Source organism: Nomascus leucogenys, chromosome 2, assembly GCF_006542625.1.
Source record: "Nomascus leucogenys isolate Asia chromosome 2, Asia_NLE_v1, whole genome shotgun sequence".
NCBI classification, from domain to species: Eukaryota; Metazoa; Chordata; class Mammalia; order Primates; family Hylobatidae; genus Nomascus; species Nomascus leucogenys.
In genome coordinates this window covers 28352256-28493119 of record NC_044382.1, presented here as the reverse complement: position 1 = coordinate 28493119, position 140864 = coordinate 28352256, and the positions used below count along the sequence as shown (strand labels likewise).

General features: G+C 51.9%; 3 protein-coding genes across 6 annotated transcripts in view; 1 reads left to right on the top strand and 2 right to left on the bottom strand.

The window, feature by feature from the left end:
- The window catches only part of SLC6A7 (solute carrier family 6 member 7), a 21149-nt gene extending 179 nt beyond the window's left edge, over positions 1-20970 (top strand). Inside the window, exons 1-14 of one of the 2 annotated variants that reach the window (XM_003266635.3) lie at positions 1-219; positions 4598-4781; positions 6590-6721; positions 6915-7149; positions 9063-9201; positions 10934-11068; positions 12194-12297; positions 12426-12550; positions 13515-13627; positions 13738-13869; positions 14367-14466; positions 14662-14762; positions 15294-15461; positions 19308-20970. The exon at positions 1-219 is cut by the window's left edge and continues 179 nt beyond it. In XM_003266635.3, coding sequence (XP_003266683.2) covers positions 187-219; positions 4598-4781; positions 6590-6721; positions 6915-7149; positions 9063-9201; positions 10934-11068; positions 12194-12297; positions 12426-12550; positions 13515-13627; positions 13738-13869; positions 14367-14466; positions 14662-14762; positions 15294-15461; positions 19308-19517 — 1911 coding nt within the window. In that variant the 5' untranslated portion in view covers positions 1-186 and the 3' untranslated portion in view covers positions 19518-20970. Of the gene's footprint in view, positions 220-4597; positions 4782-5025; positions 6412-6589; positions 6722-6914; positions 7150-9062; positions 9202-10933; positions 11069-12193; positions 12298-12425; positions 12551-13514; positions 13628-13737; positions 13870-14366; positions 14467-14661; positions 14763-15293; positions 15462-19307 lie in introns of those variants that run through there. The other variant, XM_030826636.1, reaches the window with a different exon arrangement.
- An 8474-nt stretch (positions 20971-29444) lies between these two features.
- On the bottom strand, positions 29445-99554 carry CAMK2A (calcium/calmodulin dependent protein kinase II alpha). Of its 3 annotated transcripts, XR_004033086.1 has the most exons (20): positions 99283-99554; positions 82544-82638; positions 74489-74548; positions 67502-67556; positions 66706-66771; positions 66513-66585; positions 63375-63477; positions 61913-61996; positions 61681-61775; positions 60586-60708; positions 60124-60207; positions 57627-57669; positions 54999-55039; positions 49532-49564; positions 48528-48576; positions 41168-41243; positions 38067-38161; positions 32917-33145; positions 30767-32640; positions 29445-30618 (listed from the first exon to the last, which is right to left on the bottom strand). XR_004033086.1 is itself a non-coding variant. In XM_030826617.1 (19 exons), exons 1-19 carry the CDS (start codon positions 99342-99344, stop codon positions 32637-32639), a joined length of 1470 nt encoding a protein of 489 aa, XP_030682477.1. In that variant the 5' UTR covers positions 99345-99554; the 3' UTR covers positions 29445-32636. The 3 variants fall into 3 exon arrangements, 2 of the variants coding, with proteins under 2 accessions (XP_030682477.1, XP_030682484.1); XM_030826617.1 differs by having other exon boundaries at positions 29445-32640; XM_030826624.1 differs by lacking the exon at positions 49532-49564 and having other exon boundaries at positions 29445-32640.
- Positions 99555-106073: 6519 nt separating this feature from the next.
- ARSI (arylsulfatase family member I) lies at positions 106074-112668 on the bottom strand. The gene is made up of 2 exons (XM_030826609.1): positions 111779-112668; positions 106074-108339 (listed from the first exon to the last, which is right to left on the bottom strand). The coding sequence occupies exons 1-2, from the start codon at positions 112087-112089 to the stop codon at positions 106941-106943; spliced, it is 1710 nt and encodes a 569-aa protein (XP_030682469.1). The 5' UTR covers positions 112090-112668; the 3' UTR covers positions 106074-106940.
- Positions 112669-140864: the final 28196 nt, after the last annotated feature.

Here is a 140864-nt window from a genome sequence, read left to right as displayed (position 1 = left end):
GGCGTTCGCAGCGCCCTGCCCGCGCTCCACGCCCGCAGCCGCCAGACGGCAGCGCCTGAGTCCGTGCCCGCCCCAGCCGTTGCGCGGGAGCCGCGGGGGCAAAGGCGCAGTGGCCAGCGGACCATCTCTCGTGCCCTCGTTCTCTGCGCTCCGGGGCAGCTGAGCCCCGGCCAGCCGCTCTCCAAGATGAAGAAGCTCCAAGGAGCTCACCTCCGCAAGGTAGGGCACTAGGGCGGGGGCGCGGGGGCGCACCTGGAGGAGGGTTGGAGAGACCCGCCCCCATCGAGGCCCCTGGGGAAGGTCTGAGGACGCACCCAGACCAACTTCGGGCTCTGGGGAAGGCCCGACTCAGCTGGATTACAGGGAGGGTCAGGGTCACGGTCTCACGGTCTGCGCCCCCACCTCTGCCCCAGCCATCTGGGGTTCGGGATGTAGTATGAGGGGAGTCCTGGTTCACTGGGCCAGGCCTATGAACAGATGTCTGCAGTCCCCGGAGGCGCGGGGTAGGGGCGGCCGGCGCCAAGCACCCACCTCTCCCTAGTCCCCAATTCCACCTTGCTGCTCCCCGCCAGGGGCTGATTGCCCGGTGTAGGGGGTATTGGAATACCTGAGCGTTGAGCTGGACTCATCTGAGGGGTGGGGAGTGGGAGGCGGTCATCCATACTGAAGCCGGCTCCCTGAGCCTGCGGGAAGACTCTCCTCTTTCCTGCCTGCTCCCTCCCCGCCCCCTTAGCTTCCTTGCTGAGACCCCAGGCTGCCCCTCAGCAGGGCTGAAGGGAGGCAAAGACAGGGAGGGGGCTATCGGAGGCCAGAGGATGTGGTCAATGAAGATGGAAGCTGGTATGGGAGAGTGGCCGTGGGCCCAGACCTCAGGCTGTCTCCACCTTGCCATGTGGGATTGGACCTCTCAGCCAAGCTGTCAGCATATGGGGAGGGGGAATACGGGGGGAAGTTTTCTGACTTGTACCAGTCCTAACTAAGGAGTCAGATCTCCTGAGTACTATTTCTGCAGCTGCCACTTGCCTGGTGACTTTGGACAAGTTCATTCTCTAACCTGAACCTCCTCTGGCTCAGCCCCAGCCTGGAGGCACCAAAACAGGCCCCACTGGGTGTGTGAGGTGTAGGGAAGAATGCTAAAGGGCTGGTAGATGTGAGAAGATTGTTCTCAGGGGCTGGTGTTATCAACCTCCCTACATACACACACATTCACACTCACACTCACTCACACACACACTCATTCATTCAAGTTCTCTGCTGTGGGGCAGCTGGGCTTGGAACCACTGTGATGTGTCTTTTTGTTTTTTTGAGACGGAGTCTCGCTCTGTCGCCCAGGTTGGAGTGCAGTGGTGCGATCTCGGCTCACTGCAAGCTCCGCCTCCCAGGTTCATGCCATTCTCCTGCCTCAGCCTCCCGAGTAGCTGGGACTACAGGTGCCCGCCACCACGCCTGGCTGATTTTTGTATTTTTAGTAGAGACGGGGTTTCACCATGTTAGCCAGGATGGTCTTGATCTCCTGACCTCGTGATCTGCCCGCCTCGGCCTCCCAAAGTGCTGGGATTACAGGTGTGAACCACCGCGCCCGGCTAGTATGTCTTTTTTATTCACTGACATGAGTGACTTCTTGGGACCATTTGTGAGTCTCTTGGGTCCTGTTTCCCTTCTTTTCCACTCTCCTTCGCTTCCCTCTGTGCCCTCCCTCCCCACAAGAGGCCTGTCCCTCTTGCTGGGTGCTGGGCTGGGGGGCCAGCAAGCTTTATCTCATTTAATCCTTTAACAATTCCAGGGGCTAGGTCTTAGTAGCCCTACTTTATAAATAAGGCAACTGAGGCACAGAAGGATGAGACTCACTGCTTACCTGCTGGCAGGCTAGGCAACCTAGAGCCAACAGGGCAGAGGGTTGGTTGTAGGTTGCTACCTCCTCTCAGGGTCCTTTCCCTTTTCTCAAGCAGAATTGGGTGGGAATGAGAAAATGCCAGATTTCTGCAAAGGAGCAGCACTGCTCAGAGATGAGCACTGGACTTAGAGTCAGGGCATCTAGGTCCAAGTCTTGCTGTGCCTTTAACTTGCTGTTTGACCTTGGGCTCATCCATTCTTCCTGAAACTTGGTTTCCTAATCTGCACAATGATGAAGTTGGACTCCAGATTCCTATTGTCTCTCTCTGTCCTGAAGAGTCTTGGCTTGGGCAGTCTTGAGTCTCCCAGCCCCTGCTGCGAGTCCCTAAAGGCGAGCATGCAGGTCTGACAAACTCAGCTGTGTGTTCCTGCATGCCCCTGGGGTAGGGAGTGGGAGATTCAGGAGTGGGAGCCTTACACCCAGGAAGAAGTATGAAGCAACTCATTCAGCTTTCAACCCTGCCCCAGCTATTTGATTGCTTTCTTCCATCTCCCAACCAGCCCCATCCTCACTGTGCCAGCCTCCTGGGATTCACCCCATGGTGGGGTTGGGGACTCCAGTTGGGCTCCTGATTGGCTCAGCTTTGGAGGACCCCATCTCCTGCCCCTGGAGCAGAAGCAGGCTTCCCTCTGATTGGGGGAGGAGGGGGACGAGCTGGCAGTATCCTGCTCTTGGAACTCTTGTCACCATGGAAACAGAGAACCGGGACCGCTCCGTGAGCATGGAAAGGGCAGCTTCTCTGGAGGGATCAGAGAAGCCTCATTACTGGGACCTCCTGCTAACTGGCCTGAATGGTGCTGGGCTGGGCCGGGGGTGTCTCAGGGTAACAAGCCTGCTCACCACCCAACACCAGGAACAGTATCAACTGGCTGCCACTCCATTTCTCCCGGAGCTCATCTGGGAGTGAGAGGTTGCTGAAGGCTGATGCTCACCCAGCTGGAGAGGCAGCCTTAGGAAAAGGGGCATTGGAGGGGAAGGGCGGGTTTCACGTAAGTCTGGGATCTGCTGCTCCTGTCACCTCAGCATGTTCATGATCACAGCTAAAGAACTGCCAGGCATGTATTTGCTTCATCCCTTGCAGCCTAGTTACTTTAAAAACAGCTCTTCATGCTCTGTCATTGTCATCGTCACCCATAATAATGCCTGGCTGTTCCTGTCACCATGGCCTCTTTGGCCAATAGCCAGTTTCTGGCAAAATCACCACTGTGGTCACCATCACTGAGGGTCTCCTAAGGGAGAATGCCCCATGGACCTCTCACCCACTTTGAAGCATGAAAGGAGACCTTAGGAACAGCTGGCCTCTGCTCCCCTCTGGGCATGCATCTCCTCTCCAGGGACAGCAAGATTATGACTTTCTGAGACAGATCACGGCTTAAGTACCTTCTTTCTGCTCATGAGCCAAAATTCACAAAATTCACCCAGACCTCAGGCTCTCCCTACCTTGCCTGGTGGGGTTGGACCCCCCAGCCAAGCTGTCAGCATGCGGGGAGGGGGAGTATTGGGGGACGTTTTCTGGCTTGTGACTGAGAAGTACCAGTCCTAACCAAGGAGTCGGATCTCCTTGGTTCTTAGTAGGCCCCATTTGAGCCACGGAGCATAAGTGGACTCCCTCCCTCAGGGGAACCCCAAGTCCCTCCAAGTCCTCTCCTTTCTATGCTGAGGGCTCCCAGCTTCTTCCTGTTGTCTTCCTATCACCTCTTTTCCTGAACACCCTCCAGTCTGGTCACCTGCCCTTTGGACATGCTCCATTTTGTCTGCATCTTTCTTAAAATAAGGTGCCCGGAACGGAGGAACACAACTCCAGCACTGGTGGGTGAAGGAGACCTGGCTTTCGCATCAGGAAGCCTTGGGCTCCAGACCTAGTTCTTCCACTCACCAACGTGGTAGAAACCTTGGGTATGTCATGACACCTCTTTGAGCCTCAGTTTTCCTCATGTTGAAAATGGAGCTTAGATGAATATTGAGCTCAAAAAGTTGTTCTGAGAATGAAATCAGGTAACATGAGTGAGATGTCTACTGCAGTGGGCACATAGTAAGTGCTCAATATACAGTAACTTACTAAGATCATCATCATCCTCTTCATCTTCGTCATCCTCATCCTCATCAAAATAGGACCATCCAGCTGGCCACGGTGGCTCACGCCTGTAATCCCAGCACTTTGGGAGGCCCAGGTGGGTGGATCACGAGGTCAGGAGACCAAGACCATCCTGGCTAACATGGTGAAACCCTGTCTCTACTAAAAACACAAAACATTAGCCGGGCGTGGTGGTGGGCACCTGTAGTCCCAGCTACTCGGGAGGCTGAGACAGGAGAATTGCTTGAACCCAGGAAGTGGAGGTTGCAGTGTGCCGAGGTCGTACCACTGCACTCCAGGCTGAGCGACAGAGGGAGACTCTTTCTCAAAAAAAAAAAAAAAAAAAAAAATAGGACCATCCCTTGATTTGACCTCTGTGTTAGCCAGACTAAGGTCAGGGTAGCTTTGTTAGTGCCTAAGCTACCTGCTGGCCCAGTAAGTTTTGGTCGCCTAAAATCCTGAGGCTCTCCTGCATATGACAAGGTTAGTCCAGTTGAGAGCACTTGATTATCTGGACTGAGAATGTCTTTTCATTTAGCCCTGTTCAATTCCAGAGTCTTGTCTCGAGGTCACATTTCTGGCCTGGCCTCAGTCTTCTCCCCAACCTCTTTGGTCTCTCTCATTGGCAGCCTGTCACCCCAGACCTGCTGATGACCCCCAGTGACCAGGGCGATGTCGACCTGGATGTGGACTTTGCTGCAGACCGGGGGAACTGGACAGGCAAGCTGGACTTCCTGCTGTCCTGCATTGGCTACTGTGTAGGCCTGGGGAATGTCTGGCGCTTCCCCTATCGAGCGTACACCAACGGAGGAGGTATGGGCCTGAGGTCCTGTCGGAGGGTGTCTGGGGTGATGGGCCAAGGCCCTGGGGTAGAGTGAGCTTTTAGGTGGCCTCAGCCACTATCTCCTAGGCGACCTTGGGCAGAATTCATTGAAAGTGGTTTATAGTAACTTGGGGCTGGGAGGAAGGAGTTTACCCTGTCTTGTCCTTCTCATCACCCAAGCCCTTCCTTCCTCCCTCTCATCCCCAGGAAGGATACCCACATGGTTCCCTCTCTAAGGCTGGCCACGCCACGCCCTGCACGGTGGGCAGAGGGAGCTGCCTCTGCTTCGTGATAAAGAGCTGTATCTGCCTGCCGATGATCACTGCACTTTCAGTGTTCTCCCCGCCCCCTCCTTCCTGCACCTCCTCCTGAGCTGTGCTCCATCAATCATTCCCTCTCTTGAGTCTGCAATCTTTCCTCCTCTCTTGGTTCCTTCCATTCAGGCTGCAAACACAAAGTCTCTCCCATCTTAAACAAATTTCCTTTCGTCCCTGCTTCTCCATCAGGTGACGGTCCCAAGTCTCAGTAGCAAAAGCTGGGGCTGAGCGCTTACCACCTGTCAGGCCCTGGGCTTGGTGCTTTCTGTGCCCATCTCATTTAACCCTGGTGATGACCCTATTGGGTAGGCACCGTGGATATGATGAGGTAGCTGAAATTTGAAGAGACCAGCGTCCTTGCCCAAGGTCACAGGGTGGCAGACCCAACATTCCAACCCAGGACTATCTCCTCCCTAGCCAGTGTGCTCTCACCAGCACTCTGTATCTCCTTCTGTCTCTAGCAAACTCTGAAGGAAGCATATATTGAGAAAGTGAGAGAAATCCAAATAAAGCTAGATGAAGCAAAGAAAGGATAAATTTACATGACTAGGATGTGTGGGACTGGAGCTGGCCTCTGAAGCTCTAGGACCTTGATGACACCCATGGTGTCTCTTGGCAAGCACTCTCCCCATGCCCCTACTCTTCCTCTCTGTGTGCTGGCCTCATTTTGTCCTGAGACAGGCTTCCTCCCCGCAGTTGGTGGGGGGCAGGCCTTGGGGGGAGGTGGCCACAGGCAACTCTGCAATGACTTCATCTTCAAATGGGTTTAGCAACCCAAGAGCTTTGCAGAACTGCTCTGTCTGAATGAATCTATACAGAATTGCAGGGAAGGTCTCTGATAGGCCTGGCTTTGGATAGGTGCCCACTGGGGAAGGAGGAGAGGGCGGTGAACTCCCTCCTCCCAGCCCCAGGTTATGATAAACAACTTCCAACTAATTCTGCCCAAGGTCACCTAGGAGGGGGTTGGTCGATGTGACTGGCAGCCCTTCCAGAGCCATATGGTGGTGGGCAGTTCTCTAAAGAAGTGACTGCCAGTATGAGAACCAAAGGGGAAGGGCTACTGGGCCCACGGAACCACAGGTGCAGTCACAAGTATCTGAGGCGGCATGGTGGGGAGGGGCAGGCAGATAGAGTGGAGCCAGATTCTGAAGGGTGCTGGTTTCTGTACTGAGGAGTCTGCACTTTCTTCAGTAGGAAATTCACAAGTTCTCTCCCTCATTCATTCATTCATTCACTCCCTCAGCAGGCGTTTCTCAGCGTCTGCGCTGAGCCTAGCACTGTTCTGAGCACTGGGGCTCCAGAGGTGAGTAAATCCCTGCTAGTCACTCTGGCCCTCAGCAGTCTGGTGTAGAACAGAAGAAACCTACAGTGTTCCATCAGGTCTGAGGGGGCGTCTGCAGGCCAGGGGAGGGGCGGGGCTAGAGCTGGGCTTTTGGGGGAGCTGCCCCCAAGGCCCTTGCTGACCACCCCACTCCCGGCAGGCGCCTTCCTCGTGCCCTACTTCCTCATGCTGGCCATCTGTGGCATCCCCCTCTTCTTCCTGGAGCTCTCCCTGGGCCAGTTCTCCAGCCTAGGGCCCCTGGCTGTCTGGAAAATCAGCCCCCTCTTCAAAGGTGAGGCCTCAGTGGTCCCCAGGGAGGGAAGGGCTCAGGGTCTGGGGGAGGCAGGGAGTTGCCCCCAGAACCCCTGCAAGCTCCAGGCAGAGATGGAAGTGAAGCTCAGATAGCTGCCAGCTCCCCGGAAGCCACTCCACCCAGCTGGCAGAGGGCTTGGCCTGGGCAGCCCAGCAGCCTCTCCCCACACTAGGTGCCGGCGCAGCCATGCTGCTCATCGTGGGCTTGGTGGCCATCTACTACAACATGATCATCGCCTACGTGCTCTTCTACCTCTTCGCCTCCCTCACCAGCGACCTACCCTGGGAGCACTGTGGCAACTGGTGGAACACAGAACTCTGCCTGGAGCACAGAGGCTCCAAGGATGGCAACGGGGCCCTGCCCCTCAACCTCACCTGCACCGTCAGCCCCAGCGAGGAGTACTGGAGGTCAGGCAGCTGCTGGCCCCGCAGCATCTGAGGGGACCCTGCACTGCTGAGGGTGGCCAGAGGGCATTCCCAATGGGCTCAGCATGCACCGCCAAGATGAGCTCAGGTGCTGGTGGCAGGTGGACTCTGGCTTCTAATCCCAGCTCTTCACCTGACCAAATGTGTGACCTTGAACAATTTATTTGGCTTCTGTTGCTTTATCTGTAGCATGAGGGCAATAATACCAGGTATCTCAAAAAGGTCGTTGTGAAGATTAAAGGAGAGAAAGCATATATTAATAAACTGTGCAGTCCAGTCTGGTGGATAGTAAGTGCTCAATAAATACTAGCTGAGAATGATGATGATGATGATGATAACAGTAATAGTAACATTATGGTGTCTCAGTTTCCTCCTCTGTAACAGGGGTTGGTAACACTACCTGCTTCATAAGATGTTATTCAGTTAGTCATTTAGCCACTCATTCATATTTTAATAAATATTTATTGAGCAACTTCTATATCATAGGTAAAGCACTTAGCATAAGGCCAGGACTGTACATAGTAAGGACCATCTCAGACTCCTCTAATAGAGATAGGGCTATAATAGAGTAAGGGACTGTTATCAGAATTAAACAACATAATGCAGGTGAAACCATTATCATGGTGCCAGGCACATGGTGGGTCCTGGGAATGGTGGGTGTCAGAAGGACGTTGCACTCATCAGCCTATCCCATTGCCCCATTTTATGGTCAATAAAACAAAGCCTTGTCACTGCATTCTGCCTTTGAAAGAAAAAAGAAGAAAGAAAGAAAGAAAGAAAAAGAAAGAAAGAAAGAAAGAAAGAAAAAAAAGAAAGAAAGAAAGAAAGCAAGAAAGCAAAGCCCAGAGGCTTGCTCAGTATTGCTCAGTAATTAGTGACAGAGATGGTATTGACACTAAGGACTCCTGAGTCCTGATCCTGTTCTGGAACATTCTAAAATAGCCTGGTCCCTAGGTGGGACTGTTGGCTGGCCAGAGAACACAGACCCTATAACCCCATCCCTTCACCTGCAAAGGACTGCTGTTAGGAGATTTCTCCCAGATAGGCTCCGTGTCTTGAAATGTTTTGGTCTTTAACCTGCATGTAGTGCATAGTTCATTCATTTGTCCACTTCAAGTCCATCTGAAGTGTCCACACCTGCTGAAGAGTTTATCTGACCAGTGGGAAAGAATCAGCCTGAGTTTGCAGCTTAAAGCCAAAGGATTTGATACAGTCACTGGCAGCTGCCAGGGTGGTCTCCATGGCCATGCCACAGCCCACTGCATCAGTCAGGATGCATGCAGGAGGCCGATGGATTGTCAGAGGGTTTCACTGAAGGGAGTTTAGTGAAGGGACTTTTCAGAGGGTCATGGAAGCCACAGCGAAAAGTGAAGCATCAGTGACTAGCAACAGGGACAGCTATCACCACCCCTGAACCTAGGAGGCAATGGGAGGGAACCAGGAGAGAATCAGAGCCTTGGAAGAGGGGCTGCCTAAAGAACACGGTCATGGCCAGGCCCTGGATGGTGTGTGTGTGTGTGTGTGTGCGTGTGGTGTACACATGTATATGCAAATACCCAGACCCCTCATTCCTCCCTGCACTCTAGTCTCCCACTGTTGCCTCCCATTAGCCAAAACCACATGGAAGCTGAAGAGGAAGGAAGAAGAGGAAGGGTGGTCTTGAACTCCTATCCTCAAGTGATCTTCCTTCCTCAGCCTCCCAAAGCTGAGGAAGGGGTAAGGTCTGGTGAGGCCAGCCTCCTGGGTCACAGTTGGTCGGAGAAGGATGGAGAGAGATCAAGAGGGCGTCAAGTGGAGAACAGCAGTAGAGCCTTGCAGGCTGGACATGGCTTGACTCCGTGTCTGTGGAGCCTGGCGGGGTGACCAGGGGACACTGAGACCTTTGTCTCCCACAGCCGCTACGTCCTCCACATCCAAGGCAGCCAGGGCATCGGCAGCCCTGGGGAGATCCGCTGGAACCTCTGCCTCTGCCTGCTGCTGGCCTGGGTCATCGTGTTCCTCTGTATCCTCAAGGGTGTGAAGTCTTCGGGCAAGGTGAAGCCTGGGAGGCCCCGGAGGCCTGAGGGGCTGGATGGGGTGAAGGCTTCCTGGAGAAGGCAGGGCATGGACTGAGCATGAGAAGATGAAGAGACTTCAGCTGGCAAGAGGGGAAGGGAGAGAGCCTTGAGACTGGGGGATGAGGGCTGCTTGAAGAGAGATATGGAGGTGAGGACGCATGGGGGCAAGTCTGCTTTACTAGACTGGAAGCTCACCAAGGCAGGGTCTACATTCAGCTGTATCCTGACCCAGTGCTTGGCACTTTGAATGAGCTCAGCAAGAGTTTGTCAAACACTTGGAGTGTGAGTACATGAGTTAGGGGGCTCTTTGAGATGCAGGTGACCAGAGCTCAGTTATCACACTCAGTTGGAAAGTCCAGAGGGTGTGCTTCAGGCACAGCTGGGTCTAGGGGTTCAATCAGTGTCATCAGGAAGCTGGTTCTCTGGGTCTCTCAGTAGTGCTTCCTTCCAGGTTGACTTCTTTCTGAGGCTTCATTCTTCGTGAGGTCACCCTAGCAGCTCTAGGCGTACATCTAAGCTTGGTAAAGGGTTGTCTTTCCCCAGTTTGAAAATATTTTAGAATTGAGTTTCACTGGATGAGCAGGGCTGTGCATCCATCCCTAAATTAATCCTTGTGGCCGGGAGGATGGAAGGCTTTTCTTGGCTGGGCATGGGTCATGTATCCACCCCTGGAGCTGGGAATGGAGTCAACTCCATGGTGAGAAAGTCAGGTACTGTTATCTGAAAAAGGCAAACTAGAGACTGGAAGACAAAGCCACGGATGTCTACTTTAGATGATGAAGGGGTGGAAAGAACGATAAAGCCATTTTGAAAAAACTCGGGGCCGGAGGTAGTGGCTCAAGCCTGTAAACCTAGCACTTTGGGAAGCCGAGGTGGGTGGATCACCTGAGGTCAGGAATTCAAGACCAGCCTGGCCAACATGGTGAAACCCTGTCTCTACTAAAAATACAAAAATTAGCCGGGCATGATGGCAGGTGCCTGTAATCCCAGCTACTCGGGAGTCTGAGACAGGAGAATCGCTTGAACCCAGGAGGCTGTAGTTGCAGTGAGCCAAGATTGTGCCACTGCACTCCAGCCTGGGAGGCTGAGCGAGACTCCATCTCAAAAAAAAAAAAAAAAAAAAAAAGAAAAGAAAAAACTCAGAAACCTTCAGGATGCCTTGCCCAATCATTGATAAATCAGAACTTGTTTCCTCTGCAAGGTGCAGACGATACCAGAAGTATCGTTTACAAGGAACAGAGCCATTTAAGACAAAAAAGACAGGGTAGAAACCATACAGAGGGGAGAGGTTATGGTAAAAGCCAAGGCAGTGAGGACGCTGAGACTTGATGGTGTTTGCTGAAGGGGTGGCTGGAGGTTTGGGAAAAGAAGGAAAGAGGGAGGAATGAGTTTGGGAATGTTGAACGTCTCAGGATGATGCAGAGTGAGTTTGCAGGGGCAGGGAGTGGACACAGGGAGGAGGAGGCTTTTATAACCGACAACGGCGGCCTGGACCAAGGGCTGCAGTGGACATGGCCTTGGGAAGCAAGGTGGTGGTGCTTTGCCGATGCTGGGTGTGTGAAGGGAGGAGGGAAGCCTCATGGATGAAGGCCGGTTCCTGGCTTGGGCTACCCAAAGGCTGGGGAGGCAAGTGACACAGATGAATTTACAAGGAGTGGCACTGAGTGAAGGTCCCCAATGCCATCAGCTCCTCACTTATCATCTCTCAGGTGGTGTATTTCACGGCCACGTTCCCCTACCTCATCCTGCTCATGCTGCTGGTCCGCGGAGTCACCCTCCCAGGGGCCTGGAAGGGCATCCAGTTCTATCTCACCCCCCAGTTCCACCACCTGTTGTCTTCCAAGGTGAGCCCCTCAGGGCAGGGTGCAGAGGGGGGGGCCAGGCCTGAGCTGGAGAGTGGAAAGAGGGCTCCCTGGGACACCCCAGTACCAGGCACTCTGCTCAACCCTTATTGTGTCTTTTTTATTTATTTTTATTTTTATTTTTTTTCTATTTTTAAATTGATAGGTAAAATTTTATGTATTTATCACGTACAACATGATGTTTTGAAGCATATGTACCTGGGGGAAACTGTTAAATCTAGCTAATTAGCATATGTATTATCTCACATAATTATCATTTTTGTAGTGAGAACACTTAACATCCACTCTCTTAGCATTCTCCAAGAATACAATATATTGTCACTAACTGCATATTATACTTCATTTATTATTATTAACAATCCTGTAAACACTATCCTCATTTTACAGAGAAATAAACTGAGGCTCAAAAGGGTTTTTTATAAGCTTAAGGTCATACAGCTAGGGGATCGCAGAACAGGGATCCCAGCCCAGATTTGTGTGACTGTAAACCCCAAGAAGGGCATTAGTGACGATGGTGATAACAATGGTACTGACAGTTAATGTTAATATTTATTGACTGGTGACTGTGCCTGACCTTGCCCTAGTGTTTTACATGCATGTGTGTAGTGATTTAACCCGCACTCCTCCCATGAAGTAGGCACTATTCCTATCCCCTCATTACAGATGGGGATCCTGCAGTCCAGAGGGGTGACCTGGCTTGCTCAGGCTGCACAGCTAGAAAATGGTGAAGCTGGGGTCCAAATCCAGGTGCCAGGATTCCAGAAAGGAAGTAAAGGGGTTATGCAGGCTTACCGCCAATACAGATCTCCTGCACACTTTACATTAGGCTCTGTGTCCTTCAGAGCTGGACCAAGCTTAGAGACCATCTTCTAGATCCTGGGTGGGAAACTAAAGCCTGCAGAGGGGAAGGGACTTGCCCATGTCCCACCGTGTAGGTGTTGGGGCAGGCTTTGCTCCTGGTCCACGTTACTTGTGAGTTAGGCTGATGAACATGCCATCCCTCGTGACCACGCCATCCCTGGAGCTGTCACACTGTCTTCATTCACTGCCTTCCTTCTCTGTCCTTGACCCTCCGCACACCCTCCCTTTCCAACCTTCCCGGCACAGGTGTGGATTGAAGCTGCTCTTCAGATCTTCTATTCCCTGGGTGTGGGCTTCGGGGGGCTCCTCACCTTTGCCTCCTACAACACGTTCCACCAGAACATCTATAGGTCAGTGTCCCACACCCTTCCAGACCCTGGGGTCCAAAGCAGGGAGGAGAGTGGCTGGCCAGGGAGGGCCTCAGAGGCTGACAGGAAGGCCCACTCACCCTGGCCCGCACCTGGACTTCTTCTGGTAGAGACACTTTCATCGTCACTCTGGGCAACGCCATCACCAGCATCCTGGCTGGCTTTGCCATCTTCTCCGTGCTGGGCTACATGTCTCAGGAGCTGGGCGTGCCTGTGGACCAAGTAGCCAAAGCAGGTGGGCAGGCTGCCGGGCCTCAGCGGGGTGAGCATGTGTGTTGGGTAGAGATGGGGCTGGGCCAGTGGACCAGCAAGATTATGGATGGGGGCCAGGCGTGGTGGCTCATGCCTGCTGTCCCAGCACTTTGGGAGGCCAAGGTGGGTGGATCGCTTGAGGTCAGGAGTTCGAGACCAGCCTGGTCAACCTGGTGAGTCCCAGTGTCTACTAAAAATACAAAAAGTAGCCGGGCGTGGTGGCACATGCCTGTAATCCTAGTACTCAGGAGGCTGAGGCAGGAGAATCACTTGAACCCTGGAGGTGGAGGTTGCAATGAGCCAAGATTGGGTCACTGCACTCTAGTGTGGGCAACAGAGCAAGACTCCGCCTCAAAAAAAAAAAAAAAAAGATTGTGGATGGGTATGTCATGTGTGTGCATATGCACACATGTACATGCAAAGGAACATGTCCTAGCTGGTCTCTGGTGGTCCATGTGCAAGGAGATGGGTGAGCAAACGAGTGTGCATTAACCCATGTCTGGAGGCAAATGAGTTTCTGTGCAAGATTGTCATGTTTTGTGCTTTGGTTGCACAAATAAGTCATATTGTGTGTGGAGGTGTCTATGTGCAAGTGGAAAGGGCGAGAATGATCTTGTGAATCACTGTGTCTTTTGCCAGTGGATGCATGTAAATGTGTGTGTTAGTGGGGTTACTTGTACCAATAATTGTGTACATAAGTGTATTTCAATGAGGTTTTATATTGGGGTCTTGTGTTTGTTTATCAACCTATGTTTATCGAGCACCTACAATGTGCTGGCATAGGTCCTGGGAGTTAAGGAATTGTCAGAGGGTGCATTTAAGTGGGCATCTCTGGGTTAGGCAAAACAAGTGGCCCAAATGAGTGTAAGTGGCCGTGTGTGTCTGAGTGTGCATATGGGAGCCTACTGCATGACCCAAGCTGCTGACCCCGTGTGCCTCTGGCCCAGGCCCTGGCCTGGCCTTTGTCGTCTACCCACAGGCCATGACCATGCTGCCTCTGTCACCCTTCTGGTCCTTCCTCTTCTTCTTCATGCTTCTGACTCTCGGCCTAGATAGCCAGGTGAGTCTCGTCTGTGGCAGCAGGCACCCCGTGTGTGTGTGTGTGTGTGTGTGTGTGTGTGTGTGTGGTGGGGATAGAACTCTGACCCCCAGCCCCTCCTCTCTCCCCAGTTTGCTTTTCTGGAGACCATCGTGACAGCTGTGACAGATGAGTTCCCATACTACCTGCGGCCCAAGAAGGCGGTGTTCTCCGGGCTCATCTGCGTGGCCATGTACCTGATGGGGCTGATCCTCACCACTGATGTGAGTGGTGCTGCAGGGAGGATGGCAGGTGGGCGGGACAATGGCAGATGCCTGCAACAAGATCTCTGGCCCCGCTGAGCAGTTGCTGGGCCCCCTCCATCTTCCTCTTTGCAAGGAACCCAGTCCCTCCCCGGCCCTATCTCCCAAGGGAGGCAGTTTGGCCTTGTGATCCAGAGTCCTGGCTGTGGAGATTTAGTCTGCAAGATCTGGGTTCAAACCTTACTCCTGCACTTGCTGAGGGGGCTTCAGGATAAATGATTTCCCCTCCCTGAGACTGTTTTTCCTTATCAGTAAAAGGAGGGTTCTATAATAGACGGCCGTCATGGGACTCAGATAAGACGAGGCCTAGAAGGGCTGGGCTGGCAGCCAGTGGTCACCCTGTCATCTTGTGCTCCCCGTCAGCATGGCTGCTTCCTGCTCACTTCTTGCCAGGGGAAGGGGCTGCAGCAGAGAGTGAGGCCCAGGAAGGGGACACCAGAACTGTGCTTGTGTTTTAGGGGGGCATGTACTGGCTGGTCCTTCTGGATGACTACAGCGCCAGCTTTGGGCTGATGGTGGTGGTTATCACCACGTGCCTTGCCGTGACACGGGTGTATGGTGAGAAGAGCCATGGGAGGCGGAGTCGAGCTCTCCGCAGTGGGAGAACGGGAGTCTACCCTGGGGACCCCCAGTACCTGGGTCCCTGGTCCCAAGGGCCAGGGTTTCCAGTGGGGGCAGCTGGGGTAGAGGAGGGGCTGCTGGCGCTTGTGGGGCTGGCGGGTGGGGCCATTCCTCCTCCCCTCCCCTGTGCAGGCATTCAGAGGTTCTGCCGAGACATCCACATGATGCTGGGCTTCAAGCCGGGCCTCTACTTCAGGGCCTGCTGGCTGTTCCTGTCCCCAGCCACGCTCTTGGTAACTGGGGAGGGCGGGAAGGTTGCTGGCTGGGGCCCCAGAACTGAGAGTGGGAGTCCCCTCTGCACATTCAGTCTGGTAGGGCCACCCTGGTCCACAGTGGAGGGCTGTGGGGTGGCCACCAGAATCCTAGTCCATCCCCTCTCCTGATGTTCCCAGCTTCTGTAGCTGTGCTGGGCCTGGCCCTAGTTCAGTTGGTTAAATGGGTGGGTCTTTCCCAGCCCCCAGGCCTCAGGATTGGAGCCTTTAGGCTGTGATTTCTATCTTGGGGTTAGAGCAGCTAAGGGTTTGGGGTGCTTCAGAACTGGGCTGCTGCAGGCCTTGGTGTTGGGTCAGCTTCGAGCTGGGCTGGCTCAAGCCCTGCAAAAGCTCCAGAGATGGACCACTTCAGGTTCCGGTACAGCTTAGGATCCTGGGTAGCTCTCGGCTGGACTGTCTCAGGCCTTGGGCTGGCACTAGGCTGGGACACCTCGGGCCTTAAGGCAGTTTAGACAAAGGCCCACAGTGATGCTGGGAGTCCCCACTCTGCAGGCCCTGCTGGTGTATAGCATCGTCAAGTACCAGCCCTCGGAGTATGGCAGCTACCGCTTCCCACCCTGGGCTGAGCTGCTGGGCATCCTGATGGGCCTGCTGTCCTGCCTCATGATCCCAGCTGGCATGCTGGTGGCTGTGCTTCGAGAAGAGGGCTCACTCTGGGAGGTGAGTCTGCCCACCCTGTCCACTCTCAGCCTTCCTGACCTGTGGCCTGACCCTAGGTCCGCCTGCTAGAACAGAAAACATATGCACCCACCCCTTATCCAGCTTCTTTTAGCCTGAGGAGACTTGCATGAGCTGAGGCAGATTCAGGGGCTGGAGTCCTGCCCTGTGGCACTTTGTACCACATGAAGCCTTAGAGGAGGGGGTGGCACAGTCTAAAGACCACTGTTAACCAGGGACTGGCCCCAGGTCCCACCATGGGTTGGGGGTGTGCCAGGTCTTGAACTCAGGTCACCAGCCCAGAGCTTGCATCTGGAACTCAGGGTCAAATGGCGACAGCGAGGGACCCAAGAGGGCAGGCTATCACCCTACTCCTGTGCCCAGGAGTCCTGCTGTGTCCCACTGGTGGCCCGGGATAGAATGATGGTGTGAGCCCTGCCCACGCCTAGGGTTTTGGGGAAGGACTCAGACAAACATAGAGAGTACACTCTGCCACGGGATCTGAGGCCTTGGAAGAGAGGAGTAGTGACTCTGTGGGCCAGCAGAAGTGGTGTGGTCTGAGCCTCACTGCACCCTCTGAACACTGAGGCCTGCACTTCTGCCGCTGCTAGTGTGGAGTCCTCCAGTGGCAAGAGGCCATCATCATGCATGCAGCTTTAGTGAGCCCGATGGATGGCATCCAGAGAGAGCCTGAAGGCACCCACAATATACGCATCCCACCAGAAGTGTGCTGGAGCCAGCTAGCACTGGTTCATGAGAGCTAATCCTTAAATATTCAGGAATGTGTGAGCTAGGTGTTAAACCATTGGTAGCTAGGAATTGGCAATGGTGGAGATATTTACACACAGAAAATGGCTAGAAAGCGGGCCTCCCTTGCACCCCACCCCACAGTCTGCTTACCAGCACACTACTGCCTCTCCTCCACTTCCCCCATGTAGCTCATGCCCCTCAGCTGCCCCCACCACAAGGCTCCACCTGCAGGGGTTGCTCAGGAGGCAGAAGTGGTTTATGCCTCCCCCATCCTGCTGCCAGACCACAGGGGCACCCTAGAGTCTAGCCTCTGCGCTGCCTGCAATTGCTGTGTGACTTGGGGCAAACTCCTTCCCTTCTCTGAACCTCAGGAGCTCCACCTCTGCTCCTTGCTTGACAGCCAGGGTGCCTGCAAAGTGAAGGAAGAGAGGGGAGTTGCTCAGGGTGGAGGCTCCAGCTCCCAGGAAGCTCATGGTCCCCAAGCCTTGCTAATGAGCCACTAGGAATGCTGGGCTCTCCAGCAGTCACCACCGCCCCGCTGCCCTGCTGCCCTGCTGCCCTGCCCCACAGCCAGGTGGAAGGGGCATGTTTTGGGGGGCTCGAGAGGTGTGGTGAGCACTGCGGAGGAGGCATTCCCCAGCTCAGGAGTGCCAGCTTCAGAGGCCAGGGCTTCCAGCACTGACCCTAGGATCAGAATCCTGCCTCTGCCATTTGCCAGCCTCGTGGCCCTAAGCAAGTTACTGCACTTCCCTGAACCTCAGCTTCTCTATCTTTATTTTTATTTTATTTTAATTTTATTTATTTATTTATTTATTTATTTATTTTGCGACAGAATCTTGCTCTGTCACCCAGGCGGGAGTGCAGTGCAGTGGAGACAGTGAGCATAGTATCCAATAGGCAGTTTTTTTTTTTTTTGTCTTTTTTTGTTTCTTTTTTGAGACAGAGTTTCACTTTGTCACCCAGGCTGGAGTGCAGTGATGCCATCTTGGCTCACTGCAACCTCCGCCTCCCGGGTTCAAGTGATTCTCCTGCCTCAGCCTCCCAAGTAGCTGGGATGACAAGTACCTGCCACCATGTCCAGCTAATTTCTGTATTTTTAGTACAGAAATTAGCCTGAGGAGGGCTGGTCTTAAATTCCTGGGGCCAGGCTGGTCTCAAACTCCTGGCCTCAAGTGATCTGCGCACTTCAGCCTCCCAAAGTGCTGGGATTAAGTGTCTTTGTCTTTAAAATGGAGAGAGTGATACCTACTTTTAGGCCTGCTATGAGAAGAAAAGAAGCTTATCAATATAGTCTGCATTGTGAAAGGCAGAAAAGCAAAATATTTTAAAGGTTCAGGATGCGGTCAGGACAGGTTCAAATCCCAACGCCACCACTTCCCACCTGTGTGACCTTGGCCAACTTAACTAATATCTCTGAGCTTTAATAATCAGATAATATCAGTGCGGGCCGATGATAAAAGTACTAATACCATTCTCATTAGGACACAGTAAAGATTAAATTAGCCAGTGCTTAGCACGGAGCTGGAGTGCACTGGGTGCTCAATTTTAGGCCAGGGGTTCTCACAGGGGGTGATTTTGCTCTTGGAGGACATTTGGCAATGTCTGGAGACATTGTTGGTTGTCGTGGAGGGGAGAGGGGTACAAGGAGTAGTGCTCCTGTCATCTAGTGGGCAGAGTTCAGGGATGCTGCTAAATAACCTTCCACGCACAGGACAGCCCCCATAACAGACAATTCTCTAGACCAAAATGTCAGGAGCACTCAGGTTAAGAAACTGGTCTGAGCACCCCCGTTTTCAGCTGGAAACAAATCTAAGTCCTTGTTCTCAGGGAGCTTGTATTTTATTGTGGGGGACAGGCAATAAAGAAATATGTAAAGGTAAGTTCTGCACTTAAAAAAAAAAGGAGTACAGGAATAAATGGAGAGTGGTACTCTGGCCAGGATGGTCAGAGAAGACCTCTCTGAGGAGGTGACACCTGACTAACTGGACAGGATGATCCATGTAGCTATCTAAGGTAAGAGCATTCCAGGCAGAAAGGCAACACATGCAAAGGCCCTGAGGCAGGGGACTGGCATGTTTGAGAACAGCATGGAGGCCAGTGCTACTGCTGGAGCAGAGGGGGTGGAGAGAACTGGTGGAGCGGACATCACGGAGGTAGGCAGGGGCCAGGAGCTGGAGGCCCTGGTGCACATTTGGATTTCATTTCCAGCGAGATGTGCAGCCATTGGCAGGCTTCTGAGCAGTGGGGTAGCATGCTCTCAACACATCTTCCTAAGTATCACTGTGCTATGAGTACCGAGCTGTGGGAGACCCCGGGTAAAGGCATCACACGTGGTATCTCCCTTGGAACCTGCCCAGTGGACTGCCCAAATGTTAATTGCCTCCTTTCTTTAAGGACACAGGGGCTCTCTCTTCTCCCTGGCAGGACAGGCAGAGGGATTTGGGAATGTGGTTGAGGAAGAAGGAACTCTGGAATCTCCAGGTTTAGTCATCATCTTAGTCACCCCGACTCCGTCCATGGAAACTGGGGCTCCACGAGGGAAAGGTCAGAGGCAGAAGGAGGCAGGTCGGGGCTGGAAGAAACCGGGAAAGCCAGCTGCAAGCCCACCTCAGTTCTCCCGGTTCATGGCTCTTTTCCAAAAGCCCCCAGGTCCTTAAGTTTCAGCATTTAGGGGAAGGCTCCTGGATTGGCATTCAGACACTCTGAGGAGGGGCCTGCCACGTAATTATAGCAACAGCCGCCACTTCCCAGGCCTTACCCTGTTCCCAGCACCCTGCTAAGTGCCTCATCTCAGTGCCTTCACAACAACCCTGTGACAGGACTGGGATTCCCGAATTACAGACCAGGAAGCAGAGCACCCAGAGCCGAGTGGCATTGCCAAGAGCCATCCAGCTTGCAAGTGGTAGAACAGGATTCTCACCCAAGCAGGTGGATCCCTCCCCTGGGGAAGTCATAGTGCCCCCCACTTCCCCGCCAGGGGGCTGTGGCCAGGACTCGCCCAGTGATGTGGTCAGGTCTTTGCTGGGTGCCTGGCCACAGTGAACCCTCCACCAGCGCTGCCTGTTTCCTGTTTTCACTGCTCTCGTTGCTTTGCTGCAGCGGCTCCAACAGGCCAGCCGGCCGGCCATGGACTGGGGACCATCGCTGGAGGAGAACCGGACGGGCATGTATGTGGCCACGCTGGCTGGGAGCCAGTCACCAAAGCCACTGATGGTGCACATGCGCAAGTACGGGGGCATTACCAGCTTCGAGAACACGGCCATCGAGGTGGATCGTGAGATTGCAGAGGAGGAGGAGTCGATGATGTGAGGCAGGAGGCAGGTGGGCAGAAGGCCCTGCCCGGGACCTCACAGTCCCTTCTTAGAAGCCTGCAAAGGTCAGCGGTGCCCTCTGGGATTCTGAGAGGCTATGGGGGGCTGCCATAGGGATGCCAGTCCCCCAGTGGGGGTCCCTCCTGCAGCCTCTGCCTCTCCTGAAACCTCTGACAACCCCCTACACACACACAGGCACACTCAGACCCATTCAAAGCTGAGAATGATCCAACTCAGCCCTACTTTGCAGATGGACATATTGAGTCCAGGAGGGGAGGGACTTGCCCCAGGTTGCATGGCAGAGGGGACTTGACCCCATGCCTCCTGACTAGCCAGCTCCCTTTCCCATGGGGCAGTTGGCACCACCTTCTCATCTCTATTCAGGGCCTACACCCCTCCCTTTTTTGGGGGATCCTGTCCCACACACCTCAGCACAACCAGAATCTCGAGTTGGGCAGGGAGGGTCAGGGCCACAGAGGCTCTTGAGGCTCTGAGGCTGTGGGGATCAAGGGTCAATGAGTTAGGTGGGGAGAAAGATCCCTGGGGGCTCCTGTGTGCAGGACTCCTGAAGGAGGTGGGAGCTGAGGGCCCTGGAGGATGGGGAAGGTTTGCAGAGAGAGGAAGAATAGGGCAGGGTGGGGAGGAGCTCTGGGCCAGAGGATGCTGAGCTGCCTGGGCAGAGACCAAGAGGGTTGGAGACACTAGTTTTACAAGGTTACAGGAGGGTTCAAGACAGAAGGAAAACTAACAAAGGGGGAGCCAGGGATGATGGGGTGGGCAGGGGATTTGCATGATGAAGAATATCATTCCGGATCTGTGCAGAACGGATCGGAGGGGACAGGGTGGAGCGGGGAGGCCTGTGCAAAGTGGGAAAGAGCTGCCAGTGGCCTGAGCCAGGGTGCTGGGGCTGCGGGTGGGGAAAGGAGGCCCCAGCACTTCAGACAAAGGCCACCCCTTCACCCACTGGACCCCAAGCCGCAAAAGCTGGGGAGGTAGGAAGGGTCACTGTGAGGGCCCAGGGCCCCTCTCTTCCCATCTCCCTTGTCCTGGTGGCCTTCGGTGTCTCTTCCAGTTCCAGGAGCTGCTGGGAAGCTGGCCTTCATTGTTGGTGACAGGGCAACCATGGGACTAGGAGGTGGCCCATACACATGGCTGGCTGGTCCCGAGGCCACCCACCCTGTTCCAGGACATGGGCCCTGGGCCCGGTGTGGGGGTAAACGCAGAGGGCAGAGGGTAGCCCTTGGTACTGTGGGTCCCTCAAAGAGGAGGGTGGGGTGCAGAAATGCCTCAGCATGGCTCATGCACACAGCATTCTCCAGTGGGGCAGGGCTCCCTCGTGCAACAGGCCTCCCTGTGGCCAGCCTCTATGCCTGTCTCTCGCTGTGTCCCCCCATCCCCTTGTGTTCTGTTGGTTCATTGTTAATAAATATCAAATGAGGTCATGCTCCTTACCCTGTCTCCTTACTGCTGAGAGCCATGAAGTGGGCAGCACAGGGCTCCCCAGCTCCCACTGGACAGGGGAGGAAACAGGCTCTGCTCCCTCCTTCCCCGGCTCTCCTGGCTTCTGCCCTGGGTCTGACATTTCCCTGTGGCAGTGCGGGGTGGGTGGGGCTCAGAAAGGAAGACAACTCCAGGCCCTTAGAGACTACTTAGTTCCCTGTTACACAGACAGACAAACCGAGGCCCACGGAGGGAAGGAGGCTGGTTCAAGGTTACCCAGCCAAGCCGGGCAGAGCCTGGGGCAGCGGGGGCCAGCAAAGCGGAGCCCATGAGCCCGCTGCCTCCTTCCCTCTCCCACTTCTCCTCAGCCCTGCCTGCAGGTGAAGGCCGGAGCTGAAGACCAGGGCTAGGAGGAGCCAAGAGTTTCCCAGGCCGGAAGAATCTCCGAGTTCCACCCACCCCCTCCTGGCAGGGCCTTGTCATATAAAAGAACCCCAGGTCCTTTCAAATGCGAGGCCCAGGTGTTTGCAAAGGCTTTGATTGGGGGTGGAAAGGAAGGGCGGCTGCATATTTCAGATATTAATAAATTCCCCCTAACAAAGGGCCAGGCCCCCCTCCCACTCCTCTTTGTCTGGGGCTCTGGGTGAGGGGAAAGAGATGAATTCGCTAATTTGCAAAGTGTGTGAGAATGGTCTTCAGAATTCAGGTGCTTCTTCCCACAGGGCAGGCTCCAGCCCTGCTGGCAGCGCCCTGGTACTGAGCCTTCTCAACGTGCCCTGTCTGGGGAGGAGGTGCTCTCTGCCTGGGCACGGGGCCATGGACTTTCGAATATTCCTCACCAGCCTCTCGGCTGCAGCCAGGTGTCCTGGGAGTCAGGAACGGAGCATCTTGGGATTCTAGGCTTCCTTTCTCCTCAGATTCCAAGTGTGAGATTGGAGGGTTGTAGGAGTCCATGGGTCCCACCAGCTTCACTTCCTCTTGCCTCCCCAACCCCTGCCCACTCCTGCCACCGGGCCTGTGGTCCCTGTCCTGCCCTCCCTGGCCCAGTCTTCCAGTTTCTCCTGCTTTTTCCATTTCCTCTTCTCTCAGACAGCTTTTCCTGCCACGCCACCTTCTCCTCCCTCCGTCGCCGGCAACATCTCCCAACTGCTCCGGTCCTGATCCCTGTATTGACTTTAGGTCTCCCTGGCTCAGAACAGCCCCCAGCCTGGCCCCGATTACAGTGGGAACTCACTGGGGAACAGGGAGCTCCAGCTGGGGGAACCCACGGCAGCATAGCAGGCAGCTCAGAGGAAACATCAGCCCTGTCTGGAGTAGGATCCCACCCTGCAAACCTCGAATGTCCTACCTGGCGGCAAACCCACATGCCTACAGGGCCAGCCAGGAACCTGGGTGAGCAAAGCTGTTGGTATGAGCAGGAGAATATGTGGCAACTGACCCTCCACGAGTGCTGGAGAGGCGAGAGGGAGTGGTGGGGACTGTGGTGAACTAGAGAAGAAAGCACGCCTATCTTAAGAGGGAGGCCACCTCTCAGAAGTGTGGGCCCAGGCTGCCAGATCTCCGGGCTTTTTAAGGGCAGCTGGAAATCCGGAATTTTATGAGAAATTTCCCAGTGTGCAATGTGGATGACTGATTTAAAAGTTGTAAGCATGGGCCCGGGCGGGGTGGCTCACACCTGTAATCCCAGCACTTTGGGAGGCCAAGGTGGGTGGATCACGAGGTCAGGAGATTGAGACCATCCTGGCTAACATGATGAAACCCCATCTCTACTAAAAATACAAAAAATTAGCCCGGCATGGTGGCTCATGCCTGTAGTCCCAGCTACACGGGAGGCTGAGGCAGGAGAATCGCTTGAACCCAGGAGGCAGAGGTTGCAGGGAGCCGAGATCGTGCCACTGCACTCCAGCCTGGGGGACAGAGAGAGACTCCATCTCAAAAACAAAACAAAACAAAAGTTGTAAGCACAGCTCAGTTAGGGCCTCCTGTCAGCCTCTCTGCAGGCTGACTGTTCTGCAGTCTCAAGGGGTGAACAGCCCAGAGGGGTTACCCAGGTCCCATGGGGAGAATGTTCTGGAGCTGAGGCCAGGCCGCAGGGCTGTCCACCCTCACTCAGTCCTCTAACGTCCTGTCTCATCTGATCTGTGTGTCCATGGACCCCTGAACTTGGGAGGCTGGTGTGGAGCCTTGGGAGGCATCGTATGTGCCTGCCTGGAGTGTGGGGTAGGGTGCCCCGGGGCCCTCCATTCCTGTTCTGGGGCTTGTTAGAGGGTGCCCTTGGGCACCAGGAAATGCTGAGATGAGAAGCCTGGCCATACACAGCCACTGCCAATGCGTGGTCTCTGTGGCGGGGAAGGAGGGAAGGCAGCGGAAGGGCAGGGGCTCCTACCCACACCGTTAGGTCAGCCATATTTCCGAGGCCAAGTGAGGGTCAACAGGCTCCAGGGGTCACCCTGGTTACCTGAGTGTTCGGTCCTCAGTGGGCCCCAAGCCCTGTGTTCCTGTCCATCACCCCAGCCCAGCTCATGCTCCTGAGCAGGCCCCGGCTGCCCTGCCTTCTAACCTTGGCTTAGGCAGTGCCTTCCGCCTTGATCCAGTATCTTCCCGCCCACCCGTTGGGATCCTAGCCATCCTTTAAGTCCCTCCTAAATATACCCTCCCCTGTAAGCCTTCCTCAATTCCCCAACCAGATGTGGACGCCTAGAATCTTCAGGGGGTCTGACTCAGCCCTACATCTGGTGAGTCCTGACAGCCCAGCCCTGCCTGCCCAGGGCACTCAGGTCCTTTTAAGACAATGCATTTTGTTTCCACACAGTGAAGACTCTCCTTGGACCCCAGAGTGCTTTGGGGCCACAGCAGGGTATGGTGCAGAGGCCTCTGGCTGCTCAGCCACACTGATCTGGATTTATTTCCAGCCCTTCTCCTCCCTGGCTGTGTGGTCTTGGGGAAGTCACTTAACCTCTCTAAGCTCTCATTGTTTTACCTGTAAAATGTGGGTGATGACAACTCCTACCTCGTAGCAGCATCACCCATTGGCTTGGTGGGCGTGTGATACACATTTATTGATTGGAGGAACACACTTGTGTCTACCATCTCTGTCCCACTACCAACTCCTCCAGGACAAAGACTGGACTCTCCTCATCTCTCAGTCGCCCCAGTGACTCCACAAGGCTGGTTCACAGCTTTGCACCATGAAGCGTCAAACTGAACACAGTTCTTGGGTGGCTCTGGGGATATCCAGCAAAGAGTTAAGACAGTCGCAGGCCCCTCAGAATCCCACGTGACCCTTAGTTGCTGAGCCCCAGGGTCTGCGGTAGACAGGCTCCTCCAGACTCATTTTTTGCTGGTGGCTCATGGAAAGTTTGGTTCTTTGAGCTCCAGGCCACTCCCTCTGGGGCCTGAGTCCTCGCTGAAGCTGGTCCTGCCCTGGAAGGGCGTCCAGGGCTGGCTGCCCGTCTGCGGATCCTTGGCCAACAGTCCCCCCTGCTCTGTCTCCGCCTGACTTCCTGCTGCCTTGGCCTTCTCCCCCAGGACAGAGCAGCAGCCCGCCCCCTCTGGCCACAGGGAGGCCTTTTCTCAGCACCCCCATTCAGAATCACTTTTTGTTTTGGGAAAGAAAGCCTTTTCCTGCTCAAGTCCATAGGCTCTGTGAGCAGCAACCCTGGAAAATTGCAGCCAGGGAGCCAGTTTCAGTGGCTGGTGCCTGTAATCCCAGCTGCTCAGGAGGCGGAAGCCATAGGACCACTTGAGGCCAAGAGTTCGAGACTAGCTTGGGCAACGTACCAAGACCTCATCTCTACATTTTTTAGAAGCCAGGCTTAGTGGTTTGTGCCTGTAGTCTCAGCTACTCAGGAGGCTGAGGTGGGAGGATTGCTTTTTTAGTTGTTGTTGCTTTTTGGAGTTTTTTTGAGACAGGCTCTCCTTCTATCACTCAGGCTGGAGTGCAATGGCACAATCACAGCTCACTGCAACCTTGACCTCTTAGGCTCAAGCGATCCTCCCACCTCAGCCTCCCTACTAGCTAGGATCACAGGTGTACACCACCACACTCAGCTATTTTTTTTTTTTTTTTTCTGTAGAGACAGGGTCTCACTTTGTTGTCCAGGCTGGTCTGGAACTCCTGGGCTCAAGCAATCTTCCTGTCTCAGCCTCCAAAGTGTTAGGATTACAGGTTTAAGCCACCTTACCCAGCTGGGAGGATCTCTTGAGTGACAGGGTAAGAACCCTTCTCTAAAAAGAAAAGAAAACTGTGGGCAGTATGAGCCAAGGAAGCCTTAGGCATCTTCTGGTCAGAGTGGAACCCTGGCTCCATGGCCGCTCTGAATCTGCTGCTTCACCTCTCTGAACCCTGGTGTTCTCAGATGTGAAAAAGGGAGAATAGCTTTCCCTTTGCAGGGGATTAAATGAGATAAATTAGATGCTCAACACATATTTTTAAAATGTGATCAAAGGGCTTAGCACAAAATATGGCATGCAGGAACCCTCTACATGGGATGCATCTCATTAGCCAGCTCTCCCTTGTACAGCTAAGGAAACTGAGGCTCAGCTCCCACCTCCAACCAGCCTGGGAGAAAGAGGCTGGGAGTTGGTGTGCCTGGAGCCAGGGACAGGCTAAGCTGGAGGCCCAGGCTTGCCAGCACCATCTGTGTGCCCTGAGGACTCAGCCTCAGTGTCCCCATCTATAAAACAAATGTGTTGAACAAGGACAGAGGGCTCTGCAGAGGTGCCTTGGTGGAGGGAGGTGAGCAAAGGGGAGCTCTCTGCCCCTACCCACTCCATGCAGCCTTCTGCTGGGGACCACACCACGGGAGCTAGGGAGGGGAGCAGCACCACTCTTCAGAGATGGATTGGGATTGGCTCTGCCTAGTCGGAAGGAAGTCTCATTTCTCCTGCAGGATGAGTTTAAGGATTCGGAGCCCTGAAGGTTTCTCCAGTGAGCCAAATGCCCTGCCCAATCACTAAGAGTAGGGGGATACAGGGTGAGCGTGGGCACAGCAATAAAATCATCCCAGTCCCAAGCCTGGCTTGACCTTGATTCTGCTGATCCAAGGTCAGGGTCTCAGAGAGCTTTGGGGCTTAGGGTGGTAGGACTTAGAGGCAGGGGAGGGGCCTATGGTCAATATTGATCTAGCTGAGTCAGGGGAGGACAGGGAAGTGGGAAGCCTGGGGTGGGGCTCCCTGATAACTGCATCTTCAGGCTGCCATTGTGACTGTGGAAACGGGGTGGGGACAGTGGGGGGAGGGGGAAGGGATGCTCCATGCAAATTCCCAAACCTGGGCTCTTACTAAAACTACAGCTGCCTGGACCCCTGCCCAGAAGAATGGCTGTTATTCTCTGAGGGTGGGGCCCAAAACATCTGTATGTTTAGCAAACTCCCTGGTGAATCTGCAGCAGCCAGCTCAGTTCTCACATATGGGGCCCACAGGTTCAGTGTCATTGTAATATGAGGAAAGTGAGGCCCAGAGAGGGGATGTGACTCCTCCAAGGTCACTTTGGGGGAGGATGCTGACAGTCCTCCCTTTTCTCCTGGAAGGAAGGAATCATCCCCCTCCAGCTCCCTCCACCTCCAGTTGAGGCCCTGGGTCTGGGAAGGAATGGCTGGGCCAGGGTGTCCTGAGGGAAGTGGCCTCTGAGACGTTGGTAGCCCTGGGTGGAGAAGGGAAGGCAGGGCTGGTCCCAGGAGGAAGGACAAGGAGAGGGCATTTCCACAGGACTGGACCTGCCCCACCTTGCCCTGTGCACACCCCCCGGCACCTGCTAGGGGATGTTTCCTGAAAGATTTGGCACAACCCAGGCCTGGGGAAGGCCGTTTCCACTGCTGGGGCCTACCCATGCCCTGAGAAGGCACCACATCATGGCAGATTCGGGGCTCATTCAGCCCTTAGACACCTCCGGCCCCCACGGCCTCCTCCCAAGCCTGTTCTGCTCACCCTGCCACCACAGTTCTGGGCTCTCAGCCTTTGCTCTGGCCTCCACACTCTCCCTGCCTCCATCCCATCAAGCACCCCACGAAGCTTTATCCAGCCCAGTCACCATCTCTCCTTCTCCTTCCTCTGGGCTCCTGCACACTTTGCACCTCCAGATCCAGCCCCCATCCCAGCCTTCCTTGAGTTCTTGCTCTCTGCATGTCTCTCACTGTCTGGAATGGCATCAGAGATTCCTGGGGGACAGGAGTCATGAGACAGGTCTAGCTCATCACTGAGCCCTCCCTGGAGCCCAGCCCAGCCACGGCATGCCCCAGGGAAGCAGGTGTGGGAAGCAGGTGTTCACAGTGGCTGAGAGCCTCAATATCACCTCCCTCCCTCGTGCCCTGGGCCATCTTGGGCAGATTCCTTCCCTCTGGGCACACAGTCTTCTTATTAATGGAATAAAGAGAATATAGTGCCCTCAGTGGAGGGGTATGCTAAGGATTGAGAGAGCACCTGTAAAAGAGGGGGGGCATGCCTGGCACTCAGTCAGTTCCCACTGTTAACCGTTGTTATTTCTGGGTGGGTGGAATACTCCTGCCCACACAGCCTCCACTCCTCCTTCACTCCAGGGGCACATCTGCCAGGGCTCTTCTCTGTGCAAGAATGACAGTATCTGCTGCGTGCATCTGGAGCACGGACAAGATGCTGTCCTGCCTTCAAGGAGCACACAGTTCTGCAGGAACTTGATTAGGTGACTTCAAACCAGAGATCTGTGGTGAGGAAGGTGGAGCAGATTGTGGAAGCCCATGGAGGGACCTAGCCCAGGGTATGGGGGAGGCTGGGGAGGGCAGGGGAGCTTCCCAGAGAAGATGCTGGAGCCATGTCCTGAAGGGTGAGAAGGTGTCGCAGTGCACTCAGTGGAAAAATGCAGGGGAAGCGGTCCTCTGCAGTGCCCTTTGGAGTATGGAGACTGTGGGTGTAGACAACCGAGAGAGAAGGCAGTAGCTGGAGGGGACAGAGTGTCAAAAGGGCAGGAGGTCCTAAGAATCCCAGTCACTCCTCACTGGCTGTCCAGAGACCAGGGACAGGGCAGCACAGACCAGCGCAGGGAAGGCCCCTGGAGGGGACAGAGCACCGTGCTCTGAGTTAGACGGCTGGGGTGAGCACTGGTCAGAGTCCTGCAAGAAGTCTCTTTCCCTTTGAGTCTCATAATTTTTGTCTTCAAAATACGACTGTTGTAACTAGGACAAGAGGTGTTGTGAAAGCACTTTGTGAACTGTAGAGCATCATTCTCCTGTAAGATAATAATAGTGTTTTAAGTGGAGTCGGTACTTTTTGAGAGTTAGAGGATATCTCACAGGGCATGGTAGACAATGCTGGGGCCAAGGACCACCTGAAACCTGCTCCTGTGCTGCCACCTGCTGGTAAAGGGACACAACGGCCACCCAAGCCCTCAAGGCTTTCTGCAGGGCCCAGGCAGGAGCCACTGGGGCAAGTGAAGGCAGGGCTGGGAGGATGCCTGCCACTAACCCTTGTGGACACCAGTGATGTCCGCAATAATAAAAAAAAACTCTTCATTTTTTATTACTGGCATCTAATTCAAATTTAAAACATCATCCGCAAAGGTGGCAAATGGAAGCCCCCAAACCTCTCTTGCTTTTCTCAGCCTTGGCCTGTGCTCTTACTGTGAAGGTCCTCCCCTGTGTGCAAGGGGCACACTCCCTACAGACACTGCCCCTGGCCATTCCACACACCAGCAGTGAGGATAGGCCTGGAAAGCAGCTGGTGCAGGGACTCTGGAGTGCCAGGCACCTGGAGTATGGTCTAGAGGGAACTGTGGGCTCCGATGGGCACCTTTCCTTGGCCCCGTGGCATCCAGGCCTCTGGGCAAGGGATGGGTGACCAGCTTGTCTGGTTGGCCTGGTGCTGTCCTGGTTTGAGCATTGAAAATCTCACATAGGTAGCCGGGAAGGTTGGCCACTCTACCGTGGCCTGAAGGTGGCCAAAACCTCTGCATCACCACTTTGGCTCTGCCCTGCCAGAAGCCAGCAGCTCAGGCTCCAAGGAACAAAGTATCCCAGGCACTAGGTCCAGACATATGTTTATGGGTAAAGAGACCCCTCCTCCCCTTCCCCATTCTTTAAAGCACTCTCTGGAGTGGTGAGTCCTGGGCACTCGTCTGTGAGGCTGGGCTGAGGGAAGAGAATGGGTAGGGGACTTGTAGAATAACCTCCACATTGTACAGGGAAACTGAGGCCCAGAGGAGAAGAACCTTGCCCCAGGGCCCAAGAGAGACTTTAGCTCTTGGCTGCTCGGGCAACCCATAGCCACCCCTTTGCTTTTGTTGAGGGTACCCCATGTACCTGGGAGAAAGCTGACCCCATCCCTGGTTCTACAGGTGGGGTATGTGGTCCAGGCATAATCCCACAGTGACTGGTTCAGCCTTGAGCATGTGACCACAGTTGGTCCAATCAGAATGAAGACCAGGACTTTTATTTTGCCATGGGGCAGATCTAGAAATGGAAACAAACAAAAACCTCCCAGCTCAGGGGCTTGACCAGGACAGGGACACACAGAGTGCACAGAAGTTTGTAGCTATTTATTGCACTGAAAACACCAAGAATAAAACAGACGCCCCTTCTTCCCATCCCACCCCCCCAATAGCAGAAAGTTTGAGCAGTGTTCATTCAAGTTCACAGCCACATATTTTTAAAAAAGAAAAGAAAAGAAAAAAAGAACTAAAACAAAACCCCAAACAAATAGTAACAAAGAAACCAGCACGGGGAGTCTGGCAAACTCATCCCCCAAAAGGGTCTCCCTTTGAAGGGAGACAGGAGGCCTTGGGTCAGGATTTGCACCATGGTGGGCACAAACCCAGGAGAACACTTTCCTGTAAACGTGTTTTCTTGCTGGAGCCAAGGTTTTAACTTGGGTTTGGATTTTTTTAAATTTATTATTATTATTTGCGTCTAAAGGATGTTTTGGAGGAGCACAGAGTTTGTCTGGTGAGGGTAGGCTCTGGGCAGATTTTTCTGTGAGTCTCCCCTGCCTGCCGCATCAGGATCATCCCTGGTGCCCTGTGGTGGCACCAGGTGGCTGCCCACCCACAGGCGTGGCCTTCACAGTGGGGGCCATCTCAGCCTGGGGTAGCGATCTGCCTCTTCTCTGGCACTTGGAGAGTGACACAGTGGACAGGAGGTGTGTCAGCCAATGAAAGGCAGGACCTCAGGCTCCTCCAGCTCAGTTTCCTCTGGCAGGGAAACCAAGCTCCAGAGAGGGAAAGGAACTTGCCCAAGGTCACACAGCAAGTCTGGTCAGAGCTGGGAATTGAAGCCTACTCACCCCAAATCACTGCTCTTTCCCCTGCAGTCCACTGCTGAAAAGCAGTTGACAGGCACCGAAGAGGGGAATCAGGGGCAGGTGGGGGAGGGGATGGAGCCTGACCAGGTCTGGAAGTAAACAGGAGTCCAGCCAGTGACTATCCCTGCCAATTCCTGCAGGTAAATTAGGCTTCACATAGCCAGACGTTTGCTCCTTCATCGGCTGGATGGGAACAAAGAACCCTTTTAACCAATGAGGAAACTGAGGCTGAAGAAGAGCTCAGACCTTGCTCAGTAATTGCAGCAGCCCCTGGTGAAGGCCACACCCTCACCCTTGACTGGGGATGGCTGTAGGGAACTGGCAGCTCACAAGGGGGACAGGTGGTTTTGCCCCTGGGACAATGGGATCACTGGGCCTTACTGGGAAGCCCTCTGGGCCTGGGGCAGGCCAAGAGCCTGCCCCTGGGCCTGGGCAGCAAGGTCTCTGCCAAGGACAGAGACCAGTGATGGACCAGCTTGGAAACCAGGAGGCCTGAGCAGCATCTCTCCTGGCCTGCAGACCTGGCGCTGCCGATCTCACCTGGGCCTGGACAGCAGGACTTGAGAAAAGAACCCAGCAGACAGCTGGTGATCGGGGAGAGCTCAGAAAATCTCGGATCAAATATCCTCACCAGTTCTGCTCCAACCAACACCCGGGGGGTCGAGGGTACCGGAGCCTCCTCCAATCCCTGGGGACGTGGCTCTTCCTCCCCTAAAATCCTCCAGAGGGGACAGTATCTCATGCTGGCAAAACACGGCCACACAGAGGCCAAAAGCACAGAGAGGCAGCAACATAATTCCGAGTCGGACACTGAGAATACAACCTCTATTTTTTTTTTAGTCCAAAACATGTAGATTGGTTTTGTTGAGTGTTTTCTTCTTTTTGTTTTCAACATACTTACTGCGTATAAAGTCATGCAAAGAAAACAGTGCAGACAGTAGATCCTAGTGGATGTGCCAAGGTATTCCACTCAGAGTCAATCCCAGGGAAAGAGGGAAAGAGGAAAAGAAAGAGAGAATGCGAACCCGAGGCTGCAGGATGAGGCATGAAGAGTAGAAATTCCCAGTGCTGTGCTGTGGTCATCAGACGCCAAGGGGAGAGAGGCAATGAAGACACACGCTCACGGGCCCCCCAGAGGTGGGTGGGGGGTGCTGGGGGCGGCACACAGATATGGTGACATGAAATCCTGGGAAGTTCGGTAGAGAAGACCCAAGTTTGCGAGGGAAGCAAAGAAAAGTCCAGATATTTCCATCCTGACGGCCTCCCTCCTCCTCTCTGCCCTGACTTGCTGTTCCTGAGTCAGTGCTGGCATCTGATGCTTCCACAGTCCCAAAAGGAACGCCTGTGTCAGCTCACCTTGGGACCGAAATGGCAGAGAGGCCCTTCTCCCCGGAGCTGAGTCCGCCTTGGCCCCAATAACCACAGGTGACAAGGTCCACCTCAGAGATGACAAAAAAAAAAAAAACTAGAACAGAAAAAAACTACCCCTCACCCCTCTTCCTACACCCCTTCCAACCTGACCCTTCTCACAATAATCTGAGAAGTCTAGTTATTACATAAATATCCATTAATGCGAAATCCATTTACGAAATACACAGAAATTTGGCTATAAAAAGGCATGCGGTCCAAGTAGACGTGATACCTAAACGTTGCTTTCTTTTGCCCCCCAAAAACAATTAGATTCCCTCTCTGAGATACGACGAAGCTGGAATTCTCCAGGGATGACGGTGGGGCGGGGTGGGCAGGTTAATGTTGGAGGTGGACTTCACCAGAAGGAAGCAGAAAGCAAGTAGGGGCACCTGAGAGGGCCACGTCCCCCACACCGAGGGAAGGGTCAGACCACCCTGAGGTCAGCACAGGAGGAAGAGACTTAGGGGAGCACTTTGAGGCAGGAGGCTCCTGGCATATGCTCTTCTCCCCATTCCTTCAGTGCTGTTGGCTTAGGGGGAAGGGAGTGTCATCTGCCCTTCCCCGGGGACACTGGAAGAGGAGAGGTCTGGGAGAGGGACGGACGGATGCTGCCTTCCTCACCATGCCACCCCTCCTTCTCCCCAGCCCCTGGTGGGCACACAGCCCGGGCATTCTAGCCTACAGCCCAAGACAGGCCAGGCGGACAGCAGCTGAGGCTGGGGAGAGGGGGCCAGTGCCGTGGACACCCATGCCTGAGGAAGCCCCAGCCTGGCAGGGGAGAGGGTGGGGGTGAGAGGTGGGGAGATGTGGCCGTTCGCTCTGAAGTTGCGACGACTTTTGTGAACAAGCAGGTTTTCTTGATGCAGGTACAGAAGTGACAGTGGTGGAGTGATGAGATGGGAGAATTCCAACAAAATCCACCTAGGAGAACCAGCAGCTCCATTCCACGGACAGAGTGGATCTCTGCGGCACAGCAACGCAGCGACCCCGGCCTGGTCCCTCAGCTGTAAGACACACACAGGGTGCTTCTCAGGGCATGGCGTTTCCTGCTTGAGCAACCCACCCACCCTGCTGCTTTACATGGAGTCCAAGCGGTCCCCGGTGGCTCCTGCCCAGCTCTTCCCCCCAGACCTGCAGGCCTGGCCCCCTTCTTGGGGTCTTCCCACCCCACTCTGCAGCCTTTCAGAGCTGAAGGCAGCAGCTTCCGGGACATAACCCCCTCCAGGGCAACACTCCCATCCTTTACATTACCCTGGGAGGCAGGAAGGAGGGATTCTTACTGGGGCAGGACGGAGGGCGCCCCAGATCTGTGGAAGTGGACGATCTGCCATTTGCCGTCCCGGCGGTGCCAGACGCGGGTCTCCTCCGACTGGGCGGTGCGTGGGATGCCGCCGGCGTCCAGGTACTGCGTGATGCGGATGTAGGCAATGCAGGCTGACTCGTCGCCCATCAGGTGGATGTGGGGATTCAGGATGGTGGTGTGCACGGGCTTGCTGTTCCGGGACCACACTGGAGGCGGGGATGGGAGGGGCAGAGGAGATGCAACTGGGGGCCTCCTGTCTCACTTTCTCCACTCCCAGCAGCCCTCTCAATGGAGGCGCCCTGCCTGCCTCATTTGCAGGGAAGGGGCCTCTGTGGCAGAACTCAGCTACCTGGGATCAAGGTAGAACTTCTAGATGATGGGGACATCACATCCTAGTTTAGATACAGTGGAGTTCAGACATGCAGAATTCATCAAACATGGGAAAATGGAATGTTTGAATCATGACTGTTAGCCACATGGAATAAGCCTAGAGGATCCTAGAACCAGATGAGCTGTGAGCACAGTCTCAAATCCGATCTCCCCAGGTACCGGGCAGGCACATAAACAACCGGGGCTGAGCTGGGTATAAGATGCTAAATGACAACTGACCCTTTGCCTCTGGGTCAGGGAGGCAATAGGGAGTGATGGGGACTGTGGCAAATAGAATGTCTTGTCCCACCTAAAGAGGGCATCCTGCACACAGCTTCCCTGGTGGTTGCCATGTGAGTGAGACCAGTGTTGACGTGCCTGGTTTTTCAAGACAATCTGGAAATCTGAATTTTTATATGAAAACTCTTCATTTTTTAGTATTGGCATCTAATTCAAATTTAAAACATCATGCAAGCCAAGTGAAACATGTCTACAGTTCAGACACGGCCCCTGGGCCTGTTAGCCACTTCTACTGTAGATATACGGAATTGCGGAAATGTGGAGGAATATGAGAATTGTGGAATCTTAGAACCTTGAAATGATAAGGATGGTATTGGTGGTCATGGGGTGAGGTCATGGGGCTTTCCAGCATTAGGGAGAGATGCATAGCTCTTGGAATCATGAGAGGGCTGACAAAGTCCCTGACACCAGCTTCCACCAGATGAAACATGAGGCATCACCAGGACTACTATTATATTAATTCTAGAAACTCTATGTTTTCCTCAAGATAGAAAATGAAAGCATAGAAAGACAATGACCCAGGGAGGGGTTGAACAGTGGTGATCTGTATCTCGGGCTTGAGAGGAGCCCTTCCCTTTGTGTAGCCCAAATATAGGTCTGAATCATGTGAGGCGCTGACTTAAAACACAGCTTCCCCAACCCCACCCTTAGAGAGCCCAGTTCAAGAATCTCTAACATTAAAAATCTCCCTTCTCCTTCCCTACCGCTTGATCCTGGTGCCAAGCCAGGTTTGTGAGCCACTTATATCCTGAAAAATGTAAAATGTCTTTTTTCAGGATTGCAGAAAATATCCAATAACAACCATCCCCTAATATCAGAAGCACGCTACACCCAGGCTTTGAATAAGGAGTTAAAATCACCAAGTCTTAGGCACCATAGAATAACAGACTTCGAATTTGGGCTCTCAGACACACAGAATGTAGGGTTTCAACGTCATAGACTTGGGAGTGACCTCAGAGGTCAGAGGTCACCCAGCAGCCCAACTATAGAATCTGAGGAGGGCTCTGTAAGCGTCCCTGACAGCATTCAGGGCTGGAGGCATACAAGACCAACATATCCATTCCACAGATATGCAAACTCAGGTCCAGAGAAGCAATATGACTCGTCCCAAGCTGGGCTAATTCCTGAAAACAATGTAGTGGAATCTAAAAGAAGTCAGTTTCATCCGGGAGCGGTGGCTCACTCCTGTAATTCCAACAGTTTAGGAGACTGAGGCAGGTGGATTGCGTGAGCCCAGGAGTTTGAGACCAGCCTGGGCAAAAAGGTGAAACCCTGTCTCTACAAAAAATATGAAAAATAGCCAGTCTCATAACCTGGTAGGTAGGGAGAGAGAGAGAGAGAGCGACAGAGAGAGAGAGATAATGGATAGATAAAATTTAAAAAAAAAAAGTCAGTTTCCAAGTGAGACTGGGTTAGAACAATCTAGAACAATCCCAGAAGGGACAAACAGAGCTTAGCATTACTGGGAGCACTGAGCCTTGCTGCAGTCAGCAAGGGCTGGAGTCCTAGGAGGCATTTGTAAAGAAACGCCACCTGACATGGTGTCTTTTGAAAAGACAGGCGGCTTCCAATATCTACCCTTGTGCATAGGGTGGGAGAGAACCAAGTCCTCAACAGGAAAAAATAGGGCCCTGGAGGGTGGAACTTGGCCGGGAGTGAGCAGTTACTCTGGGTCTGTGCTTGTGGGTTCTACCTTGGAGGTGAGCTGATGTTTAAGCCTGGAGTCTGGGGGCCAGCACTAAGATGGGGCCCACTGAACACAGGCAGGCCGAGGGCCGCATGGCTTCCTCTCTGTGATTATTTCAATTTTGCCATCCCTGAGCCTTTACAGTTGGGCCTTAGCCTGGTCCCTGCTTTGTGGGGATTGTAAGTTCACACTGGGGGACCAGTGCCCCCAGAGGACAGACTGTAGGATGGTGGCTACCGTGATCAGTAAGGGAGCTCCAGGGTGACAGGGACGTATGGGGTCCAGCTACCTCTCCTTGCATGAGAATTCAATTTTTATTATTATTATTATTTTAGATGGAGTCTTGCTCTGTTGCCCAGGCTGGAGTGCAGTGGCATGATCTCAGCTTACTGAAACCTGTGCCTCCCAGGTTCAAGTGATTCTTGTACCTCAGCCTCCCGAGTAGCTGAGATTACAGGTGTGCACCACCATACCTGGCTAATTTTTGTATTTTTAGTAGAGATGGGGTTTCACCATGTTGGCCAGACTGGTCTCGAACTCCTGACCTCAGGTGATCCTCCCATCTCAACCTCCCAAAGTGCTGGGATTACAGGTGTGAGCCACCGCACCCGGCCGAAAATTCAATCTTCCTTGTTAGCCTTGGAGAATTCATTTGATTTATTAAAGGAAGATATTGTTTTCTTCTTCACAGATTTTTGGAGGGTGTCCTTGGCCTCTGTACTCTGCAAAGTTCAGTCAGAGAGGGTGCAAGCCAGGGTAGGAGTGTCAGTCCCAGTGGGGTTTGCTAATGTGCAGATACAGCAGGTGCTACAGGGAAGGGAAAGGGCACTGGGGTGAGTCAGGTCTGGGTTCTGCCACCGGCTTCCTGGGTTCCTTTAGACAAGTCACTTCTCTCTGAGTCTCAGTTTCCCCTCTGTACGATGAAGAGCTGGACTAGATCCTACTTCAGTCACTGAAGTACCTTCTTTGTTATTTTTGCCATTCACAAGTGCCACTGTACGTGCTTCCTTAAAGTATTTCCTGGGGCGGGCTTGGTGGCTCACACCTGTAATCCCAGCACTTTGGGAGGCTGAGGCAGGCGGATCACCTGAGGTCTGGAGCTTGAGACCAGCCTGGTCAACATGGTGAAACCCTGTCTCTACTAAAAATATAAAAATTAGCTGGGTGTGGTGGTGGGCACCTGTAATCCCAGCTACTCAGGAGGCTGAGGCAGGAGAATTGCTTGAACCCAAGAGGCGGAGGTTGCAGTGAGCCAAGATCGTGCCACTGCACTTCAGCCTAGGCAAGAGTGAGACTCAGTCAAAAAAAAAAAAAAAAAAAAAAAAAAAAAAAAAAAAAAAGGATTTTCCTGAATTGATTCACATTACTAATTTCTATAGGTTTTTTGTGGTTTTTTTTTTTGTGGAGATTGAATCTTGCTGTGTCGCCCAGGCTGGATTGCAGTGGTGTGATCTTGTCTCATTGCAGCCTCAGCCTCCTGAGCAGCTGGGATTACAGTCACCCACCACCACGGCCAGCTAATTTTTGTATTTTTAGTAGAGATGGGGTTTCACCACATTGGCCAGGCTGGTCTCAAACTCCTGACCTCAAGTTATCTGCCTGCCTCATCCTCCCAAAGTGCTGGGATTACATGCGTGAGCCACTATGCCCGGCTATAGATTTATTTTAAAAGAAAACTTATTGACATAATCATTAATGAACAATCAGTATCATGAATAAAGTTCTAATAATAAGGCCTGTGAAAATGAAAGAAAGTTACATAATCCTTGCACCATGCTCCTGCCTGAAAGAGATCTGAGATTTGCTTTCTCTTTGATAAAGAGGGAAATTACAAAGTGGCAGAAAGGTGTTGAAAACAGGCTAGCACCCAGCAGAGCCTTTCCCCTTGATGGAGCCAGAGTATTGAAAGAGAATTAAGAAGGAAAGAGCTCTCTCACTGTGTAAACTCATGCTGTTTTAAGTGGTGCCCACATACACCGGAAATCACTGTGTAGCCTCAGTGGTACACGCCCTTAATTTGGGGGACCCTGGATATACCACTTCTTAGGTCCTTCCTCCCTGTCCTAAGCTGTATGATTCTAACCTGTGTGTGTTTTTGTTCATCCCTATCTGACCCCCAGCCTAGGGAAACACAGACACAGGCAGAAAGCACCCTGGGTCAGGCCCAGCCTCAACCCCCTGAAGCTCCTGGTTGCAAAGCTGCCAAGGTCCCTCCTGCAAAGGAGAGGCCCAGGAAGGACAGACATGCAGGACAGAGACCTAGACAAACAGGCAGGGGCACAGCAGTGTGAGCTGTCTGTCTTCCTCTTTCCCAAACTGCCCACCCACAGAGGGCACTTACATAACAACCCACCAGCCAGCTTGTGACCAGCTGGGCAGCTGGGATGGCCCCAGGCATCAAGATGACTGTAACTCGGGTGTGTGTGCCAGTGGGAAGCCTCCCTTATCTATAATATGGGAATCAAGGCCCTCCCCAGGCCTCTCCCAGGGTCATGGGCAGGAGAGGCCTGGGAGGGCTTGTCCTGTGTGTCCCTGGTCTCTGGGACCTCGCCTGCCCCCCCATCTTCAACCACAGGAGGGGCAGCTGGTAGTCGATGGGCCAGGGTTAGGAGAGGGAACCAAGAGGGTACCAACCCCAGTCCACACGGGAGCTTCCTCTTCACTGGCTCCTGAGCCGCCCCTGGGGCCCTGCCCGTCACCCTGCTGTGCCATCCAGCAGGACATGGAACGAGAGCAGACAACAGGCACCACAGAGAGAAGGAATTGCTCACGGTTTTCAAAATAGAATCGATGGAAGTCCAGGCCCTCAACCAGGTTCCCCAGGGCCTCAGGTTCGAAGGCTGTCATGCCAGGGTCGCACATCTTCCTGGGGGAAAGAAGCCAGAGGGAAGAGGGACTGGGGCAGCTTCTCATTGGACCTTTGGAGGGTGAGCCTGTGAAATAGGAATGATTGCACCTACCTCACAGGATCATTGAAGTTAGTAGATGGGAAGGGGCTTGCAAGCTATAAAGTATGGGATATCACTGACTGGTTGGTGCCATCTAGATCCAGGAAGCCTGGGTTCAGGCCCTGGCTCTGCCAGTGGCTATGAGACCCCAAGCAAGTGGCTTAACCCCTTTAAGCAAGAGCACCATGAATGGTGTGCAGGGCTGTGCAGTGCACTAAAGGTGCTAGAGAGGAGGAAATTCAGCCTGCTGTCTACTCTCCAAATTGTACTTCCTGGTTCAGGGCAGTGGATCCAGAGGGGGCTTTTTCTAATTTGTCTTCCTGTGGGGTCGGGATGGGGGACACTGCCTTTTCCTTCACATAAAAGTGACTTCTGCTCATCAAGCCAGGTATATACCTGGAAGGGGCGAGTTTTGCTAATTTGAACAAAGGTGGCCTATTGTTAACAGCAGCCTTGGCTGTGAGCCTCAGTTTCCTCTTCTGTAAGATGAGAAAAATAGCATTAGATGAGGTAATATCTGGGAGGAGAAGCACAGGGCATGACGGAGGCTGTGTACTTTCAGCTGTTGTTCCCTTCCAGGTCTTAGTCTTCTGGGAGATCCTGGCAGCCAGGCAGGGGAAGGGAACAAGCTGTCTTTCCCATCTCCAGGTCTGTGGGACCTTTCGTGGTATAACATGGACCCCTGTGACAATAGCAATGAAGCCAGGGGCAGGAAATGTCCCAGGACAAGCAAAGCTCCCAACCCAGGGTAGAATTGGAGACACCCAGGAGAAAGTGTCAGGCCCAGCACTGTCTGAGCTGGAGAAAGCATTCGCAGGGTGCACTGTCCCTGCTCTGTCCTGTCTGTTTGGGTGACCCCAGACAACTTGCTTCTCTACTCATGACCCCAAATTCTCCAGATGGCTTAAGCCAGGGGCTGGGGGACTGTGCTCAGACCAAACGGGATGCCCAGGACCCTTCCAGCTCCAGAATCCCCCAAGAGTGGGGGTCTGGACATGTGGGAGACTGAGCGCCCCCACTGAAGAAGCCCCAACCCTGGAGGCACCTGGGTGTTCCTGCCTCCTAGAGTGAAGGGACTTGGAGGCCATCTGCCCCAACTCCATTGTACATATGGGGAAACTGAGGCTCAGAGAGATGAAGGAACATGTTCAAGGTTACACAGGGCATCCTGGACCCCAAAGGTCATGGCAAGGGGTCAGAACCTAGAGCAGGATGCAGATGTCAGAGGAGGTGACATCACATAGCTGGGAGGGGTTCCCCAGGACCCCCAGAAGTGCCACTGAGGAGCTTGCGGACCACAGGGGCCACCTCTCTTTCCTTCACTCCCTGGCTGTGTCCTTCCAGAGCCACTGGCATGATACATTCCAAGTCCATTCTTTCTAGAACTGGCTGCAAGACCAGCTTAACAGACTATTTCCATGCTTTTATGCAACGCTCAGGTATATACATGCACACGCACCTGCGCAACCTCCTTGTGCACAGTCTCAAACATGCACACATGTGTACAAGTGCATGCATACACATATGTACACATCACCCTCAATTCCGCACATGCATCTTCTAAGCACCTTGTTCTTCCAGAGGAAGCCAGTGACCTTCTAGAGGGCTTTGCCACCTGCTGCTGCTGAAAACTCTCCCACAATTAGAATGCACCTGGCAGTCCAGGTGCGGTGGCTCACGCCTATAATCCCAGCACTTTGGGAGGCCGAGGTGGGTGGATCATGAGGTCAGGAGTTCGAGACCAGCCTGACCAACATGGTGAAACCCCGTCTCTACTAAAAATACAAAAATTAGCTGGGCGTGGTGGCGTGCACCAGTAATCGCAGCTACTCAGGAGGCTGAGGCAGGAGAATCGCTTGAACCCGGGAGATGGAGGTTGCAGTGAGCCAAGATCGTGCCACTGCACTATAGCCTGGGTGACAGAGCGAGACTCCATCTCAAAAAAAAAAAAAGAAAAAGAAAAAGAAAAAACAGAATGCACCTGGTCTGCCAAGCCTTTGAGAGGCAAACTTCAGCTCTGGGTACACTGGAAATCAGGAACAGGCTGCCCAAGGAGCAAACCCCAGCCAGGTTATGCCCAACTCACTTTAACCCAACGGGAAAAAATAACTCTGCCTTGGTTGGCAGTCTTTGTCCTCCAAAAAGTGTATGTCTGGTCTCCAGGCCTAGGCCTTGTCAGCACTGGCCAAAATATTGAGGACTAAGCCCAAAATATTTGCTCTGCCTGGGGCCAGCTGAGGGCCCAAGTGAAGTTTGTTTCTGGGTCAGGCCAGGAAAGGTGTGAGTGAGCAGCACAGGGTGCTCCGGCTCAGCCCCTGCACACAGAGCTGCCCATCCAGAGGCAAGTCCAGGTGTGTATGGGATGTCTCATTTTATGTTATTTTTGTGCAAGCTGCCTTATTTCTCAGAGGAGTTCAGATTCTGCTTAGAATTACTTCTGCTCATGCCTGCTCACTGAAGGGATGCGCCTTGTGGATCCTGCCTGCTCCTGCCCATCTGAGGTCAGAGGTCCAAGGGAGTCTAGGGTGAGCACCCAGGCCTATTGGGCAGGAATGAAGGGAACGTGCCTCCCTTCCCACCTTCTCAGCTCATCTCCTGAGGAGGCCCATGCTGTGATGCTGTCCACCCCCTCTTTCCTTGGGGAAGCAAGGGAGTTTTGTTGGAGTTCCTCCCAGGGAACAAGATGTGAGGAGGAGGAAGGATAGGAAGAGGAGGAGGACTGACATATAGAGCAGTGTCTCGAACGGAAAGCTCAATAGAAGCATCAAGTCCGGATGCAAAATAGAAATATGAGTTCAGCCCGATTCACAGCACATGCAAAGTGAGTGGATGAGGATCGGAGACAAGGACCCCCAAAGTGAGCCATCGGTACCCCCTGAACAACAATCCAGGCAGGACATGCAGAATGAGCCCAGCTGACTCACGTGTAGGACTCAAAATCTCCATTGCTTATGGCTTCAATCAGCTGCTCTGTCACTTTTATAATTTCCTGTTTCCGCACTGTAAGGCAGAAGGGGACACAGAAATAATAATAATAATAATAATAATAATAATAATAATAATAGTGATGGTAATGAAGCACCAACTACCATTTCTTGAGTCCTTATCATGTGCCAGACTCTGTGCTGGGACCTGAAGACCTCATGCAGATGATCTCATTTATCCTCGCATTGCTGCTGGGGGCTAAGCATCATCACCCCCATTCCACAGGAGAAACTGAGGCCCAGAAAGGCAAAAAAAAAAAGGTGTGAAAGTTCCTCGACTACAAAGGCCAGAGCCAGTGTCTCTGGCGGTCTTTGCCTCTAATACATGATGGACATTCTGACTCTACGCCTGATGTAAATACAGGTCTTGGCTCCCAAATACTTATTCCTACCACCTTTGCTTTGCCATGTAAATCAAAACAGGATCAACTGTGGCACTGTCACTGATAGCCATGAGCCAGGGGCTTTCTTATGGCCAAAACCAGGACCACTAAGAAAAATCTTAGGGTATACGCATCCCTTGAGCCTCGATGAGCTTCTTGCTGTATTTGGGTGCCGATAGGAATTAGGCACTGAGCTGTCCAGAACTTTCTAGGCATAATGAATCCCATTTGCTGAGACCTGGCCCTTCCCTATCTGCCACTGAAACGCCACAAACAGCTGGTCTTTCTGGTGGAGTTAGATAGCTGTCTTATTAGATGTGTGATGTTCTGAGCCTCAGTTGTCCCATCTGTAAAATGGAGACACCACCACCTCTCATTCATTCAGAGCCAAATACATAGTGGGCAGAATCCAGGCTTCAGCTTAGACAGATGTTCATTTAAATGACTGTCCAGGTCCTCAAGCTGTACAACTGCGGGCCACAGGGTGGTTTGAAGGTCTGTCAAATGGAGATGATAGTGTTCTCCGAGGGTTGTTATGAGGGTAGGATGATGTGATGTACACAAAGCATTGGCCAAAGCGTGGCACATAGTGGCTGCACCTCGTAAGTGCGACCATGTCCTGCCTCCCTAGGCCCCTGCCAGGGGTTGCCTCTCTGCTCTTCACTAATACCCTGGGAGGTAGGCAAGGTCAGCTTCCTCCCACTTCACATACGAGGTGACTGAGCCTCAGTGATGGAGGAATTTGAAGCCAGGTGTCCTGGCTCCTGGCAGAGCCTAACAGAAGCCTTGCTCCATCTCCCAGAGGCAGGCCCCTTTCCCTCCTTCCACAGGCTTAAGCTTGGCTTTAAACCTGGCCAGCTCATTGGCCCACTGGAGCCGTCTCAGGCGAATAGATGAACACATTGCCAGGATTGCAAGCTCAGATCTGGCCTCAGCATTTTTCAGTCTGGAAGCCTGGGAGGGAGCCCAAGCCCAGCAGAGGCCCCCCCCACAGCCCTGTCCTCACCGGCTGCCCACACCATGCCACCCCACACAGGAGCTCACCTCAGGCCCAGAGGACACAGAATCATAGAACATCCAGGTTAGAAGAACCCTCGGAGGCCAGAGCCTCCTTATCAAACTTTAGGGAAACTGAGGCCCAGTGAGGGGGTTGTGATTTGCCCAAGGACATGGCACATACCAGGTGGAGAGCCTGGCTCCTCGCCCAGGGCCTTTTCCATAGGCCCCTGAGGCCCCAGCTCACTGCCTGTCCTAACACTAACCTCAGGCAATTGTTTTGCCCGAATGCTTTATCTATGCCCCAACTCGTAGGTGAGCTCATCGGGGCTGGGCTGTGACATCCCTTGCTCACTGCGTCCTGGAGCCTGGAACAGGCTTGGCCCCATAGGCCTTTATCACTGAATGAATGAATAAGTGTACCAGGCCATGTGCTATGTGCTTAGTCTACCAAGTTCCAGAGCCTTACAGCACAACTTTACTTCCACATCACAGATGAGCAAACTGAAGGTGAAAGAAGCTAAATAATTAGCTCCAGTGGAGCTGGGACCCTAATCAGAGTTTGCAGCTCTAAAGCCCGTCACATTCTCCCACACCACACCCAGCACCGCCCTTGGCACATGGTAGATGTAGCAGTGATCATTCAATGTCAGCCACCACTGTGAACAGCTAATTCCCTTCTCTCTCCTGGCTCCAGTCAGAATCACCTGGGCTGAGAATGAGTCCATTTTTAGACCATGAGTGCCACCGGGTCACACAGGTGTTGCTGCACCTCTCTCTGGGGACTTTCCTGGGGCTGGGGCAGAGGCAGCACTCAATACATACGTGTTGAGTGAATGAATGAATGAATGAATGAATGAATAAGTGAATGGGACCAAACCAGAGTCTGGACTGCTGTCTTCGTCCTGCCCCTTGGACTTGCCCAAGTTGCCTGGTAGCCACTGTCCCTAGGACACCCAGAACCTGGCTTCCTGATCACTGTGCCCTCCTTCCCAGAAGCTGGAGATTGAGTGTGGGAAGAAGCCTAGCCCAGTCAGTCACCTCTTTTGTTTGTTTGTTTTTTGTTTTTTGTTTTTTTTGAGATGGGGTCTCTCTGCATTGCCCAGGCAGGAGTGCAGTGGTGCGATCACAGCTCACTGCAACTTTCCCCTAGTGAGTTCAAGCGATTCTCCTGCCTCAGCCTCCTGAGTAGCTGGGATTAGAGGCATGCACCACCACACCCAGCTAATTTTTGTATTTGTAGTGGAGACGAGGTTTCACCACGTTGGCCAGGCTGGTCACGAGCTCCTGACCTCAGGTGATCCGCCCGCCTTGGCCTCAAAGTGCTGGGATTACAGGCGTGAGCCACTGCGCCCAGTCCAGAGCTACCTCTTTCTTGCCACTCCCACATGGAATCAGGGGTGACAACCAGAGCAAACCCATGTGCTCCTGATGTGGGACCTGAGTCACTCTCCTTGCCTTCTCTGCATGGACTTTAAGACCCTTCTGGCTCACCGTTCCAGGAGCCTGTGCTCAATGCCTGTTTCCTGAGGTCTGCTTCTCCCTGCCACCTCAGAGAGTCTAGCACAGTGGCTGAGGGCACGGATTCTGGAGCCAGAGTCCCTGGCTTTGGATTCTGGCTCTGCCATTTACTTACTAGCTGTTCCCTTGGGCAAGGGAAGTTCCAGTGCCTCAGTTTCCCTGTAGGTATAATGAAGATACTAATAGTACTTACCTTGTAGAGTTGTTCTAAGGATTGAGTTAAGAATATGTCAATAGAAATAGCTAACATGTACATGGTCCTCACAGAGAGCCAGTTGCTGCTCCGAGTCCTTTAGATCAAAGCACTTATGTAAAGGATGCTGCATTATGTAAAGAAGTTAGCACCGTGCCTGGCTCTTGGGAAATGAGAGTGTGGTTATTATCATCTGGGAATCTCTGAATTGGAACTTCCTCCTGAGGACATCCTGGAGTCTCTAGTCAGGGCAGGGATATTTCCCTGCAGCCTGGTATGAGGGGGTGTGGCTCTGGTTGGAACCCGGGGCTTGTGGGCTGCCGGGAAGCTGGCTGCACTGTTGGACGGCTCTGGCTATTTTCACTTCCTTCTCCTTTCAAGTTGAAATCTGTCCTTCCGAAACCCCCTAGATACAGTTCTTGTCTTCTTTCTGCCTTCTGGGGCCCTGAAGTGAACACCTGCTTCCCCAGCCTCTATGCCTAGTCTTCTCTTCTCAGAGCTGAAGGCCTCCAGGTTGTGGTACTGACTCAAGCTGGCCATTTAATCCTTGAGAGTCCTGGAGCTGTCTAGATACCTCTCTGAGTATGCGCATACAATCTCAGGTGTGGCCTGAATAATGCAGAATATCAGGTCTGGGGTAGCACTCTCTACCCCCTCCCTAATTCTGGATATTATACCTCCATTAATGTAGTCTGAGACAGTGCCTGACTTGGCTGTGTCTCCAGCTACTCGGGACACCAAGTTACCAACAATAAACCCTAGTGGGCAGGAATCTCCCTAGCTTTGTTCTGTGGGACAGAAGATCTGGGGGCCTGGTGCTTCTTACATCTGGAAAGTCCACTCTGATTCTGGGCCTCTACCATGCCCTCAGCAGCCCCATTGCTGTGTTCATTCAGCAGCTGCTTAGTAGCAACCACTGGCGTTTCTCATCTGCCAGCTGTTCACCCAGACAATCCGAGAATGCTCCCCTACAGATGGGAAAGCCCAGACCCCAGTGAGGTTAAGACACTCTCTCAAGATCATACAGCATGCTAAGACTGAGACAGGATCAGCATTCCTGACTGATACTTCCCAGAATGTCTCTGCCCGAGGCAGAGGTAACTCTTTAGTTGGAGAGGAAATTAATTTTTCATGGAGCGAATCAGGAGGGATGGGGGAGTGGGAAGGAAGCAGAGCCCCAGGCACCTTGGAGGGCAAGAGGCCTGTGCAGTGAGCCAGAGGGGCTTTGAAATATTAATGTCTCTTTCTCTCCTCAGGGGACTACGTTCCCTGGAGGATGACATTTCTAATTAACTTTAATGTCAGGTCAGAGTCCACCCCACCAGCTGTTATTCTCACTTAGTAAGAAGACTTAACAAATTAACACCAGAAAACGGTTCCCTGGAAATTTTCTCTGAGGCCAGGAGAGGCTGGGGGAGGCACAAGGAATCCTCTTTCCTGCCAAACACGGGGAGAAGCTCCTGGCTGACCGTTTCTTCCATCAGACGTGGCTTCTGGGGTTTCTTACATGTGGGGAAACTGAGGCAGGAAACAGGGTCCCAGTCCTACCATTAATAAGCCATATGTGCCCTTTCTCCTCCCTAGGCCTCAGATTTCCCTCTGGAAAGGGGGGAAATTTGGAAAGTGAGCCAAAATTCAAGACTTTGCAAATTGCCCCATCCTGATCACTCTAAAGCAGAGGATAATGACTGCAAATGTGAGGCCTCAAGGGATGCAGCCCAAAGCCATTACCCCAGGAGAAAAATGTCTTTGATGGCTCCTGATTTACATTAATAGTGCATACAAATTTTGTTTTCTATTCCAAATATTTCTGTCTGTTTAACATATAAATTTGTCTTAAAATAATCTTTGAGTAAAATTGGTGCTCCAGGAAAATGTCACCTGGCTTCCTGTCATTCAACCACGAACTCCAGTTTGAAAAAAGAAATTGAGATTTATTAAATAGTTTCTCTGGGCCAAACACTATATGTGCACTTCATATGCATCTTCTCATTTCATCTGCACAGCAATCCTCTGAGGTTGGTACTATTTTCATTACCTCTTTACTGTTAAGGAAACTGAAGCCCAGAGAGGTTGAGTAAGTTGTCTGAGGTCACTCAACAAATGGACTCCAGTGGAGAAGACAGAGCCAGATTACCTCCATGGTCCCTACCTGTTCTGAGGCCAGGATTACGTGGCTATATCTATCCAGTCTCCTCAACATCCCAGGGCCCAACTCTTATCATTGGGCAGCTAGCCTCAAATAAGGGGAACAACTTAGAAGCACCATTTCTTGGCCTGCCACACACCCCTGGGGTCATAATTCACGGGGGCAGGGCTGGGAATGTGGTTAGAACATTGGACTTTTGTGAAACTAGAATGCTGACTTGACCCTACCAGGGAATTCTTCAAGATAGTGTATTTTCTTTCATTCAGTCATTCATTCATTTTTTTTAAGAGACAGGGTCTTGCTATGTTGCCCAGGCTGGAGTGTAGTGGCTATTCACAGACACCATCATAGGTCACTGCAGCCTTAAACTCCTGGCCTCAAGCGATCCTCCTGCCTCAGCCTCCTGAGTAGTTCAAGATAATGTATTTTTATAAGTTGTCCCTGGTGCCATCACAGAAGATGGATTTGCTCTAGGGCCAGGTTGTGGTGATAGAGTACCCAACACCGCCCAGGTTGGGAATGACGAAGGGACACACACGGGGCGGGGCTCATCTTCCAGGCATCCTGGCAGCGTCAGGAGGCAGCCTTGGTATGTGGTATGTCAACACTGCCTTAAAGCCCGAATCACAATTTTACAAAAATGTTTCCTACATAATACAATGCTCTTTTTCCCATCTCTGCATTCTAAGGCAAAATATCTAAACTGGTACTGCTGAGTTCCCTCCAGGTCAACAGCCTTTTTTTATATTTCAGAGACCCCGCTGCTACCACCACCACCAGGCATCTCTGCTACACACCTCAGTGTGTGAACCACTGAGCTCCCTGTCCTGGGGAAGGAGGAGGGCTGGCTGCTAACACTTGGAGGATTTGGTGTCCCCAGGGCAGAAGTCAGCAATCCCTGCCCCTTCCTCCAAGCTCCAAGGGCACTTTCCACCACCAAGGCATTCAGAGTGGCGGTTACCAGCCAAGCTCTAGCATCCGACTGCCTGAGTTCAAACCCTAGCAACATCCTTGTGAGCCATGGGATGACAGAGTACAGGCCAACATATCCGGCCTCTCTGTCCTCTGTTTCCTCAGCTGTAGAATGAGGTTCACAGCAGCACCTACTTCATGGGCTATAGTGACACTCCAGGAAGTCAGTCCAGATAAGGTGCTGAGACCGGGGCTAAAGCACAGCAAGCTTTCCATAAATGGCGGCCCTTATTACTACTTTTGTTTTATCCTTACTCACAATCCAATCAGTTACCTGATGCTTTGCTTCCCCCACCTGAGAGCTTTTGAGGACTGCTGGCCACTAGCTGCAGTGGCGCCGGCATCTTTGGTGGGTCTTACGCAGTGTTTCCCATACTCCAGCCACTGGAGCGTTCTGGATTTTTGCTCTCCCTTCCTTTACAGTTATTAGTGTTTTTAAAATCAATTCACTTTTAAGAAAAACTCAAAAACACTTATTTCAAAAGGAACATGTATACCATTGCCAAACACTTATGACTTGAATATGTTAAATTTTTCTCTAATACACATATAATATATATCCTCTAACATAAGAAAACTAGCCAGGTGCAGTGGCTCATGACTGTAATCCCAGCACTTTGGGAGGCCAAGGCGGGAGGATCACCTGGGGTCAGCAGTTTGAGACCAGCCTGGCCAACATGGTGAAACCCCACCTCTACTAAAAATACAAAAAATTAGCCGGGTGTGGTGGCAGGCGTCTGTCATCCCAGCTACTTGGGAGGCTGAGGCAGGAGGATCGCTTGAACCCGGGAGGCAGAGGTTGCAGTGAGCCGAGATCGTGCCACTGCACTCCACCCTGGGCGACAGAGCGAGACACCATCTCAAAAAAATAAAATAAGAAAACCTATCTACGCACCAGCAGTAGTTCTAGTACCCCCCATGGGAATGATGCCTCCCAGTGTGCCCAGTTTAAAAGGCACCAGAGCGAAGCTCTCTGTAGACGAGCAAGAAACGAGGTTGGCACGTGGGAGCTGTCAGGAAAAAGGGGTCTGCCCAGAGCTGGTTCCAGAAGTCTAAGGGGTCCCGACACTGAAGGCCCCTCCCTACCTTTGGTGTCTTCATCCTCAATGGTGGTGTTGGTGCTCTCTGAGGATTCCTGCCAAAGAGAATACAGGAGATGGTGAGGCCTGCCTGGGAGCGGGACGAGGCATGGCCAGGCGCTGGCTGCCTGGTGACGCGGCTGGTTTCTGTGAGCCTCACAGGCTCTGCCTTCCAGATGCTGTCCTGAAAACCCTGTCAGATTCTCCAGCCTCAAGACGGGGAGGGCCCAGCTGAGCAGGTGGCCAGGGGCCGGGTGGGGGAAAGGGATGGCTGCAAGGAGAACCCTGGCCTTTCTGGAAGGGCTAAGGGGGATCCTGGGTCCTTTCTGCTCGAGGGGGTGAAGAAGGGGTGGGGAGGAGCAGAGAGACACCATGGCGGCCGCAGAGTGGGGAGGAACATACACTGGCAGGGGAGGAAGAGATAGAGAGGGAGGCCCAGTGTGAGAGAGAGTGGGCTCTTCAGAGGGGAGAAAAACCACACGACTGAGTGAGACAGTGATGGAACCAGAAGAGGGAGGTGGGCCACCATGCCACCACCGGACCCTAGACAGAGGCAGGGCTGGTGGCTCCCCTACCACCGGCGGGCCTGGTAGCCTTACACCAGCTCAAGAGGAGCCTCCGTGGCACCTACTACTTTGGCCAAAGCAAGCCCCACCCTCGCCGCAATTGGCACAAACCAAGCCTGAGATGAATTCTAGAGCAGAGGGGCAGGGAGAAGCGAGAAGCCAAGGTCTGGACATAGGACTGGGTTCAGATCCACCTTCATACCCGAGGAGGGTCTCAGGTCTGCTGTCAGCCTGCTGGTCTGGGCCGTGGAGTTGGAGGTGTCAACAGAAACACGCAAACAACACACACACACAACACACATATTGTCACACAAGGCACACGTACCAAGCACGCCCTGAGCACCCTCTCCCCGCCCCAGGTTCCCAGTGCAGCCTGCAGGAGGGAGGCAGGAGCAAGGGTTCGAGGCCCAGCATTTACCGGCGTTAGGAGACGGCAGACACTCACCATTAACTGAACGCTGGAACTGGACTTTCTTTTCTGGAAAAACAAGGAGAAGAGATGGGACAGGAAAAGACACAGCGTGAAAACGGCAGGGAGCAGAGGAACGACAGGGGAGGTTTGGGAGGAGGATGGGCCTCGGGGTCATCCTCTGTAGTCCTTTGTCGGCTTGGCATCGGGACAAGGAGTCACGGAGTCAAGGCCACCAGCAACAGTTGACCTGGCAGGGCCAGTCCTCGGCCTGAAGCTCTGGGTCCTCATGCACACTGCCTGGGTCTAGCGATCTAACAGCCAAGCTCATGGCCAAGCCTCCCTGGGACCAGGGCTACCCACCCTGCCTAACTCTGATGGCAAAAGCCAATCCTGGCTCTGGATGCCAGTCACCAGAGGCCTCCAGAATCCAATGCTCTTGAAGGACAAAGGGTGCTCAGGCCTGGAGGTGAGGGCCAATGTCTTCTCCTAGGCTCCCCGTGCATCTCGGCTAGGAGGACCTCATTCCCAATTGACTGTCACAGTCACTTGGGAAACTTGTTACAATAAACAGAATCAGGTCCCCTCTGAGGAGTTTGATAACTAGGTCTGGGGTGTGGCCTGAGCATCTCCATTTTAAACAGTATCTTCAGGTGATGCCAAAGCAGGGCCAAGCATGGGAGCCAGTCCTGTAAGTAGCCTTTGCAATCCAGCTTGCATTCACAACCTCCTGGTGGCTGGCCTATTCCACCCCTTTATGCTGATGGAGAAACTGAGGTTCAGCCAGAAGTGGAGCTGAGTCTAGAACTTGAGTCTTTTGGCCCTGCCATTCAGCCTACACTAGCATTTTGGGGATTTGTAGCATCCCCTATATTGGCTATGGTACCAAGAGAAGGAGAGGGGGACAAATGTAAATTACCTTCTCCTTCCCTCAGCTCTCCAAGCCAGGAGTCTTAAAGACTCCCATTCACAGGAGATGGTAGGTGAAGACTGACCCTTGCATTGCACAGATGAGAAACTGAGGCCCAGAGAGGTGCAGTGGCCTGCCCAAGGCCTCATGGCAAGCCACTAGCAGAGCTGAGGCTAGAACCCAGGCCCTGCATTCAGGCTCTTTCCTCTGTCCAGGTCTCCAGGCACCCACAGTCAGACCCCTCTCCAAAGGCTCATCCTATTCTAGATGCCCTTACACCAGACAGGCCAGGAGGCCCCTCTCCCTGCTGCAAAGAAGGGACTCGAGGAGCCCACAGGGCAGGCCTTTGCCATGGGAGGCGCTGGATATGCCTTGAGGGTCTCAGGTCTAATTCTGGGTTTCTGACTCCAAGATCCAGTGAGCTCCCCAAAATCCTGGGCCAGGCCCCTGGGTTATTCTCATCTTCCGATAGGACTTCTTCCCTCCTCCATCCAAGGGAGTGAAGGAGTCTGAGCTACAAAGAGGTGGTTGGGCCAGGAGTGGCCTTTGAACTCAAGGCCCTGTGCCTTCCATCTGGGGCCTCCACAGAGGGGACAGGGTGGCTCACTGGGCACTTCCAATGCCCATGTGCTCACAGGAGCATAAATGCTCACAGACTCTGCATTTTCCCCAGCTGGGCTGGATGATGTGGCTTCCACGGTCAGCAGCCTGCAGTCAGCCCCTCATCTCCCCGACTCCCTTCCCGTCTCCTCCCTCCTCTCCTCCTTCCTCTTTTCTTCCTCTCTTCCCCTCTCTCCTTCCCTCTCTCCCCCTCTCTCCTTCCCTCTCTCCTCCTTCCTCTTTTCTTCCTCTCTTCTCTTCCCCTCCCCTCCTCTCTCTTTTACTCCATTTCCTGGCCCTCCCCTCTCCTTCTTCTCTTTCTTCCTCTCCTCTCCTCCTCCCTCTTTTCTTCCACTCTTCTCTCCCCTCCTCTTCCCTCTCCTCTCCCCTCTCCTCTGCCTCCTTCCTCTCTTCCTTCTTCTCCTTTTCCTCTCCTCTCTTCTCCTGTCCTCTCCTCTCCTCCCCTCTCCTCCTTCCTCTTTTCTTCCTCTCTTCTCTCCCTTCCTCTTCCCTTTCCTCAACTCCTCCTCCTTCCTCTCTTCCTTCTTTTCCTCTTTTCTCCCCTCCCCTCTCTTTTCTTCCTCTCTTCTCTTCTCCTTTCCTCTTCCCTCTCCTCTCCTCCTCCTCTCTCTCTTCCTTCTTCCCCTCTTTCCTCCACTCCCTTCCCCTCTCCCCTGGTTGTCCTCCCTCCCTGGCTGAAGCCAGGCCAGGCACAGAATGGGGAAGGGGCCAGGCCCCACACAGCTCAGCTGTCAGCAGAAACCTGAGGAGCCGCGCAGGGGCCAGGAGGTTCCAGGCGGGACACGAGGAGGAAACACAGAGCAGAGACTGCATCAGATTCGGACGCACAGTGACAGGATGGGACATGGGGAGAGAGGTCACGATGCACAATGGGACACCAACAGGGGCAGTGAGTGGGGCTGAGGGGAGTGAGCAGTCGGCCCTCCTCCTAGAAGTCCAGGCCTGGGGTGGCCAGGAGGGGGACGTTGCTTCTTGGTGATAGAAAGACTTGACTTCCCTGAATCACAAACGATGATGCTAATAATCTCGTATTGATCAGCACTTTAGTTTGATTTAAAGGGACTTTCACTGAAAGTAGAAATCTCCCTCTTTCACCAAAAGTAGAAACCGCATCTCTTAGAACCACATGTGGAAGCATGGTTCTAAGATTAGCAAGGATGATAGAAACAGTATGGTCAAAATTAGCCTTGAAAAGCCCTTCAAGGCCCATAAAGTACAATGTAGCATCACATCTCTGCCATTCCTGCAGTGCTGGAGCCAATCACTGCCTCTTCAGTTAAGCCCCGGATGAAATGGGGTTTGTCTCCAGCTGCCCATCGGTAGGAGGAACGTGTGCCTCCCTACTGGGCTGAAGATGAGACAGTTGAAGGAGCCTGTGATGTGGTTCCATCCACCAGGCCCTTCTGGTGTGACCCTCTCACCAGCCCCCTGCAAAGAACTGCTGTGCTCCCCTGGAACAGGCAACAGAATCGCGGGCCTGGGTCACCCAGGGGGAGAACGGTAGGGCCCAGACTCGAACCCATGGCTTCTTGACTTGCGATCCAGTTTCAATCATACTGAAAATGCACCTGGACCCCCAGCTCCGCCGTTCTCCCCACACTCCTTCCGGGAGCAAGACATGGCAGGCCAGGCTCCCCAAATCCTGGGCCAGTCCCCCAGGTTATTCTCATCTTCCAATAGGACTTCTTCTCTCCTCCATCCAAGGGAGTGAAGGAGGCTGAGCTACAAAGAGATGGTTGAGCCAGGAGTGGCCTTTGAGCTCCTCTTCTTCCACACCCAGGCCACCCTGAGAAGTCTGTCCTGCGCCGCAGGAAGCAGTGACGCTTTGTTCAGCTGTGCCCACTGGAAAGCCTGCAGTGGCCAGCAGAGCCCCCACCATGCTGTGAGCTGTCCTTGCCGTCTGGCAGCTTCTGCCTCCTGGCCTTGCCCTAAAAGAGCTAATTAGCATTTCTTCCCAAGAACCAGCCTGATGGAGGCCTCTCCTGACCCCTTGCCCAGCTTCTACCAGGGCCACATCCAAGAGCCAAGCAGACCAGGGCAGCTTCTCTCTCTACCTCCTTCTCCTCTAGTTACCTGGGCCACAACCCACCAGTGTCTCCGGTCTCTACCCCCACATCCCCCAAATCGGAGCTAGGGAGTCTGCTTTCCCCAGGGGGCCCAGCACCCCTAGCTCAGCGTCTCCACACAGGGGTCAGAGAGGGCCCCAGCTGCGCTAAAGCTGGCAGCTCCCACATTGCACATCCCTCTGTTACCCCTACACATAGAGGGGTGGGGGGCTGGCTCAGGGTTAACCCAAAACAGCAGGCAAGCCAAAATTCAATGCCAGATTCCATTAGAGGATTTGGAATGAGTGCCGGTTAACTTTATAAATTAAGTCGGCTTTAGATCTGTGGTTTTCAAATATTCTTGAGAAAACTTTGTTTTCAAGAGAAATCTTACCCAAAAGTCTAATATATAAAATAGAGGAAAGATAATAGTGCCTAGCATCTCATGAGTGTGTATTGCTTACCAGCACCATGCTAAGCTCTCAACGTGCATTATATTAGTTAATCCTCACCAATAGCCTTAGGAGGTGGAGATCTCTTTTAACCTCATTGCATGAATGAAGAAGCACAGGCTCAGGGAATATAAATACCCAGCCAAGGTCTAGTTGCAGGCAAGCCCAAGGGCTCTCTTCACCGTGGTTATGTTCTGGTTGAAGTGGGTATGAGAAGCCCAGAACCATTTAACCTGGCATCCCCCTTCCTCACCACATCCCACGGCACCCCATCCACTGCCAGAGGTGCCTCCCCAGTCAGTACCTTTGGGATCTAAAGAGTTCAATTTGAAAACCACCGTCTTGGACTAATAACCAAATAATTATGTATTTCTCTAGCACCCAAGATGAGAAGGGAGAATGATTAGATAGGATTTTATTGCCTTTTTTGTTTGTTTTTAAAGCTGCAATCTTGGAAATGATCATCAAATCCACACCCCACTCATTGTACTTAGGGGAAAATTCAAGCTGGGAGGAGAAGGCTAAGGGCAGAGGGGAGACCCAATCCTGGCCTTGGACATCTAGCCCAGACTCCCTCCCATGCAACCTTGACAGACCAAAACCAGCGGCCAGAGACCATAAATGCCTCCTTAAACAAAGCCATCAAGCCACCAGCACACCTGGCTGTATTCATACAGCATCTCACACCTTCCAATGTCCTGGGCACACCCCAGTCCTGGGGCCCTAGCCAGGCAGGGCTCTGAGCCCAGAAAAAGGCAGGGTCTCAAGAGAGGATAAGATCGAGTGGCAGAGGAGGAGGGAACTGCAGAGAGCAGGGGACCAGGCCCCAGAGAGCAGAGGGAGAAGAGAGAAGAGATGGGAAGGAAGACCGCAGGATGTGGAGGGACCGCAGAGTAACTCGGGCTCTAGGGGTGGGACAGGGCAGGCCCTTGGAGCCGGGAGGGGATTTTGGCACTGAACCAGCACCAGCAAGCCTTGGTGGGAGGGGGCACCTTGGAACCCAAAGCCTAGAGGAATGGCTGTCCATCCTCCATGAGCTTTCTGGGTGGAACTAAGGTGTACAGTGGGGCAGGGGCCCGATCCAGCCCACGCAGGCAGGACAGAGGTCACCCCTCATGACCATTTCTGTCCTCTCCTTGCACCCTCTCTTGCACACCAGCTCTCCAGCCCTGGAGAACCACAGAAATCTCCTTCTGACCTGCCCCTTTCCTTGCGCCTGCCCCAGCCCCAGCACACCTGTCACTTCCACCCTCCTCCAGTGCCCCCTCTCCCATCTGCCCCCAACAGTCATGGCGCGACGGTGGGCACCAAAGCCTAGGTCGTGGGGTCTGGAGACAGCCTGGCCACAAATGTGGCCCACGTCTGCCCAGGACACCATCAGCAAGGCTCAGGTCTTGCTCCAGGCCTGAAAGCCGGTCTCTGTTGGCAGAAACGCTGCCAGAGCCAAGCCCTGCCAGGCTCCTGGAGGGGCTTACCTTCACGCCATCGCTCTTCTTGTTTCCCCCACTCTTCCCTCCTGTGGAGGAGAAAAAGTAGAGGGTTAACAACACCAGGCAGGGCACCAGGGCCCACAGGGCGAGGAAGAGCAGCATCCACACGCAGCCGGAGGGCAGACCGCAGGAAGCAGAGCCGGCCCAGCGATCCTGGGGGAGGCCTCCTCCTCCTCCTCCTCCTCCTCCTCCTCCTCCCTCCTTGGAGGCCCAGGGACTGCCAGTCGCCCACTTCGGGGGGGGCCTGGGTTCCCCGCCTTCTCAGCAATCTCAAGCGTAACCCTCTGGCTTCATGGGTTGAGGGAGGTGTCCAACATGTCCCAGGACTGTGGGCTGCTGTTTCAGCCCGGGGATTCCCTCTGAATCCCCGTCACCACCGTGCTGGCGGTGGCCAACCCGAGGCCTGGCTGCCTGGCCCCAGGCTGGACACGCCCTCCCCACCCTGGCCCTCTCTAATTTTAGCCCCATGCTGCTGCGGAGGTCATGTGTCAGCCCTGCCTACTCACTCCGGACAGCTGCAGGCTGCGTCTTGCCGGTGACAAGAAGCAGATGCCCCCACTGGGGCCCACCCTGCCAAAGCATCCATCCCCTGCCTCTCTCCTCAGGCCATATAGGCCTCCCCAACCTCAGACTCCAGAGCCCCATGTTGGCACTGGCTATGGCCCGGATGGCAGGGACAAGCAGAGCAACAGCTCTTTGGGGGCCTCCCCTGCCGTCATTTCCCCTTACCACCCTCCTCACCTCCTGGCCAGAGCCCTGGAAGTAGGCATCAGCCAGGAAATGGCCTGAATGTCCAGCCCTGCCCACAGGCATCCGGCTGCTTCAGACTTAAGCAAATACCTTAAACAAAACAAGGTATCTGTGAAGTACTTAGCATAGCACTTGACCCATATGCCACACATGCTCAGGAAATGGTAGCCATGATAAGACTTCTCCTGGTGGCCTTGAGAGGGGGAGTTGGGAGGAGGGTCATATGAGCCACTGATGCCCAGGGGCTCTGAGGCATGGGGCTCATGGCAGGTCACCTTCCCAGTCATCCCCACATTTCCACCTATGACCCCTTCCAGGCTCTCATTCCAAGTTCCCTACTTGCAAACCAAGGCAGGGGCCACCTCTGGATCCCGAAGCTGACAGGAATGGCTGTCCATTCACCACAGGCTTTGGGGGTTTGGACTGGATGTGCAGTGGGGCAGGGGGAGTGCTTTCTCCTTGAGCCTCAAGGTGGATGCCCCTCTCAGCTCCAGCCTACTGTCACAGGATCGTGGGTCCAGTGAGGCCACAGCGTCTAATTTTCAAGAGACGACAGCAATCTGGGGTTTTCTATGAAATTTCCTAATTTTTAAGTGTTAGAAACTCATTCGAAAAAATTTTTAAAACACCCCCACCTCCACAAAGCACATCAAGAGATTCAATCCAGCTCAGAGGCCGCCATTTTGTGAGCTCAGGACTAGAGTTCTCTAGGGTGCTTCAGTTGTTAAAAAAAGACTCTGACTCTCTGGGTAGCTCATCTTTCAGTTTACGGAATGGCAGGATCCTTGTCCAGGGAGAGGGTGGGAAGGCAGTTTAACGAGGTGGGAAAAGCCCAGTCAGAAGTTCTAGTATCTGCCCACCTCTGGGTCTCACTCCTCCCAGCTGGTTACATGGGCAGGTGGACCCACTCAATGCAGCCAGCTGCCCCTTCTCAGAGCTGCCCTCTTGCTGTGGTGCTGGCCACAAATCTGCAGCAGCTTTCTTGGCTGGCCCCAGCCCCAGTCAGAGGGCCCCTCGGGTGAGCTTTGCTCTATCTGCTATCTATATCTCCTCTGCTGCCTGCCAGCGGCCTGCGCTCCCCAGAAGGAAGCCTCTGGCGGGCACTGGCCCCAGCCCTCTCTGATGTGCCAAGAGGAGCTTCTTGCTAAACCCTGACAATAATCCCTTCCCCTTCTCTCTGCAAAGCCACACGCCTCAGGTGATTGGGCACTCTCTGCCTTAACCAGCCCAGTTTGGCCAAGGGCCTGGGACGCTCCTGCCCTGGACTCCTTGGTGACCCAGCCCAGTTAAGGGCAGTTGCTCTGGGGTTGGTCAAACCTGTGCTGAATGCAGGCTCTGCCTCTCTAGCCATTCGACCTGGGACAAGTCAGAGCTCACCTTCCTGAGCTTCTGCTTCCTCATCCCAGAAATGGGGATGGCAGCATCCCCATCATCCCCTCTGCTGCCTTGTCATGAAGGCCACCTGAGTGGAAGCATGGGACTGCTTAGCACAGGGCTCCAATCATGGTGGGCAATATTGTTACTCCCTGGACCTCGCTCCACCCCACCTAGAACTCAGTCCCCTGCAATCAGAAGCCTTCCCCTCTAGGCGGCCCAGCCTGAGAACCCCAGCACTGCTGTAGGAGTGGGGAGCCAGACTAAATCTGTAACCAGTCCTGGTGGGCCCTGGGCTTGCTGACTTTTGACCTCTCTTCACTTCTGGGTACAGGCCGTGGCAGGTGAGCTAAGCCCTTAGTCACAGAGTCCTCTACAACTCCCTCTCCCCAGGCCCAGTGGCCTGGGGGCACCCAAATATCTGACAGGACGGTGCCCCCAACGAACTGGTGCAGGGTTTACTGGGGACCCTGAGGTCCTGCCACCTACCGGAGAAGTTCCTGGTGGCCAGCATCGTGGTGAGAATGGCTCCCTGCAAGAGATAAGAAGAGGGCAGTGGGAGAGGAGGCCGGAGTGAGGGGACACAGGGGGGACAGAGAGACAGGAGGGCCATGGGGAAGTAGAGGCAGGTGCTGCATTCAGAAAGGAAGCCAAAGCCTCTGCCCTGCCCCTCCATTTGTCCCAACCCCAACCCCAGCCCAGAGCCCATCCCTCGCCCCCTGGAGAAGTCAGGGTGAGCTAGGCTTTAGCCAGTACAGCTGCTGGGACAAGGCCATCCTAGGGGCAGATATTAATGGGCCCCTTGGCCTGGCCCAAGCTGATGAACTTGAGGGACACCTACCAGCAGAGGCTCCTGAAGATGATGGACTTTTCTTGCTTGGGCAACAACAGCAGACCTTGTGTCCCCCGACCCCTCTACCTCTTAGCCCTCTGCCCCGTGCTGAGAGCATCTTGCTCCAGGACTAGCTCATCCCTCCATGGCCCCTGGGCTCAGAGAATCCCAGGAGGATTTTCTCTTTTTTCTTTATTTCCAAGTTTTTGATTTTTTTTATATATATATATATATATATACACACACACTTAGATATATATATATATATATATACACTTATATCTATAAGTTCTAGGGTACATGTGCACAACGTGCAGGTTAGTTACATATGTATACATGTGCCATGTTGGTGTGCTGTACCCATTAACTCGTCCTTTACATTAGGTATATCTCCTAATGCTATCCCTCCCCGCTCCTCCCACCCCACAACAGGCCCCGGAGTGTGATGTTCCCCTTCCTGTGTCCAGGTGTTCTCATTGTTCAATTCCCACCTATGAGTGAGAACAAGCGGTGTTTGGTTTTTTGTCCTTGCGATAGTTTGCTGAGAATGATGGTTTCCAGCTTCATCCATGTCCCTACAAAGGACATGAACTCATCATTTTTTATGGCTGCATAGTATTCCACAGTGTATATGTGCCACATTTTCTTAATCCAGTCTATCATTGTTGGACATTTGGGTTGGTTCCAAGTCTTTGCTATGGTGAGTAGTGCCACAATAAACATACGTGTGCATATGTCTTTATAGCAGCATGATTTATATTCCTTTGAATCCCAGGAGGATTCTCAATGTAGAGAAAGCCTCTTCCATCAACAAGCAGGCTGGGGGCTAATGGCCCCTTTGGTTCCAGACCCATCTGATTCAGACCTGACTTGACACTGTCTGAATCCCACTGCTTATGATGTTAAGAATCCCCGATTCTGATATTTTGAGACTTCCTCTGTGACACAGCTTCCACTGCAGGATGGGGATTGGACTCAGTTCTCCTGGCATCACGGTGGCCACCACCCCTTGGTCTGTGTCCCCATCCTGAGCCTCCACTCCAGGCCTGGGAGCAGCAGATAAGGAGGATCCACAGAGCTGGGGCCTCCGCCTCTTCCCTCATCATCCCCAGCGTGCTGACAACTCCTCTGTTCCACTGGCCAGGGGCCCCTCAGTGCCTGGCAAATGCCAGGCCAGGAGCTGTCACCACCCTGAAAGCACACAGAACCTGCAAGAGTGTGAAGCTGTGGGCCCACCTGGGTCCCACTGAGCTTCCTCGGGGCCACGATCACTGTCTGAGTGCCTCAGCCATTCCTCCACAGTACTTGGCAGCTGGGGCCCCTCCCTGACCAGGGTCTCATGTTCAGTCACGTCTCACCCCCAAAAGCGCTCCCCAGCCACTCTGAACCACTTGTGGTGCCCCTAAGGGGTCAGGCGCACTTCCAAACTTCTGCACAGGCTGTTTCCTCTGTCTGGAACACGTTCCGATTCTTTTTGTTTGTTTGTTTGTTTGTTTTGAGAGAGTCTCTCTGTGTTACTCAGGCTGGAGTGCAATGGCATGATCTCGCTCACTGAAACCTCCGCCTCCCAGGTTCAAGCAATTCTCCTGCCTCAGCCTCCTGAGTAGCTGGGATTACAGGCATGTGCCACCATGCCTGGCTAATTTTTGTATTTTTAGTAGAGACGGGGTTTCACCCCATTGGCCAGGCTGGTCTCGAACTCCTGACCTCAGGTGATCTGCCCACCTCAGCCTCCCAAAGTGTTGGGATTACAGGCATGAGTCACCGTGCCCGGCCACACTTTCCCATTCTGACTCTAACTTGGCTAATACCTGCTTATCCTCCAAGGTCTCAGCTTAAACGCCCCTGGCTCCAGACCCAGAATACCATTGTCTTGCTGCATTCTCCCACCATCTTGAGGCTTCCCCAGGCATGGCATTCACCACTGCCCCGTAACGCCCCAGGAACTTGTCTGTCCTCTCCACTAGAGCAAGGGCTCAGTCATTCACCGCTCACTCCCCAAGCCCAGACTGCGGTCCAGTATGCAGTAGGTGTTCAATAAATGCTTATTGAATCAATGAAGGAAAGAACTAGTGAGCGAGTCTCCTGGCCTCTGTGGAGACCCAAGCAGAGCTAGTCCCATGGCCAGGACTGTGGAGGGTGAGGACCTGTTACCTTCAGTTTCCTCCTGGCGTTGAACTTCTTCAGGCAGTCCACGGTCTCCTGTCTGTGCATGCAGGACGCCACGGTGGAGCGGTGCTGGAGGAAGTAGGGGAGAGGGCTGTGAGTGGAAGGCAGGCTGGAAGACAGGCCCACCCAAGGGTACCCTTCAGCAGGGCATCTTAATGGAGGTGTGGTTGACGTCTTGGGGAGAACGATTCATTGCTCTAGGGGATGTTTCAGGGTGTTTAGCATCCTGGCACCAGGCATTCAATGCCAGTAGCACTGTCAGTTGTATGCCAACCCAGAACACTCACTCCTCGTTTCCACATTACCCCTGAGAACCACAGCAGGGGCAGCCTCTTGGATTAAGCCCTCTCGGCCCCATGGGCCAGGGGAAGGGCCAGAACTCTGTGGGGGCCTGGATCATGAGGTCTGGAGGGGCTCCTGGGAGAGGTCCTGCTGAGGGAGGCTCACCGAGATCCAGGGGTGCTTAAGGGCTTCGGCAGCTGTGATGCGTTTGGATGGGTTAATGGTCAGCATCTTATTGATCAGATCCTTGGCTTCTGGGGTGACGGTGTCCCATTCCGGCGATGGGAACTGGAAGGGGCAGAGAGGCCAGGTTTGCCCAGCCTGCCCCAGGCCACCCCTGCGATCCCCCAGCCCCTGACTGGCAGGGGAGCAGGCAGGGGTCCTACTGCCCATCCACTTGGACATCCACACCAGGAGGAGTTGGGGCTCCTCACTGCAGGGGAGGGGCAGGGCCCTCTGGCCCCATACAAATCAGAACACAGCGGAGGGAAAGGAGGCCTCCCTCCAACCATCATTCTGAGACTGTGCCTTATTTGGAGAGCAGCTGGCCAGTGGCTTTAGCCCAGACTTCAGAATCAAAAGGCCTGGGTTCAAGTCCTGGCTCTGCCTCCTGGGCTGTGTAACCTGGGTAAGTCACATGACCCCTTGAGCTATCTCTAGAGATGTTGTGAGAATTAAATACAATATAAAACATACAGCACAGAGCTTAATAGCTATCTGCATAAAAGCAATGTAGCTTGGTAGTTAGAAGCATGGATGGTAGAGCCAGACTGCCTGGTTCAAATACCAACTCTACCATTTCTTAGCTGGGTGATTTGGGCAGTTACTTGACCTCTCTGTATCTCAGCTTCTCTATATGTAAAATGGGAATAATAACAGCACCTATGTCATAGATTGGTGTGAGGATTAAATGTAATAATATGTGTAAAACATTCAAAAGAGTGCTATAGAATTGTTAGCTATTATTATCATTATTATTATTATTATTATTATTTGTATATATGAGAGGGAAAGAGAGAAATCCTGGCTTGGGAGGCGCCTCTCCCCTACTCCTCACTCCAGGTGCTGCTTCTTGCCTTCTGGGGCCCCACAGGATAAATCTCCAATCATTAGGCACAGCATGGTAACCACCTGGCCCTGGTCAGGCTTCATGCTCCCCTGGGGTTCACCCCGTGCCAGAACTAGAGAGTGGCTTGGCGCTGGCTTTCATTGGAAGGGCACCAGAGGAAGATGGGGGCCAAAGAGAGGAGCAACACTCACATCATAGGCGCCAGCTTTGATCTGCTGGTACAGGCGGTGCTGGTCCTCATCCCAGAACGGGGGGTACCCGACCAGCAGGATGTACAGGATGACCCCTGGAGAGAGGACCAGAGAACCTTCAGCCCCCTGTGGGGAGGAGACATGGCGGGAGGGGAGTGATGGGAAAGGAGAAAGGGGAGCCCAGAGGCCGGGGTGCAGCCAGGGGCACAAAAGGGCCTTAGGATGAACTCACCACAAGCCCACAGGTCCACAGGCTTCCCGTATGGGTCCTTCCGCAGCACTTCTGGGGAGAGGTATCCAGGAGTCCCTGCAAACCCTGCTCCCAGACACACAGACAGGCAGACACATACACAGAGGTTGTCTCGTAAGTAACCTGGAGCAAGATCCTGCTGGAAGAGGGGATGAGGATTGCTCTGGAGCTGAGGAAAACAGCCCCTGCCCCTCAGGTGCACTTGGGCTCGTATTATGCAACCCCAGTCGGCTCAAGACATAAGCCTGATGAGCCAGCAAAGCCTCTAGATCAGATCGACAACTACCTAGCACACCTGTCACCACTTCCCACTTCAGAGCCAGTAGTAATCAGTCACAGAGCTCCTTCCTACTGGGTCCTGACTCAGGATCATAAGCTTCTCAGCACCACTCTTCCAGGAGCCACTAGCGATCCATTGTTGGTGGCTTCAAGATGAAATGCACCTGCCATGTCAGCTCCAGGCTGAGAGCTAAGCCCACTCTGCACCCCCTTGTTGGAGTTGGTCATGGGATGTCGGGAGGCCTGTCCTAGCTGACTTTGTCCCTTGGGTAAATCTCTTTATCTTCTAGTCCTTGTTTCCTCATCTGTCAAATGAAGGATTAGGGATTCCTATCTTAAGTGCCTCCCAGGGTTGTTGAGAGGGTCAATTCAAATAATGGACACCCGAGGTATTCTAACAAGTAATTTTAAGAATAGTTACAAGTTACTGAGTGTATATGCTAAGCACTGGGCTGAGCACTTCATATGCCTGGTCACATTTAATCCTGGCACCACTCCTGAGGAACACACAATTATTATTCCCATTTTACAGATGAGGAACGAAGGCACAGAGAGGTGAAGTGACTTAGCCAAAGTCACATACCTCATAAGTAGCAGAGTTGGGATTTGAACCCAGAACTCTGGTTCTTAACCATGGTTCAATATTGCCCACTAAAAAGTACTCCCAGGTAGCTGAAAGAGACTCAGTTACACCAAAATCACAAAGCAGGCTGGATCATCTGAGTTAAGTCCTCGTCTACCCCTTTTAAACTTTCTTGACTTTCTGCAAGTTTTCTGCCAGTTTTTTCCTCATCTATAAAATCAGGTAATAATCTCAAGCACCTGCACTATTAGGGCAGCTCTGTGGAAACTTCCCTAAGGCCTTCAACCACAGGGAGCCCTTTGGGGAGGAGAGATGGCAGAGGGGAGTGACAGGAAAGAAGAGAGGGGGGCCCCAGGGAGCCCTGTGGAAGCCCATAGGGTCCCATGCCTGAACCCTGGGGACACAGATAGGTGCTGCCCACTGGCTCAGAGGCGGGGTGGGACAGGGCCTCTGCTCTACCAGCCCCAGCTGGCCCAACAGCATCTCCAGCCATACCCACACAGGCAGGGTGTTCCCAGAGGCTTATGTGTCAACACAAATGGGTGCTGACCCCCAATGCTTCTGCCAGCCCACCCCACTTACCAAACCATGCCTGCTGCTCCCCCTCCACCTCTATGGCCAGGCCAAAGTCTGCCAGCTTCACTGCGGCACCCTTGAGCTTGGAGGCCAGCAACAGATTCTCAGGCTTGTCAGGACCAGAGAAGAGGGAGGAAGGGGAGGAAAGCGCCAAGAGACAGTCAGCAGATTCAGAGCCTCACCTCTGGGGGCCTGGGCTCACAGGAAGAACAGCCCGGCCCTCCGGGGCCCCTGCTTTCATCTCCAGCCCCGCCTCAGGCTCCTGAGTCTCAGTCCCCAGAGAGGGGCTATCCAATGGCAAGACCTCCATCTGCTACAACAGAAAGGCCCTTTGTCCAACAGCCACTCCTCCCTCCCCACTTCAAGGTCTGGGGCTGGGCTGAGGTGAGAGCGGGGTAGTACATTCACCACCACAATAAAGCAGCAGCAGTAGCAGCAGCAGCAGCATTGATTGTGCCCCTACTATATGCCAGCTGCTGGGTTAAGTGTTCTGCGTGCATCATCTCATGTATCAACAACCCTTTTGGGTAGGTATTATTACCTACATCTTCCACAGTGGCCTTCTTACACCCCTTGAAACAGTCCATCTTGTTTCCACCTCAGGGCCTTTGCACCTCCTGTTTTCCTCCTCTAATTTTTTCTCCCCCAAGCTTCACAAGGCTGGCACCTTTACTTTGTCCAGCCCTCAGTCTCATGTCACCCTATGGAGGAGGCCATCCAAGGTTACTCTATCTAGAGCGGAAGCCCTCAGGCATCCTGTGTCTTTGCTCCTGTTGTTACCTTCACAGATCTCATCACAATTTGCAGTATTTTCTCCCATCTGTCTATGTGCTTGTTTATCATCTGTCAGCCCTGGGGAATGTGAGTTCCTTATCTGTCCTGTTCACCACTGTATCACCAGCACCTAGGTTGGGGGGCCACATAGCAGGCACTTAATAAGTATTTGTCATGTATATAAAGATGAGAAAACTGAAGCTCAGAGAGGTTAAGTGACTTGGCCAAGATCATGCAGCTGGTAAGGGATAGAGCCAGAATCGAGGCAAAGTCTGACTATATCTTAACTGCTCTAGGCTGAAAGATGATGAAGCTTATATATGGGGCCAGAAGCTGACTTGGGAAGGTCCCACACCTGGCCTCTGGGCACCAAGGCTGCTGCTTTGCACTGGCTCAGCCTCCAGAATTCCTCCACTTCCTGCTGGTCCCTTCACCCTGAGACTCAGGATGGAGGGGCGCTAAGACTGTGGGCTTGCTTAGATAGTCCCAGTTTCTGATCCCAGTGCTGCCCACCTCTATGCCATGACATGTGGGCAAATTATTTCACTTCTCTGAGCTTTAGTTTCCTCTGAGAAAAATGCTTACCTTATGGGGCGGTGCATGGATTAACTGAGATAATCTGTGTAAGCACTTCGCTGTGGCCTACAGTAAGTGCTTGGTAAATGTTAGTACTTCTATTTTCTGCTTGGGGAGGGGCTCAGAGTCTCTGAAGACTGTTGGTTTTGAGTCCTCCTCTGATCCCCTTCCCAGTGGGACTTCCGAAGGGTCCCACCTGTGACCTTTCACTGTCTAAAGCTAGGCTGGACCCAAACAAATATAGCTCCCTCCGCCTGGCTCAAAGGACTCCTTTGTCCTCTGGGGACAATGTTCCTAACATGTCCTGGGTCTCGGTAGCCGTCCTGCCCTGATTTGATGAATGTGCCACTAATTATTGTATCCAGAGTGGCCTAAATTTGGGCTGCCTCTCCTCCTTCCTCCTCCAGTGCAGGGGCTGCAGCTATAATGGGAACAGGCCCTCTGGGAGAGCTGCCCTGCAGTCTGGCTGGAGACCCTCTTGGAGTGCACACTCATCTCATCTAGACTGAGCCACAGGGAGCTTGCCTAGGGCTCAGGAGAGAAGCCATGGCCTGCCCAGGACAGTCAGAGAGGGGCAGGGGCTCTCTTCAGAGCATTGTGCCCCAAAGAGGGACCCAGACCAGTGGAAGCACGCCCAGGGAGGGTGCCCAGGATGAGGCTGGCCTGGAAATCACATTCCGGGAGGACTGTGGCAGGGGTGGGTACACCCTGCAGGGGACTTAGCAGCTACAACAAAGCTGCTGGAGTCCCTCTGGGGCTCTTCCAAGCTGGAGGTTTGGTCTCTGTGTGGTTCCAAATGGCAGAACTAAGGTTCAGGGCAAAGCCCCTCCAGCAGGGAAGAGCGTTCCCCAGTGGTGCAAGGGGCTACCCCAAGGGAAGTGAGTTTGCCATCACTGAAGAATAAAAAGCAGAGGTTTGATGGACATCTGGCAGGGTCACCATAGAAGGGGCTGCAGAGGAAGCAGGAGCTGGATAGAGTGACCTTTTGGCACCAGACTCCCAAGGTCACAGGATCTGGGGTTAGAAGGCCAGAGTTCCCCCACCCTAGCTAAGGACAATTGAACTGCATGTTCTTGGGCAAATTGCTTGAACTCTTAAGCCTTAGTTTCCTGCTCTGCAAAATGGAGACAATATGAACTACCAGCCACTGATACTATGAGGATCAGCAGCGGAGATCCATGAAGTCCCTGCTGAAGGAGCAAGGCCGTTCAGCTGGTGCCAGTCCTAGACTCTGCAATCTCCTTCAGGTAAAAGGAAGGAGAACTGCACGGGCCTAGAGTCTGGTTTTTCTTCTCCCCTGGCCTGCCAGAGATGCAGGAACAAGACTAAGAATGCATCTGTATACCAGGCCCTGTGCTATCTCATTTCATATCCTCACCAACCCTATGCAGAGGTTGCTATGGCAACCCCTATTGTAAAGAATCTGAGCCTCAGGAAGGTCATGCTACTAAAGGCTGCATGGCTAGAAAGTGGCCTGATTGAGATTCGGACCCAGCCTGCCTTCTTCCCCACCCACCATAGCCAGTCATGACAGTATAACTGCAGCTCACCCGTCCTGGCACAAAGCATGTGGACTGGGAGTTGGAAGAGCAGGGGCCCAAACACAGATGCTCTACCTTCCTGAGCTCAGTTTCCTCATCTGAAGAGTGGGGAAAATAATCTCACCCACCCCACCTTCCAGCCTAACACAGAGAAATTAAAGGGATTCTGATAATGTCCGGCTCTGCAGGAGTAGGGACGTGCAGAGGAGAGAGGGGCTTCCGGGGTGAGCCACACCCACAGCGGGTTGCTCACCTTCAGGTCCCGGTGCACCACCCCCATCTGGTGGCAGTGCAGCACAGCCTCCAGGATCTGCTGGATACAGTGACTAGGGAGAGAGAGAGGAAGGGGTCATGGTGGTGTGAGCACAGGCCTCCCCTGAGAAGCTGACAGCAGGCAAGAGTGCCCTGTCCCCGGGTGCCATTGCCAGGCAGCACCTGACACTCACCTGGCATCCGCCTCACTGTAATACTCCCGGGCCACGATATCTTCAAATAGTTCCCCACCAGTGACCCTGGGGAGACAGGCATGGAATCACCCTCCGATAGAGGCGACAGGTGCTGCCTCATCTGGAGGAGTCTCCAGGAAGCTAAGGATGGGGCCCAGGGACCTCAGGACCTCAGCCACAAAAGGAGGGGCCCCAGGGTCACGGGGGTGTCCCCTGCTGCAATGCCCTTCCTGTCTTCCAGAGCACCCCTCCATTGACTCCAGTCCCCTCTCCTCCTTCATCCCCGGCCCTTCTTCCCACCTAACCCAGGCTGGAGTCAGGAGGTTAGGGACACTCAGAGCACATCACTAGGCTCATCAGGAAGCCTATGGCCTCCCCCATGATCAGTATCTCAAGGGCTATTTTTTATCGATGAGACTGGCCCCATCACTGATTTTCATTGGCATACCAGGAACTACTGTGGCCTATCATTTCATTATTGCTTCTCTTTGAATCAACACTCTTCAAAAAAAAATTAAACATATTCCAGAAGGAAACTTTATATTGCCACTGAAAATGGAAAACCAGCATCACTGGCCACAAATAGAAGAGAAGCAAAAATAAATATAGGATGAAAGCTAAAAGTGTTTGTTGGTGTTTTAGGAAAGTCAGCTTGCACTGCTTGGGTGGCAGGCCCACCACATTTGGGGAAACTCTGGACCACAAGAGGGAATTCAGCCCAAGAGGTCCAGTGAGGCCATCACTGATTACGCTGCCCCAACACCCTTGGTGCATCCCAGGGCGGGGCCAAACTCACAGGTCGAAGATCAGGTAGTGGTGTCCCTCCTCTGAGATGCTGTCATGTAGTCGGACTGTGGGCGGGGCAAGGCAGTTGGTTACAGCGGGACACACTGCTGCACAGGCCCGCCCTCCCTTTCTCCCCTCCCGTGTATATCCAACACCCCACTCTCCCAGGCAGTCACTGAGTACACACCAGGTGCCAGGTGCTTTGACAAGCGCCGGTGAAAAAGGGCTCACTGCATTGAGTCTGAATAGGCCTCAGGCATTACTGAAAGAGGGCTGGGCTTCAACATGAAAGATGCCTGTTTAGGTCAGAGTTTAGCGTCCTCCCCTCTCCAAAACCCTGTTTGGTTGCTGGACAGGCCCAAGTCATGGAAAGCCTGTGGCTCCAATCTCTGCCACTTACTAGCCGCGTGACTCCTGGCAAGTTGCTAGGCCTTTCTGAGCCTCTCTTTCCTTGCCCGGACAATGAAAATGAAACTCCTGGACTTGCAGGCTTGTTATGAGAGTTCCAGGAGGCATGCAGTTGGTGCTCACTCAGTGCTGCCTGAGCTAATATCCTGCTCTGCTCCCAAGTCTGAGGAGATAAGGGAGCATGGAGGCCAGAGGCAGGAGTGATAGGGTCCCTGCGTTCTGGCATGCTGAGGAGCTGCCATCTCTTCACACTCCATTTACCCAGAACAGAGGCAAAGCTCCCAGGAGCCCAGGGCTCCCAGCATGCACCCCTGAGCTATTAGAAGGAAGGGCCTGAGTCCTGGGGCTGACTCTGGGGCCGAATCCTGTCAGTCAAGAGCAAGTTCTCACAGGACAGGGCTCACATCCTTCCCTGCACCACAGCCTAAAAATGTCCATGCAGGGGCGTGCTGGCTCAGTGAATGACGATTCATCTGCACAATGGAAAATGGCACAGCTGCTAAAATAATGCGGCAGTTATGTATCTACTGGTTCAGAGTCATCTCCAAATTATGTTGCTTGGTGAAAAAGCCAAGTGCAAAACAGTATGCGTAGTACTTTTTTAAAGGATGTATTTAAGTTTATATATGGCATAAGTCTCTCTGGAAGAATACCGAGAAGCAGGCACTGGGGGTGCCTCTGGGGAGGGGAATTGGGGGAGTTGGGTCATGAGAGGAGACTCACTTTTCACTATGAATCCTAGTGCCATCTGAATATTTGCCATGTGCATATATTTCTGACTCAATATTGCGTCCCCTGAATTGTTTATGGCTCTCATATTTGCACATAAAGTTTGGAGAGAGGCAGGCATCAGATACCCCAGAGCTGGTGCCAGTAGGGAGAGGTGGATGGGCACCAGGGATGAAGAGGGAAGGGGCACAGATTAAAATGAAAATTTAGGCTGGGAGAGGTGGCTCACGCCTGTAATCCCAGCACTTTGGGAGGCCGAAGCAGGTGGATCGCCTGAGGTCAGGAGTTTGAGACCAGCCTGGCCAAAATGGCGAAACCCCATCTCTACTAAAAATACAAAAATTAGCTGGGCATGGTGGCACATGCTTATAATCCCAGCTACTCCAGAGGCTGAGGCAGGATAATTGCTTGAGCCCAGGAGGTGGAGGTTGCAGTGAGCCAAGATCGTGCCACTGCACTCCAGCCTGAGCGACAAAGCAAGACTCCTTCTCAAAGAAATAAAAACTAAAATAAAATAAGATAAAATAAAATGAAATAAAAATTTAGGCTAGGTGCAGTGGCTCACCCTGTAATCCCAGCACTATGGGAGGCTGAGGCGGGTGGATCACTTGAGCTTAGCAGTTCAAGACCAACCTGGGCAACATGACGAAACCCCGTCTCTACAAACAATACAAAAATTAGTTGACCATGGTGGCACAGGCACTTGTCGTCCCAGCTACTTGGGAAGCTAAGGTGGGAGGGTTGTTTGAGCCCAGGAGGTGGAGGTTGCAGTGAGCCAAGATTGCCCCACTGCATTCCAGCCTGGATAATAGAGTGAGAATGTCTCAAAATAATCATAATAATAATAAAATGAAATTTTAAAACATTCTTTAATGATGACATATATTTATAAATAATGACTAAAAGATGTTTTAAATATATTCTAAAGCAAAATCTTAAAGGCACAAGTAATTCTGCTTTAATTCCTTTCAACATTTTATTATAAAAAATTCAGGCAGGGCACGGTGGCTCATGCCTGTAATCCCAGCACTTTGGGAGGCCGAGGCGGGTGGAACACGAGATCAGGAGATCGAGACCATCCTGGCTAACACAGTGAAACTCCATCTCTACTAAAAATACAAAACAAAATTAGCCAGGCGTGGTGGTGGGCACCTGTAGTCCCAGCTACTCGGGAGGCTGAGGCAGGAGAATGGCGTGAACCCAGGAGGCAGAGCTTGCAGTGAGTCGAGATCGCACCACTGCACTCCAGCCTGGGTGACACGGTGAGACTCTGTCTCCAAAAAAAAAAAAAAAAAAAAAAGTGTCAATGTGTATTTAACTGTACTTTTGGTGTGTAGAATCTGGCAGTTCTATACCTGGGCCCTGCCCAGAAGCCCTTTGGTAAGTTGGTGCATCCAAACCCCACGTGCTGGAGTGCGGGATGCTAACAGCACCTGAATCCCTGACTCAGGCTCTGTTTCCAGGGAACCTGAACTGAGATGATATATGTAAGTACACAGTCCTTGAGAAGGCACATATATCATATATCATATGGTAGCATATACCATTAAATGTTAATTCTAGATGTGAGGTTATAGGAGATACTTTAAAAAGTATTTGTCTTCTCATTTGTCTGCAATAAACTTGTATTGTTAGTGTATCAAGGTAAAGTTTTGCAAAAGACTCTTCCCTCTCCCTGCCTTCCTCCACGTGATCTCTGGGGAGTGAATCCTCTCCTATTCTTTCTGGTGGGCCATGGTCTCTAACTTCCTTTTCCTGAGTGTAAGGAGCTCTGAGAAGCCAAGCTGCAGCTAGAATCATCTCAGAAAGGGCTTTTAGAAGCACAGGCTTTGGAAGGAGCCCCAAGAAGACCGGGGTCCCAGATCTACCCTCTGACCCGGGGCCTCAGCCTCTTTAGAGAATGTCCTCAGGTCTCAGGGAAATGGACAGAATTGAGGCAGGTTTTCTCCAGAGCTGACTCTCACTCAGATGGTGACTTTGTGTTGACAGTAAGAGGCTACCCCTCTGAGCAGCTGGGCAAGGGGCACATGGGTTGGAATTCAGCCCCTACTTTTGCAGTGCACCACACACGTGATGGTAGTAGAGTTGGCTTCAGTCCCTGAGGTCAAGTCACACCTCAGAGCCCAGGAGACAGGATTTCTTGTTTCAGGGCTGTTTTCATACACAAAGCCTCCCCTTCCATCAGTGGAGGCTGCCTGAGGAACGACTCAGCCGGAGCCCAAGATTCAAGGGCCATAGGCTATCATCATGGTCCTGTCTCCTGGTGGAGTGACTGACGTGTCTGTGCCCATTGAGTCATTCTGTCACTTTTGACTGTTTAAAATATTGTCATAGAACAAACAAATCTGTAACCTAGCTTTTTATTTATGTAGCTTGATTCATGCACTTCTGGCATGCCTGTGATTTTCCAACAGTGTATTTTTTTCTTGGAGGTTGAAGGACAGTACTTGTTCTCTTATTTGCATGTCCCCCTGACACCACATTTGTGATATCCACTTGGGAAGCTAAATAGAAGGACTAGGAACAAGGGCTCTGGAGTCAGGCTTGCTGAGTTCATCTCCCAGATCCACTTCTTACAAGCTATGTAGCTATGGGCAAATGACTTAACCTCTCTGAGCCTCCCTTCCAAACAGTAATGCTAATACCGTTGGACTGCTGTGGTCATTAATGTGATGATTCCTATAAACCACTTAGCACAGCACCTGGCACTAGGAAGAGTTCGATAAATGGAGATATTGTCATCTTCATCACTGACCTACCATACTTCCCTTCCCCACCACAAATCACCTACTAAACTTTCAGGTTGTCCCTAGCACAGTCCAAGTCCCCTGTGCCTTGGGGTGGCCTTCTGGCGTCTCCCTCATCTGCAGGTGGTGATGGTACAGACAGCAGGTTACCGACCTCTCCCAAGAAGGATCTGGGAGGTAAATGCTTTGTGCGCAACACAGTTGGACTGACCTGTGCTGAGCCTCACTGACCTGGTCCCCTGGGGACTGGGCTGACCTGGGACCTCACTGACCTGGTCCCCTGGGGACTGGGCAGTCGCCACACAGAAGCAGCGACCAGTAGTAACCTTGTCTAGATTGGCCAAGCAGGCTGAACAGGACTCAGTCCAGTTTCTTTAGGCACAAGCTCACCTTTCGGGTTTTGAGCCCACATCTGTACCTCTTTGCACGTCTTTGGGAAGATTACAATTTTGAAGGAAGATACTTGGAGGATCAGGAAAGTGCACCCTCCAAGGAACCTTCCAGCCCTGACAGCAGCTCAAAGCTCCTCTGGGGTCTTCCCGTGCTGGATGCTCAGCTCTGCTTTCCAGTCCTGCCTGCGCATCACCACCATCCCCACTCCCATCCCCCATCCTCACTTCTCCTGCACATTCTCAGTGCCTAGCAGAGACCTTGGCATGGGGTGGGTCTACGATGCACCTGACATCAGGTGAATGAAGGAAGGAGTAAATGACTCAATAATGATGATGATGATGATAGCTACCATTTCTGAGCTTTTACCACACGCTAGGCTTTGTGCCAAGTGCTTTACTTACACTATCTCATTTTACCCTCCCAACAGTCCTAGAAGGTGGGTGCTGTGATTATCCCCACTTCATAGAGGAGGATACTGAGGCTAAGAGGTTCACAGTCTGCCCAAGCTCAAACACTTAGTTAACGGCAGAGCTGAGATTGAAACCGGGTGTCTGACTGCAAACCCCATTCTCCTAACCACCACGTTATATATAATATAGTGCCTCCAGTGATGACTAAAGATCCTGATGGCCCAGAGGAATGACAATCGTATGGAGTTTTAGGCAAGAGGATGTCTTCAGGCAAGGTTGTTCTGAGGGAAGGTGTTGATTGGGGAAAAGGGGGGCAGCTTAATGATAATGACTGTCATTGTGCTATGGCCTATTTAATCATCACAATCCTATGAGATGGGTAGCATTTCCATTTTCCAGATAAAACTGAGCTTCAAAGTGGTGGAGCAGCATGTCCAGGGTCACGCAGCAGTGAAGCAGCAAACTCAGGATTTGAGCTGTAGTCTGTCAGCTCCAAAGCCATAACCTACTGCTCCCCATTTTAGAGCTGGGAATGAGAGGGAGAGGCAGGTGCCAACATGAGGAGGCAGTGTTGACCTGAGATAGCTGCAGTTGTGCAGCAACACACACACACATTCACACATTCACACACACATTCACACACACTCACATACATGCGTTCACACACACATTCACACACACACACAGACTCACATACACACATTCACACACACACATATTCACACACTCACACACGTGCATTCACACACTCCACACACTCTCACATACACTCACACACTCACATACACACATTCACACACACACACTTACACAGACACACACATTCACACACATTCACACACTCACATACACGGCATTCACACACAACCCAACACTCACACACACACTCACACGCATTCACACACACTCCAACACTGTCACATACACACACACATGCATACACATACACTCACATGTACACATTCGCACTCACACTCACATTCACACACATATTCACTCACACGCGCCACACACTCTCACACACTTACACACACTCCCCTCCCTCCACTGGAGCTGGTAGCCTCTGTAAGGACCATAAGATCTTACAGTCAGAGATCACTCTCAACCCCCTCCATCACACAGCTGGGGGGTTGGGGGCCCGGAATGGGCAGGGGCTGCTGAAGGCCACACGGCGAGGACATTAGTAGGTCAGGGACCAGGGTTCAACCAGGGCTGCTCCCTGCCAGCCCAGGGATGTCTCTCTGATGCTGGTCCCGGAGCCTCTGGCTGCTGTTTGTGCAGGGAAGGGGAGGTGCCTTCTGGGTATAAATAGCAGATGGAGATGCTTCTCTCTGGCAGGAGAGTTAACCCTTGGGGCCCTGGGCACAGAGAGAGGCTTCCCTGCCTTGTGAGAAGGCGTGGTGGCTGTCAGAGTTGGAAGAGTCCTTAGCGATCACCTAGGCCCTTCTCCTCAGTGCGGTCTATGAGTCAGCAGGCTTGGCATCTCCTCAGAGCGTGTTAGAACTTCAAAATCCTGGCCCCATCCCAGGCCCAGTGAATCCGAGTCTACCTTTTCACAAGGTGCCCAAGACGCTGGTCCAGACAGCCCTTCCCTCATGAGGATGGGGGGAAGTGATTCAGAGAGGGCAGTGCTCCTGCCCAAGGTCCCACAGCGATTCTCTGACAGAATTAGCTCTCAAAGCCACACTTCCTACCCTCATGACTCAGGACCCTGATAGGCAGGGATCAGCCCCCCAGTTGCACAAGGGCTGAAGAAGGGGGGCCAGGCAGTGAGGTGTTGTTTCAGAGCCCATCCCCATGGGTTCTGCTGCCCTGGCTCTGTCCCAGCCCGCCATGGCCCAGCCTCTCCATGCAGCCTGTGCCCAGCCTGCAGGCCAGGGCCTGAGTTGGAGCTTGCCCCTGTAGGCAGGCGGGTGCCAGGTCGAGGGAGGAGGGCAGGGCCACGGTGCCAGGCTGAATCAGTATGGGGGTGGGTTTGGGGAATGGGCCACAGTGGTCAAGGCCAAGCGTATCTCCTGGCCTATTTTCATCTCTCCCAGAGCTTTAGAAGTTTTCCTGAAACAGCTTTTCTGAAGGAGGCTGCCGGCAGTGTGGGATGGGAGGAAGGGCCTTTCTTCACCTTCCCCCGAAACAAGCTGGCTCTGAGGAATGTGGAAACCATTAAAGACGCCCCCTTTCCCATCTTTGCTGCCTCCATCCCCAGAGAAGAGAGCAGCTGCTCTCCACCCAACCCGCAAACGCCCACATGCCAGGGTGGGCAGGGGAGCAGGGCCTGGCCCCCCTGCGCCCCTCTCATCCCACAAGGCTCACCGATGTTGGGGTGCTTCAGCAGGCGGCAGATGCGGGCTTCACGCTCCAGCTTCTGATGGTCTGAAACACAGAGGCTCAGGTGAGTCCCCAGTGAGGGAGGACCCGCCACCTTCCATCTCCCCCTTCTCAAAGCCTCGTATTATCTCCACCTCCCAGGGCAGCCCCTGGGGGCTGGGAAAGCTCACCTTCTGGCCAGGGCCTCTGAGTTCTCCAGGAAGACCATGGGGTGCAGTGGATAGAGGAACAGGCCGGGGTTGCGGTGACTCAAGCACATCCCTCGCCCTCTCTGGCCTCCGTTTCCATGGCTCTTAAATGTGAGGCTTCTCCAAGACCCCTCCAGGCCTGTTCCTCAGGCCCTATACTCTAGCCAGACTAAATGGCCAACTTCACCTCTACAAGCAGACCCCGCTGGGCCCTCTTACTTTGGGAGAGAATTGCACATGCAGTTCTCTCAGCTTGAAACACTTCCTCTACCTCCCACCTGCCGTTCACTGGCTATCACTCACTCCTACCAATCCTTAGTCTCAGGCCCCTGGCAGCAAGCAGGGGCCCATCCTCTGTGCTTTCAGAGCCCCCGAACAGCATGACCCACTCAGTCTCATGGATATCTAGTTCCTTGAGGGCAGGGACTTGGTCTCTGTTGTACCCCTGACATCTACCCAAACACCTGGCACATACTAGGTGCTCAAGAAATAACTGAATGAAGCTGGGCGCAGTGGCTCATGCCTATAATCCAACACATTGAGAGGCCGAGGCAGGTGGATCACTTGAGCTCAGGAGTTCAAGATCAGCCTGGGCAACATGGTGAAACCCCATCTCTACTGAAAATACAAAAATTAGCCAGGCGTGGTGGCAGGTGCCTGTAATCTCAGCTGCTCAGGAGGCTGAGGCAGGAGAATTGCTTGAAGGTGGAGGTTGGAGTGAGTGGAGATCACGCCACTGCACTCCAGCCTAGGCGACAGAGCGAGACTTCATCTCAAAAAAAAAAAAAAAGAAAAGAAAAAAGAAATAACCAAATGAAAGAATAAATGATTGAATGAATGTGCCTTTCTAAGGGAGTGGCTATTCTTCCAGAGGGCTGTGTTGATTCCCAGAAGCCACCTCCCTTTCAGGAGACTCTAGGACCAGGGACACAGAGAGCCCTAAAGAATCTGCAGGGGCCCACCCAGAGCTCCCCCACCCGCCTTCTGGACTGCTGTGCAAGTCTCCTGGGGCTCCCCACACACCTGGGAGAGAGGCCTTGCTCGGGATCTGCCACTGTGGCTTCTGATTCTGCAGCTGCTGGGAACAGTGGGACACATGATCCTACTCCGTGCCCCCAGACAATCGTGGGCTGGGACCACCACTCTCCCCATTTTATAGATAAGGAAACTGTAGCCTGAACAAGCTGAAGCCTCCGTGGTGGCAGAGCTGGAACTGAAAATGCATTTCCCATTTTCATTTTTGGTGCTTTTTTCACAATTTGGTAGTTAACGCCTTAATTTAACAAACAAAACCATAAAAAGAAATCTCTTTTTAAAAACTCTGTGCCAAGCACTGTGCAGAGGGCTTTATATGCCTTTCAAGCCCTCACTACAATCCTTTGAGGGGGTTACTATCATTTTTCTGGCTTTCCAGAAGAGGAGACAGAGCTTCAGAGAGGTTAAGTACCTGCCCAAAGTCAATCCCGCAGTGAGCAGTGGAGCCATGATTTGTACCCAGACAGACTCCAGAGCCGGGCTTTCAATCCTGGGCTATACTGTTCTCTGTGCCCCAGCTCATAACCACTACCTCCACTTGCCCCCAATTCCCAAATAGAAAAATTAAGACCCACAGAAGGAAACTCATGCCAACACTCAGACGCCGAGCCAACACTAGAACCCTGGCCCTGAAAGGCCCTCTCAGAGCAGGCAGGTATGCGGGTGGGGGGTGGTGAGAATGGAGAAAGTTCCAGCCCTTGTTCCCAGGAATCCAGCTCCCCTTTCCCCTGCCCCCTTCACTAGAGCAATCACTGGATGTCCTCCAAGGGCTGCAGAAGCCAAAATCAATAATGAAAGGTGGCTTTTCCACCAGCAAAGCAATTAAGTCCAATTCAGTTTCCATGGCTCAACTCCCCAGCTGAAAACCGGCTGCAAGCTAGGGACGAGGAGGTGGGGCCAGGTTGGGGGGCATCCCTTGATTCCCCCTCCCTCCGTGGGCTCCTTTCATATCCTCCAGGGTAGGGGAGGCTGACTCCTGGGCAGAGGAGGGGATGCCCATCCAGAGCTGACCAGGCGGGGCCCTCTCCCTGCTCCACGTCCCATGCCCTACCCCCCATCCCACCTCCAGCAGAACCAGAACTCAGGCAGGTCAAGGTCAGGCCTGTCAGAGTGGGGAGGAGGCTTCTGGCTTAGGCTATACATTCAGGAAGCGGAAGCCCCAAATCCAGAATGTTGCTGTTTTCTCCCTGTGAGGTTACCCAGGAGCAGAGAATACTGACAGGATTGAAAGAAGAAAACGCTGGCCATGCAACTATAAACTTGTATCTGGTTACCAGACCTTATTGCTGGAAATGCTAGGAACTAATTGTATAAATCTTATCATCATCTTATGCATAGTACAATTAACCTGCATTGTCACTGTTGAAAGCATTCATCCTACTGAGTGTAAACATATACATTATACAATATTTCTGGTAACTCTGTTTGCAGTGTTTTCATTTTCCAATATACAGAGAACCTTAAGACATGTAGGCACCATGTTTCTTTTGACCTCTAAGGCCATGCTCTGTTATATAGATGGAGAAACTGAGGCCCGTTGACAAAGGAAGAGTCCCTTTATCAAAATCACTCACCAAAATCACTCTGAAAACTCAGAGCTCTGAGGCCTCCACCCCTGCGCCTTCCCCCCACTCCTCCCCTCAGCCAAGGAGCTTTTTTTTTTTTTTTTTTTTTGAGACAGAGTCTCGCTCTGTCAGCCAGACTGGAGTGCAGTGGCTCGATCTTGGCTCACTGCAACCTCTGCCTGCCAAGTTCAAGCAATTCTCCTGCCTCAGCCTCCCGAGTAGCTGGGACTACAGGCACATGCCACCATGCCAGGCTAATATTTTGTATTTTTAGTAGAGACGGGGTTTCACCATGCTGGCCTGGCCAGGCTGGTCTCGAACTCCTGACCTTGTGATCCACCCGCCTTGCCCTCCCAAAGTGTTGGGATTACCGCGCCCGGCCCCGCCAAGGAGCTCTTTTTTAAAACATCAATTAAATCCTGTCCCTCCTTGGCTTCCAACTCTCCAACAGCTTCCCAATATACTTAGAGCACAATCCAAACTCCTCGCTGGGTCCGGCCTCACCTTCCGGCCAGGAAGCTCCAGCCACACTGGCCTCCTCTCTGCCCTGACACACCAAGCTCCTTCCCACCTCAGGGCTTCTGTACCTGCTGTGCCTTCTGCCTGGAAAGCTCTTCCCTGGGTCTTCTCATCAGGCAGGCCCCGGCACAATGTCACCTCCTTAGAGAGATTCACTTTTCAGCCACACTGGCTGCCTTTTCTAAGCATGTCCCTCCTGCCACATTACATCCCCATACTCTGCCTTATTTTCTTGGTTAACACTTGTCACTACCTGAAGCTACCCAGCTGACATATGTGTTTAATGTTCTTTTCAGTCTCACTCCCTAGAAAACGGGCACAATGAGAGTAAGACCTTTTCTGTTGGTCACTGCCACGTTCCCAGGGCGTGGCATAGAGCTGCTAAGCAGCTTGTCCAAGATCCCATAGCAAACAAGTGGCAGAGCTGAGATTTCATTCCATGTACGTAGCTACTATACTATATTGCTTCCCATTCTAATAATTTTTTTTGAGACAAGGTCTCACTCTCATTGTCCAGGTTGGAGCGCAGTGGCAGCATCATGGCTCACTGCAGCCTCTACTTCCTGGGCTCAGGTGATTCTCCCTCCTCTGCCTTCCTCTTGAGTAGCTGGGACTACAGGCGCCCGCCACCATGCCTGGCTAATTTTTTATATTTTTAATAGAGATGGGGGTCTCACCATGTTGCTCAGGCTAGTCTTGAACTCCTGGCCTCAAGTGATCCTCCCACCTCGGCCTCCCAAAGTGCTGGGATTAAAGACGTGAGCCACCAAACCCAGCCCCATTCTAATAATTAATTAATTGATGAATAGATCCATTGGCTCAGCAGAGTCCCATGATGGTGAGAGATCTGAGGAAAGCTAGAAGTCTTCAGCCTCCTGCCTGGGGACCTGGGGGAGCTTTTCCCAATGCCCATGATGATATCTTGGGAACCTTTTCGCTTCCTCCCCAGGTGGTTGGGTCACCTCCAGGGTGTGGGGGCTAAGAGCATGGCAAGGCTCAGCAGAGCTCAGCCGGCAGAGGTGGATGGACATTCTGGGGTGAGGTCCCTGGGGCCAGACAGTCCCAGCAGGGTGGGGCAGGACAGGGCAGGCCTGGAAGGACCTGCAGTCACACAAATGGGCAGGACTCTGCCTCCAGAAGGGAGTGGACTCCCCTGGGCTCAGGTGATTCTCCCTCCTCAGTCTCCCTCTTGACTAGCTGGGACTACAGGCACCCGCCACTACGCCCGGCTAATTTTTTATATTTTTAATAGGGACGGGGGTCTCACCATGTTGCACAGGCTAGTCTTGAACTCCTGGCCTCAAGTGATCCTCCCACCTCAGCCTCCCAAAGTGCCGGGATTAAAGACGTGAGCCACCAAACCCAGCCCCATTCTAATAATTAGTGGACTCCAGCAGGCAGGCGGCCCGAGATTCCAGCAGGAGGCACACAAGCCAGGAGAGAAAAGAGACCTGAAGTCTGGGAACAGGAAGTACCTGCTCCCTGCATAGGACAGCCTGATCCTGGGAGCAAGAGTGCCAGGCAAGGGGTGGGGAGGAGAACAGGAGAGACAGGAAGCACATGTCTTGCCGTCCCCTCAGAGGCTTCCTTGCAGGGAACTGAATGACACTCTAGTGCAGGCTGGATGAGCTCGTCATGCTCCCCACGTGGTGCCCCGAGACTGGTCACTGGGGAGCCAAGGAAGTGACCCCCTCATGCTCGAGCTGGAGAGTGGGTCCTGTGGAGGTCACAGTGCCCAGGCCAGTCGCCTTCGGCTGCACCAGCCTCAAGGATGTGCCCAATGTGCCCTTAGAATTCTACCTCTGTGTGTGCTGTGGGGAGGATGAGCTAGGAGGCTATACAGCACCTGATAGGGGTTAGCACTGAGCCTGTATTATTGTATTAGGTTGGTGTTAATAGCTACTGTTACTGATGATAGGATTTTTTTAATGCAGGGGCCTGGGCCCCACCTACTGAATCCAACCCTCATGAGTGGAACTCAGGCAGCTGCGTTTTTTATAAAGCTCCCAAAGGTATTTGGCAGGGATTGGAACAGGCAAAATTTTCACTTTTTACTTCATTTCTTCATGGTTTCTTTGAATTGTTTATACTATGAACATTTTTTAAAAGACTAGATTAAAAATACATACACAAATATATCGTGGGTTTGGGAACTGCTTGCTAGAAGAGGCTGGGCAGGGCGGGCAAAAGAAAGCCACAGCTCCCGGGAGGGTGGGCACAGCCCCTGCTGGGCGCTGCCAGAAGTCACCCAGGAGCACCAGCAGGAGATGTTTAGAGTGTGTTGCCAAATATTCAGCATTAAACCCCCCTCCCCGCCCCCGAGGCACCATGAGTGGCAAACAAAGAATCCTGCTAAAAGAAGCTTTTGCTCCTCTCCCGCTGGGAAGAAAAGCGGCTGGCAGTTGGCAGACTTTTCCGGAAGGTTCCCTGATAACCTCCCCACCCCCGCCCTCCACACTCACCTAGTCCGGGCCACCTTCCTTCCAAGAGGTCAAGGACTCAACAAGTTGCCAAAGAGAGGCGGCTTGGGCAGTGACTGTCTGGCATAGCCCAGGGTCTGCACTGTCCCAGGAGTGATTAGTCACCTTCCAAAACAGGAGCCGTGGCCCTTCCACTCCCCCATACACATCTGTCTCTTTTGGTCAACGTGCAAGTGTGTGTGTCTTGGTGTCTGACCCTCTCTCCCATTGGGGCAACCTTAACCCATCACCCCCTCTCCCTGCAGTATCTCAGGGATTGGGACATCTCCCTTGGTTACTCAACACCCAATGCACAGAGAGGGCACCAGACTGCTGCTAGTCACACAGCAATGACAAGGCCAATCCAGGCATCTGGCCATGAGGCAACACCTCTGCTGGCATTCCTGCCCATCCTGTCTCTAGCTCTCAGCCTTCCACAAGCTTGGACTTTTCAAACTGACTGTATACCACATGGGGCTCCTGGTCCTTCAGAGACCCTCACCCTAACCCCAGCCACCCCCCTCTGCTGATCCTCTTTGACCTGCAAGACATGGCGGGGAGGTCGGTAACTAGAAGAAAGTGCTGAGCTCCCAGCAACACTGAGCCAGAGAAGAAAGGCAACAACACACAGTCCAACATGAGGCCTGCTGGGAGGCCTGCGGGGAGCAGCATGAGCCTCCTGTACCAGCCACTGTGAGGACCGCCACGAACCTGCACCTGCTGGGCCCTGGCCCCACACAGCTGCGCCTGTCAAACACCTGGACACTCTGCCAGCCCCTCACACAACATCTCCCGCACTGCACAAACCATGGATTGTACAGCCCATACCTGCACCCACCTCACCCAACAGAATTCCCTCCACCACCAGGTGGTCCCAAGGAAAGCTTATACACCATTTCATTCAGGGTGGGGACTGGCCTCTCTGAAGATAACCCTTTCCAACACACTGACCATGGTTACCACCATCACTGTCTCAAACACACAGTAATGGCAAGAAGCACGTCTCCTGGGCAGGCTTCCCAAATTTTAATGTCCACAATCACCCCGGTGTCTTGTTAAAATGCAGAGTCAGATTCTTCAAGTCTGGAGTGGGGCTCTAGGCTTTGCCTTTCTAACAAGCTGCTAGGGATGCTGATGTCGCTGGCCCAGGACCACTTCTAAGGTCTTAGGGCAGTGGTTCTCAAACTCATCTGCAAATTAGAGTTATCTGGGCATCTTTTCCAAAACTCAGATCACACCCCAGACCAACTGTCTGGAGGACCCAAGAGTGGCGTGGCTGAAGCCAAGCACACTTGGAGTTCACTGGCCCCTCTCTGAGTGCCAGGTGCTGTCCTAGGTGCTGGGTGCAGAGTAGCCCATACTCTTGAAGTTTACAGCCCAAAAAGGGAGGTGGGTATTAAACAAGGGGCCTAATCAGTAAACAGGATGAGTCTAGGTCAGGGAAAGCCATAAAGGAAATGAGCAGTAATAAGAGACAGAAAATAGGTTGAGCGTGATGGCTCACGCGTGTAATCCCAGCACTTTGGGAGGCTGAGGCAGACAGATCATCTGAGGTCAAGAGTTCGAGACCAGCCTGGCTAACATGGTGAAATCCCATCGCTACTAAAAGTACAAAGAGAAAAAATTAGCCGGGCGTGGTGGTGGGCGCTTGTAATCCCAGCTACTCGGGAGGCTGAGGCAGGAGAATCGCTTGAACCTGGGAGGCGGAGGTTGCAGTGAGTTGAGATCACACCATTGCACTCCAGCCTGGGTGACAAGAGTGAAACTCCATCTCAAAAAAAAAAAAAAAAAAAAAAAGAGAGAGACAGAGACAGAGAATGGAGGAGGCCTCGTCAGATTGAGGGGTCAGGAAAACCTCTCAAAGGGTGTGACCTTGAGCTGAGACCTGAAGGCCGAGAAACAGCCATTCATGAAAGGAGCCAGGAGATGGTGTTCAGGCAGAGGGAATGGCAAGGGTAGAGGTCTGGAGGGGAGAAGTGATGGCAAGTGGCAAGACAGTAGGGAAAGGAGGGCCCATCTGGTGTCTCAGCCCTCACCCGTGAGGCACAGAGCTTGGCCTGTCTGGGTGAGTCTGTGCTCTCCAGCCTTGAAAAAAAGGAAAAGAAGGAAAAAGGGAAGGTCTATTCTCATGACACCCCAGGAAGAGCAGCCCCTACCCCTGCCATAAGTATCACCCAGGGGCTCAGCCCTGGGTCCTGGTCTAAGCCAAGCAGTACAGGTAAGGGGAGAGAGGAGAGCCCTGGAGGGTGGGCAGGGTAGAGATCAGGCACCTACCTCTGGCTGACAGCTTCTTCGTGTTGATGATCTTGGCAGCATACTCCTGGCCGGCCAGCACCTTCACACACCTTCGCACCACCGAGAAGGCTCCCCTAGGAGGACAGAGAAGGTGGACAGGGTGAGGGAATGCCCGAGGGCTGTGTCCCTAGGAGATGTTGGAGTTCACGTCACTGCCGTACGCTAGAAGGAAGCCCTTCATCAGAGCTGCTCAAGCTCACAGGGGCTTCTGTGACCCAACTCAGGGACAGAGCAAGGCCAGAGAGACCCAGAAGATGGATCCGGAAGCAGAAGATTAGAAGCTTGGCCTCAAGTGGGCGGAGCCTGCCAACATCATCAAAGTTGGGCTCACCATGCTGTAAAACATTAGAATCATGTAGTGTTAGAACCGCAGAATCCAGGTCTCTGAAAGTTTTTAGTTTTTTATTCTTTGAGTAGGTAAACACGGACATGGTTCAAAGTTCAAAAGATATAAAGGTATAGGTAGTAAAATGACTCCCTCCCGCCCCCGTACTGCAGCCTCTGAGGTCCCCTTCCCAGAGATTACCACTGTTACCAGGTCCTTGAGTCTCTTTCCACAGATGGTGTCCCACACACTAATGGACTGGACTTTTATAGTGTTCTCCACCTTCCTTTTTTCAGTGAATAATATATTTTTAGAGATCCTCCTTCCATATCATAACATAAGAGTTCCTTGTTACTTAGTATGTAATTGTATGGCTGTCCGATCCTTTATTCAGCCTGTCCCCTACTGATGGGCACTCAGATTAGTTTCAATCGATATAGCCATTACAAACAATGCTACAATGACTAGCCGTGTATGTGTGCATTAGAATTATATCTCCTATGTATGCATGTGTCTGTGTGGGATACATTTCCAGAACTTATGTTTTCTGGTCAAGGGGTAGGTGTTGTTTGCTGATTTCAATGGATAATGAGAGATTGTCCATATTAAAGATTGTACCAACTCATTTTCCCACTAGAATGCAAGGGTGCCTGTTTCCTTTGCCCTTGTCAACACAGTGTATTATCAAACTTTTTTATATCTGCTAAAGAGACAGGTGGAAAATGGCAATTTGCTGTAATTCAATTTGTAATTGTCACATTAAGAGTGGAGCTGAGCATCTTTTCATGTGTTAAGTGGCTCTTGGGATTTTATCCTCAAACTATTAGTAATTATAAGAGAACTAGGGGCAAGGTCTGTGAGTTTTGCAGCTCACAGGGGAAAACATTGTCACCATGTAGAATGTGGCCCATTTCCTACCTCATTTGATTTTTCAGGAAAAGCTACAAATCTAGATATTGATGAGAAATTTCCCAATTTTTAAATATTGGCACCTATTCCAAAAGAATTTGAGGATGGTATTAGGCCAAACAAAACTTGTCTAAGGGCTAGATCTGGAGTCTAGATGCCATTTTGCACTCTTTGCCACAAAGGCCATGCGCTCCAACCCCTTCGTCTACAGAGGAGACTCCTAAAGGGCCCGATACTGACTGTGGTCACCACTATAGCACCCTAACCCCATGCTAATAGCAAGAAGAGAGTCCCCTGTGCAGGCTTCCCAAATCTAAATGTCCATGGAAATCACCCAGGCACCTCGTTAAAATGCAGATTATGATTCCTCAAGACTTTGAGCTCCAGTGTAGTTCAGTGTAGATTGCTCAAGGTCACATGGTTCATAACAGGCAGAGCTGTGTCTAGAACTCAGATGTTAACACTCTTGGGTGTGTGACTTCCACACCAAGTAAGCCTTCCACTTCCTGGCATGTTGGGCCATGCCCAGCTTTTTGACATGGCTCCACCCATCACATCCTCCAAACTTGGATGCCCCATCCCAAGCTTATGGGCAGCTCCGAGCCCACAAAAAGATGAAGCTGACAAGGTAGAGGAGGATGCTGGCAGGCACCGAAGAAGCCTGCAGGCTAGCACAGATGCCTACTCTGTACACAGCCCTGAGCATGGTATCACTGGCTTCATGTCTGGGCAGCAGGAAATGAGCGGCTGGGAAACTGTGAAGAAGGATGAGGAGGAAGGAGCCAGGATACGGACTAGAGACCAAGAAATATAACCTTGTAGGAAAGCTAGAGAGGGCCAGAATTCATGGGCACACACAGGGCTTCGCTCAGCTGTGGCTCCTCCTTGGGGCGTGCAGCCTGTCCATATGCTACCAGGAAGAAAGCAGCAAGACCCCAGTCCCCTCCCTGAGACTCTCCCCTGCTATGCGGCCCCTCTTTCGTGCTTCCAGAGCACCCCTGCTTAGAAAAAATTCGCTTTTCTTCTATCATTCCCACGCTTCTGGCCACCAGCTATGAAGGGGTTTTTTTTCAGACCAACTGATTCTCTGACACCAGTTGGGTATCCTATAATTCAGTTATGAAACTAACTACCTAGAGTTAGTGCAGAACCCACAGGTTAAGGGCTAAGTCCTACAAGACTGTCCCCTTGCTTCAGATACCAATCACAAATAGTGGGTCCTCAGGTTACCCACAATTCTGTCCAACCCAGCTAGTGGCTGGGGGATCCCACAACTCCCTCCTTTTATAATTTTCTACGATGGCTCACAAAACTAGGAAAATGCGTTCTTACATTTACCAGTTGTGTGTGTCTGTATGTTTCCAATAAAGGTTATGATAAAGGGTACGGATGAACAGCTAGATGAAGAGGGGCACAGAGCAAGGTCTGGAAGGATCCTGAACACAGGAACTTTTGTCCCCATGGAGTTGGGGTGTGTCACCTTTGGGGTATGTGGATGTGTTCACCAAACCAGAAAGTCTCCGAGCTCCGTACTTAAGAGACCTTTATGGAGGCCTCATCACTAGGCATGACTGATTATTAACTCAATCCCCAGCCCCTCTCCCCTCCCTGAGAATGGGGGGAGGGGCTGAAAGTTCCAAGCTTCTGGCCACAGTTTGGTCTTTCTGTGACCAGCTCCCATACAGGCACCCACCCAAAGCTGCCTCATCAGAACAAAAGATGTTCTCATCACCCAGGAAATTCCAAGGTAGTTGGGAGCTTTGAGTCAGGAACTGGGTTCTAAGACCAAATATTAGAACAAAAGATGCTGTTAGTACCCCCAAGCGTTTGGGGAGCTCTGTGCCAAGAACCAGGGACAATGACCAACTATATATTTCTAGATTTCTTATTACATCATAATATCACAATCCTACGTCCCCGTCTAACTCAGATTCGTGGCGGCTCCTCCACCTGCTTATTTCTCCCACCCTGACAGTGAGTTCCTGAGGGCCAGGACTCTCACTTTCTTCTCTCTGCCCCCAGTGCTTTAATACCCAGTGTCTAGTGCCAATAGAGCCTCCATGAGTGTTACTTGCAGGAGAAGGAGGTAGATTTCAGCAAGAGTGAGAGAAACTGAAGTGAGACAGGAGAGATTTTCAGATGGGGTGTTAGGAATAGAAACAGTCATCTAAGGAAAGTGGGGGACAACTGGTCTCTCAAGGGTGCCCACCCTGCCCAGGCACAGGGATGGACCCAAAAGACCTTTAGGTCCCCCTCTAGCTGGGGGCCATGATTCTCAAAAGCCCTATGAGAGAAAAGCTTAAAGCGGCCACATTTGGGCAAGGTTCTGAGAACTCCAGGAAGAGAAGAGCAGGAAGCAGGGAAGGTTGTGAGCTCCAGGGTGCAGGAGCTGGGTCTCGTCCTGCTCACCAGCACCTGACAAAGCTTGGTCCAGAGCTATCGCTCAATTAATACGTGTGGGTGGATGGAGGGATAGAGGAAGGGATGGTTGGACAGGGGGAGGGAGGGATGAGTATAATTTCTCCATTAAAGAGGCAAAACTCCATTCTAGGTAAAGACCTTAAATCAGTGATTATCAAACTGGCTGCCTCAGAATCCCCTGGAGGATCTTTAAAAAAACAGATTCTGGCCAGGCGTGGTGGCTCACGCCTGCAATCCCAGCACTTTGGGAGGCCAAGGTGGGAGAATCGCTTGAGCCCAGGAGTTTGAGACCAGCCTGGGCAACATGGCGAAACCCCGTCTCTACTGCTGGGCATGGTGGTACACGTCTGTGGTCCCAGCTACTCAAGAGGCTGACGTATGAGGATCACTTAAGTGCCGGAGTTGGAGGTTGCAGTGAGCTGAGATAGCATCACTGCACTCCAGCCTGGGTGACAGAGCAAGACTCTGTCTCAAAAGAAAAAATAAGCAGATTCCAAGGTCCCACCCAGACCTCCTAAATCAGCACCTCTGGGTGTAGGCCCAGGGAATTTGTAATTTCATTTTAACTCTGTCTGTGGGTGATTCTTTCCCAGGCAGCCCAGCACTGCCCAACACCTTCCGGAGAAGTCCTGCTGTGTATCCTGCCTCCCTTGGAAATCAGCACTGATGGGGGCCAGCGAGGGGGCTCTGTGCAGGGAGGCCTGACAGGCCCCATGAGCCTGGGCTCTGGCTCAGTGAGCCAAGGCCATAAGAGCTACGTCTATAAAACAAGAGAAGCTATACTTGCTGAAGTTCCTCTTCAGAACAGCACCAAGCTTTTGTGTAAATTAGAGGCTCCTCACCGAAGGTCCATGCCGTAGGTGGGGTAGTGTGGGGACCCTAAACCCCTTGAAGGACACCCTGTACCTCCAAATGGAAGCAAGTGCATTTTTTGGAGGGAGGTAAGGGTGCATAGCTTTTATCAGACGCTCAGAGGGAGGAGTTTCTCAAAATAAGTTTAGAGCTGCCGATCCAGAGGGTACCACCCCTCACAAGCACACAAGTCTTCTTCCCTTCAAATGTACATTCACCACTAAGCACTCTTTTAACCCTCACAGCAATTCTGTGAAGTTGGAATTTTGATCTCCCATTTAATAGATCAAGAAACTGAGGCCTCAAGTGAGCAGGCATATTCTTAATTGAGGCTGTGAAGAGAATCCAGGTCAATTGCACTTTTTTTTCTGACTCAGCCAACAACAGGAGAATGTGGTCCTCAAGAGCAGAGGCTCTGGGGTCACAAAGACCTGTAGTCCAATCCTAGCTCACCCCCAACTGTGTGACGCTGAGCTTGACACATCACCTTTCTGCGTCTTCCTGTTAGAGGGCAATAATAGCCTCTACCTCCTGGGTTTGTTGGGGAGATTAAGTGAGGTAACTGGTGCAAAACACTTGGCACAGTACCAAGCACATGGGACACGGTTGGGGAAGAAGGGGGTCCGAATGAGATGAGGAAAGGGGCTGGGCTGCTACCTAGGCAGCCCCAGGCTCCATCCCTGCCTGCCATGGCAGTGGGGATCAGAGGAAAGTCATAGCCAAAATGAGAGTGAAGGCAGTGAGTCGGCAGCCCTAACCTCCTCCCTTTTTTATCTTCTGTTTAAAAAAAAAAAAAAAAAAAAAACATATTTCTGTATTCTTGTCCTGCATGAACAAGTGGCCATAGCCCAGAAAACTTGGCAAACAGAAGAGCCAGCCCACTCCTCTTGTGGCCCTGAGCTGAGCAGGCAGCCAGCAGATGGGTGGGTGGGCCAGAGCTTGGGAACAGGACAGGGCAGGGGAGGCAAGGAGGCCAAAGTGGGGAGGGCAAGGGTGGGAGGCGATGGCCAAGAGTCCCAAGAGGAAGAGATGAGGCCTGGGTGTGAGGGCTGTGGCGGATGGCCATGCGCAGTCCTGGAAGTGCCTGTGAAAGTGTTTCTGAATTCCTCGAGGGGGGTAGGGGAATGCCCCTGGGTGCAAAGGAGGAGGGGTGGGGGAAGTGTTCCTGGGTGCAAGGGGCGGGTGTCTGGCCATAGGCGTGTATTGGCAACCTGGTCTAGCCCCTAAGAGTGTGATGCTGTGAGGCTGTAGGTGTGACAAAGCACACGTATATCACCCTAGGTATGAAGCGTGCATCCATGTGAGCCAGAGGGTCACAGAACGTAGGCAGGGAGGGGTGTGTGGGGGAGAGACAGACCGGCAGACACTGGAGGAGCCAAGTCTCAGCCCTCAGCCCTGCTGGGAGGACTTGGGCAATAACCAGCCCCAGTGAGGGCTGCAGTCTCTTCATCTGCAATGTGGAGGCTGGGGTAAGGATGAGGCTCAGGAACGCAGTGGCTTTTCAGCTCTAGTGTTTCATACCAGTGCCATTCAACAGAAATTCCTGTGATGATGCACACACTCTGAGCTGCCCACTGCGGCAGCCACTAGATGCTACAGAGCACTTGAAATGGGACCAGTGGAACTGAGCACCAAATTTCTTATTTTATTTAATCTAAATAACTATATGTGGCTAATGACTGCCACATTGGAGAGCGTGGTTCTAATAGAGAAGAGCAGGCACTCCTGAATCCGACCAAGCAGAGTTCACATCATGGGTCAGCTACTTCCTAGCAAACTACTTCACCTCAGTAAGCCTGTTTCCTCCCCACTGCAAAATATGGACAATAATAGTACCAACCCTATGAAGTCGTTTCAAGGATTCAATGAGATAATAAGGTAGGCAATGAGTTTGGCAGAGTCCCTGGGGTATAGTAAATGCTCAAGGAACAATGCCTTGTGTAGGCATCATTATCCACGAAGAGAGGAGGACAGCTGGCATCATCAGAAACAAAATGGACATTGTTTGCCAAGCTCGGGGAAGAAGCAAGCCAAGGTGGAGGTGTGTGAGAGCCACAGCAAGGTGGAGAAGGGGCTGCTCACCAGGGCTGAGTAGCCTGCCCCCGAGGGTGGACGAGCAGGAGTGTGGGCAGGCAGGGAGGCCCCCCTCTGGCACTCCGGCAGACAGACAGAGAGGGCACAGTGACAGTGGGTCCGGCGCATAGCTGAGGATGTGGGAACGTGCTAATGGGCTGTGAAAAGCAAGATTCACGCTGGGAAATTGCTTTCTAGCTGCCTGGCAGGCAAGGTGGCCTGGGCGTAGCTGGCTGCCAGCCCACAGGGGCCCACCGCCCTCTCTGGCCTGAAACAGCAGGAAGAGTTGACATGGCAGCCAAGTGCAGCTCCAGCAGCACTAGATGGGGAGTCAGAAGTCCTGAGCCCTCACTCAGCTTGGCTACCAGCTTGCTTACTCTTCTGGGCCTCAGTTTCCTCATTTGAAAGATGCGACCAGCCCCGCTCCCTTCTGGGGCTATTTGTGAGGGGTCTCTGCTACCCAAAACTGGTTGCTGCCACTTTCTCTAAAGGAAGCCTCTTCACCTTCACCCCAAGCCACTCAGAGCCACGTTACACCTGTGAGTCTCAGCAAACAGGAACACTTTTTATCTATCGCGGCCTTCTGGGGACAGCACTCACCCAACACTTCCCTCCACTCTGGGCTCCGTGGGGGTCTGATTGTCTGGGCCCCTTATGGTAGTCTTTAGTGTCTGCTCTTCGTTGACTGTTTCCTCAAACACGCTCAGGTCTCCTTCCTTCCAGAAAAATAAAACTCCCTCCTCAAATAAAACAAAACAACCCAGAACCTTTCTCTCGACCCAGCAGCCTGGGCTGTTTCCTTCCTCCCTTCTTCTTTGCTGCCAAACTTCCAGAACAAATGTCCGACATCCGCCGCCTCCTCTTCCCACCTCCCACACTCCATGAACCCACCACAATCTGGCTGCCGCCCCCAGGGCTCCATGGAAGAAATGCCTGCGCCAGGTTCGCCCACCCATGCCTCCTCCCACCCTCACCACTACCCCTTGCAGTGCCCGCTGGAGCCTAATGCACCTTGCCTGCCCTACCCCAGGTAGCATTTGGCCCCACTGAACACAGCTTTGAGCTCGCCCTTCCTTTCGTTTCTGGGTCGCCGTGCTCTCCCCGGCCTCCTCCATCACTGACAGTGCCTTCGCTGCCCCACCTTCCCTCAGTATTGCGACTCCCGGCCTCTTTCCACCCACCCTCTTACCACTCCCGCCCATCATGTCTACCAGGGGCCATTAGCTGTGATCTCTGGGGAGGCTCTGGGCATTTGTGAACCCACTTAAAACTGTATTAAAATGATTCTGTGTCTGTGCATTGTTCTGGGCAAAGGATGCGTAGTCGTCAGCTCTGCAAAGGAGTCCATGACTCTGCAAATAGTTAAAGCCGTTGACCATCACCCAAAACTGAAATCCACATCCAGAGTCCCCTCCTGTCTTAGGAACTCTAGCCCCGTATTTTTAGCTACTCATTATCTTGCCTAGATGCTACATGGCAGGCACCTCATAATCAAAGCCCAGTCTCTTCCCCAAAATTTCCCCACTCTTGGTTAAGATACTTAAGCATTTCACTTCTCTGAGATGAGCTGGGGGTGATTTCAGAAAGTTCCTGGTCAAATGCAGATAGATCTGCTCTCTGTAAGAGAATCTGCATCCAAAACCCTTTGGTGGTCAGTAACACATAGCCCAAGCTGGCTGATTTGATCACTCAGGACGTGGACCCCAGAATAGACAGGTTAGAATGCCTGGGGGAAGGGAAAGAGCTGGGGTTGGCCGCAGAGGCAGCATCACGCACTGGGCTACAGTTTGGGCCACGTGTGGCTGCATCAGAACCTTGTATAGCCCATAATGTCTTACTTTTGAAGTCCACTCCCTCCTATTCCAAAGCTGAAGAAACTGGGGCCAAGACTTTGAACCAGGACTGCTGATTCATAGTCATTGCTTTTTCCAATACCCAGTACTCTCAGATTAGAGGGGGTCCGACCTTGAGGTCCATAGTTGGGCTCTGGAGTAGGAGGACCTGTGGAAAATAACAGCATTCTGTGTGTTGCAGTGAGTGTGCATTTTGGAAGGTGGAGAGTACCCACAGCTTACCTGAGATTCTCTGAGGGCTCCTAATTCCCAAAACCGTTAAAAAGCTGGGGTCAGTTTCATTCAGAAACAATGAGAAGCTTTTAGGCCTCAGCTGACCCATCTGTGAAATTAACTGTTGATAAGTAATTTTTAAGCCTTCTCTTTCTTTCTTTCCCATTTAGGCATTAGTACCTTTTTTTTTTTTTTTTTTGAGACGGAGTCTCGCTCTGTCACCCAGGCTGGAGTGCAGTGGCGCAATCTCGGCTCACTGCTAGCTCTGCCTCCCGGGGTTCACGCCATTCTCCTGCCTCAGCCTCTCCGAGTAGCTGGGACTACAGGCGCCCGCCACCACGCCCGGCTAATTTTTTGTATTTTTATTAGAGACGGGGTTTCACCGTGGTCTCGATCTCCTGACCTCGTGATCCACCTGCCTCGGCCTCCCAAAGTGCTGGGATTACAAGCGTGAGCCACCGCGCCTGGCCAGTACCTTTTCTTAATAATAAACAAACAAAACACAGCTCTGCAGCTTCTCAAATGGCAAATAGATCAGAGGAGATGGGGCTGGGTGCTCACTATCCCCTTTGCTTGACTCTCTCCACTTCTTCCCAGCTCTGTAAGCAGAACTCCACAGAACAAAGCATTATACAGCCAGAAAATCCTAGGACCTGTTACTGAAACCACACCCCTCCCGTCCTCTCAACCGCCTGAGGCTGCAGCCACCCACTCCCAGACTCTAAAAGATGCTGCAGGGACGCAGTGTGCTCGAGCTGTCCCGCACTGCCCCCCGCCCCCAAACACCAATCCAGCAGAAGTCTCATGGGGGACACAGAAGGGCTGGGAACCGGAAGAATCTGTTTGCTGCAGGGAACATTGAACCAACAGAAGTTCCAACATATTCCTTGTTTCGGCTGTGCAAGGGTTTTTTTGAATGGGTCACAAAAAGAAAAACAGAAAAGTATTCTATTTTCTCTTTACAGTGCTTAAAGGCAGGGCCAGAGCCCAGCAAGGCAAGGGACATGCCAAGGGGTGACTTTCTCCTTGGTCTTTGATGGCCTGGCCCTGTCCAGAGCATACAACACAAAGGCTTTCAGAGGTCCAAGCATCAGAGAGAGAGAGGCCTCCAGGGGTAGGACAGCCAAACACTGGAGTGGACAGACACTGGAGTGTCCAGTGTTCATGTGTCACTGGCTTGTGTGACCATGGGCAAGGCCCTCGCCCTCTCTGGGCCTTAGCTCACCATCTTTAAGACAACAGAGCCCTCTTCCCTCCAATATACTGAATCGAACTGAGGGTACCATGGCTCTAAACCGTCTCCCACTTCATTCTTTCAGCAAAGCATCTCCCCAGATGAGGGTAGGGACCTAGGGCAGGAGGGCTGCAAGGAAGGTAAGGCCGTGGATGAGAGTAGGAATTTGCACATCTCTGCTGCCACAGCACTAGCTCCTGAGGCCGCAGCCAGCTGTGGGATGCAGGAGCAGTTCTGACCATTGGAATGTCTTCCTTCTGTGGAGCTGAAAGCTACCTCCGTTACTCTACATAGTCGGCAGCTCTGCCTCTAGGGCCTTTCAGGCCCCAGAACATCTCTGCAGACACGACGGGTTGGGGAAGGGGGATACATAGTCCCCGAGGGGTCTCTTCTGTCTGCTTAAGCCCCCCAATTCCTTGGGGTTCTCTCACTTGATTCAGCTTCCAGATCTTCACCATCCTGCCTGGCCCCCTCTTCCAGACAATCCACAGGTTTTTAATAGTCCTGCTAGGACCCAGCATCTGGAAATTGGGGTCAGGCTGAACAGGACAGAGAATGCGACCCCAGATCCCCCTAGGGTTGACATGCTCCACTGAAATACATACCTCAGAGCTTTTGTCTGAGTTGTTCCCACTCTCAGGAACACTCTTCCACCCTCTTCCCTCTGGTTAACTCTTCCTCCTCTCTCTTACTTTCTCTCTTTTTTTAAGATAGAGACAAGGTCTTGCTCTGTCACCCAGGCTGGAGTGCAGTGGCATGATCATAGCTCATTGCATCCTCAGACTCCGGGGCTCAAGCAGTCCTACCACCTCAGCCTCCCGAGCAGCTGGAACTACAGGACGTGCACCACTGCGCCCAGCTAACTTCTGGGTAACTCTTATTCAGCCTCCAGCTCCCTAATGTCACCGCCTAAGGGAACTTTCCCTGATACCTCCCTCACCCCAACTAATTGTGGTCTCTTTGCAGCTCACAATTCCCTGTGTGTGGCCAAAGCCCTTATCCAGTTGCATTTAAATAATTATTTCTGAAGTGATTTAATTAATGTTGGCTTTGCACTGGATTGTGAGCCCCGTGAGGGCAGAGACTACTTAAGTCTTGCATGTGGTGCATGCTGGGCTCAACCTAGGCCTGGGAACAGAGTACATGCTCAGGAAATACCTGTTGAAAGGATGCAAGGATTCCAGATGTGTTCCTCTTCTTACATGACCCTAAGACACCAAGGCCCTCAACCTTCTCCAGCACAGAAGGTCTCATTGGCCTTAGAGTCCCACCTGACACCATGGTAGACAGCCATGCCACACGAGGACCTAGGGGACCTGGGCTGGGTCTCAGCAGGTTGGGCTGCACCTGCACTCAGCAGGTTGCCTGGGGTAGGAGGCTTCCTACAGTGCCACAGAGAAGCTCCAAGAGAATGCCACAGGTGGTTCACATACAGAAGGGGACTGCAGCAAAGAGGGACAGAGACAGAGGCAGAGTGAGACCAGAGAGATGGAGAGAAGAGCACAGAGAAAGACAAGCCCTGCTAGCACCATCTTGCTATCCCTGCACTGGGAGATGGACTCGTGCTCTATGCCCTGTCACAGCCAGTGTGTGTGTGTGTGTGTGTGTGTGTCCATGTACATGTGTATGCTCCCATGAGCTGTGTGAAGACGCATGTGTGTGTGTGAGCACACATGCGTCAGCAACAGGATGCGTGTTGCACTCCGAGGCTCTGCCCTCACCCCACAGAGAGGCCATGGCCCAGACTGCAGGGCATGCTGGCAGCAGTGTCACTGTGTGCTTGTGGAGGGAGGTGGGGAGGAAGGGAGGGAGGGAGGGAGGCTCAGCAGAGTGTCACTGTGTCTCAGCCTGTGTGGGGGCGGCTGCGCGGGGGCGGAGGGCTGCAGCGTGCACCAGAACATGTGCGTGCCTGCCGCTCTGATGGCTTGGAGGAGAGGGAGGAAAGCTCGTCCCTTCCCTGTTCCTGCCACCCTTTCCTTGAGGTCTTGCCCCTCGATTTCCCATCCTTTGGCCTCTGGTCCCTGCACATCATCTAGTCCCCTAGCCTGTGCCCTGTCTCTCCTGTGGCCTTGGACAAACAACTTCTCTCTGAGTGTTGGCTCCCAGAGACCAAGGCAAGGACCATCTATGCAATGAGCAGAGCATCTCCATGGTCCTTACAATTCTGATGTTCTGGAGGTCTGCAATTTCCCATGTGTGCCCTCCACAGAGGGAGGCCCCAGAGGGTGGCATCTCTAATGGGGCATTGCAGGCATCTCCAGACGTATTATGATCCCCATTTTACAGATGGTAAAGCCGAGGCACACAAAAGGCAAGTGATTCACCCAGGATGGCTCAGTAAATTAGAGGCAGAATCATGATTGGAAAATCAGCAACATCAGAGTTCCCCTGCCCACATGGCCACTGCTCCTCTTCCCTTGTTAGGGGGCAAGAGGGAGGATGTTCCCCAGATACGGCACCAGTCATGATCCCTCTCAGCAGTCTTCCCCCCATATGCTGGGTGCTGGAGACCTGGACATAATCCCCTGAGCCAGTCTCTCCACCTCCTCAAGCTGCGGTCTCCTCATCTGTAAAATGGATGAGTAAGCCCTGCCCACCTCCTTCAGAGATGAGCTCATGGATGAAAAGCCTCGCCGGCCCCAAAGTGCTGTGGATAGGAGAGGGTATAAGAGGTGGAAGAAAAGCACGGCCCCCAGTCTTTGGGTACATGGATGCCCAGTGTCCTGTCTCCAACGTGACATTGTCCACCCAACAGCTCTGCCTGGGAAAGGCAGGATTGCTAAGCACATTCTACAGATGTTAGAGCTTGGGTCCCATGAGAGGACTTGAGCACCCAGGCCCCAGGACCTCAGTACAGGGAGTTGCCTCTGGGCCACACTGCCACCCGTGGATCAACCCAGGTGAGAGGGAGCTTAGGTCAAGGAAGCTGCCCTCTCCTCCCCGTCAACCATGCTGGCCAACTGCAGCCTTGGCAACCCCTTCTCCAACCCCAGCTCTGCCTTGAGTCAATTTCAGATCTGTTTCTAGAGAGAAAAGAGTGGGCTGAGCTCTCTCTCTAGTCTCTCTTCCTCCCTCTCTCTCCCTCTCTCAAGTAAAATCTCCTTCAGAGACTCTTCCTGTACAGCCCAGTGATGACACAGGCTGCAGGGCAACTTTTTGCCTTTCTAACCTCTCCTGGGGGTAGGATCAGAAGCTGGGAGAATGCCAATGGCTGAAAAAGGCTTGTTTTCCACTTCCTTGAACGTGACCCCTTCCCTGGGCCCTCTGGTGCATCCGTGGCAATCCCTTTGCCCAATAACCAGCATTCTTCCCTTTCTCAGAGAGGTCTTTGGAGAAGGCTGAGTATGCTGGGAGCTCTGGCCTGGCCACTTCAGTCCACACTGAACCCTGGAGCTGGTGCAGCATGCCTCCTGCAAGCTTCGGTGCCACTAGGGTCTGGGCTTTTATTTCTCTCATCCTCAGGAGAGAATAGGATTGGGTCAAAGGAAGAGGGATGAGCTCATCTCTGTATCCCAAGAGACAGCCCCACCCCAACCTTCTAGGAGACCGGAATCAAGTTCTTGACTCATCTGAATTCATATGCTTCAGTGGAACCTGCAGTCGAGTGGCATCAACAGGCTCCAGTAGCCCTGCCCGGGGCCCTGGCCCCAGTCACAGGTTCCCAGAGGGCTGCCCAGCAGGGCTGGAGAAGAGCAGCTACTCTCACATCCATAGCCAGCCCTACCCGGGGCTCTTCAAAGGCCTGCAGTCCTGAGCCAGACCTCACTGGGCAGGATGCCAGAAGCCCTCCAGAGGGATTTGCCCTCCTCTCCTGCTGGGCAGCCCAACGCCTTGAAGGAGACCCAAAGGCTCCCATGTGCCCTTTTAGGGCCAACCTGGCTGCCTTTTCCAGTCACCCTGCTAGTGATCTGAAGTGGGTTCTGGAACGGGGGCTCAGCTTTTGGGTGGTGACTGCAGTGTCCCAGCTGGCAGGGACAGTGCATCATCAATTGAAGGATGGGCCCTGCAGGTACCCTCATAGCTTCCTCCCACAGAAGAGGCCAGCCAGGGGGGAAGCACGATTTGGTCAACCTCCTCCCAGCCCCGGATGGGCCGACTCCAGACAAAAGGTACAAGCCGATCCCATTCCTCACTTTCAGCCTTGCCCAGCCTTTGAGAACAACAACAGTCACGCCGGTAGCAATCAGCACTGGGGGCCTGTCGTGTGCCAGGCTCGAGGCTGCATCCCTACATGCACCATCTCACTGAATGCTCACAGCCCTTTTTATCTCCAGACTACAGGTGGGGGTAAAGAGGTAGCATAGCCTGCCTGGTGTCACAGAGCTATGGGTGGTGAGGGACAGAGCCTGTGTCCCTAATGGCCATGCAGGGCACTGCCCCTCCCTGCACCACTGGATGTTCAGACTGAAGCTGCTGTGCAGAGCAGGAGCCCCAGGCTCCTCAGTGATGTGGTCTGGCCTTTTTAACACAGATATCAGGGGTACGGAATCAGTCCACTTTATCCTCTTGTCTCCAACACAAGCTTCTGCAAACTTAGGCTCATACACAGTCTTCCCGATGTCCTGCAAGCTCCTGACATTGCATGCAACATTTCGTAGGTTTGTGCGTTTTTCTGGGGAATGTAGATTTAGACTTTCATCAGATTCCTGAAGGAATATGTGACCTAAAAAAGGTTAAGAGCAGTCTGATGGTTCTGGAAGGAAGAAGTCTGAAATTGATTAAACAAGGCCTAGCTATGCCTGCTACCCTCAGTTTTCCTGCCATGGCCACACCAGGGCTCCCTTGCCCCTGAAATTCTCTGTGAAGGCTCACGAAGGGTCTCTCTGCCAAGTCGCCCCCATAAAACCCAGTCTTAATGATATCCATCTCCTCTTGGGGCAAAACATCACTTTTATTTTCACTTTGAACACTTGAGTCACATATCAACTCCATCTCACTGTACTCATGACGCAGTCCTGCCGGAACCCAGCCTTGGTCACTCCCTGAAAGGCAGCCCAGCAATTCTGGGGTTCTAGGTGAGCACTGGAAAACACCTGGGGAGGGGTCCCTGCACAAGTTTGTAGACAGCCTCAGTCCTCCAGAGCAGCCCCAAACATTTTGTCCCTGCCCCTACCCGCAAAAAAAGCACATTCAGTAAAGCTGAAAGTCTGCACATAAGAGTGAACACACGTACACATGGGGGTATATGTGCTCAAGGGAGGTGGTGCGTGCCTGTAGGATAGCATGTATGTGTGTGTGTGTGTGTGTGCAAGCAGCCTTCCTGTATACAGTCACAGGGCCACCTCCCACACATATGCAGACACCAGCATGATCTCACACATGCCTATAACACCCATACTCCCACATAAGCCTGTGAGCCCAGGCCTCACACATGCACACACATGCATGTGCACACACACGTACATCATCCTGTGTGCATGAACCCAGTCTTCACGTAGATGTGTATATCAAGACCTCACAGGAACACCATTGTGTCCGCATCTCATATGAGCATCCTCACACACCCCTAGACCTCACACACATGTGCCTTCCTATGTGCACACGGCTCTAACCTGCCATACATGTGCACATTTAATGAGTCATGTTTACACCCTTGTTCTCATTCAACCCAGCCAATAGCACTCTTGTGATACTCACACACATGCACCCTTGCCAGGCACACCTGCATTTTCAGGCCTTACACACGAAGCACCTCTTCCTGGTGCACATGCATGAATGCTTGCACACCCTTGCAGGGCACACCAGCGTACCCCCGTGTCACAAGCAATTTCCCTCAAAAGCCCTTTTACAGCCACACACATCACTCCTCCTCAAAATGCACACTAGTACACACACATTCAGAATTCACACCAGTACACACCTGCCTCCAGGGCCCCTCCCCACATGCTCCTGCTGCCACAGCAGAAACCAACCAGGGTATCGGTGCTCCTTTGCCCACAAGGCAAACTCTGCCTCCAAAATGCACCCAACCCTTGACCCATCCCAGGATCCTCCAGAAACCCAGCTGGGGACATCCAGGAATCCCTCCCTGACACTCCACACCCTACTGGGCCACCCACAAGGGCCTCCCCTCTTTCCTCATCCTCCCATCCTTCTCTACACAACAGTCATCAGGGCAGAAAATGAGCTCTGGGCTGGGCAACTTTGCTTGTCCAGAGCTGCTGCACCCTTCATGCCCTAGCCCCTGAAACAGCAGTGTTCCCCGCTACAGCTTGCCTGATTGCCCCTCCCCACCTCCCAACACCCGGGAAGCCTGTCATGCTCAGATATTAACCCCTATTGTACTGATGCCCTCACTCCTGGCAGGAGCTGAGAAGGGGGAAGTGGGGAGGGAGAAGTTGGCCACTCTGTACAGTTGCTGTAGGTGTCTAAAGTCAAGAAGAACTGCCAGGAGCTGGTGAATTCTCTGTCACTGGAGGTATCTAAGTGGAGGGCAGATGGCCACCTCAAGCAAAACTAGAGAAGGAATTCCAGCTTTGGACCCAGCTGACTAGGAAAATCCCTTTTTAACCCTAAGTCTCTAAGAATATGTGTGTATCCAGGTTGTGTGTACTTGTGTGCACTGTGTGTGTATGTGTGTGCACTGGCATACACTGTCAACCCTTCATCCCTACATACACACTCGCCTGGCTAGCTTGGCACATCTGTGCACCCACAAACATGCCCACGCCCGACTCTGGATGCTCTGTACACAGGCAGGTGTCCCCAAACCCATGCAGCCTGCCTTCATCTGTGTACACAGGAATGCTCCCCAAGCACTACAGGCACACACACCCCGCTAGAGACCCTGACCTCCCCGCCCCCCATGCCCTCCAGGACTCCCTGAGTCACAACTCACTTGCCCAATTCCTCGAAGAGCTGGTACTCTTCTGTGAAGCGGGTGCAGGTGATGGTGGCCATCCTGGCGCTGGGCAGGCAGGTGAGGCTTGGGACTGGGGGACCAGGACTGAGGCGCTGCTGCTGTGCTCCCGAACCTAGGAACCACTTGCCTGCCCGTGCTGCCGAGTGCAAACAGAGAACCGGTTTGACTGACGAGCCCGGGGCTTCTGAGCAGGGCACTGTGGCTGCTCACAGCCTCGCGAGCCTTCGTCAGCATCCAGGTCCCCATGGCAACCACCTCCGAAACGCCCTGTTCCCGTTGCCCCGGTAACTGCCTCCCCAACACCTGCCTGCCTTCCACTGCGAAACCTGCTCTCGGACGCCCTGACCATACCACACACAATACTGCAAGCTTGTGTGGGCCTGGGGGTGGGATGGACCCAGCACCCCTGGGGTGATGGACCCAAAGAGGGGCTGGAGGAGGTGGAATAGAACAAACTTTGTCCACAAGTGATCTTTTCTCTTCCCACCTCCCCCACCTCCAACTGTGGGGCCCTTATAGCAGACGGGATGGGATTAAGTGGGGCAAAAAGGCAGTTGCCATGGTAACAGCCAGTGGGTGCCGCATTCCGGATGGTCCCCAGGAAAGAATGACAGGATGCAGTTACCCTGGCAACTTCATCTCTAGAGAGACAGGTATTGCCCCGTTGCCCTGGCAACAGCTGGGTTCTAAGGTTTACAGGGAAATGATGGCTAATTCACCGGGATGCCTCTCCCTCTGTGGATCACTGTAGTCTCTGTAACTGTCTCTCTGTTGCCCTCTGTATTTTTTTTTTTTTTTTTTTTTTTTTGCTTCTGCCTCTGTCTTTCTTGTTACGCTCGTGCTCTTTCAGCTCTCTTACCACCTTGTCCATCACACTAGCACTCTAGCTTGGCACAGAAGTGCAGAGCACACCCCAGGATTCTGGAGGGAACAGCCCTGACTGCCTGCTCACCCCCACCTCTCACAGCTGTGACAGTTGCTCCCCTCAAGAGCCCTCCTCTGCAACCTCTCCCCAACCCCATGCCCCCAAGGGAACCACGGAAATCTGGTCTCCTGGTGCTCATGTCCCAGTTTCTGCTTGTGCTTCCAGTCAAGGTAAAAAAAAAAAAAAAAAAAAAAAGGGCAAGAGGGGGCTGTGGGGAGGTGATCATGGCATGGCTTACCAGGGCTAGGCCACTGGCCAGAGACCTGCCGTGAAATCTTCAATCCACAATTTTGTGGGCACCTTCCCTGCCAACTTCAACTCTTCAGGGCATCAGCCATACCTACAGCCACAAGATCTTACTCCAAGGTCTTGGAGTTAAGAAGAAAAGGGACTGGAGTTTAAGACTAAGGATCTGAGTTTGAGCTCTGATTCTTGGACATTTTTATTTATTTATTTATTTATTTATTTATTTATTTATTTATTTTGGAGACAAAGTCTTGCTCTGTCACCCAGGCTGGAGTGTAGTGGCGCAATCTCAGCTCACTGAAACCTCCGTCTCCTGGGTTCAAGTGATTCTCCTGCCTCAGCCTCTCGAGTAGCTGGGACTACAGGCGCACACCATCATGCCTGGCTAATTTTTTGTGTTTTAGTACAGACGAGGTTTCACCATGTTTCACAGGCTGGTCTCAAACTCCTGAGCTCACGCAATCCACCCGCCTCAGCCTCCCAAAGTGCTAGGATTACAGGTGTGAGGCACCGTGCCCGGCCTTTGGACATTTACTAGCTAAGTGATCATGGGCAAGTCACTCACCCTCTCTGAGCCTGCAGCTCCTTTTCTACACAACAGGGGAATGAAGATGCCCTGCAGGGGAAGGCTGTGGAGATGGAGTGGGCTAAGGGCTGTGAAGGCCTTTGGGAACTATGTAAACAGAAGGCCTCTTTCTAGGCTCTAGAGGAGGAAAATGAAGGTTTAAAGCGGGCCCATGACCACCCCATCACTCTAGCTTGAACTTGGCGTCTCAGACCCTGCATACACCTTCCCCTCTCCACTGAGGAAAAAGGGTGCCTTGGCCCATTTCGCAGCTTGATGGGCAGAGGCTTCATGCCAGCACCTGCCCCCAGTGGGCATGGGTTGGATAAAAGGATCCAGGCATCCAGACCCTCAGGGATTCTAGCCCACCCCCTCTGAACCTCCACATTGCCTTGCTAGTCCTCTCACTTGCAGGACATGTTATCTGCTTGTTGGTATTCTCCAACCCCACGAAGTCCCTGACTCACTACCCTACTTGCAGGGGCCCCCTGGAGACATCCGGATAACCCTCCCATTCGGCCCTTCTTCCTGGGAGTGGGGCGTAGGGGAGAATAAAGGGTGATCTCTCCCATTCAGTCACTGTTCCCAGGAGAAGAAAGGGAGGGCGGCAGAGGGGAAGAGGGGAAGTGAGCAAGGGAGGAGGGGGGTAATGGCTTAGCCACTAATTGCACCATTACCACCTTCGGAAAAAGGGAAAACCACTCAGTTTTGTTTCTGCGCACAATATGCTTCCCGCTTCTGCCGCCAACGTTGCAATTCAGAGGCAGAGAGGAGAGGCCTATGCCTGGGGGCCGCACAGCTGGTGGGCAGCAGACAGGGCACAGAACACGGTGGCCAAGCTACAAGCCTGTGTGGGGAGGTGGGGGAGGGCTGCACTGCCACCCTCCTGCCTCAGACCCTCTAGCCTGTCCCCCAGGAGGGGATGGCTTCCACACAAGAAAGTGCTGGAAGAGCCCTTAGTGACCACTAAGGCCACCTGTCATTGCACGGGGACAGGAGAGGCAGTGTTGCTTAGTAGTTACGGTGACTCCACGACTTACAGGCTATGTGATATTGGATGAATATCCTAACTTCTCTGTGCCTCTGTGTCTTCATCTGCATAATTGGGTCAATAATATTCCCTACCTCCAGGCTGTTCTGTAGATTAAATGAGACAAGCACAGTGGCTGACACTATAAATGCTCAATAAATGGGAAATTATAATTGAGAAACTCAAAAGTCCTCTCCCCTCACACACATCTCCCTGAATCACAGAAGCACACACCATCATCTTGAGTCCCGGCACTTCAGGGCACTGTTCCCTTAGTCTGCACTGGAGTTTAGCTCATGGTTTGGAAATCACCTTGTCTAAGCCTAGTTTGCAGCAATTTCTGTAGAACAAAGAACTAGAGCTAGAAGGAGAGGAACCACAAGGCTCTCCAGCTCATCAGGTGCCAAAGGAATGATGATGCTGCTTTAAAAATTCACAGTAAAACAAAAAAGCAACTATGCTGTGAGATTATGACGCTGTTATTAATGGAATTCTAATGTTCTGAACTGGGACAGTCCTGCGTGGCTGGGTGCTGGCCTGACCCTTGTTTCCCCTCCCCGTTCCCACTGATGAAATGGAGCATGCTCAGAAGTGAGCAGAGCATGTGGGGAAGGCCCTGGCATCAGGTCCCTCAGAGGAAGGTGTGAAGGAATGGAAGCAGGAAGATGGCCACCTCTCTCCCTGTATGTGATGTGGACCACGGGGGCAGCCTCTGTGGCTGCTGGGAGCAGGGCCAGCACAGCCCCGCTCCTGTCACCTGTTTCTTCCCTACTTCCATCTCTCCTCTCAACTCTCCTTTCTTCTCCCCTCTTGCCTTCCCCTCTCCCTTATTTTTCCTCTTGCCTCCTTTGCATCCTTCCTTCTCGGTTCTCCATCTTTCTCATCCTTTTTACTTCCTTTCTGGTTTCCAGCTCCCTCTCTTTCTGTCACCCTTCTCTCCCTCCCCTGCTGGCCTGCACTGTGCATGTGGTCCTGGGGGATGGGCAAGTTGAGGGCTGCAGGATCCAGATAGCAAAGAGATGGCTGGAGAGGCGGAAGAGAGAGGAAGAGGAGGGAGAAGAGGAAGAAGTCCCCTCTGAAAGTCTTACACACGAGCACACACACACACTCCTCTGAGCCTTCCAGAGCCTTGCTCAGCAGTGTGGCCACTGCCTCAGACAGGCACCCCCCGCCTTCCTAAGGGTAATAGCCACTCTGCTGAGAAGGCATGACTGCTAATTCACCACCTCCCCTGAGCCCGCGAGGCTAGCAGCTGTGCCCGGTGGTGGCGGGCACTGAGGAGCCAGCCGTGCCTCTGTGGCGCTGAGAGAATGAGCCGATGATTGCAGGAGGGGGACTGTTCCTGCCAAACTCCCCACTCCCCAGGGCCAAAGCAGACACGAGAGGCAGCACGTGTGCCCCCATCTGCAACACGCGTGTGGCATTCTAGAGCAGGCAGGCCTGCATGCTATGGGCTGGTCGCCAGGGGTGGGAGCCCTGGAGGTTGCTGAACACAGCCCTGACACGCCAGAATAGGGATTGGCATGTGAACACAGGCAGTGCCCCACAGAGACAGCAGGGATGAAAAGCGACCAGGGCTGGGTTCCTGCATGGGTGATTGTAGCCCCAGTGATAATTGTGACAGCTGACTCAAATCCCACCTTCCACAGCCCACACACGTGCTCACACACATATGCCCAAGTGCCTCAAGGTCCTGCAGGGCCTGGGCAGGCACCACAGAAAGCGTGCCATCCAAAGGGTCCCCACAGGGCCTGTCCCACTAAGGGCAGTGAGCGTAGGGGGCAGAATTGGTGGAAAGTGGGCCAAGAGAGAAATGGTCCTGCTGAGGGTCTGGGTGGAGGGAGACTGGGTTCATTCATTGCAGTAAGGCTAGGCCTACATGAAGTGGGGGAAGTCAGGGATCAGGGAGCAGCACTGTCCCTGAGGTCTCCCCGACAGGAGGCACTCTTGCAGGGGAGCATGAAGCAGAGAGCCATGGGACAGAGGACAATGGCTACTGGGCCAAGGGCTGCATAGCACTCCCTGCAGTTAGAGGACCTGAGTTCGAGTCCTGGAAGAGCTTGCAGGAGGTCTCCCCAGTGGAACCTCCACTTCTTCCTGAGAAAGATGGAGCCCAGAGCACTGGCCCTCCATCCAGGTGTGGGGCTATCACTTGGCCCTTGGGGAATGGGTTACCAGAGCCCAGGACTCCACTGGCAGGGCCCAGCTTGGACAGGCTGCCCCCTGGCTCTGGCCCCTACAGCTGGCAGATCAGCTGCCATCTGGTGCAGCCAAGGAAGAAACAGGGCCCTCACCAGGCATCTCTGGGCTCCACTTCCCCAGATCTGTGGCCCGAGGGACCGGAGCTGCCTCTGATCTGCCCTCCATTCCCTCCTCACCACACAGGTGCTCAAATGGTACGAGCACCTGCCTGGCAGTGCCAGTTGGCAGCCTGGCACAGAGTCCAGACCCAGGTGCCCCAGCTGGAGGAAACTTGGGCCACAGGAAATGGGAGGGGGCTGGCAGGAACCATGCTGATTGCTGGGAAGAGCAGAAGTCACCACAGGCTGAGCCTGTTATCGTAGTGCTTGAGTGCTCTGGGGCACCCAAGACCCTCCAGCAATCTCAGGCCTAGGCCAGCCGCCAGCTCCTCTAGACCAGGTTGCAGGCTCAAGCTTGCGTGGGGCCACCGGGCTGTTTGCTGGGCGCTGGGTTGGGTAGGACTCAGCTAGGCAAGCTCTGGGCTGGATTTGAGACTGGACCAAGACCTGGGGTCAAGTCTTCTTCTCAGGGCACCAGGAACAGGTGCCAGCCCCCTCCCCAGCAGGTCTTTCTTGGTTTAGGTTGGTCACAGGCAGTAAGCCTCGGTGATTAGGGGACAGCAGAAAGGGCCATTCATGGTTCTGCACTTGTGGTGCCAAAGGGCATGGGCGCCGGGAGAGAAGTGGGGGCTGGAGCTGGAGGGTAGGCCTCGGGCAGGGCTGACTCAGCAGGCACGGGAGAGGCCTCCATACAACTCGTGCAAGCCTGGAGCGGCAGGGAAGCCTTGGCTCCATGCCACCCTGGAAAGGCCCTGCCCACACAGCTGGGACAAGCACCCAGCAGAGCTAGAGTACCCTGAGGAGTGGGCGAACTATGGACAGCTCATCTCCCAGGGTGTGTCAGGCCTGGGCCACCGCCCTAACAGGTGACTTACTTCTTCAGAGCCTCCCTCCTGAGCAGACTGAAATGCTGGAGGTCACTGGAATCCAGAGGCCTCTGCCTGTCCTGGCTCCTGCCCCACCACACAGCTGGGCATCAACATCATAGAGGCAGGGAAAGATGCTAGTTGGGGGAGGTGATAAGGGGTAAAAAGAATAAGGCCAGAAGGAAGGGGTCTAGAGCATGAATGGTCACCTCCACCCAGCAGCCTCAGGCCAGACCCTCACTCCTGGACTCAGCCACATCTGCAGTGGGGATGGAGCTCTGTAACCAATACCTGAACCCCCACACGCACCGCACCCACCCCACCCCACCCATCCTGCTCATCCACAAGCTGATGAGTCCTAACAGGCCTCCTTTGCCAGTGACAAAAATAACTATTTTCAAAATTCACAGCAGGGCTTTCGCCTACACACACTGCGCCGACTGGAACCTGAAGGGAGATATGCAGAACGCAGTGTGCGGATGGAGGCGCGCTAGGCGGCAGGCGGGCTCTGCAACACCCGTGGCCTCCTCGCTACCACTCAGCCTGCCCCCCACCCCAACACACACACATGCACACTAGCCCAGGATGGCCAAATGGGAAGTGTTCTTAGATCATCACTGAACACAGTGGGATGTTCAGGCCCAGAGAGGGTCAGGGATGTGCCTGAGGTCACATAGTGGGTCTGTGGCAGGACTCCCATTCCCCCACCTCCTAGCCAGGCTGTCCACCTCCTCTCCTGTTCACTCAGCCGACCGTGAGCTCATACCTGCCCCCAGGACACACATGCACACACCCACACATGCTCATAGTCAGACAGCACTGCATCCCTCACTTCCATGTTATGACACTTTAGTCAAGTTCACAAGCTCCTCCACAACCTTGGCCAGTCTTCCAGAGCCTCATGAAGGAGGCAGAGCCAGGGCTAGCATCCCCACTTGCAGGTGGGGAAATCAGGGCCTAGAGGGGAAGAACAGTGCCCCAGGTCACAGGAGAACCCAGGTGTCTTGGTACTGGTTTGGGGCTTTTCACAGCTCTTTCTACCACCCTTGGTGCTGCAGCAGTTAATGGCCCAGCCAGTTTCTCTGGGTACCGGAGGGGCCAGAAGAGGAACTTTGCACCACAGTGCCTGACACCAGTCTGACCCGAGGACTGGCCTAGGCCATGTGAAGACCCAGGAAAGTCAACCCCCCGACCCCTGCGCCTCCACCCACAGCGCTCGGGGGTCCCGGTAGACAGCAGCCAGACTGCCATGCTTCAGCTGGGGGCCAGGCTTGGAGTTGCCTCCAGGCAACTCCCAAACACCACCATAGGGATCCCGTGTCAAGGGGGAAGCTTTAAAGGAGTTGTCAAGTGGCAAGCCCGGCCAGGGACTCCACCATGGCCCCAGGCTCCAGGGCCGCACCAAAGAATCACAAAGTCATTACAGCTCATTTTACAGATGAGGAAACTGAGGCCAAAAGCTCGTGTGGGTCACCTGAGGTCACAGAGCAAGTCAGTGAGGAGTCAGGACTGAGACACAGGCATCCCCGTCTGGTTTATTCCCACCCACTCCTAACCAGGTTCCTCACCCTGTTCAACCAAGGGACTCTACACCCTCCAACTCCCTGTAGATGGAGACGTGACAGGCTTCTCCCTGAGAAAGTGCAGGGCCAAGCCGGAGTGGGGAAGAACCTCTAAAGGACAGTTTTCTCCCTCCCCACCATCAGATCCGTTGGGACATCAGCCTGGTGTTGAGTTTACGGAAAAAGGATCGAAGCTTGCAAATCTTGCATTTTTTCTTGCGACGACCCCGGGAGAAGCTTCGAGCCCTCCCTTCCTCTTCCTCCTCTTCCTCATCACTGGCCCAGGGCCCCCAAGCACCCCCATTAAAATCAGGATGAGCCCGGGGGTTCTCAGCTGGGTAGCGTACCGGGATGGCTGTGCGGTTATATTCGGCCAGGCGAGCCAGCAGGGTGCGGACCACATCAGGCCGCTGGCCAGCCAGGTCCTCCCGTTCATAAGGGTCAGCACTGATGTTGAAGAGCCACACAGCCTGGCGGACACTGGCCATTCGTTCCAGGTTCCACCAGCTACCCGGGAAGGTGGCCAGTGTCTGCGGTGGGATCCAATCGCCATAGCCGGGGTCTCCTGTCAGCAGCTTCCACTCACCCACGCGGATGGCAGCCTGCACTGCGGTGTTCCAGATGCCAAAGCCGCCCTCCAGGGAGCCATGCTGGGCATGGTTGTAGAGTGGGTCAATGTTGTGCAGGATCTCCGTGCGTGGTGAGGCCCGGCCCTCGCTGATGGCCGGCCACACATCGTAGCCATCTAGCCCATCGGCTGCTGAGGTGGTACCACCTGCCAGACCCACCAGGGTCGGGTACCAGTCGGTGATGTGCATCAGTGCCCGGCTTGTCCGTTGCTTTCGCTTGAGCAGGGGACTATGGACAAAGCCTAGGCCCCGCACGCCACCTTCCCAATAAGTGCCCTTGCGTCCTCGGAGCGGCCAGTTGCTGCCCCCCGAGAAAGTCTGGCCACCATTGTCACTGGAGAAGATGATGACACTGTTGTTGTAGAAACCATAGCGCTTGAGGGCCCAGGTGATGTTGCGCACAGCCTCATCCATGCAGGTCACCATGGCCGCGTACTTCCGCCGGGCCACGTTGCCCATGGTGCGGTAGCGGTACAGGTACTCACGAGGGGACTGCAGGGGTGTGTGTACTGCCTGGAAGGCCACATAGAGGAAGAGGGGCCGCTGAGGGCTGTGGCTGGCCAGGATATGGCTGGCGCGCTGGGCATAAAGCATAGTGGAGTACTGGCCGCTGAGCCCCCAGGCCACATTCTCACCCTCGTGCAGGTCGAAGCCGCACACGCCTGGGCCATCACAATTGTCATAGGTGTAATAGTCCACATTGCCCGTGAGCGAGCCCAGGAAGGTGTCGAAGCCCCGACGGGTGGGCAGACACTCCTTCCGGTAGAAGCCCAGGTGCCACTTGCCCACCATATGGGTGGAATAACCTGCCTCCTGCAGCTTCTGGGGCAGTGTCACCTGGTCCAGGGGCAGGCAGTTGGGCTGCTGTGGGCGGATGATGGAATGCTGGAGTCCTGTGTGGATCTGGTACCTGGTGGGAGGAGAGGAAGGCACAGAAGGCACAGGTAAGCTACAGACCATTGCTCTGGCCATCCAGTCTCCAGTACCACTGTGAGGTGGGCTGTGGTCCCAGCACTACCAGCAAAAATAATAACAGTAACCACCAGGTATTATCTAATGTGCTAAGCACCTCAAATGCATTATCTCATCGAATCTTCAAAATCACTGGAAGTAGATCATATTGTCATTTTACAGATGAGGAGATTGCAGCTCAGAATGGCTAAGCCACTCACCCAAGATCACACAGCTAGGAAGTTGGAGAATTAAAAGTTGAACCCAGGGTAATAATGACAATAATAATAGCTAATACCGAGCACTCACTGTGAGCTTGGCATTACACTAAGTCTCTTATGTGACTTATCTTACTAAATCCTCACCACAAATTCAGAGGTACATATTATTATTCCCATTTTCCAAATAAGGGAACTGAGGCTTGGCAAATTAAATTAGTTGCCCGGTGACTCACACGGCTGGTAGTTGGAGTGGGATTTATAACCCAAGCAGTCTGGCTCCAGACTTCAGAGTCCCTAAGCTCTAAGCTATTAACTTGCACTGAGGCCTAGAGCAAGCCCTGTTCTCCCAGGCAAACTCTTACTCACTCTTCAAAGCTCAGTCCAAATGTTATCCATGCTATAAAGTCTTTCATAACTCTCCCAAAGAATTAGTCACTTTTCCTTCTGGGTTCCGCTAGCATTTAGTACACACCATCGTTTTCTTACTTGGCCGTGGGATTATACTCGTTTGCACATGCTCTTGCGCCCAGTGACATGTGATGGGACTGTCCTTTATTCAACCTTCTATTCCTAGCACCCACGTGATGTTCAAAGAGCACTCAATTATTTATGAAATGAATGAATGAATGACACTCAAGAGGGTTTTAGAGCCAGAAGGAACCCAATTCATTCTCTAGTTTACTCACCTCATCTTAAAAAGGACCTAAGATCTTTTTAAGGGAAGGGGAAGGGCCTTGCCCAAGGTCACTCAGTGGTCAGGAACAGAGCCAGGACTTGAACATAAATCCAAGCAGAGTCTAAGCAGGGACTCTTTCAGCAAACTGGGCTGCCATATCTCTTCCCACATGGGGGCCTCAGTTTGCTCCTGCATAGGAGTTGGTTGAAATGGGAAATCTCTAAGACTCGTCTAGTTTCCCAGTTTTTTAAGACCAGCTCCCAAGTGCCTGCCTGTGAGCTCATATGACCCCTTGATCCAGGCTATCACCCTGAGGCAGGAGTAAATGGTTAGGCAAATCCTGAATTCCTCATTTATCCATTCATATCCCATCTTCCCCCTTCTGTGGTCAAGGCTCCCATGTGATCTGCTTATGGTGTCTTACCTTTACTCAAGTCTTGAAAGTCCCAGAGTAAATAAGAAGCCTGGAACTTCACAAGTATGTTAAAATCCCACACCTTTTTCTCACCCCCAGGCATCCAAATTAAGCCAAGCCCTGAATACCTGACATCTCTAACCAGAGCACAGGAGTGAGTTTCTCTGTTTTGGTTTCCTTATCTTAAAGCTGTTATTGTTGTTAGCTATAATTAGCTACTACTGCCATTTTTAACACTATGTTCCATACACATACATTATCTCATTTAAATCTCATTTTAAAAACCTACAGGGAAGTCTATTACCACCCCCATTCTACAGATGATAAAACCAAGGCCCCCAAAAGTGCAGCAATGACCCAAGTTCAGACAGCTGACAAGCAGTGGAGCTAAGCTTTGAACCCGGGTCTACTCAAGTCATGCTCAAAATCTTTTGGTGATAACGGCCTCTCCAGGCCTCAATCAAGCTAATAAATTATTGGACTTGATATGAGAAGCGCCCTAGGGCCCTGAGTCCCAACTGGGCCTGTCTTCATAGAGGTGGGGTGCTATGGAGCGATGGCTTGTAAAGCGAATGGGCCAGCTAAGAGTCACCAAAGCCCACCTGCCAGTGAGTCACATAAGAAACTTTGCCTCTCTCCAGTGTCACAAAACACAACTGGATGTGTTAACAAACATTAACGAGGGCTGTAAGCATCAATGAGATGGAGCCAGCTGCAGGGGGTGGAGGGCAGGCACCGGCCAGCCACGTTCAGTTAGCTTCACAGATCAGGGGACTGGAGCACTGCCCTGCTGCTGTCTGCTCATTCCGCTACTTAAACCAAAAGTCACCTCTTAGGACAGAAATGCTAAGTTGTGTTTAACTCTTGGGAATGCAGAATCCTCCTCCCTCTTCTGCAGGTCAACACTGGTCTTCACCACCACACCACCATCCTGCACCACCACCCCAACCCATACACACCCCGTGCCCCTCCTTCTTTCTTCCGTTCTCCTTCTGGTTCCTGGATCTAAACGCTGGGTGCCAGATCGAAGGAAGAAAGGACACCACTTGATGCCCAGCTCCAGGACCCCTGCCAAACACCTAGCCTCTCTATCCTATCTCCCACAGACCCTGAAGTTGGGCACGGGCACCAAACTAGGCCCTCCCTGAGTCCTTGCCCCAATTTCTCCCATCCAAGAAATAATGAGACTAAGAAACACGGAGACTAAGGCTTCTGGTTCCTGAGATCACACTAGTGGCTCTTGGGTGGAACTTGGGAGAAAGCATGCCTTGGACCCCATCCAAGGAGAATTAGCTTCAGCACTGCCAAAGGATTTTCTCCTAAGTGGACAGAGTTTGCCTTCCATACCCCCACCTCCTGTTTCCCTGCTCTTTTAATCCTGTAATCCTGCTGCCTTGCCTGTGGACACTTCCTTGTGGAGGAAGCAGCATGTCTACCTGGGGCTGCCAGCCAACTTGGGAGGATTTTGCAGATGAAAAAACAGGCTCAGAGAAATGAAGTAACCACCCTAAGGCTACACAGGTCATGGTATCCTATGTGTCTTTCTCTTCCACCTATCAATTCCTTGGTCTTCTCCCAAAGTATTCATCAAGCAGTATGGGGACCTGAATACCTCAGGAGGCATAGGGGCTGCCATATATTGACAGCCAAGCAGGTTACACACAACTCATTCCAACTTTGCCACTCCTTTTCAGATGAAAACTGTTCTTTGCTCCATTTTATGGACAAGAAGACTGAGGCTTAGAGAAATTAAATGACTTGCTCAGGGTCTCAGGGTCCATAAATAGAAGCAGCAATAAAAGTCAGAGGCTGCCATCTAACAAAGGGATGACCAGATGTCTCCATGTTGTGTGGAATGTGAGTGTCCTGGAACATCAAAGCAAGAAGACCTCAAAGATGATGAAGCCCATTCAGTGTAAAGGAAGGGTAATTGAGGTCCAGAGAGAGCAAGGGACTTACTAATGATTACACAGCCAATAGGAGATTTCCCAGATCCCAGCATGGGGTGGTACTGGCAGGAGAAGTCTACAAACTGGGTTGATTTGGGGTTTAGATGCCCAGCCCCGGGGCCTTGAGCCACGCCTACCTGCCAGTGAGGAGCTGGCTCCGCGAAGGCGTGCAGATGGGCTGGATGTAATAATTCTCCAACTTGACCCCCTTGGCCGCCAGCCTGTCCAGCGTAGGGGTCTCGATATCTGAACCATGGTAGCCCACGTCGTGGTAGCCTTGGTCGTCCGTGAGGATGAAGATGATGTGGGGAGGCTGGGGCGGAGCGGCCGAGGGCTGCTCGCCAGCCTCCCCGGGCCCGTCGGCCACGAGGCTCGGCTTGGCCCAGTCCCAGGAGAGGTAGCCGAAGCTGAGCAGGCTGACCAGGGAGAAGCCAGTGAGGGTGTGCATCGCCAAGCCGGCCCGCGCGTCACGGCGCGCCGGGCTCCTGGGGCCTCACCACCTCGCGCGCCCAGGGCGCACCACCGGCCCGCCGGCTCGGATGCTGCGAGGGAGTTCAGCGCCCCTGAGGACGGCCCAGTGTCTGGTCCGGGACTGGCTGCCGGACGGCTGGGCCGGATCTGCTCGGCCGCAGCGGGGCGCTCTGGGGAGGTCAGGCCGGCACCGAGCTGCCTCCCGCTGCCTAAGCGCCGGCCCTGCGCCGCCTTTGCTCCTTCTTCCCCAGCTCAGCCTGGCCAGCCTGAGACGCGGCGTGGCAGCTTCCAAAAAGTGCTCTCTACCATCCTCTGACTCCCCTCTTCCTTCTTGCCCTGGATTTCTCCCGCCTCCTAATTTCTCTCTCCTCTGCTTTCCCGGCCTCTCGCCCCACCCGGAGTCCTTAGAACAGCCCAGCTCCCTGCAGGGAGGTGGGCAGGACCCCAGAGGGGAAGGGGAGGGAGCCACGAGTTGGGCGGGTCAAGAGGACACGGCGGGAGAGAATTCGAAAAAGTTGTAACATCTGCCTGGCCGGGCCGAGCCCCAGGTGGAGGGGCGGGACGCCGAGCAGCGGCTCCACCTCCCGGGCGGGAAGCCCGGGCCCTCTCGGACTGCTGGCTCCAGCGCCCGCCCCTGACGGGGATGGGGAAAGGAGGGAGTGGGGCTGCTTGGAATTCGATGGAACAGCTCCGGAATGGCCGGGTCAGACATTCCTCGATCATGGAGTCTTAGCCTCTCTGAGTGGCCCTGGAAGGAAAGCCCATCATTTCCTAGTCCAACCGGGTCATTCTACAGATGGAGAAACTGAGGCCCGGAAATGAGCCTCAACGCGTCTAAGTCACAGAGCAAGTCAGTGGCTATGTCTCTAAGGCTCACCGTGGCTGTTGGAGTGGCGGCTTCCTTCGGTGAGCCGGTAGAGAAAGCGATGGAGAATGGCAAGCACTTTGGCAAGCCCCCGCCTGGAAGTCAGGAAGCTTGGTCGTAGCCTTGCCAGCTCCCCTCTCCTCAACCCCTCCCTCCTCCTTGTTCTGCAATTCCCAACTAGAATCTTAGAATGCTAGCGCTGGAATCCAGAGGGCAGGGGCTGTTTTATCCATCTTGTATCCACAGGGTGCAGCACACAGTATAAGCTCAATCAGTATATGTTGCATGAATGAACGGATGAATGGGCCCCAATGGTCACCTAGTCCAACGCCTACCCAAGGAAACCTCCACACCAAAGAAGGCAAGCTTGGGGGACCCTGGAACCCGGTGAGCATCATAAATGAGTAGAGCAGGAGATAGTTGTCTTGCCCTAAGGAGACACAGGGGCTGCAGCAAGTTAAAAACCACAGCCTGGCTTCCAGCTGACCACAGTCAGGCAAGAATACGGACCAGTGTTTCCAGATCTTCTGATTTTTCAAGAGGAATATCCTCTTTATCTATTAGGTGAACTGTTCCAATTGTGAAATGTTAGTGACTAACTGAAAGCAAAATTGAAGCACTTTGTAGGCCCAATCAAACCTCTCGCAGGAATATATCAGACCATCGGTGTGGTTTGCAAGCTCTGCTCTGCATCATTGTTTTGCAAAATTTTACTAGGCTACATTTTTAAATGGAAAAACTGGGCTAAACAAAACCAGTTAAGCTTCTTTACTGCTAGGACTTCAAACGTTTAACATGCACACTGCTGATCTGCAGGAGGGGCTGGTTAAGCTGTATTTCCCACTGTTATGTTACCATGGACCCTCCTTCCTGCTCCCCCCACCCCCCAACCAGCTTCTTGAAGGGCCAGTGTTTGGGGACTTGGGGAAGCAAAGACTGCCCAGGTGCATCTTCTCTCCCAGCATCTTTCCCCTGCCAAGATTCTGTCATGATCCCTTCCCTGTTACTTAAAACCACTGTGTGTGGGGAAAGAAACCAGACCTCCAAAATAGCAGCCCGTGTGAATCTGCATTTTGAAATGAGGGCTGCGTGGGGCCAGCCGCTCCCATTTGCTCAAAGCCCCATATTTAGGGTGACCAGATTTATCAGAAGGGAAAACTGAGCTTGTTGTTCTGGCAGAAGACATGTTGAGGACAGACAGGAAAAATACAGCCTCCTGAGGGGAAGGCTGCTAAAATGGTGCTGCCAGAGGCTTCCACAAGGCTGTCTGCCCTGGGGGGTCGAAGTGGGACAAGTCACCAGAGGTCAGGTGGACTAGGGTTTTGCATTCTTTCTATTGCCCCAGGGCAAGAGGTACTGGGCAGGGCTGCCTCCCTTCTACTCCAAGCACAAAGAGAAGCAGCAAGGGGATGGGGTGGGGATTCCACCTGGATCAAAAAAGGCCCAGGGAGGCAAGATCACAGGTGGCAGACCTCTGCGGGGCTGTCACTGAGACAAATAGTATTTCAGAATTCAAGACAGTGGGCTCTGCTATCAGACTATTTGAGTTCAAATCCTGCCACTCATTTGGCGTCTGGCCTTGCACAAGTTATTTGACCTCCCTTAGCCTCAATTTCTTCATCTGTAAAATGGGATAATAGTATATATAAGATCTAGTACAATGCTCAGTAAAGTGCCCAGCACACAGTAAGCACTTGGTGAGTGTGAATGGCTATGATTGTTCTCTGTGCTTTTGAGAGGAAGGACTAAGTCCTGTGGGTGAAAGTTACAGGAAGACAGATTTCAGACCAATTTAAGGGATTGCTTTTGTAGGAAATCTGGCCACCTGCTTAATAAAAGGATGGCAGTGACTGGTGAATCACCATGTGGAGGGGAGTGGGTGGACCTCGGGCCCAACTCTTGTTCCCCAATACTCACTTTTTTCTGAAGAGTCTCCATAATCACCAAAACCCACAGAGGCCTCAGAGAGCACTATCCTTCCTCTAACATTCTAGGGAAATAAATACTGACCCTCAGCAATTCCAATGATGCCATTACACAGCTAGGCCAGGCTGGAACATTTAAACCAGACATTTCCAAAGGCTCAAGGATGACAAGGAGGGAATAAACACAAAGTATAATGTGAATCGTGGTCATATAGCTTTCAAGATTGGCCCACTTATCTTCCCTTTGTGTTCTCTACAAGACAAGGTGCTTACCTGCCTTCTTCGCTGGGACAATGTCCATCAGCCCTACCCCAACCCACGCAGACTCTCAAAACTCCAACATGTCTCAAGTTCGGGCCCAAGAATTAAGGCTTAGAGACACAGACGTTCCCTGTCCAGCAAGCTAAACTAGGCTTTTCAGTTTCTGTCTCAGAACACAGCTGTTTCCAAACAATTGACAAGAGGAATGTCACACACAGGAAAGATCTGTCCCCCCATTCTCATAGATGTGTTCTCGTCCCTTAACCCCCAAACGACATCCACATTAAAACACTACAGAAAGCCTAATATCTGCATACAAAATGCATTTCAGATGTGGCAGGGTGTAGTTTTGTTACTTCCTGTCACAGATTTCCATTGATGAAATCAGACTTTAGAAAGTACTGAGCTTCCCATTACTGGATCCATGCAAGAAGGGGGTTAAAGTGCCTGTCTATCCAGGAGATAATAGAAGAGATTCCTGAACTAAAAAGAGGGGAGCAAAATGAAAGGACTTTGAAAGCTCTTTCCCATTTGAAAATGTTACAATTTTAAATTATTTGTTCCCAGACAACTTTTTAGGGAGCGGAGATATAAAAGTGAAAAACTGGGTTAGTTGGTTTTGTGGCTTTGTCTCTCATTGCTATTCGTGTGTATGTGTGTGTGCGTGTGCGTGTGTGTGTGTGCATGTTAGTGGGTAGGTATATGTGTATGTTTGGCCATCTTTGAACTAAAATTATCTAAGTACCAATATTATTTCCTTCTGATTTATTGCCCTTGGCAAAGACGTTATGCATAAATTATGCATGCTGTCGTCCTCTCTCTAGGGGTCAATTTGTCTAGGCTGGATCAAATCAAAGACGAAAAGAAAACATAGAAGGCCTCTGAACACTCAAAATATCACAGAGTTCAATCACTTAACTCAGAGGAGAGCTCCTCAGGCCTTCCTCGCTCTTAAGTCTACTGACTCTTACTTCATTCACAATTCTTATAAGGCCAATCATTTCCTTTCCCAGTCCGAGAATATTAGAAGCAGCTCAGATGGAATATATAAGAAAGTGAGACACTTGCCTATTTTATAACAAAATATGCTTATATGTTTCACAGTGAAAAATTAAGGAGAAACAAAAGAATAAACAAAAATGTCAAATTGATGAATTCCAAAAGCCTGGGAGTTTGGGGTTTATCGGTGCAGGAGCCAAGACCTATATTCACCTGAAGAGACCCAGAAACATTGCCAAATCACCGTCCAGCACAGAAGTGAGAGTTTAGATCTCTTTTTAAGAAAGCCAGAAAGGCATCATCTGTTTTTTAAGGTTTCCATCCAAAATGGTTAATATGAATGGTTCATAGTGCAAGGTCAGCTTCAGTTGCAGAACATCCTCTCTGCAGACACAGGCTCAGTGAGGCAGCAACATCTTCAGCAGGTTCCATGGTGATGCTGGAGGTCATTCTCAGCTGCCCAGCAAGAGTGCTCTCCCTCCCCAATGGCAGGCCCCTCTCATCCACCTTCTGCCTTCTCTGTGCAGCCCACTGAGGCCAGCATGGTGTTACCTGCACTTCAAGCCCCACAAGCTTCAGTAGCTGGCAAAGACGTGTGGCACTCAGTGTGGAAGCAGAGAATCCCGCTCTGGTGCCCTCTCTGACAGCCAGGCCATATCCCCCTAATGAGCAGGTCTTTCTATTTGGAAGAGAAAACTCTACATGTTCCCTTGGTCACCTGGTTTAGTGACCACTGGCTCTTACCGTAACTCCCACACTCTCTGCTACAGCATCATTCATTATAATTAATTACTGATTAATGGAAAGGCCAGAGGTTTTTAAGGAAGCCATACTGGCTGCATTGTGGAGAATGGATTGCAGGACCCGTGGTATGGGTCCACGCAGGAAGTCCACGCAGAGACACGTCTGCCCGATGGGTCGCTCTCCACAGAAGGCAGGATGAGGGGGTATCTGAGGAGGTATCTAACATCTTCTTGGATATTACTTGGGCAAAATGGTGCTGGGAAGAAAGGGGTTTTCCTCCTTGATACTGGGGCACCTACTTTAGCCTTTCTGGGGCAGACATACATCCCCCCTCTGACCCTCGTTTCCAGACCTCTGGGTGGTCTCACTGAGTGCCCTTGTCTTAGTGATCAGGATCCCTATATCAGGTCTTTGAACCAGGAGTGGCAAGAGTGGCAAGGACCACGGGTCCTGCAATCCATTCTCCACAATGCAACCCATGGCCTCCTTGTCTTTAACCCTTCATAGGGCCCAGCCCTGGCATTTCAATGGCTCCTTTCTCTGGCGCTCAATGAAACATTCTTCAGAGAAGATTATTGAAAGCAGAGCTCTGGGTACACAATGGGCGCTCTGTGCTCACAGCCACTGCCCAATCTGTTTGCCCAGCCTGACTGCGGCCTCACCTCTCCACACACTCCCCACCCTCCACCCACCGGACCCCAGTCCCACCCTAAGGCCTGCTCAAAGGGAGGTCGTATGAAAGGACTTGTTCTCCATGTTCTCAGAAGTTCCCGCCCTGGCATCTTCCAACCTTGAGAGGAATTAGCCTAATGGGACCCAGGCCTGCCTCCAGCCCATCCATCCAGGGCTCTGCCCACTTTGATGTCCAGAGGCTTCTGTCATCACTGGTCAGCTGCAGTTTCTCTCTTATACAAGCACCCCCACACACACACATACACACAAATGCACATATATTTTCAAAGAAAGAGGTGAAGTCCCAGAGAATCAAATAGAGAGTAGCAGTGCTCAGATGCAGACAAACAGAGGGGATCCCAAAAGTGAGGGTGGCAGGCTGCCCCCCAACCCCACCACGAGGGCCTTCCAAGGTTCAGGGAAGGAAAAAGCGTGTTCTGGTTAAATGTGAGACCCCTAGAACTAGATTGCCTGTGTTCTAGCCCAGCTCTGCCATTTGCTAGCTGCGTGACTTAACCTCTCTGTGCCCAGTTTTCTTATTTGTAAAATGAGGTGGAGAGGAAGAAGAAGAAGAGGAGGAGGAGGAGGAGGAGGAGAAGGAGAAGGAGAAATATATAACCTCACAAGATTGTTGTGAGGATTACAACAGGCAAGGCTTCTGAAGCTCTTAGCACAGTGCCTGGGATACAATTAGCTCTCTGAAAATGGTAGCTATTATTGTTTTTGTTACTAAGCTTTGTTGTTGTTATACTTAGATTCTATTTCTACAAGTATATAGCCTCAGGGCAAAAATCTACATTCCCCTGATCAAGTTATCCTCCTCCAAAATTTCAATAGCCACTAGCTGCCTGAAATAAAAAGCTCAAGCGTTTAGCCTGGCATTTGGCACTAGAACTTTGCCTTCCTTCTTCATGATAATGTCACTGGATATATGGAAGGTAAATGGGTCCCGTCACTACTATTACTGTTGTCATTGTCATCATCTACTATACTTGGAGAAACTGGCTTTTAGCGCAAATGATAAGAGACTCTGCCTGAAATTAAAAAAAAAAAAAAAAAAAAAAAAAAACCTGACTCAGTACCAAACTGAAATAGGGAAGTGATAATAATAATATAATAGCTTACATTTATTGAAGAACTGCTGTGCCAGGTACCATGCATAACTCTTTTTATCCATTATCTCACTAAATTCTTACCTACCTATAAGGAAGGTAAAATTATTATCATTATCTGCATCTTGCCCATGGAGAAACCGAGAAACACAGAAAGGGTAAGTAACTTGCCCAAAGTCACACAGCTAGAAAGGGTCAATGCCATGATTTGAATATAGGTGTCAAACCTATTGCCTGCTGCATTAAAGTCCCCACCATATGCTCTCCTGTTACCAAGCCTGTGAATGGGGTCTCCTCTGCACTTGAGTGGTTAGATGCCAACACTCCCAATGCACTGGAATGCCCTAGCAGCCCCCAGAGGCCTGAGAGGTCCGAGTGGGCCTAGGAGTGACATGAATGCATGCTCTGGGAGACGCCCTCCACCCCCTGCCACGCTGGGATCTTGGGTGGAGCTGCCTCCAGCACTGCTTCACTCCTCCCAGACTGAGTGGAAATTGATCCATCTTGGAAGCTGCTCTCAGGCTTGTCCCCTGCCCTTCCCATTCCCTCCTTGAGGCTCCCTTGCCTGCTCCAATAGCTTCAGGATGTCCCAAAGCCCCTCAAGGCAGAGGCTTCCTCTGGCTTTCTATGTTCTCAGACCCAGGTGTCACCTGTCAGCTCTGCCTCCCTGTGAAATGAGAGTCAGTCTCTCAGGCAGCAGTCTTGCTGGGTTTTTCTTCTAAGGGATAGCGCAACACAGCCCCCGCTGCCTCCTGGCCTTGGCTAGACTGCTCAAAGCCAGAGATGCTCACTAATGACAGGGATGAGGCTTGCCTCTGTTCCCATGGCAACTACTGTGCTCTGCTAAGTCAATCACTTTTGAAGTTCCTGCTGGTGCGAAAATTATTTTGCATAGAAGTGCTGAACCCTTATCCAAGAACTCTGCTCTGAGTCTTTAGATCCTTCCAGGTCTCTTAAAAGTTGATTTTCCCTTTCCCTTCCTTTGTTGAAGTCCTTTAATCTTTAAAGCCCAGCTCAAATCCCACCGCTTCTAAGAGACTTTTCCAGACCTCCTCCTCCCTTCCTTCCCTCTTCAGAGTCAATCTCTTGCTCTCCACAGTCCCCTGGGGCATGTTTATGGTTCTATTAGATCACAGTCTGCCTGTTTCACAGTTATTTATGTGTCTCTTTCTGAGCCCCTGGTGAGTGATCAGCCCATAGTAGGTGCTAAACAAACATTTGTTTGAATTTATTTGAATTTCCTTTCAGGGTTTTAAATATTTTCTATTATTAATAGTACAGGCTGTTACTAATAATCCCTTACACTTGTAAAATTATTTACAGTTTATATATAGCTTCATGCTTGAGGGTACTGCTTTAAACCCCAGCTCCACCCTTCCTAGCTGTGTGACCAGTATACAAGCCTTGTAGCCTCTCTCAACCTGCTTCTCATCAGTAACATGGATTGTGGTAAAGGTAAAACTAAATGTGTAAAGGGTTTACTTAGCACAGGGCCAGACGTCCAGTGATCCCTCGATAAATGTTAATTATTATCATAACTCATGATCTAGTTTGGACCTCACGAAAGCTCTAGGATGTAAAAGGGCCAGGAATTTTGTTAGTGTTGTCATTGTTATCAATGACATATGAAGAGACTGAGGCTTAGAGAAGGTAAGAGTTGCCTAAATGTTCAGACTTCAGTCAAATACTGTGATGGGCACCTATTGTCTGCCTTGCAGCTGCTCGCCTTTCTTGGAAACAGAACCTAGATTTTCTTTGATGGGTTTCCACTGACGGGTTGACTCCAGGAGCAGGCTTGGACAATTAGAGCATCAAATGTCCCTGGTCAAGCGATTAGTTCAGGAATGCACAAGTGACCCAAGACTGTCTAGTGAGACTCAATTCTGAGAATTTTTTTTGGGTTTTTGAGAAGAAGATCGTTCATTGTCTCTTTGCTGCTAGAATTGGAGCAAGAAGATTAGAGGCCTGGACCTGCCTGGAGCTAACTGTAATGAAGAGAAAAAAGCAAAGTGAGAGGTAAAGACAGATTCCCAATAACACCATTTGAGTACATGGATCTTTTCCAGTCCTACCTGAAGCTAGAACTACTCCCCTGGACTTCAGTTATGGAAACAATACGTTCCTTCTTTCTTACACCAATTTGTGTTGACGTCTGTCACTTGCTACTGGATGAGTACCAACTACTGCGAGAATGCTGTCTTGTCCACACAGAAATCAAGGATCTCTTTATCCAATTCATTCACTGGACAAGCACTTACTGAGCAACTATTATGTGCCTTTCACTCACTGGGACTAAGACTACAGATACGGACAAGACAAACCACCTGGCCCTCTTGGAGTTGATGGTCCATTGTCATTCCCTTAGACTTGTGAAGACACTGAGGCTCAGAGAGGAGAACACCCCAAAATATGTGTCCTTCACATGATTAAGAGTGCCTCGGTCCTCAGTGAAGCTGGGCTGGAGCTGAGGCAGGCAGTGGGGATTGGCTGGTCACTGGCAGGAAGAGCTTGTTTAGGGATTAGTGAGTTTCTGCTCAGCAGGAAGCTTCCAGACCAAGGCTGGCAGTTGGACCTGGAGGCTGAGCCCTCATCCCCTGGATCCAGGACTCCAGGCAGGGGATAGTTTCCTGCGAGCAGCATGGCTCCAAGGTCTCATTTGAGGGTGTCAATTCCCATGCTCCTGGCTTTATGGGTGGACTCACTTTGGTCTGGAATTCTAATTATGAAGGGGCCTTTCAGCATCAAGATTACCCTGGAGGGAGGCTTCTTCTCACAGGAGTTTTCAATATGCTTATCAAAAGGAAAAGCCCCATCTTATAGCTTAACCTGAGCCTAGTTTTTTCCTTTATCCTATGACCCACCCTTGGGAGAACCTAGTCTCTTGGGCAAACCCAGTCTTTCAGGGCCAGGTCTCTCATAGAGGTTGTGATACCTAGAAATTGGATTTGCACTCAGCTGGCTTAGTTTGTCTCTGCCTCCTCAGTTCCTAGCACAGACCCTGGCTTATAGTAGATGAGTAAGTCTGTATCTCATGAATGTTCGTAGGATTTTTTTTTTTTTTTTGAGATGGAGTCTTATTCTGTCACCCAGATTGGAGTGTAATTGCACGATCTCAGCTCACAGCAACCTCTGCCTCCCGGGTTCAAGCGATTCTCCTGCCTCAGCCTCCCAAATAGCTGGAATTACAGGTGCCTGCCAACATGCCAGGCTAATTTTTTTTTTTTTTTTTGTATTTTTAGTAGAGACGGGGTTTCACCATGTTGGTCAGGGTGGTCTCCACCTCCTGACAATCAGGTAATCCATCTGCCTCAGCCTCTCAAAGTGCTGGAATTACAGGTGTGAGCCACCATGCCTAGCCTGTTCATAGGATTTTTTTAAGATAGGGAGAGGCACCCATTCTGAGACAGATTGACCATGAAATTAGTACAGCTTGAGCTTCCAGACCCCTCCCTAGCACAGGGTCCTCTCTAATCCCTGAGGGGGCCTCCGACACTGTGTTCACATGATCGTGTATCTGTGAAAGTTGAGCCCGTCATTTTAACTGCAATCAGTTGTGATCAATGACTCTTTCCTCTGACCTCCTCACTGTCATTTTTCCTCAGGACAGATGGCTTTAGAAGGACTGTGGCATTTTGGGGGTCCAGCTCACGGGAAGTTGAACTGGGGATACATACACAGTTAAGTCGGCTGTCTTGGTATAGAAATGTCTTCCAGGGCTCTTGCCGTCTGCTGAGCTGACTCACTTGACATATTATGACACAAAGGTGCAGGCCCCAAGCTTGGATGGCAGTGCGAAGGTGTCTTCCAGTCCCTGGCAATAGAAGTATATGTGTCAGAGAAGAGGGACAATTTTGAAATCTAAGGAGCCAAGAGCTAAGCTGTGGAAAATTCTTCCAATTATCAGACCTATAAAATTCTAAGCAAAAGACTCAGTGCTCAAAGATGCTTAAACAAAATGGAAATTATTTCCTGTCAGGAATATTCTACAATACAGTACATATCATTATAAATACACACACCAAAACCTTTTTTTTCTTTCTTTTTTTTTTCCTAGCCCTGGCTAGGACTTTTCTTTTCTTTTTTTTTTTTTTTTTTTTTTTTTGAGACAAAGTCTTGTTGCGTCTCCCAGGCTGGAGTGCAATGGCATGATCTCTGCTCACTGCAACCTCCACCTCCCAGGTTCAAGCGATTCTCCTGCCTCAGCCTCCCGAGTAGCTGGGACTAGAGGTGCACACCACCATGCCTGGCTAATTTTTGTATTTTTTGTAGAGACAGTGTTTAACCACGTTAGCCAGGCTGGTCTCAAACTCCTGGCCTCAAGTGATTGCCTGCCTCTCAGCCTCCCAAAGTGCTGGGATGACAGGCATGAGACACCATGCCTGGAATTCTTTTGTTTTCTTTTTCTTTTTTTGATGGATATCATGTTATGGGTTGAATTATGTCCCCACTCCTCAAAAAAAAAAAAAAAAACAAGAAATATTGAAGCTCTAACCCCACCTACCTCAGAATGTGTCAGAATGTAGACCTTATCTGGAAATAGGATTTTTATGGAGATAATCAATTTAAAATGAGGTCATTAGGGTAGGCCCTTAATCCAATATGACTGGTATCCTTATAAAAAGGGGAAATTTGGACACAGGCAGACGTGCAAAAGGAGAACACCAAGCTATGATGAAGGCAAGATTAGTGTGACACGTCTCCAAGCCAGGGAGCACCAGAGATTGCCAACAAACCACCAGAGGCTGGGGGAGAGGCCGGGAACAGATTCCCTCAAGGCCTTAGAAGGAATCAATCCTGCCAACACCTTGATCTCCAACTTTTAGCCTCCAGGACTGAGAAGTGAAATCTCTTGCTAAGTTTGTGGTATTTTGTTATGGCACCCCTAGCAAGCCAATAGCATGTGAAGGAGAATTTATCAGAAAATGTCTGTGGCCCACCAACCAGCAGCAGCATTACACACAGTGACTACATCTCATGTTTTATGCATTCCAACCATCAAAAATTAAGAAGAAAAATTCAATTAACCATGCAAGAGGGAAGAGTGGATTATCTTTCCATTCTATGTTTAGAAAATGATTACAAAACCATTTTCCTGTCAAGACTATGGTGACACCTGTGGCCGGTGCTCATCCTCCCAACACTGAACTGCCCCTGAGTCTGGGCCTTTTTTCTGTTGTCTGCATCTAGGACTTCCCTGGTGCCTGAGTGTGCTCTTCAGGTCCTACTTAGAGAAACAACTGGCTGGGCTCTGCTCCCATGAGCCCGGATCTCAGGTTTGAGGTTCTAGAGAATTAAGGGGTCAGAGTGGCCTGGACTCCGTCTCCAAAACTGCCCCTCTTCATCATTTTTCATTCTTTCCTCCAGCCAGAAAATGAAACTGGAGTTATTTCCTCTCAGAACCTGAAAAAACATTGCCTTCATGTTTGGCCACGGATGAGCTGTCTCAATTACCCTGGGAAAGGCCATCTAAGCATTGGCGATTCCCCTGGGTTTTTCTTTCCACCTTTTCCTCCTCCTCCTCCTCCTCCTCCCCCCAGCCAGGCCTCCAGGCTCCCTTCCCTGCTCCACAGTGTCTTCAGGGGAACCCCAGCCCTCTTCTCCTCCTCCAACCCACCTCCTGCCTGCCTTTGCCACCAGCCTCTCTGGCTTGCTATCGTCTTCAGGTGACCTGCCAGAGGTCAAGTTTTCCTTAGGGTTCTGTCTGAAGCTCTTGGCTCAGGACCTGGGGAAGAACACAGGGAACCAAAAAGTGATTCAGTTGCAGGGTCCAGCTTGGCATTTGGTGGCTGACATTGTAGATGGTTCTACCTAGAGCACCCTCAAATACAAGACTCTGAACCCAGCACCGAGCGGGCATCAGTCAGAACTCTTTGGGTGACAGAAACCCAACTTGCCAGCTTAGGCAAGAAGGAGGAATTTCCTGACTCGTGTAACCACAAGAAAGGAGACAGGATGGAATCAAGCTTCGGAGGTGACTTGAACTCTTTCCACCTTTCACCTTTACATTTCTTTGGGCGTCATTGTCATCCTTCCAGACAAGTAGCCCTCACCATGACCAGGAAGGAACTAAGAGCCACTCTCTAGGTCCAAGTTAAAATGTATCAGAGAATTTAGACATGGCTGGTGGGAAAGTAAAATGCCCCTGTGGAAAATAGTTTGATGGTCCTTCACAAAGTTAGACACAGAATTGCCATATGACCCAGCAATTCCACTCCTAGGTATATACCCGAAAAATTTGAAAACAGGGATTCAAATATATGTTCCTAATAGCATTATTTACAATAGCCAAAAGGCGGAAACAGCCCAAATGTCCTTTCGATGGATGAATGAATAAATTGTAGTAAATACACACAATGAAATATTATTCAGCCATAAAAAAGAAATGAAGTCCTGATATATACTACAACCCAGATGAACTTCAGAAACATTACTCTAAATAAAAGAAGCCACATGCAAGAGTTTGTTTATTGTGCAATTCCATTTGTATGAAATATCTGGAATAGGAAAATTCAAAGAGACAGAACGTGGATTGGTGGTTGCCAGGGTCTACGGGAAAGGGAGAATGGAGAGGGTTTCCTTTTGAAATGATGATCAATCAACAGGGTGTAGGGTGGCACTTGCAAAAGAAAGGGCAGCTCCCACTGGAGTCAGGTGGCTACAGTTGAGGGTAGTCACATTCTTGCAGGGTGGAAGACAGAGTACTCTTTTGGAAAAGAGTATTTATTTATTAAACTATAGTTTAATAAACAAGATGTGACAAAATCAAACATTGGAGATAGGAGAAAATTTAGAACTATTCCATCAATATGGTGGCCACTAGCTGCCTGTGGCTAGTTAGATTTAAATTAATTCAATTCCTAAATAACAATAGCCACCTTTCAAAAGCTAGTGGTACCAAACTGGGTAGCAAAGATGTAGACATTTTCTATCATTACAGAAAGTTATATTGAAGAACATTAATTTAGAGACTGCAGAGTATGACTTTTTTTTTTTTTTTTTGAGACTGGAGCGCAGTGGCACGATCTCGGCTCACTGAAACCTCCATCTCTCAGGTTCAAGCGATTCTCCTGCCTCAGCCACCCAAGTAGCTGGGATTACAGGTGCCCGCCACCACGCCTGGCTAATTTTTATATTTTTAGTGGAGACAAGGTTTTGCCATGTTGGCCAGGCCGCTCTTGAACTCCTGACCTCAGATGATCCACCAGCCTCAGCCTCCCAAAGTGCCAAGATTACAGGCATGAGCCACACCATGCCCAGCCGACATCTTCATTTTATAGGTGAAAAAAATGAGGCCTAGAGAGATGAAGCATCTTATATAAGCACACACAAAAATTTAGGGCCACAGCCATAACCAACACTCAGGGCTTAGTTTAGGAAAAGTGGAGATGATGTTTTTAATTGAGAAGAAGCTCTATTGTCTCTTGTTTATAAAAGGAACATGCTTGTTGAATGCATTTTAGAAACACTCAAAAAATATTAAGAAAAATAAAGACTGACATAATTTCCATGACTCAGAGATTGCCATAGTTAACATTTGTATATATTCTTCTAGGCCTTTTTTTCTATGCATTTCCATTCATAGACGTATATATAGATTAAAATGCATTTTATTCTGTTTCCTGCTTTTTTCTCATTTAATATATTTTGGACATTTTTTATGTCATTAAATGTAGATTTATGCCATCATTTTAATATCTGTGAGAGATTAATTTTGAACAGGAGATTCTGCAAGACTTTTTTGAGGAAGTGGCATTTGAAAACAAGCCCTTGAAGAATCAGGAGGCTGAGATGGTGGCCAGAGCGTTCTCAGCAGAGGGCAGAGTGCAGACAAAGTCAAGTTGGTGACAGGACACTCTGTCCATTAGAAGCTTGCTTTTGACAGATGCAAGGATCAGGGCTCATAGAGGCAAGGTAATGTTTACCGAGGTCATACAGTGAGTCCTTGTAAAGGGCAGGGCTTGAACCCAGGACTCCCAACTCTCAGGTCTGGGCTTTGGCCTCCAGAAAGTCCAGTCTCGATTCTTCACATTGGTATTCGCAGCTTTGCATCACCTGGTTCTCACCCACTTTGATTACCCTAATCACAGATGACATCCCATCATAGGACATCCTCTGCATCTGCTCCATGCACAGGCGGGGAGGTCAAGGCCCACTGAGGGAAAAGCAGTCTGAGTCATTAAGCAAGATGATAATCGCTGGCATGGAGAGAGCCCTCACTGCATGTCAGGCCATGAGCTGGGGCCTGGTCCGTATCCTACCACAAGACCCTCTCCTCTCCTCCCTAGGGGCTGTGCATGTGTGACCCCTGAGTCACCGTCTGCCTGCCTCACTGCTGTGAGTCAGCAGCATTCTTTGTGGCTGAGAGCAGCGCAGCTCAACCTCAGGGCCCTTCCCATGTACCTTGGTGAGCCTGGCACATCCTCCAGCTAGGCTAGGAGTAAAAGAGTCAGAGGATGAGTGGCCTTGGGTCATGGCCTGAGAGCTGACCTGTTGGGGCCACTGGTATTCTGATGACTCAGAGCTGCCTCCGTGCTGTTCAGAAGCTGGACACTGACTCTGTGAAGTAGTACTGGGCAGAAAGTACTGGCAACTGTCTGGGCTGGGAAGGGATGGTGGGAGGCAGTGAGAAGTTTCCCTGATAACCTCCCTTACCCCTTTGAGTACAAGTCACCCCCTATCTCTGGGTGGCTGGGGGAGTGCAGGTTAAGAGCATGGGTTTTGCCACAAGGCAAACCTAGTTTGGGGTTGGAGTCCTAAGTCTGCCTCTTACAGTGTGACCTTGGCAATTCACTTAACCTCTCTGGGCCTCTGAAAAAGGGAAACTGGGAAAACCAGTGCCTGCTACTGCAAAACTAAATGAGATCATGTATGTAATGCACTTAGCACAGTGTAGGACACTGATAAAGCTCTTGGAAATTGGTCGTTATTATTTAGATAATATTATAGTAGACATTATCCAGGGTCTCTTCTCACATTCTCCTTTCATTCATTCACTCATTCATTCATGTGATGAGTATTTATGTATTGAGTACCTATAGGAGTTGGGGGACAGAGCTCAGAACAGGCTTTCTGAGGACTGACGGTCACCCAATTGCTAATTGTATTATTCTGTTTTCATACTGCTATAAAGAACTGCCTGAGGCCGGGCGCGGTGGCTCACACTTGTAATCCCAGCACTTTGGGAGGCCGAGGCGGGCGGATCACGAGGTCAGGAGATCGAGACCACGGTGAAACTCCGTCTCTACTAAAAATACAAAAAAATTAGCCGGGCGTGGTGGCGGGCGCCTGTAGTCCCAGCTACTTGGAGAGGCTGAGGCAGGAGAATGGCGTGAACCCGGGAGGCGGAGCTTGCAGTGAGCCGAGATCGCGCCACTGCACTCCAACCTGGGTGACAGAGCGAGACTCTGTCTCAAAAAAAAAAAAAAAAAAAGAACTGCCTGAGACTGGGTAATTTATAAAGGAAAGAGGTTTAATTGACTCATCAGTTCAGCATGGCTGGGGAAGGCCTCAAGAAACTTACAATAATGGCGGAAGATGAAGAGGAAACAAAGCACCTTGCTTACAAGGCAGCAGGTAGAAGTGCCAAGCAAAAAAGGAAGAGCCCCTTATAAAACCATCAGAGCCCAAGAGAACTCTATCACCACCCACCCACCATAATCCAGTTACCTCCACCTGGTCTCCCCCGACCTGACACGTGGGGATTATGGGGATTACAATTCAAGAGGAGGCTTGGGTGGGGACACAAAGCCTAACCATGTCACTGATGTTCATGGTTAACCCCTTCGTTGAGCAAAGAAAATACAGATATCAATAGACATGGTTCCTGCCATCATGGAACTTACATTCTAGTGGGGGAAAATGAGACAATAAACAGACAAATGGACAATAAACAAGAAAATGACAGATACGGTGGAGAGTGATGGAGTGGCCAGAGGCAACCTCTCTGAAAAGGTGGCATTTCCTGAGCCAGGAGGGCTGAGCCATGAGGGCAGCCTGGGCTTGTGAAGAGGCAGGAGGAGTGTCTCAGGCAGGGTGAGGTCAGGCACCAGTGTCAGGAGAAGGCTTTACTGTGGAAGACACAGCAAGGAGGCAGTGGGACTGCAGGGAGAAGGGAGCAGTGCAGGGTGAGATGAGGGCAGGGAGTGGCCAGACCTTGTGGGCCATGTTAAAACATGTTCATTTCTTGCTAAATGCAAGTCCATGCCTCTGTAGTCTGGAATTCAGAGTAAGACTCTAGAATACCTGAATGAGAACTAAGCTGAGAAGAGCTTAACCATCTTTCTGAGGGGCATCCATGTCTCATCCAGACAGCCGTGAACATCAGCCCTCTCAGCAACAGCAGGGACCTTGAAAGTGAGCCTCTCCCCAAAGCAGGCAGGGAGACCACAGCAAAGCCACCCTGCACTGTGCTATTTCTGGTGGGGGGCCGGGCCCTCCAGCTGCATTCCAGGAGGAAATCTGACAACATGGTTGAAACTGAGGAACGCAGAGCCCACCCCTACCTCAGACAGAAGGAGCCCTTTCTCACCCAGGCCCCTGAGGTGAGGCTTTCCTGGGACTAGGGGTCACCCAATTTCTCCAGTTTATGGTTAAGGCCTTTGCTGAGCAGAGAAAACACAGCTGTCAGCCAGAGGCTCAGCACAACACCTGCAAGGAGGGACCGGGCCTGGCAGGGGAGGGGGCTGCCCAGGCTTGCTGGGGTCCTCTCCCTGCCTGCAAAGTTCAGTCACACTGGCATTTAAGGACCTGTATCTACCTTGACTATCCTAAGCAGGGAAGACAGCCTGCCACAGACCATCCTCTGAAGCCAGAGAGGGATGGGGCCACCCAGCTAGATAATAACAGTTGCTAACATCGAGAACTTACTATGGGTCAGGCAGTATAGTCAGAGCTTGAGTAACATCTAACAAACCTTTGGTGTGGGTACTCGTGTTACTGCCATTTTACAGATGGAGAAATTGAGGCTTCAGAGGTTTAATGACAAGCCCAAGATCAAGCAACTACTAAGTAGAGGACTCAAGATTTGAACCCTGGCCTTCTGACTCTAGAGCTCACTCTGGTTTTCATTGTGTTTGATTTCCTTATATTAATTTTTTCTCAAAGGGAACTTATTACAATACTACTATTAATGGAAACACATATTAGGCAAAAGTAAGAATAAAAAAAAAAGCAAATAATGTTAGTAAATTCCAGCTGGATACGGTTGCTGTGAAAGAGCTAAATCTGAAAACTTTATTCAACTGATGAACAAGAGAGATTAACAAATGTTAGAAAGGTGTTGTTGATACAAAGCACTGAACTGAGTCAGGATTTCTCTTGAAATAATCTGCAAGCTAAAATGAGATTGAAAAGGGAATCAGTTTTTCACTGCGTGCTTCACTGTTATTTAATACGGTTTAGCTATGTAGTCATCATTAGAGCTGTTCAGCAAATATTTCTGGCTTTCTGCCTCCCAGGCACATGGAGGGTTGACACCTCCTGATTCCTTTGTGATTGGGTGGGGCCATGTGACCAGTTCTGGCCCTTTCTAAATGGCACATTACTTCTGGGCTAGAACATTTTAATTCCTGGTGTGAGGCCAGCCAGCCCTCTCTTGTCCAGAGCCTGGTTCCCAGAGTGAGGTCAGTGAAGAGGAGAGACAGCCCCCAGCTAAGCCACAGTGATTATGTAACACAAGCGAGAAATAAGCTTGGTGTTATAAGTCATTAAGACTTTCAGGTTGTTTATTTACTGCAGCGTAACCTAAGCTATTCTGACTCATACAGCATATCATCTAAAATCACATTAAATATGCAGCTCCCATCTTTAAAGCCCACAGTCTTAATTGCTGTGTTGTGCCAGATATTGACCAAGCCAAGACTGGAGCAAAGCCTTCATGTTCCTTGTGGAATGCTCTTACCTTTACTGTTGCCTCCTTCCCCAAGTCCACCACCTTGGAAAACTACCCATTTCCCCAAAGTGCCCTTGAGTCTCCCCATGTCAGAGCGTTGCTTACATTTTTCTGTCTGCCAGGAATGATATATACCTCCATCTCTGCCCCAGTTGGAGACATGGTAAAGAGTTAGGCTGCTTGTGTTTGGATGTGGACTCTGCTACTTACCAGCTGTGTGATCTGGGCTCCTCAGTTAACTTCTCTGGGCCTTGGTTTCCTAATCTGTAAAATGGGATAGTCGTGACTCTGTTATTCACAGAGCTGTTGTGAGGATTCAGTGTGTTAACATATGGAAACCACGTAGAACAATGTCTCACCCACAGTAAAATATTTATCAGCATTAAGCTATCATTAGCAACCTGGCTTGTTGAAATCCTGCCTACATTTTGAGGACTAGCTCACATTTCACCATTTCCATAAGCCTTCTGAGGTCCCCCAGATGGAAGCACTCTCTGCCCACTCTTAGGGCAAATTGCCTGGTGCTTTCAAACTCTCTAGGTTGTAAGCTCCTTGGGCAGAGTCACATCTTTTTCATCATCTGGATATCCCCACCTCCCTCCACAGTGGCCTGGCACACAGGAGGACCAAGGAATGGGGGTTACATTGAACAGAATAGTCCAGGGCAGGGAGAGCTACCTTGGGCATCATTGAGGTTCGTGCAGGGACAAGAAGGCTCTGGGTCTTGGCCTTGCCTCTTGGGAGGAGCTGGTCTTATCACGTCAGTGCATCAAAAGCCTGGGGCCCTCTCCCTCACTTTCAGTTGGAAAGACCGAATACAGGTAGATTTGCTTCCTGTGGCTGCCATAACAAAGAACCACAAAGTGGGTAGCTTAAACAACAGAAATGTATTCTCTCAGTCCTGGAAGCTAGAAGTCCAAAATCAAGACGTCGGTAGGGCCATGCTCCTCTGAAACTCTAGGCAGAATTTGTCCTTGCCTCTTCCATGGCAGGAACCATGTCTATTGATATCTGTAATTCCTTCCTGGTGGTGGCCATCAATCCTTGGCTTGTAGACACATTGCTCCAATCTCTGCCTCTGTTGTCACGTGGCATTGTCCCTGTGTGTCTGTGTTTTCACATGGAATTCCATGTGTGTGTCTCCTCACTTCTTATAAGGACACCAATCACATTGGATTAGCCTTCCCCACAAATCCAGTACAACTCATCTTAATTTGAGTTAATCTGTAAGCCTCTATTTCCAAATATTGTTATGTGTGAGTTAACTGCTGGGTTATGTTCTGAGAAATATGTTATTAGGCAATTTCATCATGTGTGAACATCATAGAGTGCACTTACACAAACCTAGATGGGATAGCCCATTATACACATAGGCTACATGAGACGGCCCATTGCTCCTAGGCTACAAACCTGTCCAGCACATTCCTGTACTGAATACCGTAGGCAATTGGAACACAACAGTAAGTAACTGAGTAACTAAACATATCCAAACAGAAAAGACACAGTAAAATACCATGTAAAAGATAATTAAAAAAGAAAAAAAAAGCTGGGTACAGTGGCACGCACCTGTAATTCCAGCTACAGGAGGTTGAGGCTGGGACTCAGCCTTTACTCTAAGTGTTCAAGATCAGCCTGGTCAACATAGCAACACAGCAACACCCTATCTCTAAAAAAAGACAAAAATAGATGAAAAAGATAAAAAACATTACACCTGTAGAGGGCATTTCCTGTGAATGGAACCTGCAGGACTGGAAATCACTCTGGTGAGTCAGCGAGTCAATGGTGAGTGAATGTGAAGGCCTAGGGCACTGCTGTACACTACTGTAGACTTTATAAACACTGGACACTTAGGCTACACTAACTTTTTTTTGAGACTGGGTCTCACTCTATTGCCCAGGCTGGAATGCAGTGGCTCAATCATAGCTCACTGAAGCTTTGAACACCTGAGTGGAAGGACTCAATTAATCCTTCCACCTCAGCCTCCAGGATAGCTAGGACTACAGATGTGTGCTGCCACACCTGGCTACTTTTTATTTATTTATTTATTACTATTATTTTTAGAGATAGGATCTCACTGTGCTGCCCAGGCTGGTCGTGAACTCCTGGGCTCAAGCAATCCTCCCACCTCAGCCTCCTGAGTAGCTGGGACTACAGGCATATACCACCACGTTCAGCTAATTTTTGTATTTTTTGTAGAGTGGCGTTTGGCCATGTTTCCCAGGTTGGTCTCAAACTCCTAGGCTCAAGTGATCCACCTGCCTCAGCCTCCCAAAGTGCTGGGATTATAGGCATGAGCCACCGCACCAGCCCAACATTTTTTTTATGTACAGGTAGAAGGCGTACACTCTAAAATAATGATGTTGATAACGCTAATAAAAATAATAATAAATAACTAAAAATAAAATAATAATAATGTATAGTAAATACATAAACCAGAAATATACCAGCTGTTTATTGTCATTATCAAGTATTATGAACTGCCCGTGATTGTATGTGTTATACCCTTGTATAACTGGCAGCATAATAGGTTTGTTTATACCAGCATCACCACAAACACTTAAATAATGCATTGTGCTGTGACATCACTAGACGACAGGAATCTTTCAGCTTCATTGTAATCTTACAGGACCACTGTTGCAGATGCAATCTGTTGTTGACCGAAGCGTCCTTATGCAATTCACGACTGTAATCTCACATTCACAAGTACTGGAGTTAGGCGTTCAACATATCATTTGGGGAAACACAATCCATAACACCAGGAGTCAGGAGACTGGGACTTTTGGGGGTCATAGAACCTAGGAGAGAAGGGGTGAGTTGGGGAGCTCTGGCCTGGGAACCAGGACACCTGGACCCTGCCTTCAGCTCATTCTTCTTCATGGTAAGATTAGGAAAAGTGTCCCCCACACTCACCAGATAGGTTCTTGTGAAACCCAAATAAGGTAGGGAATGTAAAGGTAGGAAAATTGCTTTGCAGCCCAAACACTGTGCACAGATGAGAAGAACTTCTCCTAGGCCCTAATTGTACTCTTACGCTTCACCCACGAGTGTGGCAGAGAGTTCCTGCAAGGGTAGTTTTTCTACACAACCTTATTAATTAGGCACTTCTGACGCTGTTCCCTCAGCCCTCGTTAGTTTGATTTTATATTGAAGCAAACATCATCGCCATAGAGAAATACCACATTTGACATACTGAAAAGCGAGACATTGAGACCACTGCCTGTATACTTAGCCCCCAGACCTTCACTCAAGCAGCCCTCTAGCAGCCTTTGCTTCAGGCACACTCAGCTCCTTGCCAGGCTTCAGAAAGGATGGGCCCTGCTCGTTTGGAAACCCCAGTGGTTTGTTGTGTGGCTTGGGGACTGGCCCCTCTCTCTGGTCCTTAGTCTTCTGGTCGGCAGTCTGTACACTGAGGGCTTTAGGTGATCTGAGAGGCCCGGCCACCTTTCTTTTTGTGTGATTTTAGCTTGGGGTGGTCCTTTAGGACACTTTTGGGTCCTGACCTGAGGATAGGCACGGTGGCAGGAGTTCAGACAAAAGCCAGGATGCCTGGTCCTGTCTCCTGCTCTGCCACTGACATGCTTGGGCAATTCCTTCCCTTTTTTTTTTTTTTTGAGACGAAATTTTGCTCTTGTTGCCCAGGCTGGAATGCAATGGCGCGATCTCGGCTCACCACAACCTCTGCCTCCCAGGTTCAAGCAATTCTCCTGCCTCAGCCTCCTAAGTAGTTGGGATTAGAGGCATGTGCCACCACACCCAGCTAATTTTGTATTTTTAGTAGAGATGGGGTTTCTCCATGTTGGTCAGGCTGGTCTCGAACTCCTGACCTCAGGTGATCCCCCTGCCTTGGCCTCTTAAAGTGCTGGGATTACAGGCATGAGCCACAGAGCCCAGCCAATTCCTTCCCTTCTTTAGGGTTTTTTCCCCTGCCATCACAAAAGAGCCTGGCCTGGATGAAAGCCCTTCCAGTTTGGCTTTTTTGGAGTCCAACAGCCAACAGCTTTGGAACATGCCATGGTCATCCTCGCCACCTGGCCTTAACATCTGCTATGCCCTCCACCAGGACCACTGTTCCCCGCTGAGTTCACATGGTGCATTTCTTCATTCAGGTCTTCACTACTCAGCAGAGCCTCTCCTTTCCACCCAACCTAAAGTCACATGCATATACACAGCCCTGATACTCTTTTTACCTAAACACTGATCATTACCTGATCTCATACTGCACATTTAACAGTACCTTGTCTTTTCGCCAGACCCCCCACCAATAGAATATAAGCCTCATAACGGCAGGGATCTTCTCTAATTTGTTCAACATGGCACCCCAGTGCCTAACATAGAGCTGGGCACCTAGTAGCTACTTGATGTATTTTGGAAGGAAGAGAGGGAAGGAGGGAAGGAGGGAAGAAGGAAAGAGGGAGTGGGGAAGGAGGGAGAAAGGGAGGAGGGTTTTACCTATCTGTATGAAGTTAGCCTAAGATCACGTAAAATGCCTTTTCTTTCTCACCCTTGCTTTTGCTAGGCTATGTCTTTCTGGTTTGTATTTATCTGTTCAACCAATATGCATGGTTGGCCAGCTCCGCCCAGGTATGGTGCTAAGCCCAGGTGATCAGAAGGTGAACCTGGTACCCCCGCCTTCTTTCTGATCTTATTAACCTACATAGTAACCAGGACTATGGTCAGTGAGGGGAGGAGGAGAACAGGGCTCTATGTGACTAGGAGACAGAGGACAGGGGGCAGGGAGGGGTCAGAGGAGGGCTTCTCGGTGGAGGTGATGTGGGCCCTGAGTGGTCACTTAGGGTTTGGGGAGGAGGCTGGTGGGGCTGGTGGGACTGGCTCCTGGTGTGGACCACGGCAGTGCAGGGACAGGGCTCAGCCTCCCAGCTGTGGCCTTCGCTATCATTTCCTGTGGGAATGCTTTCTCTTTAGCTACCCACCCTAGGGCCTCCCTGCCCCAGCTAAGGCAGGGCCCTCCCCCTACCCTCTGCACACCAAGGTGGCCAGATCCTTTCCCTCTGAGCTGCTCCTCCCCTGCCGTGGACTTCTGGCTGCCTGGATCCTTCTGGGAGCAGCCCTCTCCCCTCCCTCTTGACGCATGGTGGGATCGGTCTCTTGAGACCCTCCCTAGTCTCTGCTGGGCTCCAGCTTCCAGACTGGTTTCCTTTCTCTGCAGCCTTTCCCGTAGGACATCATCTCACTGAATCCTTCCACATTTTTCCTGCCTTACTCACCTTTTCCCTTTCCCTGGAGCTCAGGTGCAGCCTCGCATTTCTTCCCCATGTGAGCCCCAGGTGACATTGCAGGACATTCAACGTAGCCAATTTCGGGCAGGCTCCACTTAATAATAAAGTGCTTCCCTGCGCCACCTGTGTCATCTCATGCATCCCCATGAGGACTCTCATTAGTCCCATCTTACAGAAGAAAGCCTGTGACATTCACCATAGTAAGTAGTTGAACAGGGGCTCCAACCCAGGGGGTTCTGTGCTTCCCCTCCACTCCATGCCTCTCCAGAAGAGCAGTGGCCTCAGCCCATCTACTCCGCAACACTGTGGGGGGCTTGCCCAGGGCCTGCTACTTTTCCAGAAGCTCCAGTTGTTTCCTCTAATGAGGGGGTGGGATAGGTTGAGAGGGGACTCAAATCATAGAACTTTCCAAGCTTGAGCAAGACCTAGGAGAAGGGAATTAGATAGGGATCCTGTCCTCTGGATATTCCCATAAATATTAATAATCGCAGGAGCTGACATTCACCAGGGGCTTACTCTGGGCCAGGCACTGTTCTAAACAATTGCACGTGCACTCACTGCCTCGATCCTCACAAAAACTATCCTCCCCACTTTACAGATGAGAAAATTGAGGCATGGAAACTCATCCACACAGCTACTAAGTGCTGGAGCTGCAAGTGAACCCAGCAGGCTCTGCAGTCAAGCTCTTCCCTTTGAAGCATTTCTCAGGCAGTCACTAATATAGCACTCTGTCCAGGCTACCTTCAACCCAAGCATTGGGACACACAGGGACAAAGGGATGGGTTGTCACATCCCACAGATGCCCCAAGCCCCTGTCCTCAACCTTCTGAACATTTGTCCTCCAGTCTAGAGGCCATTTACACAGTGATGGGTCTGGATCCCTTGCAGAAGAAAAATACAGTTTTCTTTTCCACTCAACAAGCCTATGTTTCTCTCCCCTCCCTCCAGCCCCAGTGTTTATTTCAGCAAGGAAATGGCCTTTGAAGTCCTCGCTTCTTGAAAGCTGAGAGGGAGAGGGAGGCACTACAAACATTTAAAAGCATATTCACGTTTTGGTTGGAATCTGGAAGTTTTTAAGGATTAATAACAGTTTTTGGAATCCATGGACCATGTTGCTCTTTCAAGGTGAAAAAAATAACCTCTTGAATATCACAGCTGCTGAGGTCTGGAGGAAAAAAATCATCCAGAGCCAGCCCGAGGGTCCGCTTAGGCTGAAAGTGATAAGGAACAGCCCCAAATTCTGGTCCAGGGGGCGTGTTCATAGCTCTGTGGCAAAGGGGCAGTAAGAAAAGGGAGATTTTCCCAAAGCTCCATTCCCTCTGTTGAAAGGATCATCTTTTACAGGAGTTATGCCCTTCCTGCTTTGTTTGATGTCAAAAGTCCTTTCTTTAAGGAATTTGTGACTATGGTAAACAAAAGTTATTTAAAAGTGTCTTCAGCAAAAGAAAATAGTTGGCAATCCTACCTCAGTCTCCCAGTTCTTAATCTTTTGGAATGTGCCTGGTTAGGGAAATCTCAGTTCTTCAGTTGAGGAGGAAGAAAGAGATGGACACATGTTATCTCACCCTGAAGTAGAAACTGGGGCCTCATAAGACTCTGCCAAAGTGCAGAGTATGGTTCAGGGGCAGTCGCTGCAGATGCAAACCCTGGGGAAGGCTTCTCAGAGGGGGAGTGCATCCCTGGGCCGTGGAAGGCAGGTACCACCTCACCTCCACAGCCAAGGGGAACTCCAGGGAGAGGGAAGGAAGAGGCAGCAGAACCTGTTCTAAGGACACCTGAGTGTCTAAAGGCTCCCTCAGACGCTGATCGCATCTATTTCTCCTCACAATCCTGCAATGAGTGTACTCCAGTTATTCCCATTGGACATCTAAGGTAACTGAGGCATGGTAAGGTTAAAGTCACGCTCAAGGTCATACAGCAATCAGGGGCAGAGCTGGGGTTCTCACCCAGGCCACTCTGTGAGACTGGCTACATAATTTGCAAGATCAGTACAAAATGAAAATGTGGAGCTCCTTATTCATAAATTATTGAGAACTTTAAAACGGGGACAGCAGACTGCTCAACCAAGCATGGGGCCCTTCTAAGTGCAGGCCTGTGCAGCAGCTCAGGTCACACACCCATGACAGTAACCCTGCTTCTGGGCTTGAGAGTCCAGCTCTTGCCGTTGTTCACCGCTGCTTTCCATTAGATGGTGGAGTTAAGTTAAACAGAGGAAGCAAAACCTAAAATTATCTATTCAGTAAAAATCTACAATGTCCCTATTGAGACAGGTATAATATACAATATACCAAATTATTCATCAATGGCTGTTTGGAGGGTGACACCATGGGTGAATTTTTCTACTTTTCTGTATAGCTACTTTTTAATGTAAGTATGAATTTCTTTACAATAGAAACGAAGTGGGTGTTTGCTGTGTTTTAGTAGTTTTACCTGTAGGACAGGAAAGGATTATGGGGTTTCCCGGCCATTCCCCCAGCTTCCCTTCCAGGACCACTTGGCTCCTCTCTGCCTATCATCTCTCTGGTTCTGGACCCCTGCCCACTCCACTTCGGGGCCCCAACCTGGCTCTAATCAATGGCTGATGACCAGGACGAGAGTGTGTTGTGATCAACCAGAGCATGTGGGCCAGTGGAAAGACCATGGCCCTGGGAGAGAAACTGAGCCTAGTCCCTGCTCTGCCAGACATGTGCTGTGTGGCCTTGAGCAAGTCCCTTTCCCTCTCTGAGCCTGCTGTTACAGTGGGGCCCTTTAACACAGTGTGGTCTACAGTTCAATAACTGCAACAGTCAGTGAAGCAATTCCAGCCACCAAGACCTTTTCTTGAGTTTCCTCCTTTTCCACAAACAGCAGAGAGGGAGTGAAGCAGGATGATCTGGAGCAGGACAGTGGGAAGAGGAACTCTAATTTGGAGATACTCAGTGAGCAATATCTGCCCCTCTTGAGATCCCTGTCCTCTCTGCTTCAAACTCTCCGTGGTTCCAATTGCCTCCAGAATAAACCCCAAACTCCTTAACATGGTCCTCCACAATCCATTCTGCCAGTCTTGTCTGCTCCCATTCCTGATTCCTGCTCATGCCCCACCTGCCACACTGACCTCCCTGCTTTTGTGTCAAGCTCATTCCCCAACAGGGCCTTTGCACTGGCTGTTCCCTCTGCCTGGAACTCTCTTCCCCAGACCTTCCCCTGACTGCCTCTTTGGATTTTGAGCCAAAATGTCACTCTCAGAGAGGCTTCCCTAGCTACACAGCTCTTTATCCCATGAGCCCATGTCAGCGTCTTCACAGCACACATTGTCATCTAACATTTCCTGTTTCTACGTTCTCATGTTCATTATCTTTGCATGTCCCCTACCTTTCCAGTCCCATGACACTGAACACCATGCCAGTAACCTACTGTCTGGTTCCCCACTTTGTCCTCAGTGCTTAGACAGTCAATAAATATTTGATGAATGAATGATTGAATGGGCCTCAACGTGCCTAGCAATACAATTAGAGGGTAAGGAGAATTCAATCATTCTGGTCACAGATATCTTTTAAAATATAATGAAATTTAGGGATCCTCTGCTCAGGAAAGCACAGACATAACATTGTGCATCCAGTGAGGTCCCCAATCCCTTTGAAGCCTACCCCAGAATCCCTGATCATGCTCTGAGGTTTTCAGATCTGGGAACAGAAGACAACAAAGATCAAATGGGTGTTCCTTTGATTGTAAAAGGTGCTCAGGACTTGGTGCTCCGTCTCTGTGGAGTTTTTATATTTCCTCATCTGGAGCCGAAAGTATGTCTTGGTGCCCCCTCCCACACTCCTGTCTCTAACTCAGCAGACCCCCTCAGCTGGAGGGATCTGGCTCTATTATTCTTGCTCCTTGGTTGGCCCCCTGGTTTTCCTTCTGGCCCTCTCCTCTCCTCTTCCTGTTGCTGAGATCTTAAGACAGCAGATTCAGGCCTCTGGAGAAATGGTCTCCCTTAACACCAACATGGTCCCCCATCTATAAAACCTTTCAACTTCATAAACTCGTAACTGCAGAAATCTGTCCAAACATTCCGGGGCGGTTGTAACTATTGGTGTTGGCTTGCAGACCTGAACTGAGCTGCCAGAGCTTTAATGAGGAAATACTTAACAGGCCCAGCCCAGGGTGATGGCCAGGGATGGCAGGGAGCCCACAGACGGGTGCCAAGGAGCCATGAGCTGGCCTCCGCTGGGCACAGTGGACAAGACAGGCTATCGATCAGCTTCTCAGAAAAGTGAAATTGACTTAATCTTGTTACCCTTTGAAGGTGTGGGTGGAGGAAGGTGAGATGGGTCAGAGATGATGGGACAGCTGTCAGGAGTGAGAACCTAGCCAGGACTGAACTTTGTGTTGAGACAAAGTTCATCTGTAGCCAAGTTTCATCTGTAGCCAGACAGATGAAAAAGGCACTTTCTCCCTCCCAGGCTGGGGCACGCTGTCTTTTCCATGATTAATGTGGAGAGAATGGCTTAGACGCTGTTGAGGGCCGGCGAAGAGAAGTGGTCCTTTTTTTCCTCCTCCCCAGGCGCCTGTCTGGAGAATGGTGGCAGGGAAGGGTCAGTTGTGTTGGTAGGGACGGCTGCGGGGCCACCTGGAACTTGCACAGGAATCCACATCACTGAACACCCAGGGCCCCTGGCACCCAGAAGGTGGGCTGTGGGTGACCGCAGGAAGAGGGGGCTGCTGCAGTCCCAGCCAGGCAGCTCTAGAGAAGCAACTACCCCTGATATTTCCCCTCCCAGCAGCCACATGAAACAGTTCTTGGGGGACAGGGAGAGAGAACACACTTCGGAGGTGGCTGTGAAAATTTGGGCCTGGCAGACAAGAAGTGCTATCCACAAGAAAGGGGCAATTCTGTGGTCTTGTACATCCTGGAGACTTCATTGAAGGAATTCCCTTCAATCTGATCGTCAGGAGGAAGGGCGCCTTGGCTGTGAGGTTGGAGGAAATTGTTGCCCCCCTGCAGCCCCACGACCCCACCCCCTCCCTTGTGGTGCGATGAAGGCCTGGACCCCGATAGGACCACACTTTGTGCCTG

Bases quoted from the DNA above. Each gene is read 5' to 3' on its own strand.
- ARSI (XM_030826609.1), bottom strand. From the start codon at position 112,089: ATGCACACCCTCACTGGCTTCTCCCTGGTCAGCCTGCTCAGCTTCGGC. The intron at 108,340-111,778 runs GTAGGCGTGGCT...TCCTCCCACCAG, and splicing joins AGCCAGCTCCTCACTGGCAG to GTACCAGATCCACACAGGAC.
- CAMK2A (XM_030826617.1), bottom strand. From the start codon at position 99,344: ATGGCCACCATCACCTGCACCCGCTTCACAGAAGAGTACCAGCTCTTC. The intron at 74,549-82,543 runs GTAGGTGCCTGA...TCTGTGTTTCAG, and splicing joins GAAGAAGCTGTCAGCCAGAG to ACCATCAGAAGCTGGAGCGT. The intron at 60,208-60,585 runs GTGAGCCTCCCT...TACTTCCTCCAG, and splicing joins TTAAGCACCCCTGGATCTCG to CACCGCTCCACCGTGGCGTC.